The 137,805-nt window shown below is 42.0% G+C and overlaps 1 long non-coding RNA gene and 3 pseudogenes across 1 annotated transcript; 1 reads left to right on the top strand and 3 right to left on the bottom strand.

Annotated features, from left to right (window-relative positions):
- Positions 1–4,073: 4,073 nt before the first annotated feature.
- LOC121034803 (uncharacterized) lies at positions 4,074–10,816 on the bottom strand. Its single transcript, XR_005792624.1, has 2 exons — positions 10,581–10,816; positions 4,074–4,601 (listed from the first exon to the last, which is right to left on the bottom strand). It is a non-coding gene; the product is annotated as an uncharacterized LOC121034803 (long non-coding RNA).
- Positions 10,817–30,043: 19,227 nt separating this feature from the next.
- Positions 30,044–30,771, bottom strand: LOC121034802 (ubiquitin-conjugating enzyme E2 N-like; annotated as a pseudogene).
- Positions 30,772–43,417: 12,646 nt separating this feature from the next.
- LOC121034341 (keratin, type II cytoskeletal 8-like) lies at positions 43,418–101,048 on the bottom strand (annotated as a pseudogene).
- A 122-nt stretch (positions 101,049–101,170) lies between these two features.
- On the top strand, positions 101,171–103,869 carry LOC121034340 (proteasome subunit alpha type-7-like; annotated as a pseudogene).
- Positions 103,870–137,805: the final 33,936 nt, after the last annotated feature.

Here is a 137,805-nt window from a genome sequence, read left to right as displayed (position 1 = left end):
GGGTTAGGGTTAGGGTTAGGGTTAGGGTTAGGGTTAGGGTTAGGGTTCGGGTTCAGATGAGGGCTGTACCCTGATGACTTCATCTAATCCTATTTACCTCCTGAAGGCCCTACTTCCTAATACTATACACTGCAGGGGTGGGTAAAGTTTTGGCATAAATTTTGAGGGGGACACAAATATTCAGTCCCTAACATAGTCATAATCTGAGTTTTCTTTTTATGTCTTTTCTTGTTAGTCTACGTCACCACTGCCATCCAGACAAGTCTGGTGTTTTTGTTTTGGAAAAAAAAAAGTTACTTTTATTTGTCTTCAATATAGGTGTTTGTTTAGTCTTCTGACCTCTGTTCCAGACTGTTAGCATACATTATTATTATTTCTACATTATGTTGAAGGATTTTTAAAAGATGCCAAAATTAGGTGACAAGTTGGTCTAACATTTCAAAGTCCCATTGATCTTTTTATACTGAGTAGTGCTCTCACGTTTTGAGTATTTACTGTGGACCAGGCATTTCACGTGTTACCTCATCTAATCTGTAGATTATTTCTAGGAGATGGGTATTGCATTTCCCATTTTCATGTGAAGAAATCAAGTCTCAAAGGCCTAGGAAATGCCCACCTTCAAACAGTAGGGGATTTGAACCATAGTCTTTCTACTTTCTTCTCTTGCCTTTCTTGATATCCCTTCTACATCCTGAGGGAAGAAATCCAAGCTATGTTATCATCTGTATGTGTTGGTTGATGAATCAAAGGAAAGGGTTGGAAGTGAGACTTCTCTAAGTATAGTTTACTTTTGACTTTTGAACTATGTAAACGTTTTGTTTTTTTCTGAAGACTACAATCAGCAGGAAAAAGAATGCTAACCCTAAAATTGAAAATTAATTGAAATTAATAACCTTAACTCTTTATCAAATTGGTTACATAACCATACAGAGGAAAGAATTATTTCTAGTCATTCTGGAACATGTTCTTCTGGTATACATTCCTGGTGAGGTATATTCTAATGAAAAAAGAGTTGCAAATAATTTCAACCTTCACGCAGTAGTTTTATTATTAGGAGTAATATTTGTATTATAATTTTGAAATATATAATTTATATATTAGGAAAGGACAAATAAGAATGTTAATGTTAAGATCCAAACTTTTCATTGTGGGAGAAAGGAGATACATGTAAGAAATTAAAGTAAAAATCCTGTGTTAAATTTGATATATTAATACGAACTCAAGGTTTAGATTCTTTTACTTTCTCTGTTCACTGAAAGTACCTAAAAGCAACAGTATCCCAGTAGCACTGTTAACTGAGGATCTATCCTTCATTCTTGTTTTTGCTCCCAGTTTTGGCAAAGCCTCATCACATGGGTAGGAAAGGACTAGGTGACCCGGGCTAAGACTGTTTCAGGTAAGGAAATAAGTCAGTGTTTATAGCAGTTGGGGATTTTAAAATTGTTTGCCAGGGGTGAGGTCTGCCCCAGTCCTCTTCATCATCATTTTGTAAAGGCTACATTGCTCACTAATGCTTTATGTGAAAGTGGACACTTTTGGGTAAACATAAAGGCGGAGTTGTATCCTATGTCTGGATTAATGCTGGCTAGGAATCTGGAATTGAGAACAGGAAATCTTGAGAATTTAAATTCCTGGGAGTTAGTAAAAACTCCTGGAACAACTTCACATTTTCAAAGGCTATATAATTGGTAACTGGTAGGATCAAAGCTGAGGTGACCAAGGGGGACAACTCAGATAATATCTGGGTTGTAGGAAGCATAAGTGTATCTGTGATATGAAAAAAGGATGGAGTTGGAAAAATACTAAGGCCCAGAGAAGGATGGAAGGATCTAGAAGGCCGGGGAGGAGTGAAGGGTTCTACTAGGCTGGATGCTGTGGAGAGGGATTGTGGATTCACCTTCCTCTTTAAGGACCCTCTCCCACATCAAAAACACTGTCACTTTTCCAGAACTCCATAGTGGGGACCTAGAACTCTAGTCTACAGTACATTTTCTCAGCGCTCAGTTGTTTGAGGCTTCTGTGCACTTCAGATAAACTCTGCTTTCAGATACTTTCTCAATGAGCGTTGGGGCACTAGTTCCATTTTATATTTTCTGTGAGTATGGGATTCCTTTTTCTATTCCTCTACTATTTACAGAGGAAGCAAATTTTACCAACATTTAGGAAAAACAGACACATCAATATGGCAAAGAACTTTAGGGCCAGCCCCCAGCAGAGAGGAATCTTCTCCTCTTCCTACTTTTCTACACCAATTATGTTGATACAGAGAGCCACCTGAGATGGAAACTCTCAGGAAAGGCTAGAATGTCATCACAGAGCACAGGACAGGCATAGGAGTGGGAACTGGGGTTTATATCTGAAGCTCACAGTCCCTCTATCTGGGATGATAGAGGGCTCCTATAGAACACTGATAACAGTGAGTCACCTGCCATAGACTGGATTATAAAGAGAGTTTGGGGTACCTGTGGAGGACAGAGTCCCTCAACTCTATTCATCAGTCGTGATTCCAACTCCCGTATATCTGGGCCAGGGCCTCCCTTTGTGTTGGGGCTGATATGGAGAAGAGTGCTCCTCGCCTTTGAAAGCCTCAAATCAGATGCTAGAACCCAAGCTCTGTCATCAGGGTCAAGTCCGATGTGAAGGAATACACATGAGCTTTCTGTTCTGGGCAATTTGTGTCCTTTACCTGAAGAGGATAGGGACTGAAAAATAGTTGAGATTGACATACAGAAAACCCTTTTTGAAATTTTTGTAGAAGGAAAAGTGGACAATATTCTATTCACTTTAAAGTGACTAACAGAGCTCTATTAATTTAGAAAATCAGATTATCCGTGAATAATGAATAATGAATGTCTGCAGCTAATCTAGAGAGAAGAGCATGAAAATTTGGTCCTAGCCACTCACTGTAGTCTCTTAAGATCAGTGCACAGTCAGAAAGAGGAACAAAGGTCTAGCATTAAAAGGCAAGGTTTTGTATCGTCAACCTTAATCTCACCTGTCCATGAGGACCCAGGTCCACAATCTCTGCGGATGGCAGTTCCTAGAGCAATTCCCATTAGAAAACAGAACTCTTAGAGAGGAGGTTCACAACAAGGATTCCCTGTTCTGCCATGGGGAGGGCCACATGAGATATATTGGAAACACTACTGGTTTTGGAGGCAGAAACCCCAGATCCTGATTTTGGACAAGCTGTCTGACTTCCCAAGGTTCAGGTTCCTCCTCTGAGGTATCATCTGGTCTCCATACCTCACAGGGTTGTTGTGAGGATCCCATGAGATAATGTCTGTGAAAGGCCTTCCTATTATTGTCATGGCCTATTCTATCTTGTGTGTTAATTTTGTTGCTTTCAGAGTCTTAGTCCCCTAAGAGTCTGCCCCAAAGGATCATTCCACTCGGCCTCCTAAAATATCACTTTGCTCCTCTCTTCACCACAAGTAACCCAAGCTCTTGGATTCTCACATTGGAGAGGATGACTGAAAGAACCTAATGAAGCACAGGACGAGCTTTTCTGGTGAACCGGAGATGAATCTCTCTCCCCTCTTTCCTGTATCCCTCTTCCTAGGATGACTTATGCAGTGACAGGGCCCAGTGCAGCCTGGGATTGATACTGGCTCAGAAACCTATAGGGAATGTAGGGAATATAGTCTCTGGACTCTCCAGAGGAATATTTCCATCTGTTGCCTCTTTGTCTGAGTACCTTTTTGGAGCCTATCTCCCCTCAGTGAACTCTTACCATCTTTTCCCCCTCCTTGTGTCCTATTTTCTCAAAACATCTACTTGTCACTTATTTTACCACCACCACTGGCTTTCTTTTTGTGAAAATTTGCATGGAACAGCTAATTTCACAAAAGGTTTCTGAGCATTGTTTTGTTTAGGAACCCATACTTCCTTTCTATGTATGACATGACAGGGAATTTTAGAATTCTAGTTGTTTGGCCTGATAACAATATTGTCCATCCCTAGATCCCTTCTTGGTTGAGTCTTATCACCTAGGAAATCATTTGATTAATTCCATGATACTTCTAGCAAAGGAAGTCGGATGGCACCGAAGGAAAGTAAGTACAAACCCAACAGACAGTGTAATTAATTGCATGTTGTAGCCGGGCACTGGACTTGTACCGAGGAGTGACTAAGGTAAACAAACAAACAAACAAACAAACAAACAAAGAGTATTAAAGATAAAGACCTTGGAGGTATCCTGGTTAACAGACAAGAAGTGTTAATAACTGAAACCTTAACTTTGCAGAGAGGAAAGAACAAAGGAAAAGAGCAAAAGCACGTGCCGGTTAAAGCGCCGCAGCGGGTGGCTCTGGTGGTCTTGTCTGGTGGATCTTGAGGGAAGGTGGCACTTCCTGTGGTTACCAGTGCGGTCCCAATGGTCTTGGGTGGGAGGTGCAACTTCCTGCTGTTATCTGTTCTGGAATGATTCCTCAGATTTCTCTGTGTGAGGTCTCAGGACAGCGTCCCAGGGATTTCGTGTGGCTTATGCCTTTTGACTTGGGAGGCATGGGTTCCCTGTTGTGTTAGTTGTTAACAGTACCTAGTAAGGTCCTTCTCACGGAGGTTTGACTGCATTCTTTCTTTGAGGTCTGATGTAGTAACTTAAAAAAGTAAGGAAATTTGTGTTATTATTCAAAAGAATGCTAGGACAGAGAGTTAATAGAATATTTTGGTGATTCAAAAGAAAACTCGTATCTAGGCACAAAATAACTGAGGTCATTTTATGGAAAGAAAACACGAATTTTATTCTTTTTGTGTATTGTCTATGTTACAATTTGCAGTAAGATTTAGAAGCCTTTTCTGTGAATAAATCAATTAACATTGAATATATCCTTGAAATTATCTTTTTGTCATTTATAGAATTAAAGTTTATTAATGTACCTCTGTATGTATATGTAGACATACATAAATATGTATGTATAATAAAGTTAACTTTAATCTTAAAATATAATTTATCTAAGGGGCACCTGGCTGGCTCATTCAGTAGAGTGTGTGATTCTCGGTCTCAGGGTTGTGAGTTTGAGCCCCACGTTGGTTGTAAAGATTATTTAAAAAAAAAATAAAATCTTTAAACATTTATACATTCTATTAATCTACAGTCCTTATATAATGTATGTGAATAAGGATAAATTAAAACTATTATATATATTACATATATATTTCAAAGCTTAGAAACTGTTCAGGTATCCAAATATTATATCAAGTAATTCAACATTTTCTAAAGTCTTAACATTTTAATTAAGTATATGGAAATTGTAATTTTAGTTAAAACATTAAATCCTTATGATTCATAGTATTGTAAGAATTTTACAAGATCAGAACCTTTAAAAGACATCTGTCCTATGATTTTACGTAAACACAATTTTATATTTTGTAATCTTGAAAAGTTTGCTTCAACCGTGATTCTTTTCTTGTCCCATAAAACAAACATACAAAATTTAGAAGGTTTAAATCTTGAAGTTTTAATCTTAGTTTTATATGAACTAGAATACTGTCTTAGCATTAATCTTATATAATAAAACCAGGGCAATAACTTTATATAATAAAACCAAGGCAAGGGCGCCTGGGTGGCTCAGTCAATTAAGCATGCCACTCTTGATTGTGGCTGAGTTCATGATCTCAGAGTTGTGAGATCAAGCTGCGAGTTGGGATCCATGCTGAGCATGGAGCCTGATTGGGATTCTCACTCTCCCTCTCTCTCTGTCCCTTCCCTGCTCATGTGCTATCTCTCTCTAAAAATAAATAAACATGAAAAAAAAAACCCACAAGGCAATATAGGCATAGATTGTCTCTAATCAATATGATTAACTCATTCTAATTTATCCAAAATTTATTTATGAGACAATTACAGGATACTTTAAAAAATACACTTTATAAACTTTGTATTCATGAAACAAAATTTAAGTAATCTTAAAGTCATAATTAAAAGCTCTTATATTAGGGGCACCTGGGTGGCTCAGTCGGTTGAGCATCTGACTTTGGTCCAGGTCATGATCTCACAGTTTGTGAGTTCGAGCCCCACGTCAGGCTCTGTGCTGACAGCTCGGATCCTGGAGCCTATTTCGGATTCTGTGTCTCCCTCTCTCTCTGCCCCTCCCCAGCTCATGCTCGCACTCTGTCTCTGTCAAAAATAAATAAACTTAAAAAAAAATTTAAAAGCTCTTATATTGAAGCTAAGTTCTCTCATAGCTATAGTAATGAAGGCTACTATTTAAATACATTTGTCTACATTTTATAATGCAAAATAGTTTACTGACATTTTTATTTTCTTTATTCTTTGACATTTTTGACTATATGATATGCAAAATAATGACCATGATTTTTTTTTTTTCTGAGCAATTGATCTTTAAAAATTCCCAAGTGAGGGAAAAACAGAAAGACAGACCAACAACAAAGTGAGTGGGGTGCCTGGGTGGCTCAGTTGGTTAAATGTTTGACTTCTACTCAGGTCATGATCTTGTGGTTAGTGAGTTAGAGCCCTGCATTGGGCTCCCTGATGGCAGTGTGGAGCCTGCTTGGGATTTTTTCTCTCTCCTCTCTCTCTGCCCCTCCCCTGCTTTCTCTCTCGCTCGCTCTCTCTCTCTCTCTCTCTCTCTCTCTCATAAATAAATAAACTTAAAAAAAAAGTAAGAGGTAGCTTTAGACAAGTATGAAATTATCAATGTAAAAGGTTATCTTTTCGGGGCGCCTGGGTGGCTCAGTCTGTTAAGTGACTTCAGCTGAGGTCATGATCTCACGGTTTGTGGGTTTGAGCCCTGCATCGGGCTCTGTGCTGATTGCGCAGAGCCTGGAGCCTGCTTTGGATTCTGTGTCTCCCTCTCTCTCTGCTCCTCCCCCACTCACGCTCTGTCTCTCTCTCAAAAAATAAAAAAATATTAAAAAAAAAAAGTTATCTTTTCTCTGTAAGGAGAAGGGAGAAAGTTTAGATGCAGGCAAACCTGTTTCATATATACATAGACCCAAAAGAGAAAGTCATTATAGGTTTAAACAGTAACTCAAGCCCTTGACAATTTTATCAAGCCATACAATTAAAAGCCAGTGTTTATTAATCCCTACAGAATGGAAACAGAGGGGAAATCTACATTAATCACAGTGATCTCTCTCTTTTAGACCAGTTATACAATCTCCTGAGAGTTTCTGTTCCCTTTTTGCCTTAGGCATTTCTCAAATGAACATTCCTGTTCATGTCAAAGTTCCCCTAGTGGCCACTATAATTCTAATTTATCCTCAGTGAAGTTATGCCATGTGCTAGCACAGACTTATTAGCAGACAAGCCCATGAGAGATTTTTTGACTGTTGTTCAGAGGTAAAATATCACTTGTGTTTTAAGTCCTCAGCCCTAAGGTTAGGCTGCTTCTACTTGCTGACCTGGGAAATCAGCAGCCACCTGGCTCTGTGTGGAGAGATCTTTCAAAGCCAATTTCTCATACCCAGAGAAGACTGGAGAAAGTTCTCATAGACAAACAGAAGCTGGTGGACAAACATAAGGCAGAAGATGGTGTTAAAAGTCAAACTTCACCAGGGGACACTCAGGTCTGACCAGAAACCAAAAATTCTAGCAGACAAATATTAAACTGGTTGTATCTTTGGTCCTTTGATATCGGAATCTAAATTCAGTGTAAAATCACACAATCAGAGACAAAGAGACCTTCAATGTCTTGAGATTCAAGGAGTCTCAGATATGCACATTAGTACTGAGTTAAGGAGGCCAAAGCTTAGTAGGGAGGGTATTGACCGAGTATCAAGAGAACCTCCACGTGTCCTAATCAGGACACCAGGAACAAACTTATAGTTGACAAAGTCAGGTTTATTGGCTTGTTGGGAGGTCACATACCAGAGGAACCATGGGCATGTGCCACCAAGAAAGGGAAAAATTATGATGCAGTTTTAAGGAGGGATGGCATTTAGGTGAAATTTATTTTTTTTAAACATTTATTTATTTTTGAGAGTGAGAGAGAGAGAGAGAGAGAGAAAATGAGTGGAAAGGGGCAGAGAGAGAAGACACAGAATCCAAACCAGGTTCCAGGCTCTGAGCTGTCAGAACAGAGCCTGATGCAGGGCCCAAACTCACGAATTGTGAGATCATGACCTGAGCTGAAGTCAGACGCTTAACTGCCACCCAGGCGCCCCTGAAATTGATATGAAACAGTATTTTGATAAGTTAAAGCAAAGAAGGGTTGTATGTAAAAGGGATAACATCAGGTCTGGATGGTGAAATGGGACACAAGGTCTCCTTTTCTTAGAAACTACAAATTAAGATAGATGTAGAATGATATACCCCTGAACCCCTATCTTGAATCTGTACCTGGGTTGGATATCAAGGCAGTTGCTCTGTGTCAAAGTGAATTAGATCCTGTAGGCAACAGCAGGATGTGTTGTTCTTACTGAAATTATTTCCAAAATGAAGTTTCTGATAAACTATGATTTTAGAAAGCAAGATTTCTTAGTAACAAAGTAATAGTCATGCTACTGAGTGTCATTAGGACACTTTACAGCTGCAGTGTTTCCTTGGGAGAAATAGAATTTTCTGCTAATTTTGCAGCTGGCTTTATCTGTGTTCTGTGTCTGTTTTCCCAGCTTGATGAATGACATGGTGGATTTTCATTGTCTCAGGCCAAACTAATTTTCACCTTCTCAACATGTAACTCAGTCTCTTGTTTTACCAGCCTGTAGAACTTGCCAGAAGGAAGCTGTGGTGGCATGGGACTTTTTCTGGAAGTGATTAATCTCTTCCCTTCTTTTCTGTTTCCCCGCTTCTTAAGATGGGCTGTGCAATTTTGGGGCCCCAGTGCTGCCTGCGGTTGTTCCTGAAGGAGGAACCCACAGGGAACAGAATGAGAAAGCAAGTCTTGGGATGAGGTTTATAAAAGGTGTACAGCTTTCTCCACTATCCAAAACTAGTGTGTTCCTATGAAAACTTTCATAAGCCAAAGAAGAAAAAAATAGCATAAAGCAAACATTACCATTTCTAGAAATTATTTTGAATGTTCCCACCTTCCCCCTGCCCAAAAAACAAACAAACAAAAAAAAAAAAAAAAACTTCTTAGGCTTTTCTGATACCTTAGGGCACATCTTGCTAAGGGAGGCACAGAATAAATTGAGATAGAGCACAGATGCTCACATACATAGTTCAGAGCTCTGGTGGCTGGAGGCTGAGATGCTGAGTGTAGTTCCTGGGGAAGGAACTTGGTGGGGTCGCTCTCACTGCCACTGCTACTGCTTCGGGTGCGGCCTGCCTCTATAACTGCAACACAAACGCTGAATGCTATTTTCACTCTTCACCTTTTGATGGTAAAAGCAAAAATTCTCTTTGGAATTCTTTCAGGTAGTGAAAACAGGTAGTAATGTAGGGCTTTCATCAAAACAAAGTGGGGGAAGTACATGTATCATGGGTATAGGATGTTCTAATGGGTAGGGGCAGTATGCCTTAGGGACCCTTACCCTCTCCAGACCCTCTTGTTCCTATTCTGTGTCAGTAACTGCTGGGTCAAGACCTGAGCAGGGAGGGTTGGGAAGGCATCCGTGTGGAGGGTGACCTTCTGTTTTTAGCAGGCCTGTGAAAGATGCTGCTCTGTCAGTGTCCCCTTTCTTCCTTCGGCTCCTCTGCCTGAGTTGTCTTTAACTCTGGCCTCCACTCTTTTACCAGACCTTCCAGAAAACCCATTACCAGCCCTTCAGGCTGAGCCCATTCACTGTTTTTTTTTTTTAACTTTTTTTTTTAACGTTTTATTTTTGAGAGACAGAGACACAGCATGTGAACAGGGGAGGGGCAGAGAGAGAGGGAGACACAGAATCCAAAGCAGGCTCCAGGCTCGGAGCTGGTGGCACAGAGCCTGATGTGGGGCTTGAAATCACAGAGCTGTGAGATCATGACCTGATCCAAAGTGAGACGCCTAACCAACTGAGCCACCCAGGCGCCTCTGAGCCCATTCGCTTCTGGCCTATTTATCAGCCTCCCTTGCCAGGACCCTGCAGAATCCTGTCAACCCTTGCACCTCCCTAGCTCGTGTCTGACTCTGCTCCCACAGAGCCTGTTTCCTTCTCTCTGTGCTCTGCCCTTCACAGTGGGCCCCACTCCCTCATCCCTGCTTTCCCCCTATTACTGCCGCCAGAGGCTCTCCCAAATTCTCAATCCTCTCTTTTACCACTCCAATGGTGGCTTTATCTCCTCTGCCTGGGAATCCTCCTTGCCTTGGTCTCACCTCATCTTTCACTATCCTTCCTTCATCCCCACAAACCAGTTTCCTCATTTTTTCCCCCAAGATCCCTCTGCTTCCATTTGACCCCAGGCTCCCTTATTCAGTCTCATCACTGGGCACCAGATCCCTTTTTGCCCTGGAGCTACAATCCTAACAGACCGTCTTCTACTCCCCTCATTTACCCTTCCTCCTCTCCTCTGGAACACACAGAACTACTAGACCCTCTTACGCAACCACACTGTCCCAGAGAGCTCATCTTCAGAAAACCCCCTTCTGTCTGGCCTCTCCTGTTGCAACAACCTCAAGCATTGATTGCTCGAAACACTTGCTCATTTCCACCTTCTGGTGGCAGGTGTCTGCTGAGGACTTGTTTCTCCCTACCTTCTCATACTGTGATTTCCAGCAGGAGTTTTTTTCTCTTTGTCCATCAGGTTCTATCTCTGGGTAGATCCTGTAACCAGATATGTAGATGCAGGTAGACATGCTTTCCTCAGCTCTACTGTCCAGAAGCTCCTGGAGGTACAAGTCACAAAGAGTACAGATTTCCAGATTTGGGAGGGCAAAGAGGAGGGGATCATTTCTTTAAAAACTTTTTTTAAATATTTATTTTTGAGACAGAGAGAGAGACAGAGCATGAGCAGGGGAGGGCCAGAGAGAGAGGGAGACACAGAATCCAAAGCAGGCTCCAGGCTCTAAGCTGTCAGCACAGAGCCCAACACAGGGCTCGAACCCACAAGCTGTGAGATCATGACCAGAGCCGAAGTCAGATGCTTAACCGGCTGATCCACCCAGGCGCCCCTTTCTTAAGGAGGGGATCATTTCTAAAACAACAGAGGACACATTACCAACTCCATTGTTCTGTGATTCCCTTAGTGTCACTTGCTGTTCCATAGCCCTCTGACTCTTCTGGATATGTGAAGGTGAACTAGAGAAATTGCATAGTCTGTAGGAACTTACAAATCCCCAAACCTTCAGAGACTCTGCAGCAGAAATGTAGCTAGTTCTTCTGAGGTCCTTACTCTGCACAGCAAGTCCCTGTTGGCTACTCTCCTGTCGTTTGACCGTTGTCCCTCACCACTTCCTCTTATTTAGTCTCTAATGCCCTCCTCCTGCAACCCAAATGCAGATAACCAATCTCCAGACCTTTTCCCCCACCCTTGGAGGAAAGTTCTAGAGAGGAAGAACTTACCAAAGAAGGAGGGTACCTTCTCTGAGTTTCCACTTTAGGAATATGATAATGGAGATAAATTTAGGAATGAATTGGAATTCTTTCAAGGATTAAACAGTTGAGGGAGATAGTCAGGGTCAAAGCATCCCCAGCTCTGGAGCAGCCTGGGTCAGCAGAAGCCCTGTGTCCATAAGCTTCAGGCCCCAAGGAAAAGCCAGAAAAAGAATGTAGCCCCAAAGGATGAGAGGGCCCTTAGGATATCCAAAACATACATGCATCAAAGAAGGGAGGTAGGACTTGGGGACATACCAATCCAAGCAGTCACCCTCCCAGCCCAGGGACTTAGGTGACACCCTAATGAACAAGACCCATAGTTTTTGCCCCAGCTGGAATAAAGTACAAAACATCACTTGGGAACAAAAGACGAGATGCTGTTTCAGTGGCTTTGTCCTGGGACACAGGCTAAGGGCAAGTAGGTTGCTTCCAAAAACTCCATCACCTGTGCGTTGTCCATATCCAAATTGAAACCAGAGGGGTCTGGGTAAAGTATCACAGTCATTGTTACAAGCATTTGGGACACATCAGTGAGAAAGACAAAACTCCCTGCCCTTGTCGAGTTTACATCATTGGTTCTTGAGTCTCCTTCCCCTCAAACTGCTCAAAACTCTATCAGACCTCCTTCATTTTCCTCAAGCCTCCTCCTCAACACCTCCTCAACACATTTTGCTCTGTGGCCTGCTCCTGAAAGGTACCACAAGCCTTCCCATGGGAGGCTTTCGTCATCAGATCTTCTAAAGGGTTGCATCCCACCCTCCTTTCCTCCTTCCTTACTGCTGTGTGAAGGAGGGGTCCTTCCGGGAGGCCTTCCTTGACCCTCCCAAAGAAGGATGGGTGTCTTCACTTTCATCATCACAACTCTTGTTGCACTATGTTGCAACTCTGGGCGACCTTCCCTCTTCTCTGAGCTTCCCTGGGGGGCCTTCTCTCTCTCCCTCACTGCTGGCCTGTGTGTCACACCCAGGTAACGGTCAATAACCGTGAGGGAATTGACGACGGAGATTGGAGGAAGCCTCTGGGGGCGGGGCTGCATCCCGGGGCGGGGCCACGCCAGGGCGGGGCCACGCCAGGGGCGGGGCCGAAGTCTGGGGCGGGGCCCGCTTGGGGCTCTCTTCACGCTTTCAGGTGGTGGTCAGCCTGGCTTCCCTTCAGGGTGTTGAGTCGGGAAGGAAAAGCTGGGGCTTCCCCCTCACGGACCGGGTTAGGATGGGGCCTTCCCGCTCTGCCTGCGGGGCTTCACCAGCAGTCCTTCACCTCAGCCCGCAGGGCATTACATTGGGGCCGCATGGGCCCAGGTCGGCCTTCGAAGGCCCGGAGAGGCCTCAAGAGGCTCTGAGCGCCTGCCGCCCTCTCTGCAGGAGCTCGGCTCAGGTCACCTCCATCAGCCTCACTGACTGCTGCCTGTTGAGGCCGCACTGCCCTGGCTACCCGGCAGGTCCCTGGGCCCAGGTCCCAGTGTCATGGTCCCAGGGGCTGGAGCGCTACGCACACCCGCCTAGAGAGGCCGCCGCAGGAGTGGAAGAAGTGGAAGGGGCCGGAGAGCCTCTGTTCAACGCCGGGTTCCTGCTGGCCCACAGACTGTGCTGCAGCTGCCGCGGGGGCTTGGCGAGGCCAGCGTCTCACGCTCCCCCACGACCAGTATCCACCGAGGGTGCTGGGCCAGCGCTGGAAACTGTTTTCTGGGAAGCTGCCAGGAAGGCCCGGGCGCCTCCAGCAAGGCCGGGCGATGGCTCCTGAGAGCGACCAGGGGAAGGCCCTCAGCACAGCCTGACGGTGGAGGCACGAGGTCACCCCTGAGTGGCAGAAGACGGAAGCCCGTGCAGACTCCGGAGTCCCAGGTCCTACCGCGCGGCGCAGGCCTCCAGCACAGCGCGTGGAGTTGCCTTCACGACTCAGGTAGGCTTCTACTCCAGCCTTGCTTTGGTGGGAGGGCCTTCAGCGTCGGGGTCTCCGGGTGTGATGGTCGTCGCCAGAGATGGGAGCAAACGCTGCGTTTCTTCTTTTGGACAGGTTTTCTTGGATGAGTGTTATCTAGCAAGTTTACAAGATACGGATTACCCCGTAATAGCCGTGCTCGTAGGCTCGACCCCAAACATTTAATGCTAACACGTGTTGCATTTCTTTCCAAACTTTGCTATGCCTATTTTCAGTGTTTAAATAATATACATACGTATATTATTTGTGAAAGGTGGGAAAACATTTAACGTTTTATCGTAAGCAATTTCGGCATTGCTATATACTGTTCGTAAACATCATTTTAAATATGTTCCATATTAGCTCAGGCTTTCTGTTTTTTCTTTGATATTCAGGTTTGTTCTAAGTTTTTGATATTATACATTTTGTGCATAATTGCACTTGGTTCTGAACTGTTATTCCAAAAAATCACAAAGCTTTTCCAGAAGTTAAGATGATTTTTTCTTCCTTTCTTTTTTCTTTCTTTTTTTTTTTTTTTAATGTTTATGTATTTTTGAGAGGGAGAGAGCACAAGCTGGGGAGGGGCAGAGAGAGAGGGAGACACAGAATCTGAAGCAGGCTCCAGGCTCTGAGCTGTCAGCACAGAGCCGGATGTGGGGATCAGACTGATGAACGGTGAGATCATGACCTGAGCCCAAGTGGGTTGCTCAACCAACTGAGCCACCCAGGCGCCCTGTGAATTTCAGATGATTTTCTAATCCAGGATTCTACCCTTGAGCCATTTCTCTTCTTTTCTTATGGTCTCCTTAGGTGAGATATCTACCCATCAACTAAGTTATTTCAATGCTGACTTTTCCCTTTTGCTTCAAATTTATACATCCCGCTGCTTGCTAAACATTCCCCACCTTGGTTTCCCACAGGTGCCCCACACCTAAAATCCATGAATTTAGCTTATCATCTTCCTCTGCCATCACCGCCCTTGCTATCCTAGTCCCAGTATCAATTGGTAGCACCTGGTCACCACACCAGAAACAGGTGAGCCTTTCTATGCTCCACCTCCTTCATTCTTCCCACGATTAGTCACCAATATTTAGCAACTATCTGCTAAATATTTCTCAGATTTTAATCTCCTTTCAGTTCTTACTCCCCCCCGGTAGTTCAGACCCTCATCATCTGTCACCAAACTATGCAGTAGCCTCTTAGCTAATCTCTGTTTCTAACTTATCCTCTATTTGCTGATCTCTACTTTTTTAGCTTCTTTTGTTACTCTCTACTCTGCATTTTTTTACTCCGGTAATAAACGCCTGTTTTTTTCAGTGTTTCCACATCTTTACTCATTATGATTTTTCTACTTGGAGCGCCTTAGGCAGATAAATACTAGAATTCTCACTGTCTACTACAGTAGGTCATAGGCTTTATTATTTTTTTTAAAGGAATTTGCCTATTTCATATAAGTTGTTGAATTTATTGTCATAGTTCATAATATTTCCTTATTTTTCTTTTAATGTTAATAGATCTGGTGATGTTCCTTATTTCATTTTTGATATTGGTAATTGTGTCTTTTGTGATCAGGCTGACTAGAGGTTTATTGTCATTTTCTTTGCAGAGAAATAGCTTTTGGTTTCTTTGATTTTCTTATTTTTGTTTTTTATTTGATAGATTTCTGCTCATATTTTTATTATGTTCTTCCTTCTGTTTGCTGCCTTCTCTTTCCTTTTCCTATTTTTTCAGGTAATACTTATTAGATCACTAATTTGAGACCATTTTTCCCTTAATATAATTTTTTTTAAATGAACATAACCTCAAGATTGTATTGTCTTTATAATAATGATCATTTAGCCTTTTCTCTTGTTATCTCTTCCTAGTTCAAAATGCCTGCAGTTCCTAATAGCCAGCTTTCTTTTAGATCCATAGCTGGGCTCAATGCATTCTAGCCTCAGTATAATCTTCTTTGTAGTGTTAACCTTTTTGTGGAAAATTGGCTTACTCTGCTTGCCACAGTTACTTTGCCTCCTGTCCTAGCACTGCTTCCCCTGGACGCGTGACAATCCTTGCCTTTCTTGTACTGTGTTATTTTGTTGGCATTTGCCACACTTCTTAGAGAAAGTCTGGTGGGTTTTAGGAATGTTTACCATGTTTGCATGGCTATTTTCATTATACATGTTTAATGTTACAAATCTCCCTATATATTCTGATTTATCTGTAGCCCATAAATTTTGATACGTCGTTTTTATTTTCAATTGAGATTGTTATTTAAATTTCTTTTTTTCAAAGTTAATTTTTCAGAGTGAGTGAGTGCAAGAATGCAAGTGTGGGAGTGGGGGAGGGGCAGAGAGAAACCAAGAAAGAGAGAATCCCAAGCAGGCTCCATGCTGTTAGTACATCAGTAAGGAGTCCCCCATGGAGCTTGAACCCATGAACCGTGAGATCATGACCTGAGCTGAAATCAACAGTTGGACACCGAACCGACTGAGCCACCTAGGTGCCCCTATTTTTTAAATTTCTTATTTGGCTTTTTCTTTGAGTAATTTAGAAGTATATTTTTAATTTTCAAATTTTGGGATTTTTCCAAATACTTTTCTATTTTGATTTCTAATTTAATTCCATTATGGTGAGAACATACTTTGTATAATTTCAATATTTTAAACTTGAGGTTTGTTTTATGAACAGTGTATGTTCTATCTTGGTGACTATTTCATGTGTACTTGGAAAGAATACGTATTCTGCTGTTTGTTGGATAGAGTTCTCAATAAACATTAGGTCAAGTTAGTTTATAGTGTTTTTCATGTCTTCTGTGTCCTTCCTAATTTTTTTTCCACTTCCTTTATTACTGAGGGAGCATTGTTGAAGTGTCCAACTCTAGTCGTGGAGTTATTTGTGTCTCCTCTGGGCTCCGTCAATTTTTGCTTAATGTCAGCTGAAGCTCCACTGTTAGATATAATACATTTAGGATTCTTACGTCTTGCTGGTGAATTGTATCCTTTATTATTATCTAATGACTCTCTATATGTGGTAATACTCCTGTTCTGAAGTGCACTTTGTCTGATCTTTACAAAGGCACCCCAGCTTTCTTTGCATTAGTGTTTGCATGGTATATCTTTTTGCTTCTTTTAAACTTTTAACCTAGTTATGTCTTCATCTTGAAGGTAAATTTCTTGTATACCACGTATCATGGTGTCTTGCTTTTTTATCCAATCTTACAATCCCTGTCTTTTAATTGAGGTGCATAGACCATTTAACATTGCTATTATTGATATGGTTTTACTTATGTATTTATTTTTTTTTATTAAAAAAATTTAAGCTTATTTATTTTGTGAGAGGGGGAGGGGTAGAGAGAGGGGGAGAGAGAGAGAGAGAGAGAGAGAGAGAGAGAGGGAGAGAGGGAGAGAGAATCCCAATCAGGCTCCACACTTGGAGCCCCACGTGGTGCTCTAACTCAAGAACCATGAGATCATGACCTGAGCTGAACCAAGAGTTGACGCTTAACTGATGGAGCCACCCATGATCCCGATATGGTTATATTTAAATCTACCATCCTGTCAGCTGTTTACTCTTTGTTCTGTTTGTTCTTTGTTCCTTTTTCCTCCTTTGCCAACTTGCTTTTGGATTATTTATGACTCTGTTTTCTCTTAACTCTTGTCTTGTTAAACCTCTTTTAATTTTTTTTTTACACTGCATATCATAAGATTTAAAATATTCATCTTTAATTTACACATTTTAAAATATCTTCAAAAAAATACTCATCTTCAAATAATATTATACCACTTCATGTATAGTGTAAGAACCTTACAACAAGATATTTTTTCCTTTACCCCATCCTTTGTGCTATTATCATATACCTAGGGGCTGTATTATTTCAAATTATTTTAAATTTCTTAAGTAATATAAGATTTTTTGAGTAAAAATATTAAAACATTTCACAGTCTGAAGTCCCCTTGACCATCCCTTCCTTGGAGGCGAACAGTGTTATCAGTTTCTTATACATTGTTCTAAATCTTTTCTATGTCTGTACTGTGTGTGTGTGTGTGTGTGTGTTTATATACATATATATACCCTTAGAATATGTACAGTTTTTTTGTTTTGTTTTTGTTTTTGTTTTTGTTTTTTTACATATAAGATATCATACTGTCCATACCAGTCTATGGCTTCTTCTTCTCTTATTCAACAGCATATCTTGTCTGTCTACTCATATTAGTACTCATAGATCTGCCTCATTCTTGAATTGCTACATAGTACTCTGTTAAATGAGTTGCTGACCATGTTATTTAAGTTGATGGACCTTTGTTCTCTATTCATTATATTGAACAAGCTTCCAGTGAGCATCCTTCTGTATTCCTTATTGTGGACATATGCAAGTTCTTCCCTAGAATACCTGCCTAGAAGGGGAAATACATTTTTCATAGAACCCTCTAGCCAGAAATAAAGGGGAGAGGGGAGCAGAAATTAGCAGCCCACTGGGGCTGGTGGGTGTGGTAGTAGGGGTGGTGGGTGTGTTTGGGTTATGAGAGAGGATTCAAAGCCTTGGAAAGTCTTTGGAAAATCTTAGGCAGTAATGGCATAATCTTCGGAACGCAGGGACATCTGAGGGGACATGGATTGGGTGTTTTTTCATGGCTTGGGTATAAAGAATCCACTTTTTGGGTGCTTGGGTGGCTCAGTCAGTTAAGCGTCCAACTTCGGCTCAGGTCATGATCTTGCGGTCTGTGAGTTCAAGCCCCATGTCGGGCTCTGTGCTGACAGCTCAGAGCCTGGATCTTACCTCGGATTCTGTGTCTCCCTCTCTCTCTGTTCCTCCCCCACTTGCACTCTGTCTCGCTCTCTCTCAAAAATAAATAATAAAAAAGTTTTAAGAATCCACTTTTTTTTCTAAATTGTGAATAGATAAGGGAATGGTGTGACTCACTTTGATGGTCTATCAGAGAGGTTAAATAACTTGCCCAAAGTCATATGGCTAGTAAAGGGCTTATTTTGTGGTTACCTCACAGCAGAATGAGGGACAGCCCAATGGGCTTGGGAAAGTAATTGAATACAGAGGTCATCTGGTTAGACACCTTCACTATTCACATGGAAAGAGAGGCCTTGAGAGAAGAAAGGTGACTTGTTCAAGGCCCATTATCAAGTCAGTGTTAAAGCCGGAGCTCCAGCCCTAAATGCTAACCTGTTTTGGCCTGGCTGTGGGAGGCAGAAGAGCAGAAGCAGGAAGGAGGTAGCGTAGTCCGGCTAGGAAGTGGTGGTGGGGGACCGAGGAGACAGAGAAGCAGACAACATTGCCGCCTACTCCGCCCCCTGTAGCCCACTCTCTTCCTTTCTCCAGATTCCTGCGGACTTCTTTCTTCAGCAGCTTCAAAGGAGTCCAAAAAGGAAAACTAAACAATCCAAATTATAGGATAGAGAAAAAGACCCATTTCCATGTAAATGTTACCATTCTGCAGCAAAACAAACATAGTGGAAATAATGAGGCTTTGGTTTGAATCTGCGATGTGGAAGATGGGAATAAATAGTCTCTAAGCCAACAAGTGGAGCCGCGGTAATTCTCTCCTGGATGGTAGAGGGATGGGGGCTGGGCACGTTACCCAAACACTGCTGTTTAAAGAGTGGTCTAGATCCCCTTGCAATAATCATTAATTTCAGGCAGCAAAACAAAATAAACAAAATGAAACAGCAACAACAAAAGGAGGCATGGGTCATTAAAACGAAAAAACTGGGCACTCAAAAGACTTCTCCCAGCTGGAAAGTTGTGGAAGAAGGATTTGAGACTGTCATCAGGCTTTTGCCTACTTATTACAGCAGAAGTCCTCAAACTGGCCTGTCTGCAAGCAGATTAAGGATGCTCTTTGAGAAGTACAGTATCTTGGGGTGCTGTCTTCTGAGTACGTGGGAACAGAATATTCTTCCAGTTCAGAAATGCTCCATGGGAGTTTTCTTTAGAGCAATCTCTGTGCCTTGGGATGCCCGGGATGCCTTTTAAGAAGGCAAATTCCTGAACTACCCTAGCCCAACTCCAGTACTGACTATGAGGGTAGGCCCGGGAATGCTCATATTAAACATTGTCCAGGTGATTCTTGTGCCTGTCTGCCGATGTTTGGCCCAGGATGGGCTTGTCAACCCTTTTGCAGTGATAAAAGAACGGTCTTTTTGAAAACCTGCATTATGTTGAGCCCTATCAATTTGCTATGTATTTTCTTGTAAGTCAAAAAATAGTCAAGGGGCGCCTGGGTGGCGCAGTCGGTTAAGCGTCCGACTTCAGCCAGGTCACGATCTCGCGGTCCCTGAGTTCGAGCCCCGCGTCAGGCTCTGGGCTGATGGCTCGGAGCCTGGAGCCTGTTTCCGATTCTGTGTCTCCCTCTCTCTCTGCCCCTCGCCCGTTCATGCTCTGTCTCTCTCTGTCCCCCCCCCCCAAAAAAAAAAAAAAAGTCAAATATTGGTAACTTCATATGGTCCAACCTAGTATCTTTGTTTTCTTTAAATTTCTACTGAGCACTAGAAAATGAGTTATCTAGATTTTTGATTGGAGACACTCAGGGTGAAGGGAATTTTCCAGGGTGTGAGTATTAACTGGCAAATGACCTAGGGCAGAGGTTTCCATGCTTGGTAAGTTTGGAAACCATTTGAGGGGGCACCTTAGAATTCCCATTTCTCTTTGGAGGCATGAAGTTCAAGCATCTATTTTATGAGGTAGCAGGTCCTCAAGTTTTGAAGGTTACAATGTTATTTCTGTTTCTGACCTAATCCCCTTTCCAGGATCTCTACAAACACAATGGGAGGAGTTTCTCCCCGTATTGCAAAAAAAAAAAAAAAAAAAAAAGGATTTAAGATGTTAAACTGCCTCTGGAATAATGCAAGGACAAACCCATCAATCAATCAGAACAAAACTCCCAGTGGTGAATTGATAGGACCGGGATCTCAGACATAGCAGGCAACTGGGAGAATTAGGCTTTGGACTTAAGTTTTGGGGAAACAACCTGGTTCTGTAAAAAGAGTATGAATTAAATTAAACTTTGATCCTGAATGAGGATCACCATTTATGAGTCATGCGGTCCTTGTCAAATCAAGTCACCTTCTGGAGCTGTCTGCATTTCTAGAATAAGGAGGGCGATTTACAGAGCTGGTGGGGCTGGCAGTGCTGCTCTTTGGGGGGGGGGGGCGTGTAAAACACTCAGAGCAGTGCACGCCCATAGGAGTTTCTTGGTAGTGGTTATGATTAGTGACTTCCAGGCTGAAGTGTTTTCATAAATGCGCAGCAACGTTTCAGGTAAGAAAAGAAGTCTCCTGGTGCCTTTTAGCCTCACTGCAATTCTTCCCCTACTCCCCCTACCATCCTGTTCACACATTCAGCTGCCCTGGGGCATTTGCCCTCCATGCGATAAATCCCTGTTGAAGCTGGCACATCTACTATGGGCACCAGTAGGTGCCAGCACAGGCTAAGCTTTCAGAAGAGCTGCTTCGTTTGATTTTGTCATTCTTCCATCCTTCAGTGTGACTGACTCATGAAAGCCCAGACTTCCTTTCTTTTCATCCGGAGTGATTTCTGTCTCTTAGGGCCTTTCTTGCTTGCCACTCTGAGCTGGGAGAAGAAGCTCAGATGCTCAGAATACTGCCAAATATTAATGAAGAAGAAAGACCTCCCGTTTGGGATGCTTGTAACAGAACTAATAAACACCAGTGGCTACATTTGGGCAGTACTTTACAGTTTGCAGAATCCTTTCATATCTGTTAGCTCATTTAATATTTGTAGAATCCTGGCAAATATTAGTGTGATGGCTAAAGACTGGGCTCTGGAGCCTGCACATTGCCTTGAAATTCCCATCCTTACCTCTTCCCAGCTAAATTATCTTGGGCAAGTAACTTATTGTCTCTGAACCCCATAGATTCAAGCAGGAAGGAGTTTAAAAGTGGTTCATAAGAGCTCAATAATTGTTAGCTAGTGTTTCTATTATGCCCATTTTACTAAGTGACTTCAAGTTTTTCCATTTGTCCTTAACCTAACAGGTCAAGCCTTACTTTCTTTATTTTTACCCATCCACCCCCGCCTTTTCCTCCCAGCCTCCACACCCACCTCAGTCTCACTCGCCCTTTACACATAGCCTACGCTGAACTTTCCTTTTCCTACACTGTGTGGGCTGTCTCAGGCTTTACAGGTGCTATCCTGTCTGTCCTGAGCCTGCTTCCTGAATCAAGTACATACCTACCCATCCCTAAATAGGCTGACTCCCTGTTATCTCTATGTTTCCTGCTTTCTGCACACCTTGGTTCCAATAGTCATACAGACCCAGATGGTCTCTTTCCCTCCCTGCCTTCTCATCAGCCGGAGTGCTCCCTGGGGACAGGGAGCACATCTTCTCACTTGCGTAACCCTTGTGCCTGATATCTATGAGTAAGCAAATAAATGCTGGTTTGAATGAACAAATGCTGTACAAGTCATCCATCCAGCTAAAATTATCTTAGGTAAACCTTCAAGTCACTGAGCTCAGAGGCCGTGGGGGGTGGGGGGGAGCAGTCCTGGAACTCAGGTGCTCACTGTTAGTCCTAATGGTGTCTGGGCACCCCTGAGGCTGCCTCTCAGTGTGGCTTCCTGACGTTGCTGGGCAATTTTTTGGGCTAAGCTGGGCATAGAAAGACAAAAATGAATGATATGAAAGCACTAGGCTTCATGTTTACAGGCCCAGTAGAGGTTTCCAAAGGACACCAAGCAGCCAGTGTGCCAAGGCCTGCTTTTAATGTATCAGAAAAGACAAAATTACAGAATGCCCGCTTTTGATGTGCCATCTGTTTCGTCTTTCTGAATAAAAGGGAAACTCTGGCTCCAGGCTGATTTTCAATTGCAAAAATAGACTAAATTCCAACCCTTAAATTATCAAAAGTGCCACATACTTGACAAGCAGCTAAGCAGAGAGCAGAAACTACCAAGTTAGTAATTAAACAGAGCTTAAGTCAAATTAACAGAGACAGACATTCTTGTCTGGCGGTCAGAACAGAGGCCTGGAGAGCTCTGAATCTGGTCCTGGTGCCTGCATGTGTCAGAGTCAAGTCCTGATGTGCAGCCACAGTTCTCAAGGAGAGACGCCCCCACCCCCATCTTTCTTTCTGGAAAGGCTCCTATGGTGAGAAGGGGTTGTGTTCCTGTTGAGAGATAAGAAGAAGGGGAGGTAGGCCTGAAAGCAGTCAGGAGGTGGCTGCATTGGGCCAGCTATTCTCCGTTTCAGAATTTGTTTACAGATGTTACAAGGGGCCATGGAAGATCTTTAAAAATATATATAAAAAGATTGTAGGTTAGGAGCTCAGATAGGTACTTTATTATTATTATTATTTAATATTTATTTATTTTAGAGAGAGAGAGACAGACAGAGTGTAAGCAGAGGAGGAGCAGAGAGAGAGAGGGAGACACAGAATCTGAAGCAGGCTCCAGGCTGAGCTGTCAGCACAGAATCTGACACGGCGCATAAACCCACAAACTGCGAGATCATGACCTGAGCTGAAGTCGGATGCTTAGCCCACTGAACCAGCCAGGCACCCCATAAATACTTTAATGTAAATTATTTATTCACTCAAAATACTGAGTGCCTACAGTGGTGGGCAAAGTACAGTTATAGCCTTGGATTGCTGACATGCTGGTAGAGGAAGGCAAACAATAAAGAAGCAAATAAATGTGTGGCTCTAAGTGAATGGATATAAATAGTGAAAACAGGAAGAGAGGGAGTTCAGGAATAGGAGAGGAGGGTGAGGGGAAGAAGGAAGATGGAGTTGTTATTTATATTAGGCAATTAGGGGAAGCTCTTCTGATAAAGGGTGTTTGAGCAGAAACCTAAAAGTAGACGAGAATTCCAGGCCGAACGAACAGCAAGTAGAAAGTCTTGAGTTGGAAGAGTGTTTAGTATGTTTGACAAAAAGCAAGGAGCCCAGTGTAGCCTGATTAAGGCAAGCAAGTGGGAGTGGTAGGAGATGAGGTTTGAAAAAGATTAGGGGCTAGATCGTGTAGGCATTCTAAGAACATTGACTTTATTCTAAGTTAAAAGTGAAGGCAGGATATCCTGCTTTCTCATGGCTGAATAACATTTCCTTGTGTCTGGATACCACATCTTTTATTGCCAGTTTCAGGTTTTGAGCTCTTTTTTGCACAGCTGCCTCTGAGACCCCCCTCATGAAAATCATAGTTTTTTAAGGTTTTGCTGAAGTAGTCTATTTAATAAATGAATGGCGAAGGTATTATCTCACCAGCTTCCATGCATTAATCAAGGTTACTTGGAGAGCTGTGTTGAGAAGGATTCTGAGGCATAATGAGGTTCAGCAGAAAAGAGTACCTAGAGTTATGACTGCCATTGGTATGGTAGGAGTTCTAGTGACATATTTGCTATACGTTTGGCATCACCGTTTTGTTCTCCCTGTGTGTGTGTGTGTGTGTGTGTGTGTGTGTGTGTGTGTGTGTGTGTTGTTCCCTGGAACAGTTGCAGTTTCTCAGAGCCTAGTACAAGAATGGGAACAGGAAGAAAGAGCAGCCTAAACCCATATTGGGTTACTGGAGATGACAACATTGTATACATGCAATCTGAGAGCACAGATTTTTTTTTAAGATGTGGCATGAGCAAAGGAAACAGCCTGAACTCCGAGCAGGCTTACAAACTAGCCTTTGTTCGCCAGCAGTTTTCTCCCTGAATTTTTATTTTGAGAAATTTTGAACCAACAGAAAAGTAAAAGAGTAAGTAGCACAATGAATGTCGAATGTCATTTTCCTAGATTCATCAGTTGTTAAAATTCTCTCTCTGTATGTTTTTATTCTGAATTATTTGAAAGTAATTGAAAAATTTGTGACACTTGGGAATTCATCTCTTAAGAACAAGGAATTCTCCTACATGATCAAATCTCCTAATGATCAAAATACCATTATAATATCTTTAAAAATAATATATAGGCCATATTTAAATTTACCCAGTTGTCCCCAAAAGTGAGATCAGATTGAATGCACTACTTTTTGACAAGATTTTGTCTTGGTAAATGATATATTGTAAGATTTTTCACTTCATTGGTAAAATGTCCCTCAAAAATGAGCATGTTATTTTTATTACCCTGGATATAGTATACTTTATTTTACCAACCTTTTACTTTTGGGCTTTTTAGTTTGCTTTCTACTTATTGATTGCTCTTGTAAATGCTGCTGCAATGAACATTGTGGACACATGGTATATTGGCTTTAATATATATTCCAACCTCTTTTTCCAGGACCTTCTTATAGTAAGAGGCTACTGTTTCCCCTTGCAGTTTGAGTTCTAGATGTAATTTAGTTTCCACCAATCACTTGCACTTACCTAAGATTTGGAAGGCAAGAGTGAGGTAGATGTCATGCTTTTGCTGCTCCTGTGTTTCTCTTGGAAAGCATGGCCATTTCCTCCCTTCCTTTCTCGGTGTCAGAGGCTATGGAAGGCCATTGGAGAGTTGAGGGCAGAGGCGTGGAATGGTATGATTTGGTTTTTAAAATCATGCTGGCCGCTGTTTGGAGACGAGATTGTGAGGGAGTGTAACTGGAATCAGGATCCCACTTAGGAGGCTCTTGGTATCTGGGTGGAGATGATGGTGGTTTCGACTAGGATGATATCTGTTGGTAGACGAGGTGAGAGATAGTTGGATTCAGAATATATTTTGAAGGTGGAATCATCAGAATTTTCTGGTTTATATGTGGGATGTGAGAAAAAAAAAAGATCATTGGTTTGTTTGTCATGAGAGATCTGGATGTAATTCAGTTTCCACCTATCAGATGCACTCATGTGAGATTGGGAAGGCAAAATTAAGGTAGAGGTCTTGCCTTTGCTATTTCTGACTTCATCCACTGCAACTGGAAGGAAGGCAGAGTGTATGGGTTTAGCTGTAGGAAAGATGGTAGATTTTGTGGTGAGAGCATTGGGTGCTTGTCTCCTGGTGTTTCACTTTTCTCATGAACTAAGATGCAAGGACATCAACTGAGATTGGGGGTTGTGGGAAGAGGGACTGGGTTTTATTATTTATCGTGTGTTGCTTCCTCTCCTGCTAGGACTCTACATGATGCCTGGCCTCTGGAAGATAGCCACTTTGTTGTTAACTGAACAATTGTCTGCTTTCACAGAGAGATTTATCCATAACACATCACCTTTGACTTCAAGGTAAATCGATGCAGTAAACTAAAGCAGGGAGATTCTCACATTGTTAAAAGAAGCAATCCTTTTACTATTTAAACCTTAGGTTTCAAACAATAGTTGTCTTTGAAAGTGTTAGTAGGTTTAGAAATGTTTTTTGATTCTGATTCCCCAAAGGTTCTGTACCTTTTCAAGAAATGAGTCAGTCTCCTTAGGAGCTGATAGTTTCTTTAAGGGACAAATAGCCATCTATATTTCAAAACACTTGAGAAATCTTTGGTTTTTTTCCTGACAGTTTTGGGAAATAATTTGGTAAACCAGTCTTTCAAACTTTGTGTGATGAAACTGGTCATTCCTTTCATGGTCAGTATTTCTTTTTAGAGCATGTTGGACTTTTTTCACCTTTGAAAATCATCTTTTGCTATATTGAATCCTAATTTCTTGATTCACATTTCTCTACTTAACCTCTAAGTATCCTCAGCTTGGAGTTGAGTGTCTAGATTTTATATGAGGCCTCTGTGGTACCAATGGTGGAAAAAGTATTTGCTTTAGAGCTAGAAGATAACAGTTTTGGGTCCTTGCTCAGCAGTGTACTGGCTACGTGGCTTTGGGTTATTTAATTAAATTCCCAAGATTGAGTTTCCTTGTTATAAAATGAGGATGATACCTACTTCATATAGTTACAATAATAATAAGTAACACCTATATAACTTGTAATCATTTTTCCACATATCATCTTATTTGATCTTCAGATCAACTTGATGAGCTTGATGGGGCATATAATATCAATCCCCTTCTACATACATGGAAACTGAGGCTGTACAAGGATGATGTGAAGAGTTAAATAGGAGGTGTCAGAGCTGGAATTTGAACTCAAATATTTTTTTCTGTCAAAGCCCATACACTACCCGTCATATGCCATTGGGTTTATATAACAATTTATAAATCTCAAAGCATTCTTCAAAAGCAAAGCATTTTGTTACTGTCTATTCTGGAGTAGACATTCAGTGGTGGTTTTGTTGTGAAAATAAACAGACATGCAGTTTGATTGTCTAGAATTATGCTTTTCATTTTTGGAGCTGCTAGCCACATATGTCTACTGACTACTGTAAGTGTGGCTGATATTACTGAGGAGCTGAATTTTTAAATTTTGGGCAGTTTTAATGAATTTAATTTTAGAAACTAAAGCTCAGCTTTAGTTACTGGAAAACTTGTAAGTATATCTGAAACAATTTGGGTGTATGAATCTCTTTTTTTTTTTTCAGCTGTGAATTTTATCATCTAAATACAGATAAGTATTTCCAATGAAAATTTAGCAGTCATATTGAGATTTGCTGGAAGTGTAAAAAATACATCAGATTTTGAAGACTTAGTACAACAGATGTAATGTAAAACATCTTTTTAATAGTTTTTATATTGATTAAATTTTGAAATGATAATACTTTGGATATATTGGGTTAAAATATATTATTTAAAATTAATTTCATTTGTTTCTTTTTTCTTTTAAATGTGGCTACCAGAAAATTTAAAACTATGTGTGTGGCTTGCATAGTATTTCTTGGACAGCATTGCTCTAGAATTAGCTATGAAAGAACATTTGTGTTTTCTTGACTAGGTATCTCCAGACCAGACTAGTGCAAATTATAGTTCACATTTCACATTTTCTCTCAAATGAGGAATCTCTGGAGCAACCTATTCTGTATATTAGGCACTGGCTAATTACTGTTCCTTCCAAACAAGTAGACACTCTTGTGGGTGCTCACTGAGGTTTGTTCAGACTTTCTGAACAATCCTGTGCTTAGTCCCAGCAGCCAGTCTGGCAGGAGTAGCCTCCTAACTCTCCTTCCTGTCCTCAAGGCTTCCCGAGCTGGTGGACTTGGACTCCACTTTGACCTGGCCTCCAGCTGGTTCTATCTAATTCTACCCATGCTTGGTTTTGGTGCTTCCTGGCGAGCCTCCATCTGGGTCTGTGCTGGCTTGGCTATTTGCTTGGAGTGTTCCACTGTGCAGGACATGATTGCACATAGCTATGGAAAAAGCTAGATTGTAGGTAATCCTTTTATACATATCTACATTCCTGAAAGCTTATGTGAAAGTTCAACACACCCAAAACAGAGCTATATAAGGTGAGGACTGTAAACCCAGTAGCTGAAATGTAAGTCGAAAGTAATTTCTTGTCTTTTATTTTATTTTGATTCAGTGTTTGTATATGTTGTGAAATGATCACCACAGTAAGTCTAGTTAACATCCATTACCATACATAGCTGTAAATTTTTTTCTTGTGATGAGAACTTTTAAGTTTATTTATTTATTTTCAGAGAGAGAGCCTGAGCAGGGGAGGGGCAGAGAGAGAGGGAGAGAGAGAATCTCAAACAGGCTCTGCACTGTCAGCACCAAGCCTGATGTGGGGCTTGAACCCAAGATCAAGGAGATCATGACCCAAGCCGAAATGAAGAGTCAATGCTTAACTGACTGAGCCACCCAGGTGCCCTGAAGATTTACTGTTTTAACAACTTCAAATATGTAATGTATTATTATTATTATTATTATTATTATTATTTTTTGTAGTATTATTATTAAAAAAATTTTTTTAATGTTTATTTTTGAGAGACAGTGCATGAGTAGGGGAGGGTCAGAGAGAGAGAGACACACACACAGAATCTGAAGCAGGTGCCAGGCTTTGAGCTGTCAGCACAGTGCCCAACGTGGGGCTCGAACCCAGAAACGGTGAGATCATAACCTGAGCTGAAGTCGGACACTTCACTGACTGAGCCAGCCAGGCGCCCCTGTAGTATAGATTATTAACTATAGTCACCATGCTGTACATCACATCCCCATGATTTATTTATTTATAACTGGGAGTTTGTATCTTTTGACCTTCACCTGTTTTGCCCATTCCGCACCCCCTGCCTCTGGCAACCACCAATCTGTTCTCTGTATCTATGTTTTTTTTTTTTTTAAATAATCTATTTCATATGTAAATTAGATTATAAAGTATTTGTCTTTCTCTCTCTGACTTATTTCAGATAACATAATGCCTTCAAGGTCCATTCATATTGTCACAAATGACAAGATTTCATTCTTTTTTATGGCTGAATAATATTCTATTGTATCTGTATCTATAGCTGCACACACATGTCACGTTTTCTTTATTTATTCACCCATTGGTAGATACTTAGGTTGTTTCCATATCTTGCTTGGCTACTGTAAATAATGCTGCAGTGAACATGGGGATGCAGATATCTTTTTGAATTAGTGTTTTTGTTTCCTTCAGATACATAACCAGAAGTGGAGTTGCTAGATCATATGGTAGTTCTGTTTTTAATTTTTTGAGGAACCTCCATGCTGTTTTCCACAGTGGGTGCACCAGTTTACATTCCCACCAACCGTGTGAGAGCGTTCCCTCCTTTTTCCACATCCTCGCCAACACTTATTTCTTACATTTTGACAATAGCCATTCTAACAGGTGTGAGGTGATAGCTCATTGTGTTTTGATTTGCATTTCCCTGATGATGAGTGATGTTGAGTACCTCATCATGTACCTGTTGGCCAAGTATATGTCTTCTCTGTAAAAATGTCTATTTAGATCTTATGCCCATTTTTTAAATTGAAATTTTTTTGCCATTGAGTTGTATGAGTTCTTTATGTATTTTGGATATTAAGCTATTACCGCATATATAATTTGCAAATATTTTCTCCCGTTCATTAGTTGCCTTTTCATTTTGTTTGTGTTTCTTTGCTGTGCAGAAACTTTTTAGTTTGATGTAGTCCCATTTGCTTAGTTTTGCTTTTGTTGCTTTTGCTGTCAGATTAAAAAAATTGTTGCCAAGACTAACGTTATGCCCATGTTTTCTTATAGGAATTTTGTGATGTTAGGTCTTATATTCAAGTCTTTAATCCATTTTGAGTTAATTTTTGAGTGCAGTGTAACGTAGAGGTCCAGTTTCATTCTTTTACATGTGGCTGCCCAGTTTTTCCAATGTCATTTATTGAAGAGTTTGTCCTTTTCCCATTATATACCTTGTCTTTTTTTTTTTTTAATAACAAAAAATATTTTACAGAAGTTTCCAGACAAGCCATACAAAATGGTCACAAGTTTTTTTTTGAAGGGAGGATTCTACACTTGACAGCAAAGCCACAGTGTTATTAGTGAGGGCTGTGGTGTTTGTTTAATGTTACCATTTTGGTTCAAGCAGTCGAGCTTGTCCATCTCCCACATCTAAATAAAGTTAGACTTGGCTAGAGAGCATATTCTAAAGAACTGGTTAGCTGCTTTTAACTAAATGCAATTAGATCACCATATAAAAGGGGGGAAAGGAGCCCATAAGATTAAAATAAAACTACCTATCCCCCTCAAAAAAATATTAAAGAAAAACACCCGCACCCTTGCAGTTAGCTCTGACAACTACCTTCATTCACAGTGCTTTATACTTAATCCATAGTGGAGGAAATGAATAAAAGCAGAGAGGGGCCACAGCAATCCTGATGGTACCTCTAGCCTTTGCTTATGCTTTACAACAGTGAATCAGGACAAGACATAGATTTGCTATTGTGCATTAATCACCAAAGGACTGAAATGTCTGAACTTTTATTCTGTATAAGACTGTATCCATTAAATGCAAACAGAAAAGGAATAAGTCTTGTCAGATTAGGAGAAGCGATGCACACTTCCTGATCAGATCGATATTAAATATTATTTATAGCATGTAGCCTAGTCCATGCTCTGTTTCTATGGCTTGGGCTTTGTTGGTCTTCCACTGCTCTGCTGCATCATTTGCTAATGGATCATCTGGATTGGGAGCACTTAACAAAGCCTGGATCCATAGCAGAACTGTGTGGATCTGCAGTGCTGAGGACCATTTATCCTTCAAGATATCTTAAACATATTCTTCCCAACTAGTCTACATTAGGATGATAAATTTTGGTCCTGAAATGTACTTTAGGGGCTGCTGTCAGGTATTCTTTTGGAAGGAGTAGTTTAAATTTAAAAGTCCTTCCCTCAAAGGAGGAATCCTGGGGGCCAGCAGTGACCGCATGAAAATAATGGGCGTTGCTCTCTTCTGGTTCTGTTTTAATGTCAGGAACTGGTTCTGCCAGCAAGAGCTGGGCTTTTTTTGATAAATTCTTCAGGGCAGCCCGGCCATCTAGTCAAATCCTGAGTTCTGCTTCTGGTCTTGACTCTGGTTTCCTATACTTTGTCTTTTAGCCACAATCTTTGATGCTACCTTTCTGACATTTCATATATGCTTTTTAATTTTCATGGTTGAAAACACAATTACTAGCCAAATGTACCACTATGGCTAAAGACATGACAGATTTAGCACCCCTAATAAGTGCCCTCATTTTTCTCAAAATATTGTTTGTAAATCCCACAGTTTTTAACAACAGTGTTAATATTTTCATTTTTTCCCATTGTCCATTTTTCAAAACCTTAAGGGTAAAGAAAACAATGCTTCTTAAAAATTTTAACTTTGGATTTTTAACATTTTTTTCAAATGAAACCTTATGTACATGCCCAATAAGTAAAGCAGAGCAGTGCAGCAATGCTGTAGTTGGAACAGTGGATGTATGTGTGTTGGGGGGATCCCGAAGGCAGTGCAGGGGCCCTGATGGGAGCAGAGAGATTGCTACCAGCTCAACATGTAAAGAAATCACTAAGTCACTGGAATAAACTATTCATGCAAGGCACAGACCCTTCTTTAGGACAGAGAAGGTGATGCTGCTGAAATCGTTGTTGGCTTACAGGTGGTGCCACCATGATGTTGTTGAGCTGATATACAGTAGCCTGAAATTGGTTTTTGAAAGCTGGTTTATGATTGTCAGAGTGAAATATACAAATGTGGGGGTTGGCTTGATTGGTCCTTGCTGGATTCTTGAATCCCACACTAGACAGTCCCGGAGGGAGGCTTTTTGTGTTTTTCCCTATGAAAACATGCCTGTAATTTGAGGGTGCAGGAGGAAAACTACAGATAGAGACACTTTACTCCATGCCCAATAACCTGGTTTTATTCCCTCACTGTCTAATTCCCCGAAGATCACATGTGATTTTTCTGGCCAAGTTTTTCTGATAAACCAAGACAGTGATGTATGAGACACTTGCTACATACATAAAAACAGACTGCAAAGCTCTTGAACACCCTGCTTCCCTGCTCCCTACTCCCTGATCCTACTTGGCATGTTTGGCATCATGATGGGGCAAGAACAGCTCCAGCATCTCAGATGGGCATGAGTGACACTATGTCAATGACTATTTTATTACTGGAGAAGAAGTTCCCACTTTTCCAAACAAGATCTGGTTTCAGTGAGAGGGCAGAAGCTAAGATTCCTGTGCAAGTGAATGGTTAATCAAATTGTCCTATGAATGAAAGCAGATAAACAGATGATCAGACCTCATCCTTCTCCCCATTGAACTTCTTTGGCCCTGCAAAATGGCATTTAGTTCTCAAAGTATGTGAAAAAAAAAATGGGATGGGGCATGTCAGGTTTAGATTATTTACCATATGATTTTTGCCATACTGAATACTTTAAACGACTAACCTCACTGAATCCCCATAGTATTTCTGGGAGGTGGGATATATTTTTCCATTCAAATATGAGATGTCCTAGGCTCAGAGAGGTAGACCATTTGCTGAAAGTCACACAGCTGGTAACAAGGCATTGCTCTAAAATCCATTTGTTTACGTAACACTAGGAAAATACCCTCAGCATTTGAATGAGTAATTTCTACTTGGGATCCCTATATCCTCTTGTACACAATGGAATATAATACACATTATGACTTGTGTTATGCACCTGTCTGTCTTCCTCAGTTTATGTAGGTTCCTTGAGGCTGGGGACTGAGGCAAATACTTTTGGTTCTCTCATCAGCCACTCCTTTCCTCCTCTTTGCCAGTAGAACTTATCTCTTTGCCCAGAATATAGTCACATGACCACATTTACCTGCAAGGAAGGCTGGGAAATGTAGTCTTTAAGTGGGCCATTTCTGCCCTTAATAAAAATTGAGTTCTATTGGTAAGAAAGGAGGGGAATTTGGATATGGGATAGGAAGATTTTCTGTATAGAGTTCTTTTTATAAACGAATATTTTAAAATACCTTTAGGAAGGGCACATTTTCTAGCCTACTTTCTACTCCTGTTTCTCTTTAACTTGACCTAATACACACATATGTTACTTGTAGGCATTGGATTTAGAACCTGCAGAAACCTCTGTGGAGGCAGCACTCTCCCTTATTCTCCTGACAATTCCTCTCTGAGGTCAGGAGTGGGGTTTACTCACTCTGTACCTGGAAGGGGATCCCAACCACTGGTCAAGATCTGGAAATGCAGCTCTAATCCCTGGAAAGTGGTCCCCTCAAATCTCTGTTTGCCTCCTTGCTTTTAAAAGCATTTCTCCTGTCTTACCAAGTTCTTCTCATATGTTCAAAACACAATTCAATGTGATTTTCACCTCATTTGCAGGAAAAGGGCCATTGAGAAGGGTGAAAGAAGAGGTGCTTGCTACAGCTATTGCATTTTCCTGGAAACTATAACTAATCTAACGTTGTAGTTCTTCAAGTGCATCAAACACCTATGGACATGGTCCTGCTGTCTTACTTGGCTGCTAGTGCTAGAGCAAATACAGTTGGGGGCTTACTGTTTTTTCCATTCCCTTCAGAAGGAACTGACTTGGGTTTTTGTTTTGTTTTGTTTTGTTTTTGTTTGTTTGTTTTTTAGGTGTTGTGGTTATTGGTACCTGTGATATGATTAGCCCATTTGGAGAAAAGATCCACAGACTCTGAGCCAGTGGTTAGAAAAACAAAGCGCACATTGATTTATTTAAAAATTTCCAGAAGTTTCTTTGATTCTTGGGAAGGCTTTGAAGGAATTGGTGAAATTTCAGGCAACTTCCAAAGACTTCTCTAGTTGTTTTCCACAGGAAATGTAAAAGCACACATTTAATTTTAGTTCATTTGGAAGTATTTCGGGAAAACACATAGAATGTAGAAATAGGGAGAAATGTATAAATAAATAACTTTTTTTTAATATCAGGAAATGAGTCATTTCATATTGTTTTACTAAAACCCGGTTAATACTAATCATGCTTACCATTAGTTATTTGAAGTTCAACTGACTTTTGGCATGCAGGATTGCCTGGTAAGCTGGCTCTGTAGGGCAGAGCTATGACATTGGACTTATTGTAGTTATTTTAATAACCAGCACAGAGATAAGCACAACCAAGGGCACATATGTGTAGAATTGAACTGATACCAGTAGTAGGAAGTTTTATTAATGTACCTAATTGATTCATGTCTTAAAGCTTTGATGAGAACCTTATAAACTTTCGGCCATTCTGAGGGATAAATCAATTTCCAAGTTAATTAACTAGCCTCACGTTTCATTTATTCAGTTCTAATTGTTTATGAACTTTGTGCATATGGTTTTGCTCTGAATGAGAGAATCAGTGCCCATAATTAAGTGAAAATATTTGACTTCTCTGTACTCTGTTTATGTGTCTGTATCATGTATATTATAGCAGGAACCAGGGTTAACAAATTATTTTAACACAAGAGAGTTGTAATCAGGAACTTTCTACGTAAATAAGGATGTAAGCAGTTCTCCACAGTGACAGAAAAATAGAAATTTGAATTGATTGGCAAAAGAGGTAATTTCCATTAGGTCAGTCTTATAGCCAATGGGGAATCTTTTGACTGTCCAATTAAAAATATCAGCAATTAGGGGCATCTTGTAGAAGCTTGTCTTATGTATTTTTTATTAGTAGCTGTGAAATAATAGAAAAAATATGTTAAATCAAACCTGTTTAATTTCCCGAATGATAAGTGCACTAGGAGTATCTTTGTTTCTAATATTTGGTCTTTGACCCTGATTCCTGACACAGAGCCCCTAAATCCCTTATAGTTTCCTGGGTAAGAGCAGTATTTTTTGTTTTAAAGAGATGACTCTCAGTGGGCTCCTGGATGGGTTCTGGTTGCCAGAAAGACCAAGCCATGGTTAGATGCTTGGAATTTTCAGCTCCGCCCCCTATTTTCCAGAGAGGGGAAAGTGACTGAACATGAAGTTAATGATTAGTTATACTTATGTGATGAAGTCTCCATAAAAACACAGAAGTATGGGGTTTGGAGAACTTCCAGATTAGTGAACATATCTACATATCGAGGGTCCCACACCCAACTCCATGGGGACAGAAGTCCCCAAATCTGCCCCTAAGTATCTCTTCATCTGGCTGTTCATCTGTATTCTTTATTATATCTTTTATTATGTAGTAAGCTGGTGTTTCCCTGAGTCCTGTGAACTGTTGTAGCAAATAATTGAACCTGAGGAATGGGTAGTAGGGACCTTCCATTTAGAGCCCATTGGTCAGAAGCACAGGTAACAAACTGGGCTTCCTATTGACATCTGAAGTGGTGGTGGTGGTGGTTGGGGGACAGTCTTGTGGGGCTGAGCCCTTAATCTGTGGGATCTGACACTATCTCTCCAGGTAGATTGATTGTGTCAGAATTGAGTTAAATTGTAGGACGCCCAACTGGTGTCAGAGAGCTGATTGGTGTGGGGCAAAAGCCATACACACCTGGCGGCAGACGTATTCTGAGTGTGGCTGTAGTGTGAGAGTACAGGAGACACACGCGAGGAGTGTAGGTGTTCTTTATCGTAGCCAGTGGAGATATAGCCAGATTTGCCACATACTAGAAAAGCTTCTTTGTTAAAGTATAAGTACATATAGAAAAACATAAAAATCATGAGTGTATAGCTCAAAATTTTATAAATGGAATCTACTCATGTAATGAGTACTCAGATTAAGAAACAGAATGTGACCAGTGTCCTAGAAAATTCTTTCATGCTTTCTTGCAGGCTGCCACCCTTTTTTTGTTTGTTTGTTTGTTTTTAATTTTATTTCTTTTCTTTTTTTATTTTTAAGTTTATTTATTTTGAGAGGGGGAGGGTGCAGATAGGGAAAGAAAGAGAACCCCAAGCAGGCTTCACACTGTCAGCACGGAGCCCAACATGGGGCTTGAACTCATGAACTGTGAGATCATGCATAACCTGAGTCAAAATCAGTAGTCAGATGCTTAACTGACTGAGCCACCTAGGTGCCCTTGTTTTTTATTTTTTGGTAGACACACAAGCACACGTTTTTCTAAGGCACAGAAAGAAGGAAATTCCTTTTTGTTTCCATCTGTTCTTACTACCATCTAAAAATAAATGAGATCTGACATTTCTGATGAGCCCCCAGAGGTACAGATGTAGCTGGTTAGTGGGCCACACTTGGAGTGGCAAGGATCTAGAGCTGCAAGGTCCAATAAGATGGCCATGAGCTGTGTGTGGCTATTGAGCACATGAAATGTGGCTAGTTCAAGTTGCAATTGCTGTAACAGAGAAAGAAGAACGAGAAAATGGAGGGGAGACTTTCCTGCTCCCATTCCCTGTGTAAAGTACCCTGAAGCAAAAGAACTAAAAGTACCTACACCACACTGCATCACTCTGTGCTAACTTCACGAGGACATGTACCACCTCTGTTTCAGTGCATGAGTGTGATTCCAGCACCTGGCCTGATGCCTGACATGTGAAAGTTCTTCATAGATGTTTGTTGAATGAATGTATGAAAGAATGGAAGAACAAATCTATGAAAAAACAGTGGTGGTAACAGGGACCCCAAGATAGAGGAGAAATTCACAACAAACTCTGTATACAACTGCTTGACCTTCTCCATGTAATTTGGTAGTTGAGCTCCATGGAATAAGACCCAGTCATCTTTGAACCCCTCATAATGCCTTGCCTATCTTAGGGGGAGCTCAAACTATAAAGAAAAATAAGTGAATTCTACGGAAGGCAGAGCCGTTCCTTGAATTATTCTCAAGATAATAATATTGATAATTGTTTAAAAATAGTTTTGTATTTCTCTTAAAATTATTTTAAAAGGTTTTTTTTTTTTTTTAAATTTTCTAACTTAATTTTCACAACTTCTATTGAGGTAAGGATATTTTCACCACTGTATACACGAGGTGTGAGTATACATAGCTTAGGGAGATCACACGTCCTGCAGGGGCTCCCAGGACTCAGGAGTTTCAGGGCAGGGTCTTTGCTGCTCCACTAGGAATAGAAGAAATGGATGATCCTTCACTGACCAGAGTGTAAAGTGTTCTCAAAGACCTTGAGAATCCTTGGTTTCTGTGACTCACAAAAGGAGACATCTTCATTCTTTATTCAGAAACATTCCAAGTATGCAGATAATTCAAACAGGGCTGGGGGTGAATTGCTATCCATTTAATCATGTATTCATTCTTTCTTGATTACTCTTTGCCAGGCACTGTTATAAACAATAGGGATACAGCATGGAACAAGACAGATATTGTCCTTGATCTCTCTTGGTGCTTATATTCTAGAGAAGGAGACAGAAAATCAATAAGTAAACAGAAACATAGACAAGTTAATTTGAGATAATCATAGTATCATGAAGACAATAAATAAGGCTAACATGAGAGTCAGAGGGTGGGGAGCATGGGATGGTCAGGGAAGGCTTCTCAGAGGAGGTGACTTATTTTGTAAAATAAACTTTCATTGAAGTATAACATACATGCAAAAATATGTACACGTCAACGTGGACACCTTGATGAAATTCTGCACAGTGAACACAACCTGTTAACTAACACTCAGGCCAAGAAATAGACCATTGCCAATATCCTAGGAGTACCTTCATTCCTTCATGCGGTGACTTTTGAGTTGAGACCTGCGGGCTAAATAGGCGGCTGTGCAAAGATATAGGTTCAGAGTGTTCTCATAAAAGAGGAGAACAATTGAGAAGGCAAGAAGAACTTGGCATGTTTGAGCAGCAGAAAGAAGGCCAGTTTGTACCAGTTTGTTGATTTAGCACAGCAATATTTGAGCTATCTATTTGTAATAGGACTCTCCGCTTGGGATGGGAAAGGAAGCCACACTTTGGTTATAACTGCTGTCCAAGCCCCATCTATCAGTAAGTTGGGCTCTTAGGATCCCAAAGTAACTTGGAGCAGAGAGTCTTAGCAGGAAAATCTTTGGATATTTTACTGATTACATAGTGTTCACCACATCCAAGGAGGGCACTTATCCTAGTCCAAGCCCAACTCAGATATAGGGACTTTCACAAATATTTTATAACCTCACACACTACAATAATTCTCCTAGGTTTTTTTTTTTCAATTCCATCAACCTCCCTCCTTTCACCATGGCAACCCATTAAACAAGAGCTCCTCCTGTTATCTTGTCCAGGGCCCTGGTCTTGACATTTTATATTCCAGGATTTCATCATGACAATGTGCTTGAAAAATCCCAAGTTACCTAAACATTTGAATATAGGATGGGTTGATTTCTGAGAAGGGATGTAGGGAAATAACAGAGATAGTAGGGGTTACTTACATAACCGGAAACAGTAGGAACACTGGGGAAGTTGTTACACAAACATCTGCCCTTCAAAGCTGTTATGTACAGAGGCGATACATCAGATTGTTTTCTTCCCACCCTTGTGAAGTTTTCTGCTTTAACATTAGACTGTCCCACAAGTATTAATATTTTCTTGTATGAACACTCATTCAGAACTTGAAAAATGAGCCTTACTTTGGTGAGGTCGTCATGCCTTCACACTGGTTTGCAAATTAACCTAATTTGGCCCCCCCACTGCCTGTGCAGAGGCTCCATCTGGGCCTTGCCACCCTTTAGGGTATGTTTCTGATGAGTTCACAGTATATGCACTGCTTTCAGTGTTCATGCTGTGCTACCACGGCGGACTCTGCAGGGTGTGAGCATTCCTGTGGTGGATACCTCTGCTATAAGGGAGGCACTGCCAGGGACACTGTTCTGTGCCAGTGTGTAGATGTCTGTGGCTTTTCCTGCAGTTCTTCCCTGGCTGCTGCCCCCAGCCCTCAGTTGCCAGCAGTGTATGGAGGAGGACTGGCTTCTTTACTTCTGTTCCGCTCTGTTAGAGGGTCCCCAAGCAGAGGTGCCTGAGCTCCAAGGTGCTTGTTTATTTACAGCCTTTTGCTTGATAGAAGAGTCTGACACGATCCCACTGGGCTGAGTCAAGAGACAAATTAGAAGGACAGATACCTGGCTGAGGTCAGAATTTTCCCATCCTTAGGAGTTTCCTACAACTTAACAGGATTTTTCTTCCCTTAGGATATGTTCATGGGGTACCTGGGGTGCCAGTCAGTTGAGTGTCTGACGTTTGATCTCAGCTCAGATCTTGATCTCAGGGTTGTGAGTTCAAGCCCTGTGTTGGGCTCCATGATGGGCGTGAAGCCTACTTAAAATATGTTCCTTCTGAGGAAGCTCCTTAGCCTGTCTCCATGCAGATAGCTGTCAGCCACTTCCCATTTGCCAGCTGTGTCCAGACATCCTGATTCTCCAGACTGGATACAGCAGTAGGTCTTTCTCGGGGTGGCTCTGTAGCTTACTGATGGTTCACCATACATGCCCAGGAAGGCCTGAATCTTTCAGCCTTGAGCTGGGAGTCCCTAATCCTTGTAAAGAATGTTCAATGCTTTTTTTTTTTTTTTCTTTTTCTTTTTTTTTTCAATCAACAAAACCCTGATCCTTGTTTTGACAAGTTGTGTCCCAACAAGAAAAGATCGTTCTTGCAGTCAAACCACCTTAACATGTAAATTTCATGGGAAGTTGGATCATTTCTTTAGCTCAATCTTTGTGAGGAGAATGAGGAAAGGCAGTGGGCTCCTAACTTATCTCTCAGACCAGAATCTCACCCCTGTAATTTATCTGCTTGCATGGGGCCATTTGAGTAATCTTTCTAAAGTACTGAGTCATACCTCTTTTTTTTTTTTTTTTTTAACGTTTATTTTTTGAGACAGAGAGAGACAGAGCATGAGTCGGGGAGGGGCAGAGAGAGAGGGAGACACAGAATCGGAAGCCGGCTCCAGGCTCCGAGCCATCAGCCCAGAGCCCGACGCGGGGCTCGAACTCACAGACCGTGAGATCGTGACCTGAGCTGAAGTCGGACGCTTAACCAACTGAGCCACCCAGGCGCCCCCGTACCTCTGTTTTTAAAACTTGTGCTGCTTGCCCATCACTTAAAGGCCAATTCCCTTTCTGATCTTTCTTGATCCGGTGGCTACCTCACTTTTCTTGCCTCTACTTTCCCTACTTCCCTCTGTGTGCCATACTTCCTGTCACATCAGTCTACTCCAAGCCTGTACCTTTCCTCATGCTGTTCCCTTTGTCTGGTATACTGCCCTCTACTCTGCGTTTACTACCTGGGAAACTACTCAGCCTTTAGACCCAGCTCACATGTCCTCCTCTAAGCAGCCCTTCCCTCCTGATATCTTAAGTTGTCTCCTTACTTCAGGGAAGGCCTCCCCAGCAGGATGAGCCAGAAGGACTGACTCACAGTGTTGAAGCAGAGTTCAAGTTCTACTTAGTGGTTGGTTGTTCCTGGTGTGCCTCTCTATGGGGCATAGATTTTCTCCCTGATTGTGTTTATGAAATGCACTTTCTCTCCTTATTTGGCTTCTGGGGACAGTGTGCCATCCATTAGTGTGTAAGGGAGTTGCCTCTTCGTGCGAGATCATCAGCTCCTTTAATCCTGCTTTGTAACTAACTGGATTATGTCTGACTTTACCATGTGCCTGGAGGCTTCCTATGGGTCTCATTTCAAAATAACAGAGAAATGTCATACTAACCACCCCTCCCAGCCCCCCTCAGCAACATATTTGTTTTTTAAAACAGTTTAAGAGAATAATATTCAGGGAAGAAACAGGAGCAAAAGGGGGAAATAACCCAAAACAGCCTCGCAAATTCATAAGACAGCTAATGCACTAAGTATATCCAAGGACTCTCAGCTCCTCTAGGAGGTCTACAGGAGAACAAAAAAGGGGTTAGTTAGTGCCTGAACTGACTGGGCAGATGAAACTATTGGGTTGCCAGTGGGGAGGATCTGTTGTCAACAGGACCTTTTAATCAAAACCCAAATCACTGCTAATTAACTAGGTATTAAAGCAACAAGAGGCAGATACTGAGGGGGGTGGGCAGTAGGGCCGGGATTGGGGTGGTATAGGTGAAGGGTGGGAGGATTGAGTGGAAACTCAGAGCTGAGGCCATTTGAATGAGCCAGATTCTCTGGTCTGTGCTATTCATATCACTCCTCTGTTCAAAAACCTGCAATGCTACCTTTTTATAGCCACTTCCCTCCCAACCGTCCCTACCCCCTGGCAACCAACCACTATCCATCTCTACCATTTTGTCATTTCAAGAATGTTGTGTAAATGGAACTGTATCATCTGTAACCATTTTGAGGTAGGCTTTTTCACTGAGCATAATTTTCTGTGTATCAATAGTTTATCCCTTTTTACTGCTGAGTAGTGTCCAATGGTATACATGTACCGCTGTTTGTTTAACCATTCCACAAAAGGACAGTACAGGGGATTCTTGTGGTGGGAGTTAGTTTGTATCTTGACTGTGGTGGTAGCCACATGAATATACACATGTGATAAAATTACACAGAGCTAAACATGTACACATGAGTGCGTGCACGTGCTGGAATTTGGATAGGTGGGTGGATCATGTCAATGCTAACTTCTTAATTGTGACTCTGTGCTATAGGTTGAGAGTTGTGAACATTGGGGGAAACTGGATGAAGGATATATTGGATTTATATATATTGTTTCTTACAACTACATATGAATCTATAGTTATCTCAAAAAAAAAAAAAAACAACACAAAACAATTGGTGGCACTGTCTGTGGAACAAAGGATAAACCCTTTGGTCTGTCATTCTAGGCCCTTCCATGCTCTGGCTCCATGCTCCCCTGCCTTCAGTCTTCTCTCACCACTTCAGCAAGGCTGACCTGTTCAACATTTCCCATACCAGTCACTTTTCTTTAAAGTAAAATTTTGTTTCTTTTTAAAAATGTTTATTTATTTGAGAGAGAATATATGTGAGTGGGGGAAGGGCAGAGAGAGCAGGAGAAAGAATCCCAGGCAGGATCCAGCTTGGAGCCCGATGTGGGAAGGGATCTCAGGAAATGTGAGATCATGACCTGAATGTAAATCAAGAGTCAGACACTTAACCGACTGAGCCACCCAGGAACCCAAAACTTTTCTTTTTAATTGAAGTGTAACATTCAAATGGAAAAGGGGTCAAATCACAAAGGTACAGCTTAATGAATTTTTAAATGTTTTTTTTTTAATTTTTTTTTTTTAACGTTTATTTATTTTTGAGACAGGCAGAGCATGAACGGGGGAGGGTCAGAGAGAGAGGGAGACACAGAATCTGAAACAGGCTCCAGGCTCTGAGCTGTCAGCACAGAGCCCGACGTGGGGCTCAAACTCACGGACCACGAGATCATGACCTGAGCTAAAGTTGGACACTCAACCGACTGAGCCACCCAGGCACCCCTACAGCTTAATGAAGTTTTATAACATGAAGCCACTCATATAACCAGAACTAGATCAAGCAGTAAAACATCAGCAGGATTCCAGAAGCCTCTCTCCTCCTCCTCCTGTTCATTTAGTACCCTCCAAAGGATAATTGCTATCTGATTTCTATCCCATTGTTTTTTCCTATTTAAACTTCAAATAAATGAATTCATAGATTCATCTTAACTAGCTTCTTTTGTTCAACATTTTGATTAGATTTATTCATGTTGCAGATAGCCGTGTGTTGCTGTACTAATGTGTGAAAAAACTGTAATTATACAATTTATACATGGTACTATTGATGATTATTGGGTTATTTATGGTTTTGTTTATTTCAAATAGGTCTGCCATGAATGCTCTTTTATATGCCTTTTGCTCACATCTGTACTCATTTCACTTAGATTACTACCTAGAAGTGGAGTTGCTGAGTCATAGGCTATACACATGTGTAGCTTTCGTTGGTACAGCCAAATCTGTTTCCAAAGTGGTTGCACCAGTTTACATCCTTCCCAGCAGCATAGGGGAGTTCCTGTTGTTCTGCCTCCTTGCCAGTTTTTGGCATCAGTTTAATTAATTGTAGTCATTCTGGTGGGGTGTGTAGTGGCAGCTCATCTTTGAGGACTGGTTGCAAGAGAGTTTTCTGCTCTTTCCCCCCGCAGGAGAGTGCTGTTGCTTGTTACTCAGTGCAAGGGTTACCACTGGGATAGAGAGGTTTCCCACTTCTTCCCCAGAGGCAGATGGCTGTGTTCCTATCCCTTCTGCAGACAGAGGATCTTAGCCCGTCTACTCCTTCCCTATTGGTTTTGACTTCAAACAAAGCCTAGAAGGTTTTGACTTCTTATGAGAGAAAGTTCTGGAAAATGGGCAGTGTTTCATGCCTGCAGGCCAGTGAGGACTCTCTCTCAGCTGTCCTGCCTGCCTCAGTCTTTTTTCTGAGTACCTGGTAGAGATTGCGGAAAAGAGCTTGGGAACATGAATTTCTCTTGTGTCTGAGGTTCCCGTGGATTCTTAACTTCGTGCCAACGCACACTTTGCTCTTAAGAATTTTTTGCAGTGCTAGCTCTTTTCGTCTTACCCTCTTGCTCCAAAGAGGCTCTGGCAAAGGTGGAACAGTTCTTGCGTACTGTGTCTGTGTGGCAGGGCTTGTCATTCTTAGGAATCCTGATTGCCTTGTCATGGGCTCAAGGGGAGTTATGATTTTATAGATTGTTTGGTTTTCTCTCATTGTTGGGATAGGAGGTATGTTCTCTCGTGGCTTTCTACCTCACTGTGGGTTTTAATTTGAACTTCTTTCATGACTAATGAGTTTGAGCTTTTTATTTTTTTATTTTATTTATTTTTTTTTTTGCAGAGCCAGCTGAATCTTTCTTTAAGAAAAGACACTTGAATTGACTTTTAGTTAGGGCCATGGGCAAGAGAAGATACCCAGGCAGTAGATTACTCCTAAGGGTAGAATGAGGACTGGGGCTGAGCCTCAGGTGGGTCTCCTGTTCCCAGTCACTCCCCTGCACATTTCCCCCAAAGGCTCTCCTGTGGCAACCACAGGGGAAGGGTGACTGGGGAAGGGGGAACATCAGTGACTGCTCACTTGGATAAGACATCAGGTGACTTAGACACCAGCTTCCCATTCCAGGTCTCGATCTTCTTCCCAACCATGGCTTTGGAGTAGCTGAGCAGCGGAAGGAGCTGGAGTCCCTGCCAGAGCTGAAGCTGGACTGGAAGGAGCTCAGGCTATAGTTGAGGCCAGGGCTCGTGAGTCTATGGGGATAGACTGAGCTCAGCCTACCTGAGTATCTGCTCGTCATCTTTGCATGGATCCTCATGTTCTGCATCTCAGATTCCATCCAGCTCTCCTCACCCTCAAGCAGATCTTGATGTTCAGGGACAGCTTGATGTTCATGAGCTCCTGGTACTCATGCAGTACCTGGATCCTGTCCATACCATGTCCTTCTTGGCTTGCTGCAGGGCAGCCCCCAGCTCAGCCAGCTTGGCATTGGTGTCCTTAATGACAAGCTACCTGCACTGCTCAGCCTCAGTGATGGAGGCCTTCAGGGAAGCCCTTTTTGGCCTTTGAGGGTCTAGATCTAAGCATGGAATTGTCTGATGTTCCGATTCATCTCAGAAATCTCCATCTTTGTACGATAGGGGTTATTCCCGTGCTTCCCAGCCAGTGTCTGCAGTTCCTTGTACTTGACCTGGTACGTGGTCTCAGCCTTCGCCTGGCTATGGTTAGTAATCCCCTTGTACTGGGCCTTGACCTCTGTGTTGACGCCTTCTGGTCCAGGGAGTGGCTGTTTCCCATGAAGAGGACCAGGGAGGTGTCAGAGATCTGCGACTGAGGCTCTTGGTTTTCTTCTTCATACAGCGGTCTTAGGGAGTCAATCTTGTTGGGGAGCCACTCCAGGTGGGACTCCAAATTTGCCTTATTCATGTAAGCTTCATCCCCAGCCTTTTTGACAAGGACAAATTCATTCTCCATCTCTGCAAGCTCTTTGATCTCTCTTTGATCTCTTCCTTATGCTTATTCGTGACGTCCTCCACCAGCCCCTGAATGTTGCCAGGCTCTGTCTCCAGCTTCAGCTTCTTCTGGACTACTGTGTTCAGCTGCTGCCCAAGGCTGTTGATGCAGCTCTTGAACATGTTGTTCATGTTGCTCTGAGCCATTTTCTGGTCCTGTGAGAGACTCCACTTGGTCTCCGTAATCTGGTTCTGCTGCTCTAGGTTCTACACTTTGTTGATAAAGGAATTGTTTTGTGGAGTTGTTATTTTGGCTCTTGATCTGCTCTTTATCCCGAGTGGGCATGGCCTGGGTGTTGGAGTCTACTCCCAGCTTAAATGGGCTCAGCAGGCTCTGTTTTACTGAGACAGCTGTGATGTTCTATATACCCGTGGCCCTGCTATAGCCCCTGACCACACTCATACTGATGCCCACCTGTGAGAGGGCCGAGGAACCGATGTGGGTGTCAGGCACACTTGTGTATGAACAGCAGCTGAAGGCCCAGGGGCCAGAGGTGGACACCTTGTAGGACTTATGGGTCACCCTGATGGACACAATGGAGGCTGCAGTGGAGGTAGGTAGGCTGAACCAGACAGAGACTTTGAGGAAACACTGAGAAGCTGTTTCTAGGTGTGGGACCTTGAATACCTTTTAATATAACAACCATGTTTTGCATTTACCTGCTCCATTGCCTTTGTCTGAAATGCTTTTTCCTTTTATGCTCTGCCTGTTTCTTCAAGGGTCACTTCTAAGGTCCCTTTGTCCATGCAACTATCTCTAACCATGACTGTCTTCATTCACCTCCCCTATCAGACCTTGCTTTCTCCACCCCTCCATTTACCCAGTATTTTGTGCTGTTTGAATTAGGGAACTGGGATTTGGGGAAAGATACCACTTTTTTCTGGTTTCTATTAGTTTTCCTTATGACCAGCTAGGAGAAGCAGAGCAGGAGGGTGAGAGGTAGTATACGTGCTCAGGGTGGATTTTCCTGGGACTTGGAGAGAGGAATAGGTCACAGAAACAATTTCTTCTAAAACTGTTAAGGCTACACTTCATTTCCCCAAAGGAAGAGTTTACAGTCAGGGAATTTGTAGCAGGGTCATCTCATAAATGCCCTGAAGGCATCCTCCTGGTTTGGGTTGTGTTTTGTTCCTTGCCAGGCACTTTTCCTGGTTAATTGAGCCCAAATTGCTGAAAACAAACTTTCTCGGGGTTATCCTCATCCTGCTGGGTATCAGCTTTCCCTAAAACCAAAATTGCTGCTTAGTCTAGACCTGCACGTTTATTGTTCTATTTTAAGAGAAGCCCCAAATCCGCACCAGAATAGCAGAGGTGGCTGCTCTACACAAAACTGCCTTTCTTTATGGCATTTGCTTGTCTCCCTCACAGCCATGAACCCTTTGTATGCTGTCTGTGCCGGCAACTTCTGGGCAGACCTCAGCTGCTTTGTTACTGTCTGGGGCAGCAGCAAAGCCAGAAATTGTGTTTTCAAAGTGAGAGAAGAGAAAAATAGGATACGTCTCAGTCACAGAAAAGCAAGCCTGAATTCTGAGGGTGGTCATAAAAGACCACCTGTTAATTAAGCCATGACCAGACATACCTATCTTTCTTTTCCTCTGACTCCGTGGACTGCATTTTTCCTTTACATTTTGCTTCTCTGTCAGCATTTCTGGGTGAATTGGTGAAGCACATCAGTTTTCCATGATTCTTTTTTTTTTTTTTTTAACATTTATTCATTTTTGAAAGTGAGAGAGACAGAGCATGAGCAGGGGAGGGGCAGAGAGAGAGGGAGACAGAGAATCCGAAGCAGGATCCAGGCTCCGAGCTGTCAGCACAGAGCCCGACGCGGGGCTCAAACTCACGGACCGCGAGATCGTGACCTGATCTCGAAGTCGGATGCTTAACGGACTGAGCCACCCAGGTGCCCCAGTTTTCTATGATTCTTTCCCGTAGTGACCTCAAGGCAGTGGTGTGCTGGTAAACGTTTACTGACCAGCTCTCTGGGAAGAGGAGCCCTGATTTGCAGTGTTTACCCATTTCTGTAGTATAGATACTTTCACCACAGCTGATTAAAAAGATTTTTTAAAATGTTTATTTTTGAGAGAGAGAGAGAGAGAGAGAGAGAGAGAGAGAGAGAGAACACAAGTGGGGGAGGGACAGAGAGAGAGGGAGATGCAGAATCCAAAGCAGGCTCCAAGCTCTGAGCTGTCAGCACAGAGCCCGATGTGGGGCTCAAACTCACAAACTGTGAGATCATGACCTGACCCGAAGTGGGACGCCCAGCTGACTGAGCCAACCAGCTGTCCCATCATCATAGCTCATTTTAAGCTACTAATGTGAGATCACTGAAAATGGAGTTGGACAGAGACATACAATAGCACACAATTATATAGTGTCTCCACCATATGAGAGAAATAGATGTAAGTAACCTCAAGATCATAGATCAGTGATTGGCAAGTGATGGCCTGTAGGCCACATCTGACACATGGCCTGTTATTGTGCAGCCTGTGAGCTAAGATTGGTTTTTAATTTTTTTAAGCATTGTTAAAAAAAACAATATATGACAGAGACTATCTGTGACTCTCACAACCTAAAGTATTTAGTATTTGTCCCTTTGCAGAAAAAGTTTACTGGCTCCAGCATAGATAACAGTAAAATTTGAATTTTTTTACTGTTGGGTTTTAATATTATTTATTTAACTCTTAATGTATATTATTTAATTTTTTATAACAGCCATGTTTAACAAGCCACAAAGTTCCTCCAAATTGAATAGTTGGTTCTCATGATCTGGTAGGAGCTGACATTAGCACACCACTGCCTGAAGGGTCATTGCTTTAAGGACCTTAAGAGTTCTTTAGTCCAATATCTTCATATTATAGATGGGGAACCTGAGACCCAAAGAGGAGAATGATTTACTCAAGATCACTTGGCAAATTAGTGGCTGAGCCAGGTTTTCTACCCGCTAGTTTTGTTGTGTTTGGTCATTTGATGCTGTCTAACAAATACCCGTGGTCTCTTTTTTATTGCTTTTACCTCTTAACTCCCTGATTTCCCCTGAAGTCTGAGCTGGCACTTGGCACCCTATGGTATGCCCCAACACCGCACAGCCTGGGCTAACACGTGGAAGCACTGTCACATTGACTTAACTGTGACCCTGTTCACATTTACTGACTTACTCCTTTTTCTGTTGACTTTGAGGATATTCTTTTTCTGTCCTCTAGATTGTTGCCCTGGGTTTTTTCTCAGCTCCTGACTTTTTACCCAGTCTTGGTTTCTTCTGACAGGATAGTGTTCTTGCATCAGCCTCCTTGACCATCACCTCCCCTTTGGGGTTTGCACTGAGCACTCTTCTGCTAAATCCTTGTTCTCATCAGACTGGTACCCTGTTTTTTGTGAGAGAACCTGATTTTTTTCTGAGGTTCTATGGGTGGGGAGGGGAGAACAGAGGAAGCTGGGTTGAGAAAGAGGAAAATGCTGGTATCAGGGGTGTGTGACTAAGGTTGCATCTCCTGTGAATTGTTGAATGAGGAGAAGGATCCAGGCTGGAGACAGAGAGGGAGAGGTACAGAGAGGAAAAGAGAGAAGAGAGGGAGAGGGAGGAGAGAAGAGAAGCAAGGAGCAGAAATAAGCTCCGGGTTCCATGGCTTCCATAGTCCCATGAGGCTGGGGTGCTTTGGAAGTGTCACTAGTAATCTTATAATCAACTCCCACATACTTTGAGCTAGTCTAAGTGGATTCTTGCTCCTTGTGACCAAAATTCTTGCTCCTTTTTAAAAATTTTTAAAATTTTTAAATTAAAAAAATTTTTTTTAAAAATTTATTGTCAAATTAGTTTCCATACAACACCCAATCCTCATCCCAACAGGTGCCCTCCTCAATACCCATCACCCACCCTCCCCTCCCTCCCACCCCCCATCAACTCCTTGTGACCAAAATGGTCTCCAGTTAAAACACTGGAAGTCTCAGAATGTTTACGGACTGGGAATAGCAGAGGCCCTGAGAGCAAATGACCCTGTGAATGAGCAGGCACCTTTCCATAGGAGTCCCCTGTCTGTCCAGAAGCTATGGCAGGGTTCCAGTTGCTTTCCACTGTTTTCACCCCTCTTTTCCCAGAGTGGTTGAATGCCAAAGGATTGTTTATAGCACCATTAATGTGGTCGAAGGCAGCGGCAACTACAGCCTGATTTTGATATATGCTAAGGTTCCAAAAGAAAGCGATAAATTATAAAAGATCTTCTATGAGTGTGAAAGTAAAAAAAAAAAAAAAAAAAAAATCTTAGTTTGAAGAAACTTTTCATTTTATGTTTGTTTCTATGAAGCAAAATTACCTGTTTATTGTTAATCAACAACACCTGTGAAGAAAAAAACACCTGTAAAGAAAAAAAAAATATAGTCAAAATTGTATTTCCCTGTAAATAATACTTTCACTTTGACTTTCTGCCTGTCCATCTTTACATAGGCAAACTTTTGCACAGTTGTGTGCAAAATGATACACACATTTTTCAGTTATGGAAAGTTTCTATGTTTCTATAATCTGTGGCATTTTTCATTTCTCATGGTTGAGTGATAGTGTTTCTAGTGGACTTGCCACAGTTTGCTTAATTTATTCTATAATTGGATATTTAGATTGTTTCCAATTTTTGCTCTCATTTTCAATAATTCAGTGAACATTTTTTTATATTTGATTTTATAATCAAAATGCAAAATTCCTCAGCAAAAATCCCCAGAGCGGGATTACTGGGTGATGTGGGAAGGCTAGCTCCAGAAGAAACACTGGGTTTAGAGTCAGAGACCTAGGATTGATCTTTGATCTACTACCAGTGTGATCTTGTGCAAATTACTGCATGTCAATGATCTACAGTTTTCTCACCTGTAAACTTGACTTATACTAATTCATACCTCATAGGATTTTGAGGAGCATTGATGAGATAATCATAAGTATTAGCACATAGCATACTTGGATGAGTTAGTTGAAAGAGGATAGACATTTTTATTCTTTTTGTTCCATATCACCAAGTTCTTTTTCAGAAGATAGAATCATCAGTGACAATGAGTATATGCAGATTTGAGGGCAAACTTACCAGAATTGAATTTTATGATTTTAAAGGTCAATATAATAGACCTAATATATTAAAAGATACTGAGGGATATTCTGAAGTGTGCAAAAGAAATGCTTAGATACTAAAAAGTAAAATAAATAAATTACCACAGTACGCAAAGCACAGCATGGTGTGAAATGATAGAACTAAGAGAAAGGATCAAAGAGACTGAGGTGGGGAGGGAGCTGTGGCAGAGGAAGTCAGTACTTTTCTGATGCATCTCTGACCTTTGCCAGGTCTGCTTATGGGTGGGCCCTGCTCAATAGTTCCCTTTCCTCTAAATGAGCAGTGCACAGTTCTCTCCCTGGACCCTGGCAGATGCTCCCCAACTCCATTCTTCTCTGCCCTCCACCCTTAGGGGAGCAGATGTAGCGCGGGGAGGGAACAATGCCTACATTGTAAGTCCAGCTCTCACACACAACTCCGTGCCTCCCTCCCCACCACAGAGGCTGCTGCCCATGCTGCCAGAGCCTTCAGCCCACTCCTGTGCCCACTCAGACTCCTTCCTGCCAGACCCCAGGGGGCAGACAATGCCTGCTTGTACTCAGGCCCTGGTTTCCTTCTTGCAAGGAAGCCGACCTCCCTTTGCAGAATAGCCTTTGGCTCATCTGTGACTTAGGATGGCAGGGTTCTCTCTCTACAGCTGAGTCCTTGGCACTGGAAGAAGGGACAGTCCCCTAAATTCCAAGGGATCTGGAGGAAATGACTTGAGTCTATTCCTTCTTCTTGTGAGACTTAAGTGGTCTGGACTGTTAAATGAAGCGGAAGCATCAGAACAACTATGGTGAGCCTCATGATTCACAACTGTTCTTCTGGAAAAGTCCATAGTCTCTATAGCATGGTCCTTTTTGAGCACCCATGCTGTGGGCTGAAAAAAAAACAACTCTGCATCAGGCAGATTTAAAATCCAGTACAAAAACTTTCTGATGTGGGTAGTAGATTTCTTCTCCTTTAATGGTGCTTGATATTCTATAAAGCTCTTTCTCATCTATTTTCTTTGAGGGAGGTGGGAGTATAAACAGGGAAACTGAGGCCCAGGGATGGAGAGTAGTTAATAAGTTTGGAACTGGGACTTTGGGATCTAGGTCATTAGTCTCCTGGGCAAAATTGTGTTCTTTCTGCCACACCATACTGAGCCTCGTGAAGAGCATGGAGAGGGCAGGAAATGAGCAACCTCAGGGATGCAGAAGAGGATCCCAGGGGATAAGCCTGGAGGGACTTTGTGAACAGCAGAGCTGCCCTGGGAGGAGCTTACTGAGTAGAAGCAATACAGGACTCTGAGATTTCTTCTCAGTTGGGTTTTCACCAGAGCTCCTTTATGGTTTCCTGCAGTCACCTCTCTCCCCAGGGATCTTTGGCTTCTAGTAGGACTGAGAAGACTGCTCTGAGCTAAGCCTTTGTGAGATGCCATGGACTGAGGGCAGCTGCTCAAAACTGGATTGTAATGGCTGGAGGATCTCCGATCGCTTAGATTAGAGATCGATAGTCTATATTTTTCCCTTCTAATTGACCCTCAGTGTTTCTCCCTTCTCATCAAGTGTGATCATTTTAAAAGGAAAGTCCCCCTGCTCAATAATTTTCCATGGCTTCCCATTCCCTCAGGAAAAGTACAGTCCCTGCAAGATGACATACAAGGTCTTTGTGGGCTTGTGCTGGACCCTAGCCCCTGATCCTCCTCCCCACTACTTTTTCTCTGACTCCCACCCTGGCCCTATGCTCCCTTTTTACAAAACTTTGGTGAGTTTCCTAAAGGGAATATGCTGTTTTATGCTTCCATGCTTTTTTCCATGCTGTGCTCTCTGCCTGGAATGCCTTTCTTATTTTGAAAAAAAAAAAATTAATTTATTAAAAAAATTTTTTTTATTTGACAGAGATGGGAGTGGGGGGGAGAGCAAGCACTGGGGAGAGGGGCAGAGGGAGGGAATCCCAAGCAGGCTCCATGCTCAATACGGAGCTGCTATAAACATTGGGGTGCATGTGTCCCTTCAAATAAGCATACCTGTGTCCCTTGGATAAATACCTAGTAATGCAATTGTGGGGTCGTAGGGTAGTTACATTTTTCATTTTTTGAGGAACCTCCATACTGTTTTCCAGAGTGGCTGCACCAGTTTGCATTCCCACCAGCGGTGCAAAAGAGATTCTCTCTCTCCACATCCTCGCCAACATCTGTTGTTGCCTGAGTTGCTAATGTTAGCCATTCTGACAGGTGTGAGGTGGTATCTCATTGTGGTTTTGATGTGTATTTTCCTGATGATGAGTGATGCGGAGCATGTTTTCATGTGTCAGTTGGCCATCTGGATGTCTTTGGAGAAGTGTCTATGCATGTCTTTTGCCCATTTCTTCACTGGATTATTTGTTTTTTGGGTGTTGAGTTTGATAAGTTCTTTATAGATTTTGGATACTAACCCTTTATCTGATATGTCATTTGCAAATATCTTCTCCCATTCTGTTGGTTGCCTTTTAGTTTTGCTGATTATTTCCTTCGCTGTGCAGAAGCCTTTTATTTTGATGAGGTCCCAGTAGTTCATTTTTGCTTTTGTTTCCCTTGCCTCTGGAGACGTGTTGAGTAAGAAGTTGCTGCGGCCAAGATCAAAGAGGTTTTTGCCTGCTTTCTACTCGAGGATTTTGATGGCTCCCTGCCTTACATTGGGGTCTTTCATCCATTTTGAGTTTATGTTTGTGTATGGTGTAAGAAAGTGGTCCAGGTTCATTCTTCTGCATGTCGCTGTCCAGTTTTCCCAGCACCACTTGCTGAAGAGACTGTCTTTATTCCACTGGATATTCTTTCCTGCTTTGTCAAAGATTCGTTGGCCATACATTTGTGGGTTCATTTCTGCGCTCTCTATTCTGTTCCATTGATCTGAGTGTCTGTTTTTGTGCCATCTCCTTTTGCATTCTGAGTTGGATCTTTATGATGGTGACCCCTGGCTCCCACTGGTCTCACTGTCCATGTCACTAGAGTCACACTGGGTGCTCTCAGTTCCTGAAAGATTTATTCCTGCTTTAAGAACTTCACAATATTATTTCTTTTGTGTAGAGTGCTACTCCCTCAGTTTTGACATGCACGAGCCAGCCTGACTCTTTGTCAGCCCACCTAGCCTATGAGATGGGAAACCTTGGATTCTGGTGTATGAACTCTTTGAGCCATGTGATTGCTTACTGCTAATAAGGCTTACACGTGTGTGCCTGTGGGGTGGTCACCATGCTTTAAAAGAGTGAAGAAAAGAGAAACAAAGCATTCTGGTGTCTTGAGGAGGTATAGCAGAGGAAAGAAAAGGAAGGAAGGAAGGAAGGTAGGAATTAATCAGTCAGACTCTTATCAGATCTAAGTCCAAATTCTGGCCTCTCACTCATTAGGTGTGGGATTTTGGACAAGTTACTTAGTCTCTCTAACCTTAGTTTTCTCATTTGTAAACTGGGGTTAATAATGGTTTTTGTCTCTTATAGTTTTAGTGTGTATAATGAAGTTTAGCACAGTGTATACTGCATAAGTCCTCAACTTCATTTATAATTCATTTATTAGAAAACACAGTGTGTGTGAATATATAAGCATTTATTCAAAATCACTTCAAAATCTCTTTTCTCCCTGCTTCTTCCTTTATCTCTTCTCTCCCTTCCTCTGCCCCTCTGTTTTATCTTTTTCCTTTCCTTCCTCCTCCCTTCCTCCATTCCTCCCTCCCTCCCTCCCTCCCTCCCTCCCTCCCTCCCTCCCTTCCTACCTTCTTTTTCCTTCCTTTCATAAACTTTGTTGGATGCCTACTGTGTGCCAGGCAATATCCCAGAGTCTGGGAAAAGACTTTGGTGAGAAGAATGTGTGTTTTGTTTTCTTACCCACGTCCCTGAGTGAACTTTGAATTTGTCTATATGACTTAGTCTCAAATGACAGGCCCAGAAAATCTAAAGAGGTTAGGGGTGGTGGGGTGTGGATAAAAAGGTTCTGGGGATGAAAAGGTTTCATCTGGGTCTCTCATCTGGTCATCCCCAGATCTCTACTCTCCGCCCACTGCCCAGCAGGGAAGTCTCCACTTGTGATATGAAAATGCCCTTTCAACAGCACCAGTGTGGAAGCTCAGATGTTTGTAACAGTTGCTTAATTTCAGGAACAGAGATCTATTTTGCCAACTTATGCTCCCACCGGGCCTCTCTCTGCACAGTGTGAACTTGGAATGAAATCCAAACCACGAAGTCTTAAACTCTTGAAACTTAGCAGGGGGAAACAAAAGGGAGGGGATGGTGATTTCCAGGTTCAAAGAAAAAAGCTTCACCAGGCTCATGGATGAAGGAGTTGACCTAAAATATAATCATCCAGAAATAATATTCTGAAGATTTCCTTTACTAGAATCAGAGACCTATTGGTAAAACTTTCTTTGTAACTGAGAGATATAGAAAGGTAATGTGGGGGAATAGTTCTCCTTTCCAGAGCATTCAATCAAGAGTTGTTTTGTGATGTCACCTGCTCAAAGAAAATGTTTTCTTTTTTTGGCTAGGAAAGATCATCTGTGATCTTTAAAACGTAAGCAATATAACTGGGGATTCAAACTTACAAATCCATTTGTAATCCCCAGTTATATTGCTTACGTTTTAAAGGTGTATTTCACAATGACCCTGTCCCAAGATGAAGAGGTTTTAAAATGAGTGAGACCAAAGACTATTAGCATAGTTCAAAGCAGATTGGCCATTTATAGGCAAACTGGGATTATGAAAGGTAATTACTCTGATGTGGTATTTCCTATTCCTCCTTCAGAGTGCACCTCAGATTTCAGCTTCTCTGTAAAGTGTTCCTATTCCTTTTCCCCTCAACCTGTGTCACTTACTTCCCCTGGCCTATTCTCCTAACTCCTGTCAGCTGCCTCCTGCCCCAGATTGGTGGCCTTCTCACTAGACCTGCTGGTCACACACCCTGCCCTAATCTGCTGTCTTCAGAACCACCACTTGGGCCCCTCATAAAGCCTGAAATCTTGGGGAAAAGGGTGTGGGGTGGGGAGTTGTAACTTATCCAATGTGATGGGCGTTTCCTCATTCAATACCACTCTGAGTCAGAGGGCTTTCTTAGTCTACCTGTCTGTGTGCTTGTAGGGAGGGGAATGAGAAGAGATATGGTTCCTGCACCAGTCCCTGGGAGGGGTTGCTGGCTATGATAGTAGTTTGAAAGCTCTAGAAGGAAGAACTGCATGTGCAGAGCCTGTCCCAGGGATCAGACTTGGCTTAGCCAGCCTTACCAGTCCTTTGGTGGAGAAGAAGGAGAGGTTGCAGAAGACAGTTTTGCTTGCCTGAGTTGACTTAGATCATGGGTGTGGTGAGGCCTGGGACCATATGAAGGCTACGTGGGTGAAGAGGGGTCTCAGCAAACTGGGGGGCATGAGATTATGGTGGTTTTTTTTTTTTTTCGTCTTTTTCGTTTTAGTTTATTGTGTTTTCTGACTTAAAACTTTTTTTTATATGAGTTTGGTTGACACATAATGTGGTATTAGTTTTGGGTGTATAACAGTGATTCAGCATCTGTATAGTTATGCTGTGCTCACCACTAGTGTAGCTACTGTCTATCACCATACGATGCTATTATCATATTGACTATTCCCTAGGCTGTGCCTTTTATTCCTGTGATTTATTCATTCCATAACTGGAAGCCTATATCTCCCATTCCCTTTTACCCATTTTGCCCATGCCTCCACCCCCTTCCATCAGTTTGTTCTTTGTATTTATAGGACTTCAAAAACTGCTTCTGTTTTTTGTTTGTATATTTTATTTTTTTAGAGTCCCCATATGAGTGAAATCACATGGTATTTGTCTTTCTCAGTCTGACTTATTTCCCTAAGCATAATGCCCTTGTGAGCTTATGGTTTAAGTTCTGTTATCGGTGCCCCAGAAGTTGGGCCCATGAATCTAACTTGATAGGACTGGAAGAAGCTTCTGGAAGAGTGGGAACTAAAATCCTAGAGCTTTGCTGGGTGACAGTTCTTTAGTATGGGGCAAGAGAAGGAGAAGCTTATACGTCGAGGCAAGATCCTTCCTGCTTTCTAGCTTTGGATTCAAGAGCCATGGTTAACTCTAACACAACCCTATCTGCGAAGTCCTCAGATCTTTCTTCCAGGAAGCCTAAAGTCTGGCCTGGGCTGAGAAGGAGAGGAATGTACACTCCCTGGGCTAGGTGGTTTGGCTTCCAGAAAGGACTCTGATATGAAGCTTTTGTGGTAGTATTGAAAATGGTGGTTTTAAAACAAGTTTACAGTTTATTTGACACCACCCTTCCAAAGGTGGAGCCTAAACTGCTTTTGAATATGGGCTTCCCTTTAGACTCACTTCTAACTAATGGGACATGCCAGAGGGGTTGCTACCTGACTTCTCAGGCTAGGTTTGGAAAGGCTATACAACTTCTTGGAACCCAAGCTGCCATGTTGTAGGGAGGCTCAGGCCACAAGGAGAAGCCATGTGTGAGTACTTGAGCTGACAGGACCAGTTCAAGTCTCACCTAACAGGCAGCGTCCATTGCCAGACATTAAATGAGAGAGCCTTCAGATGAAATGAGATGAGCCCTCAGCTGTTGACCCTACCCTGTTGATGCAACCTGCCATCACCAAGTCCTACCCAAGTTGCAGATTCATGAAAGAAATAAATGTTGCATTGTTTTAAGTCACTAAGTTTTGGGGTAGTTTGTTACATATCAAAGAGGTAACAAGAACACAAAATGCCAGAGTTATCTGGCTTCTGTCATTTGTTAGACATGTGGGTATGTTGTCTTCCACCCCCCAGCAGGAGAATTATTCAGTAAATCATGGCACACTCAAAATGCACAATATCCTACAGCCATTAAAAATGCTATTTTTGAAGAACTTCTTTATAATTTTTTTTAATGTTTATTCATTTTTTGAGAGGGAGAGGGGGAGAACATGAGCAGGGGAGGGGCAGAGAGAGAGAGAGAGAGAAAGAGAGAGACAGAGAGAGAGAGAGAGGATCCGAAGTGGGCTCTGCACTGACAGCAGAGAGCCCAATGTGGGGCTTGAACTCATGAACTGTGAGATCATGACCTGGGCTGAAGTCAGATGCTTAACTGACTGAAGCCCCCAGGCATTCCTGAAGAATTTCTAATGACTTGAGAAAATGCTCTTTTTATAGTATTGAATTAAAAAATGCAAGTGCAACTCTGCATATATGCTAGAATCCCAATTTTGTTTTAAAAACATGTGCATATGAAAATAAAGGGGAACACGTGTATACGATCAAGTGGTAGGATTATAAGATATCTTTAATTTTTGTCCATTTTCAATTTTCTGTAATGTATATATGCTGTTATTATAATGAGAAAAAAATTGTCACATTAAAAGAGATTAACTGTGGCTTTCTTTTTTGTCACAGAAAACAGTGTCATTTTCTCATTCTTAATTTCCAGTTTCCAATTTTGCATAAGGGGAGACTTCATAGTCATTCTAGGAAATAGTTCCCAGTAGATAATAGTAATTGAAAAACTGACTTTATCAAAATGAATGTAATTAAGTGAGTTTTCATCAGAGTTTCAAAAAAAAAAAAAAAAGCTCTTTTGTTCTTCCCTTCTCTTCTTCTTTTTATCTTATATAAGCTTGACCAAACCATGTTTCATCATACTGAATGTCAGAGTCTTCTAAAAACTTCCTGCTTCCTGGAACAGTCTCTTGGAGCTGCCTCCGTGTCCTGCTCCGATTCCCATACCCAAACTTAGGATTTCCTTCTCCTTTAGGAGCAAGAAATATCTTTCTGGAACTGTATCTGTAAAAGGCACATTTGTGGTACAAAATTAGTCTCCAGATGAAAGCTTTCTCTCTATACAGTCCTAATTCATTGTTGTAATCCAGGAGATAGTAAATGAGTCAAATAATGTTAGATTTGGAAGAAACCCCATAGATGATCTGATTTACCTCTTTCTTCCAAAGAGTGGGAAATCCAATGGTATTCCCAAGGTAATGGCATGAATGAAGAAACACCAGCATCAGGGCCAAGTTTTTGACTGGAGACAGCAGAGCCTGCTGGAAAAAATGAGGGTGTTGCTACCAGACATCCTTGGGTTCATGCGTTTGCTCTGCTAGTTATTGACTGTAAAATTGGACAAAGTTACTTAATCTCAGTTGCCCCATCTGTAAATTGAGGAGAATAGCAGGTACCTTGAAGAACTGCTGTGATATTAGAAATACTATATTTCATCCTTCCTTCAGATGATCAAAAAAAAAAAAAAAAAGTTGCTCTTGCTAGGCTTTATTTGAGCACATAGTTTCTTCAGAGGAATCAGTTCAAGGATCACTGATACAGACAAGTATAGACCCAAGAAACAAATATAGGCATTTTCAAAGTCCACAGTTTTAAACACTTGAGTTAACAAATATCTTTCCCAGGCCAACACCGTCCTCCTCCCAAGCTGACCAGTTTGACTCTTAACGCTTGGTGGGTTGTCATTGCGCCTTCACCTCATTTGCCCCCCTAGCCAAATACCTCATTCTCCTCCTAGTGTCCATGGTTTACTTTACTTCTGTACCCATTTTTAATTAAAAATTTTTTTTAAATGTTTATTTACTTTTGAGAGAGAGCGAGAGAGCGAGCAAGTGTGAGAGAGAGGATGAGAGGCAGAGAGAGGGAGACACAGAATCTGAAGCAGGCCCCAGGCTCTGAGCTGTCAGCACAGAGCCTGTTGTGGGGCTTGAATTCATGAACCATGAGATCATGACCTGAGCTGAAGTCAGATGCTTAACCAACTGAGCCATCCAGGCACCCCTGTACCCATTTTTAAAAATAATCCTTTTCCTTCTTCTGTATCTTCTAACACATGTCAGTTACCCCAGAAAAAAAATCTCTTTTTATTTTATCCATAAATATAAAAAACTCCCTAAGTCCTAGAGGCATGTATAATATACTTATGGTCATGATTCATTTGTGTGTGGGAAAATGAAATCCATATGCTTTTGCTTTAGTGTTATTAGATTGTAATAAAACATGATTAAAAGTGAAATAACATTTTTCATCCATCAGATTGGCAAGAATAACAAATACTTATAATATCTATTATTGATAAAGGTGAAGGGAAATTTATATTATTATATACTATTATGTTAATGGTAATTAATATATATAATATTATGTACTAATGTTTTGCATCAATAAGTGATTATTGATGCAGCCCTTTTGGAGAACATTTTGGCCAAATCTGTTAGAATAAAAAATGTATTTATCCTTTATTTGGATGTATGAACAAAGAGGCATGTTCGAGAATATTTACTAAAGCATTATTTATAATAAAAAACCACAAGCGTTTCTTGGTAGGGAAATGATTAAATGAATTAATGGTTCATTCATTTTATGGAATACTCTGAAGAAGTTAAAAATAAATGTGATAGATCTATGTTTGCCAACATGGAAAGGTATCTAAGACAGTGTTATGTGAAAAGCACAAGATGGTGAACAATGTGTATGGTACGATACTATTATATAATATGTAATTACATTAAAAAATGTGGAAGGATATGCTCCAAATTGGTAAGAGTGGTTATTTTTGGAGAGGAAAGTGGGTTTTTTAGGAAAAAAAATTAAATAATTAGGATGTTTTTACTTAGAAAATTAAAAAAAACAAATAACATTTTAAAATTCAATTATGACTAAAACCCACAAAAACTCCCCATGTGATTCTGATGTTTATACAGGTTTGGAGGCCAAACTGTGTAATCTATTGCTCTGTAACAAATTACCTTAAATTTAAAATTTAGCAGCTTAATGTAATATACTTTTTAAGGATGGATTACCTAGCCCCCTGCTTTAGGATCTCTCAAAAGACTGCTCTCAAGGTGTTATCTGGGGCTGTGATCTCATTTCATCAGTCTATTGAGGAAGGCTTTGCTTTTAAGATCACTCACATTGTTTTTGGTAGAATTCAATCTCTCATAGGCTCTTGGATTGAGAGCTTCAGTTTTTTATGGCTATTAGGCAAAGACCACCCTCATTGCCTTGTCATGTGAGCCTTTCTAATATGGCGGCTTGCTTCTTCAAAGTGTGCGAGTTGAGAAGGCAATAGAGAGAGACCAGCAAGATGGAAATCAGTCTTTTGCAACCTAATCATGGAAGTAACGTGCCCTCACTTTGCCATATTCTATTCATTAGAAGCAAGTCACTAGGTCCAGCCAATGCTACAGAGGGAATGGATTCCACAATGACATGAATACCAGGATGTGGGGGATCACTGACAGCCACATAGGATCCTGCTTACCACAGAAACCACTGGCTTAAGTAATTACGAAAACATCTGAAAATGAACTTTTTTTTGTCAAACACCATCATTCATATTTTAGATTTGCTTGTTCAATTGCACTTTCTACTTTAATTATAAGAATTACTTAAATATTTTTATACCTTAATGTATTTCTTAAACAATATCTCATATTGGTTAAATATACCTTTTTGGACCAGCCTAAGAACTCTATCATCATCTAGGTCAGAGTTTCCATGGGATAATGCATTTGAGTTCTGTACAGCACTTCCACACATTATGGGGACATCATTCACTTGTAAACTGGGGGAATAGGACTGCTCAATCTAGAGATTAAGATGACCAGTATATTTTCAAATCTCTCTCAGAATTTGCTTGTAATGGGTGTTTGCTTCAGTTCACATTGCTGTAGAAATACCACCCCAAAACTTAATGGCTTAAAACAACGGCAACCATTTTATTATTGTTAATGAATTGGTGGTTGACTGTAGTCAGCTGTTCTGACCAGTTGGCTGGAGCTCAATGGCGTAGGATGACGTCACTCATGTGTCCGGTGGCTGGCAAACCGGTTGTTCAGCTGGGACAGCTCTTCTCCATATGGACTCTCATTCCCCAGTAAGTTAGCCTGGGCTTCTGGATATGGTGATCTGAAGACAAATCTCATTGGTCAAAGCAAGTTACATGGCTGAGCCTGGAGTCAGAATGGGAGGGGAACTGCCTAAGGGAGGCTGGATTCACTAGGGGTGATTACTGAACATTACTACCACAGTGTCAGGAGTTTTCAAAATCTTTTGTCACTTTCACGTTCACATTTTGTTAAACATAGCCACCAAAAGGTACAAATCTTGTCAACCAGTAAAGGAGTCACTACACTTTTGGGTCTCACTTCACAGAGTGTATCTCAGTGAAAACTGATCCAGTCCTTGTATAGCACTAGGCCAGGGCTGTTGCAGTTTGAGGAAGTAAATATGAATGACATTTCTTCCATTCATCTCTGTGCTCTAAGCTCTAGCATTGTAGCAATAAAGGCCAATCAGCATCAACATGCATACCTGGATTGCATTAACTCAGCCACCTGCAAGGAAAAAGCATCAGCAAGTAATAGTTTAATGGCATGCCCTTGACTTTCATTCATGGTCAATATGAAAAGTGATCATTGGAAGAGATCTGTATATCTTTGGTAGAATCAATGTGGAGAATGCTATTAGGAATGATTTTCAGTGTCGCTCATATGAAGTGTCAAATGATAAATTCCTTCCAGAAATTAGTATCAGGAAGATGCTTATTTTGCCTGAAAAGGGTAATCAATCAGTCTTCTTTATAAGGCAGTAAGAGTCGATAACCTCTCTTTTTTTTGGCTTTGGATGGTATAAATAGCTGACGTTAAATGTAATGGTTATTTATTTGAGAGAGAGAGAGAGAGAGAGAGAGAGAGTGTGTGTGTGTGTGTGTGTGCAAGCAGGGGAGGGACAGAGAGAGGGAGGGAGAGAGAGAATCCCAAGCAGGCTCTGTGCCTAGTGTGGAACCCAACATGGGGCTCAATCCCATGACTGTGAGTTTATGACCTGAGCTGAAATCAAGAGTTGGAAGCTCAATCTACTGAGCCACCCAGGCATCCCTAAATGTAATGTTTTATTACAGTAACTCTTAGCCCTGTTAGCTATGGCTTTTGATACACTTATTTCCCTCTCTCTCTTTACCAAATGTTATCTTTCTGTTTTAATCCTAATTTTTTGGGAATGTTTTGGGGGTTAAAATTACAAATACATGAACAAACAGATAAACATATTAAGCAATCTCAGTTTTGCTGCTAACAAGTTATGTAATCATTTAAAAAAACAATAATCACATAAGCATTTAAAAAATAATTTCCCTTATGCATAAAATGTTGAGATAAGATTGGACCAAGTGATCTTTCAAGTCCCTTTGGCACTTAATAACTCCCAAACTGTTTCTTCTGTGACTTTTTCACTTGAACATTTTATATTTTATGATTTAGTCCAGCTGTTAAGGGTCTTGAATGGCTTAGTAGAAAACGGTGAATTCCGATCTCTTTTAGTGTGGTTTAAGATTTTTTCAAATATTGTCAGTTTGGCAAAAAGTGATGGATATTGGCAAGCCATTGTCCCTTGTTGTTAAGATCCAGATGTACAGTGTTTCTAGGGAAGTGTAAAGCATATGGCACTGATTCATAGTACAGCTCATCCGCAGTGTTCATCAAAACCCACTTGACATCTGTGAAACCTCTATGGCTTGACATATAAAAAGCTTTAAGTTTGATTTGCTTTTAAAAATAACTTAGAACCTAAAAGTTAGCAAAAGGCAACCATTGACTCTCAAGTGCTCATAAATTCAACCAAACACTTTCCTAATGATAATTAGGGGATAATTTAGCTTTTATTTTTATTTTTTAAAACTTTGTTAAAGTTTATTTTTGAGAGAAAGAGAGTGCAAGTAGGGGAGGGGCAGAGAGAGAGGGAGACACAGAATCCAAAGCAGGCTCCAGGCTCTGAGCTGTCAGCACGGAACCTTATGTGGGGCTCAAACCTATGAACCGTTGAGATCATGACCTGAGCTGAGTTGGATGCTTCACTGACTGAGCTGCCCAGACACCCCACTAAATTAGCTTTTAGACACTACTCTGGTTTTCTGTTGTTTGGACTGGTTGATTTGTTGTAGAGAAAACTTTTTAAAAAGAGACTTTGGATTGGAGTTTCTTATGAAAGCCTATTAGAAAATAATATAATATATAATATATAACATAATATAATATAATATTCCTGTACAATTTATTAATTGCTTCTGTAGAAACATTAAGGAAGCATGAGTATTTGAATGTGTGTAGTCTCATAGTTAAGGGTTTAGCTGTGGATATCAAACCCCACCTCTGCCTTTCTGAGTGACAGAAAGTTACTTTTCTAAGCTTATTTCCCTAAATTTTGAAAGAGTGGCTATAACTATACCTATAATGTAGAAGTGTAAGTAAGGAGTACAGGGAAGCTGGTTAGCACAGTACCTGGCATTACACCCTTAATAACCATTAGCTATTATTAATGCTGTATTATTAATAATGTTAAATTACATAGGATTAGGTCTATTTTTACCCTTTGTCTCCCTCTTTATGTGAAAAGTTTTATTGAGTATGAAATAAGCTGAGTGAATATAGAATTGCTGATAGTTGAGTTATATATGTGTAAAAGGAGCCAGAAGATCTGGGCTTATGTCTTGATTCTTTCACTTACCAGCTGTGTCACCTTCAACAAGTTTCTTCACTACTCTAAACTCCATTTTTCAAAGCATCACGTCAGTTTTCCTGCAAACGTGGCTGGTGCGTGAAGCACTGGGCTCCCCATTGAGTCACCAACATGGTATGCCTTTTCATGAATAAGTCAGCAAAACTGTGATACCAAGATTTGCCTAAGATAATGGTTCCTGACTAGGACCACATGGGGTTCTCAGCTGGGAGGTATTTGGAAAATGTTTGGGGTTACACTGATTGTCACAGTGACAATTGTGGGTGTTGTGGGCATTTAACAGGCAGGGCATAGGGATTCTAATTGTCCCACAGTACGCAGTACATGAGGTAGTCCTGCACAATGGAGGACCAAACACCAATGGCATCCACACTGAGCAATGTTGGGTTCGAGGGCTAAGAGAGAGGGGTCTTTGGTTCAGAGTCATTAAGATTTAATCCAGGTGTGGATGGTGGTGCTTCCTAAGAAACTAAGACTGTTGAGGCCAAAGCATGTCTTTGTGGGTGCTGCCTTTTCCAAGATTTCACTGATGGTGTGGGTACTGAGTCATATCCTCAAAGCACTATATAAAAATCTCTGGCTTTGCTATTTACATTGTTTCCTTGCTTTTCCATGCTGGCCGTGCGCACCACTCAGGGCCTTTGCACTGGCCGCAACTTCTGTTTAGAACACTGCCCTGGGTAGCTCTACCTCACTTGCTTTGCATCTTCTCTCACAGATACATCAATGAAGCTTACTGTAACCACCCAAGTTAGAATTGTGCTCTACCCAAAACAACTGATTCCTCTTACTCTGCCTTTTCTCCCCCTTATAGTACTTAATGTCCTAAAATATATTACCCACATTGATCATGTTTGTTTTTATTTTCTGTCTCCCTGACACTAGAATGTAAGCTTCACAAGGCAGGTGTGTGTGTGTGTGTGTGTGTGTGTGTGTGTGTGTGTATGAGAGAGGGAGGGAGGGAGAGAGAGAGTATGAGTGTTTAATTCACAAATGTATCCTAAGCCCTTCATCCAGTACCTGGCTCTTAGTAAGAGTTTCATAGATATTTTTGAGTGCATATATGAATGGATGAACACCAGCAAAAAGAGCTAGAAAATATAATGGCATGAAGGTCTAGGTCCCAAACACAATAGCAATAGAAAAAGGTTTTAAAAAAGGAATAAATCTGAGAAATATGCAGGGCTTGTGTGAAAAAACTATAACATGTTATAGAGAGGCATGAAAGAATGGAGTAAATGAGATAGTCTCTGATTACTTGATTTGAGGATTTTCTGTTGAAAAGAGGGCCATAACTTTAATTGTGATTACAGAATAAAAGCCTCCTTTTGAACTTGGCAAAAATGGTTCTCAAATACGTTGGGAGAATAAAGTGAGAAAAACTCAGAAACATATGAAAAAGAAGAATACCAAGGAGAGGCATACCCCAGCTTTATTGAAACCAATTATAAAGTAACTAAAACAGTATAATACAGGTGCAAAAGTAATCAGAGAAATGGAACAGAATAGAAACCTCAGAAAAAAACACAAGTAGGTATACAGAGCTGGAGTGGGATAAAGGTAGTATTTTGAATTAATTAGGGAAAAGTACAAATAACTAACATTTATTGAGCATTATCCATTATTTATTTATGTCTTGCTGCAGAAGGCATGCACTATCATTACTCATTACAGACAAGGGAATGAGTCAGACGCTTTATTTTTATTTTATTTTTTAAAAAAAAATTTTTTTAATGTTTATTTATTGAGACAGAGAGAGACAGAGCATGAACAGGGGAGGGGCAGAGAGAGAGGGAGACACAGAATCGGAAACAGGCTCCAGGCTCTGAGCTGTCAGCACAGAGCCCAACGCGGGGCTCGAACTCACGGACTGTGAGATCATGACCTGAGCCAAAGTCGGACGCTTAACCGACTGAGCCACCCAGGCGCCCCAGTCAGACGCTTTAAAGTGCAGTCACTGCCCAGCCTGAAGTCCCCAGTTTGTACATCGCAGAGTTGAGATTTGAACCCAGTTCTGACACCTCTATCTTACATGGCTAAATACTTGGAAAAAAGAATCACACATAGATTTAAATGTAGAGAATGAAAATGTAGCAAAGACTTAATAGCTTTAGGGATTTTTACAAAACAGTTTTGTAATAAAAGTTTGAAGCCACATGAATTTATTTTTCTACATAGAAATAATTATATACTTTAAGATTAATTATATCTACAAATTGGAACTCTCGGCAATTACCAGAAAATGAGGGAGAGGGATATTTAAGTAATATGAGAAATTATTTGCAACATAGGTTAAAAAAAAACCTCGCAAAATAGTGTCCAAAGTATGATGTTATTTCTATAAAATGTATTTATAAGCATAAACAAAAGAACTTCCCCCATCCCCAGTGTAAGTAATGTATGTGTGAGGGAAGGCTAGCTAGCACCTGAAGAAATCTGTGACTGCTTTTCTCTCTTGTGGGATGGTTTGCTACTACTGCCAGGCAGAAAATGGCACTCTGGTACCTTGCGAAAATAGATGCCCAGGTCTTCTTTGGCCATGGTCATTTCTTAACCTGTCACTCTTATCAACAAGCCGAAATAATAGCCTGACTTTCTCTGCACCAAGTTCCCACAGGGTTCCTATCTTCCTTGACTTGACATGTCAAACCCTGTAAAAGACAAATTGGAAGCCTTGTTAACTCTCTTTTGACTCTGCCTTGACTTGGAGTGTTTGAAGGTTGAGGCTGGTTAATGATGTCTGTTTTTACAGTTACTCAGCCCAGGGCCTCGTTTCTTACCCAGATGTCAGACTGAAGGGAGGCTGTTCTTCAAGCCATGAACATTAATAAGCAGAGAAGTTCATGCATCAGCTTTCTGCTCCACCTGGTTTCTCATCTGGGACGCCCTGGAGTAGGGGAGGGCTGGGATCCCTGAGCACATGGACTGCCCTCACTCAGTTCCTGCCTCTGTGCGAACTGCACTTAGGACTTAGTGTCTGATTATTTAATATGAGCCGGCCTGCCTAGTTAAAATATGGGAACACAGTAAGATCAAACAGCCCAGCAGGGGCTGGATCTTATTCATCTCTGTGTCCTCAACACTTTGTACTCAGTGTGATGTTGAGGAAGGAGTCCTGTACTGGGAATTCCCCAGATCTTAGTTGGAATCCTTACTAGCTTGGTAACTTTGGACAAGTGATTTAAACTTTTTGAGCTTCTTCATTGTCTATAAAATGAATCTAGTGATAGTCATCTGGTGTGAGCATCAGTGAGACTAGATATATGAAGGCACATATCCCAGAGCCCGGTATGTGGAAGGCTCTCAACTGATATCCAGTGACCATGTCACAGTGAATCCTGGCCGATGGCTCCAAGTGGATGAAGAGGAAGCCTTCCCTGGCAGTAATCCCTAGAAATGCCACTAGGAGGCGTGTGAGCTCCATGATTAATTTTTTTTTGGCTCTCTTCCTATTCAAAGCCAGTAGTATTTCAACTTCTGTAACTTTACGTTTATTATTTAAGAGTTGATGAATGGCCTGCTCCTGTGTTCCTTTCCTATTCAAATTATTGTCATTACATTAAGATAGTGGTGCTAGCTAGTAAAATGTTGGATCCTTTTTGTTTTTTGCTCATTTCCATGTGAGGGACCAGCCTTGTTAGCTGGCTATCCAAAGTGTAGCCTTCATTTTGTTCTGTGTAGACTTAATACCCTTGACCAATACCTTGTGTCTTGATCTGATAGTTTGCACTGTTTATGGGAAGGGAAGTGAAATTGGCCTTTCTCCATTATCTTTTATGCCATCAAAGATGTCCACCTGTGGCCCCAACTATGCTGTGGCTCCTCTTTCCTGCCTTTGGAAGAAGCGTCTCAGCTCCATTTTTGTTTATTGTCTCTGGCTGTGTTCCTTGAACTTTAGCAGTGCACTTCCAGTCAAAAGAACGGGGTTTGAGCCTCAATGGAGCCTGTTGACCACAGAGATGGTGGGTTAGGAAGAGCCTTCATGGAGGAGTGAGTCTAAGCTGCCCTCAGAAAAGGAGATTGAGGGTCAGAGTATAGTTAGGACTCTAGGCTTTAGTTTCTTCCCGGGTAAAACATGAGGATTGGGCTATTTTCTAATATACTTCCAATGCTGACATTTTTCCACTTTCAAGTCTAGATGACATGCTCACAAGCACAGCTCTCCAACTCACCTGGGGTGTGTGAATGCCGGTTATGAAGAGCAGGCAGAGATGTTGTAAATCTGAATGTCACTGTGATTTATGGGTGTTGTAGCAACCTAACCCTTGGAGCCATGTTGGGGCTTTCTCAAAGTAGACGTTATGCCTTGGAACAAGCTGTTCTGATGAGCAACACAAGAATACATCAAACACTCTAGCTCCCCTGCTTGGCTTTGAGGCCCGTGATTCTCCTTTTTATAGTCCTGTGACGTTGGGACAACATCAACATTTACTTCCATTTGCTAAGCAGGGCAACATGCCATGTGAAGGCAATGGTTATGAGTATTCTCATGGAAGTAAGGGGCCAACCCAGGAAAAGAGCTCAGTTTTCTGACACATGTGAGACATTTGGGGTTGACTGCAGTGGGAGTATAGAGGAAAGAACCCACAACTCGGAACAGAGCCTGTGTGGGTTTAAATCCTGCCTGCTGTTTACTGGCTGAGTGAGTTCAGGCAGGTAGCTTAACCTCTTTGAGGCTCACTTCCCTTTCTGTGAAATGAGATTGTAAAACCACCCACTGCCCAGGGTTGGTTTGAGGATTGAGAAGGGGGGATTACTATAAGGTTTCCATGGAATATGAGACTATTTTTATTTATTTCATTTTGAAGCCCAAAGGCAGTGAAACATACTTTTCTATCCTGAATTGGGGGATTAGGTAGATTTAAAAAACTGAGGCAGGATAATGTGAGAACTTGAAGAACTTAAGTGAGCAGCAATAGAGTCTGAATTAGGGATAACTGGACATAAAAAGAAAAGAGTGATTGGGTTTATGTGGGGGAAAATAAACAAGACCTACTAATTGCTGATGTCCCTGAGCTTCTGAAAGAAGGGAAGTGAGAATCATGAGTTCACTGGGAATTCCTGAAGGGCCAGATTGCCAAGGATAGTGTCAAACTGGTAGCCATGGCTTCTTCTACTTTCATTCTGCCAGAATATTTATCCTCTTGCTGACCCTTTTGGTTATTGGGCCATGCATACATCTGTTGAGCATCCATCATGAGCCAGGTATATATCACTTCTGGGGACACTTGGAGGCCAAGGACAGGTCCTAGCCTCCGTGGTCTGATGGAGAAGACCCAGCTGAGAAGGTAAGTTGACTATACCTTGAGCAAAGAGCTTCAGTTGAAGCCTTCCCCAGCAAGGAGGGAGGTGTGGGGAGCATTCAGCCCTGTCTTCCAGACAGGGGTCAGGGAAGACCTGGCCAAAGAGGAAGTGTCTGGGCTGGGTAGAGGCTACTGAGGGCATGGAGAAGGTCATGGAGGAGCCAGTGATGGGGGAGGAGAGAGCCAGCTCCTGAGGAGAAGTATGCTGTGTCTCAGAGTGGAGGAGATGGTCAGGATTGTTAGAGGAGGCTGTCCATGCTTTCGCCTTCCTTCTCACGTTCAACACAAGGGTTAGCCCACAGAGAACACTTAAAGTCAGTGAAAAAGCCTTCTTCTGCCTTTAACTCTAGGAAGAGTGTTCGTACCTATCAATGTCCCATTTTAACTTAGGCCTTCATCATCTGACAGGGTCATCTTAGGTACTAAAGGAAGCATCTGAAGGTAAGAATATAATCACCAGGGAGCATGAATGTTTAAATTCATAGCTTCTATTCAGGGATGATTGTGAACTAACTCAGTTGGTAAATTTTTGAAAAACAAAAAGTTAATGCTGATGAGTTTCTGTTGAAAACAACACATTTTTTGTTTACCAGTAGCAGTGAAAATCAGCACAGTGCCTTAGGAGAACAGTTTGGTAATATATAGCAACTAGCAGTGAAGATATGTATATTCCTAAGCCTGCTCCTGGCCCTTAGTTCCATTGACCTACCCCCTAAAGGGATAAAGGAATCTGGCCCAAGGAAGCAGCTCCGCACTGTGACCCATACAGGCTGTGCACTGCACTTTGGGGATGTCACTCAAATACACAGGGGTATAAGTGGCATCCCCTGGAGTTGTGTGCTGCTGCGGTCTTGAGAGCAGGGACCTTATCTTGTTCACTGGTAGATTCCTGGGGACCTGGAATTACAGCTGGCACACAGTAGGAATGCAATAAATACTTCCTGACTCATTGTGGCATGCTGAAGTGGCCTGCCAACTCATGAGTCCATTGTCCAGAAATTTAAAATGATCCTCATGAAGGTAATACATAAACTCACATATGCTGAAACTTTAACCAGGAGAAAAACAAGACTTAAATATCACTTCTACTGTGTAATTACCACCATGCAAAATTGTATATGAATATGAAAACAAGGCCTGAAATGGAATGGGCAAAAATGAAAATAATTATGTTAGCGTGCTGCGATTATGGGCCACCGCTTTCCAACATTAAGATGTTTCCAAAATAAAGTGAAGTCAGATAATTTTTGACCACACATATAAGGTGGATTTAAGAAAAATGAGGCAAGACATTATTAGCAGTAAAAATGGATTGAAATAACTACTTTATTTCACAACTTTCTTCCTCCCTTGGAGTTAATAAATATTCTTCAAGCATCTGTAATCCATACTTTGTAGCATCAGTCCCAAGGCAATCAACAAACTCAAAAGCCAAAGGACTGCCAAGATGGAAACTGAGAAGAGTACTTTTGCTTCCAGTATCTACTGTGAGAAAGCACGCAAACGAACAATAAAGAACCACAGAGAGAAAAGCAAGCCCTGGTTTGTTGGGAGGTTTAGATTCTCTAATTGACCAGACATAGAATTCCCCTGGTGAGCTCAGGGTGCAGTGAGGGCAAGCAAAATAGGGCCCAAAGTTTCCTAGGGCGGGACTGGCTTCGCCATACAACATTCTAATTTGCCTGTTTGTTTCAGCCTCATTTCTTTCTCACTGCAGAGGATGGATGGGTTCCTAAGTGTGGGAACAGAACCTTGAGTGAGGCTTTCTGGGTTCAGTTCCCCATTCCACTAGGGACTTGCATCCTTGGAGGGAGATGCATCCCTTTTCCATGTCTAATCTTTTCAATCTGTGGCTGGCTAACAGTGCTAGTTGCCACTGGTGGTACAGAGATGCCATATATGGCAAAAGTTCTCAGTTTTTGATGGGTGCTCGAATCACTCGGGAGCGCTTGCCAACACAAAGTCCTGGGCCCTGTCCCTACATATTCTGATTCAGTAGGCCTAGGTGGGGCCTGAGAATGTGATTTCTACCCAGCCCCCAGGTGATGCTGCTTGTGGTTGGGGGTGGGGCACACTTTGAGTGGCACTGGCGCACAGCTTTCCCAGGTGGATCACCAGATGCTGTTCCGGAGGGGCACCTGGGTAAGGACCAGGTTACAGCCACTCCCTGTGAAGTAATCCACTTTCATTTCTTGAGAGGCAGCCTGAAAGCTTTAGAGTTAGGTCCAGGGTCTAATCCTGGTTCTGGCCTTTTCTCTGTGTCTGTGGGAACCTAATTTTCTGGGCCTCAGTTTCCTTGTCTACAATAGGACTGATGTTGCCCACCTAGTAGAGTTTTCGCAAAGATTAAATGAGACAATGTTAGGAAAATGCCTTGCATAGTGCCTAGCTTATAGTGGTATTCAATAAATAGTGGTTCTAATAGAATTTCTTTTGAGAGTCTACAAATGACTGAAATGGTATTCAGTTAAGTCTTTAAGCATCTCTAGGGAGGTCCACAAGAGCACCTTTATGGATAGGTGGATGGAACAAAAGGTTAGAAAGTAAAGTGGAAAAGGGGGAAAAATAGTATAATTTATTAAACTACAACTTCTCAATTTGCCTAATTTTTGTGTTATCTGAGGGAAAATACTCTGTTCTGTTCTTCTCTACCTGACTCTGACCCCGACCCCGACCCCTATCCTATCCTATCCTATCCTATCCTATCCTATCCATTAAAATTTGAAGTCTCTAAAATGCCTACACCAAATGTTTTCTGTTCTTAAGGAGAAGCAGCCTAATGAGAGGCCAAAATTGTGGATTTTCAATCAGGCTAATTAGTGTTTGAATTAGGACTCCACACCACCTCCCATGTGTGTCATCTCCAAGCTGGCCATTTCAGCTCTCTGAGCCTTAGAGTCCTTGTCTGTAGAATGGGAAGATAACAAAGGGAACACTGGGCTGGGAAGTGCTTAGCTAACCTGACTGGCTGGGGGCTCCTGGTAGAGACTATGATGGACAGATGGCGACCCTGATGGGTAGATAGAGCCTGGAGCTTTTGTGACTGAGAGTCTTCCTTGACTAGCTTAGATGGCTGCTGTATTCACTTTGAGCAGAGCTATGATCTCCACAGAGACCCTCAGCTCCTGAGGGACCAATGCAGGGTGGGAGGCCTTCTCTGTAGGGCAGAACTGGATTTGTGATATTCCACTGGAATGACACTGAGAGGGTAGGCATGGCTTTGCAATCACCCAGCAGCCTGAGTTCTAATCATGATCCCATTATTTAGCACCATTGTGACCTCACCATGTTTTTCTTTTTAGCATCCATCACTGTTTGTAATGACTTAGTTAATGGTTTCTTTTTCTGTTTGTTGTCTCTTACCCCTACTGGACTGTGAACTCCATGAGGGCTAAGAGAATGTTGCTTATTTTAACAGCCTATCTCCTGCTTTATCAATTGCCTGGTAAATATTTGTTGTCTAAATGAATGAATGAATGGTGGCTATGGCATAGACCATTGTTTCTGGACTCTGCTGTCACTTACTAAGTGACCATAGTGCAGTGATTCAGTTTCTTTTGAGCAAGGAGTCCCATCTCACAGAGATACTGTGAACATGAAATCAAATAACATATAGGGAAGTGCTTTGTTATAAACCATATAATACTCTTCAAGTGTTGGGTGAAGAGAAATAGTTTCGTTTTCACTGTGGGACTTCGATGAATGTCGAAATCTTTTCCCTCAACACCCTTCTTGAAGTTTTCTCTTCCAATCTGGTCAATTTTCGGGGACTGGAGAAAAGTTAATGCCACCTTAATTGTGGAACCTAATGACTTCTTGCTAAAGTAATTTTAAACTAATTATGCCTGAAATGGTAAATTCTTGCATTCTTCATAAAGGCACATGATACTTTGACTTTGAGCTATAGGTTTCTTGGTTGGATAGATAGTCTGCTATGGAGGAATAATCCTTCAACTGAAAATTCGGAGACCTTGGTTTTAATCCTGGCTCTGTCAAATGAAAGACCTTGGGCAACTTCCTTCCCTTTAAGAGAAAGGCAGTATCAGGGCTAGAAGTTAGAGGTCCTCTAGTCTAGGAAAGGCAAACTATAGGCCAGTGAGGCAAATCCAGTCCAGCACCTGTTTTTGTAAATAAAGTTATATTGGGACACAGCCACACTCATTTGTTTACATATTGCCTGTGGCTGCTTTCTTGCTACAAAGGCTGAGTGAGTAGTTGCAACAGAGACCATATGGTGTAGAAAGCTGAAAATATTTACTATCTGGCCATTTACAAGAAAAGTTTGCTGACTTCTGCTCTAGTCCAATATCCCCCTCCCTTTTTCCTTAAATATTGGAAATTAATTCCAGAAAAGGAAAGGAACTTGCCCAAGATCACATAACGAATTAGCAAAAGCAAAAAGGCAAATGCTTTTAGGAAAGAAAACAACTGAGGTTAGTGAATAATCTAAGTCCAGAGGCTAAACAAATCAATTATTCTAAGACTATTCAGAGACATTTGAGGCACTTTGCCCTCTCTTATTTTATATGTCTCCAAATAAGACTAGTATTGTCACATTAAAAAAATTTCAAGGAGGTAAGTGACTCGGAGAGTCCTATAATGAAACTTTTGCGCTGTGAATCTATTTAATGAATTCATCCTGATGAAAATACAGCCAAAACATCCATTGGTGTTTTGTTTTTGTAACAATCTCCCTGATGTCAGGATTCATCTGAACTTTACTAATTTGGAAGTTGTGTTAATTTGATGACATAGGCTCTGGTTAAATTTATCTTTGCATACTGCCTGACAAAATGCTTCATTAAGCACATTGATAATATAAACAAGATTTTGGGGGGAGTAGTGTTTAAATTACTTAAGGGGCTGAATTACTTTTTAGGTGTTGCCAAATCATTTAAGTGTTTATTTGAAAATAATGATGACCAGGCAAATTATGAATGGTTTCTATCTGCTAATTGATATACAATCAAGGTCCTTCTAATTGGAAAGTGTTCTGACAGTGTTTGTTTGGATGTTGAAAGTAATTTCTCTCAGAATAGTATGTAACTCAAATTTTCCACTAATTATGATCATCCTTGCTCTACAGTAGGGCTTTAATGAAATATCAGTGTGGGAGAAGACCTTAGAAATGATCAATTGTTTCCTAAACCACAGGAATATTGAGATCATTTAGGTGATAAAGACAGGACATTAATATCAAGTCCTGAAGTGAGAAGTTATTCTCATTTACATTTCTTTCGATCTTTTTTGATTAGTCAAGGGAAAGTCTCAAGTAGGTGCTGGGATATCCTTAACACCTCTTTACAATTTATGAATCTCCCTGCTTCAGAGATGGGAGATCTCAGGCAGCCAGACCTCAACAGACAACACTTCCCAGAGATAATTAAAAGCATTGTTCTCTTTTCATTGTATTTATTTTTATGGCTGCCTTCTGTTCTGGCAAGTGATAGTGGTTTCCGTTCACAGTAATTCTATCAAGTTTTCTTTTAAAATCAATTTCAAGGAAGACAAAAGTAAGGAAGTGAGGCAATTTTAGCCAAATACATAAATAATGCAGATGATGTAGATATCACAAAAATTACTATGTGGCATATGTTGATATGGAAAACAGTGATGACGGGCTCACATGAAGAACGTTTGGGAAAAAATAATGTAGTCCAATTGCCTTATTTTATGGTGGAAGAAACTAAGTCCAAAAAGGGCTAGAATAGGCAAAGTTTATCCAGTGCTGATGTAAGAGCTGAGACTAGGAAAAGGCCCCTGAGTCTCAGCTCATACTCTTTCTGCCATGTGACACCACCTTGTACCCATTTTGGTGCTCTTGCCTAGGTACAAGCAAACATTTGGGAATGTGAGCTTGCTCTCTAAATGTGAGTTTTTCCCCCCACCAATCCACCCTGCATCAAAATGTTTGCCTCAAACTAGCCTGCCCTGGGGTATTGAAGAAAATTTGGCTGGAATTACAGTAGTCAGTGAAATACAGGATTTAGCCTTCACCTTACTGTGATTCTAGAATTCCTTTTGTGACTTACCACACACACTTTAGGGAGCTAGAAAACATCAGCTCTTTGAGAAGAAAGAGGTTCTTTTTTTAAAAGTTTTTATTTATTTATTTTGAGACAGAGAATGCACACATGAGCAGGGGAGGGACAGAGAGAGAGAGAGAGAGAGAATATGAATGAATGAATGAATGAATGAATGAATGAATCTCAAGTAGACTCTGCACTGGTAGTGTGGAGCCTGACATGGGGCTTGAATTCACACATGTGAGATTGTGACCTGAGCCGAAATGAAGAGTCAGCCGCTTAACTGACTGCGCCACCCAGGTGCGCTGAGAAGAAAGAGATTCTTTCTCAGAATGTGATCCTTTTCTCAATGATATTTCAGGAAGTACTGAGTACCCCCTCAATGGGTAATTCACTACTTCATAATGTGGCCTTCCCTCCCTTTTCTTTTCCCTGACACACAATGTTACATTAATTTCAGGTGTACAACATAGTGATTTGACAATTCTATACCTTATTCTACGCTCACCACAAATGTAGCTGTCACCATAAAGCGCTATTATCCAAACCATTGACGACATTCCCTATGCTGTACCTTTCATCCCTGTGACTTCTTCATTCCATAACTGGAAACCTATACCCGCCACTCCCCTTACCAGTTTTACCCATCCAGCCCTCCCCCTTGCAACCATCAGGTTGTTCTCTGTATTTGTAGGCCTGTTTCTGCTCTTTTAGTTTGTTTATTAATTTGTCTTGTTTTTTAGATCACATATATAGTGAAATCATATGGTGTTTGTCTTTGTCTGACTTATTTCACTTAGCATAATAGCCTCTGGGTCCATCCGTGTTGTCACAAATGGCAAGATCTCATTCTTTTTTATGCCAAGTAATATTCTATCTCTACACATACACTGCATCTTCTTTACGCGTTCATTTATAGATAGACACTTAGGTTGTCTCCATATCTTGGATATTGTACATAATGCAATGAACATGGTGGTACTTGTATTTTTTTGAGTTAGTGTTTTCATTTTCTTTGGATAAATACCCAGAGGTGGAATTGCTAGATCATATGGAAGTTCTGTTTTTAATTTTTTAAGGAACCTCCGTATTCCTTTCCATGGTAGCTGCACCAATTTACATTTCCACCAAAAGTATACCACATTTCCCTTTTTCAACATCCTCACCAACACTTGTCATTGCTTGTCTTTTTGAGAATAGTCATTCTAACAGGTGTGAGGTGATATCTCATTTTGGTTTTGATTTGTATTTCCCTGATAATTAATGGTGTTGCATGTCTTTTTATGTACTGTTGGCCATCTGTATGTCTTCTTTGGAAAAATGTCTGTTCAGATCTTCCGCACATTTTTAAATTGGGTTGTTTGTTATTTTGCTATTGAGTTGTATGGGTTCTTTATATATTTTATATATTAGCCCCTTTTCATGTATATATGATTTGCAGACATTTTCTTCCGTTAAGTAAGTTGCCTTTTCATTTTGTTGATGGCTTCTTTTGCTGTGGAGAAGCTTTTTAGTTTGATGTAGTCCCACCTGTTGATTTTTGCTTTTGGTTTCAGGTTCAAAAAATTATCACCAAGGCAGATGTCAAGGAGCTTACCACCCATGTTTTCTTCTAGGAGTTTTATGGTTTCTCGTCTTTAATCCATTTTGAGTTAATTAAAAAACATTTTTTTTAACGTTTATTCATTTTTGAGAGAGAGAGAGAGAGAGACGGAGTGTGATCAGGGGAGGGGCAGAGAGAGAGACACACACACAGAATCCAAAGCAAGCTCCAGGCTCCAAGTTGTCAGCACAGAGCCCAACGCGGGACTTGAACCTGTGAACTGCGAGATCATGACCTGAGCTGAAGTTGGATGCTCAACAGACTGAGCCACTCAGGTACCCCCATTTTGAGTTAATTTTTATGTATGGTGTAAGCTAGTGATCGAGTTTCATTTTTTTAAATGTGGCTCTTCAGTTTTCCCAACACCATTTATTGAAGAGACTATCCTTTTCCCATTGTATGTCCTTGGCTCCTCTGTCATAAATTAATTGAGCATATATGCATGGATTTATTTCTGGACTCTCTATTCTGTTCCATTAATCTATGTGTCTATGTGCCTATGTTTCTATTACTGTTCTAATTACTATAGCTTTATAATATAGCTTGAAATCAGGGAGCATGATGCCTCCAGCTTTGTTCTTTTTCAAGATTGCTTTGGCTATTCAGGGTCTTTTGTGGTTCCATACAAGTTTTAGGATTATTTTTTCTCTTTCTGAAAAATGCCATTGGAGTTTTGATAGGGATTGCATATATTCTTAGTAATACCCCAGAAAGAATTTGCATTCTTTCTTCAATGGGAAGCCCATCACTTCATGGTGTGACCTGTTCTATTAATGGCAGTGAATCCAATCCTTAGGACCTTCTGGAATTTAGGAGAATGGCCCATGGCCCTGAGCTTTCATATGCCCACTTTCTTGAGCTAAACTAGCAGAGATATTGAGACTTCATATCTTAGAATCCTGATTGGAGTAGGGGGATGCAGTAATGGCCTCCTCAGTTTCTGTCTTTCCTTGCAGCAGGCCTGGAGGAGGTCTTTCAGGGTGATTGGGTAGGTAATTGCCCCATTCTCCCAAGTTCTTGGCCTCTGGGTACAGCTGAGACACTGGGCCCTTGCATCGTGGGGCACCACCCATTGGCTGCGGCTTTCTGGCATCCCAGGCATGTGGAGGATGGACAGATGTCACCTCTTGCTTTGAGAGTAAAGTGACGGAGAGAACAAAGGTTTGCTTCTCAGAGTGTTGCGCCAGGATACGTATTTCTTATGCATTTTTCAGATGCCACTTGAGCCTCCTGAGCCAATAATTGTCCTGAAACCACATACCAGCTCTCATGGCACATGATGGCATCTGTTTTCGACAGTAGCTCTTCAAGTGACATAGTGATTGGCAAATCAGGAGATGAAAGGTCAGATGAGGAAGCTGGCTAGAGATCAACATCTCCCCTTGGTCCACATGTGGAAATGACTAAAGCAGGACTGAAAAAATGGTAATAAAATTACTAACACTTGTTGAGCATCTACTTTGAGCTGGGCACTGTCCTAAGCACATTATTTCTCTTGTCCTGTTGAATTCTCTCAAATACTTCTAAAGATACATTTTTATAGTCCTCAACTTTCAGATGAGAAAATGAAGCCCAAAGAGGTTAAAGTATTTGCCTACAGCAAGAAGCCAGCAAGAGGCAGCACTAGGATTTGATTCCAGGTCTTTCGGATGTTTGAACCCCTTTTCAAACTGCAGCAGCCTTTATAAAAACACTGGATTGTCAGGACTCTCTGGTCTTGCCCAAATCACATTATTTATCAATGACCCATTGAATTAGAGTCCATTACATGAGAAGTATTACAAATGGGGCCTGGGGAGGACTGACATTAAAAGGAAAAGGTTATTGCTGGCTTGGTGGCAGCTGTCCTGGGGTCTCATGTCCACCACACTGTGGGTACTTCCAGGACAGGGAGCAGCACCCATCCCTGCACCCAGGGGCTTCCAGATGAGCTGGATTTGCAATTGTTTACATCCCTGAGCCCTAGAATAAACACTCATTGGAGAGAGGGAAAGTCATCAGGAACAGATTACATTCAAGTTTGAAAAATATTATTAATAAGTGTTTCACGTTTTTAGTTACTTGTTTTTGCCTGAATGTTATCCTCTTTTCTCTTCCAGTCTGTGTCCTCACTCTAATTAAGTCATTTGGATGATAACACCATCTCATATCCAGTCTTCCTGCCTCCCTCTAATCCCTCCCTCTTCCAATCTGACTCATCTCCCACGGACCTGCTAGGACAAGGGGTGTCTTTCTCAAGTGCAATCCTGAGTACCTCTTTCCTCACAAAATTCCTCTATTCTGACAGAAGTCTGTGAACCCTTCTTCCCCCTTGAAGCTGGGAGCGTTTTCGATTGTGTATTATCCTTCTCTCAGCCATACTGCTGTGCCTGACACAAATCAGGGGCTTTATAATTTTTTGTTGAAGACACTCCATCTTCCTGAAACGTCCTTTCCTTTTTTCTCAATTAAAACACATTGCCACTCATTCCTAAGACTGTCTCGGGTCAGTTTCCTTGAAGCACAGCCTGAGATGGGGATAGTTTTGCATGTGGTTTGTCGAGGGAGTGCTCTCGGAAGAAAATCCTGTAAGGAGGTGAGGCTAACAGGATAAGGCAGAGATGGAGCCAATCAAAGAGGGTCTTTCACCTGAAGTCTTGCCTCAGTCTGATCCCACAGGCAGCTCTGGGCATGAAGAGCACCCCTGAAGCAAGGGGCCAGCCTTTTCTACTTTGAATCAGGCATTGACTGGGGGTTGGTGCTGGTTTTTGTGGGGGTGGGGGAGGGGCTCCGTCTCAGGCTCTGTCAGGCCACTCGACTTCTGTCTGCTGCAGGTAGTTCTCTGGGAAGTGTGAGCCTGTGAGTCCTTACCAGCTAACACAGCAGCTGGAGGGTGGGCATGTGGATCAGGCCAAGGGTTGCTGGGCTGGAGGCTCCAACAGCATCACCTCTAAGGACTAAGCTCAAATATTGTCTCCTTTGTGACTCACTGGGCAGGGCTTTAAAAATTACTGCTTTTTACTGTTACAAATACAGAACTTGCTGCCTTGTTCAACATGTGAGTTACTTACCGGTCATGGAATAAACCGAGGCTTTGGAGTCAGACACATCCGGGATTCAAATCTAGCTCTGCCCCTTGCTTCTTGGGCATTTTGAACATTGCTTTACCTGTCTGAACTGTTTCAACCTCAGAGAATTGTTGCAGCTCCACATGAGCTATGAATACAAAGCACCAGACCCACAGGAGGCTCAAAAGCGTGGACCCAATCATTATGTGAATGAGCAGACTTGGAATGAATTTTATGCCTTTCAAAGAGCCGTCAGTCCCCACCACTGTTATTATCCCCACTACAAGGATGAAGAAACAGAGCTGAGAGATCTGGTCAATTGCAGAAGGTAGCAGTCAATAGATGGCTGGGCTGGGTCTTATATTAGAGCTCCATTAAGCAGCACAAGTGAGTTTTGCTGTATTTTTCCATATAGCTGTTACTTTTAGCTCTGAGGAAACCCTTGTATAATTAGACTGATGGGGAAGGTAGATTGAAAATAGAACTAATATTTATAAGATACTTACGATCTGCCAAGCACTGTGGAATGAATTTTTCTCCCTAAAGTCTTTTCATTCTTATAACCAGGTGGGAAATTTTACCCCCCATTTAATAGATGAGGAAAGTGCGCTAGTTGTTCAAGTACAAGTATTTATTATGTGGAGCATCACACTCTCTTTAGACCTGGGCTGCCTTCTTCCAGGAAGAAGTGCTGACTCCTGCATTTGTCCTCTGCTGTGGTTTGGTCTGACAGTGGTGTCTTATTCAACCCTCATCACGTGCCACCTCCTCCCTTGGTGTATCTCCAGCCCTGCCCACTGTGGCTGGGGATGGTATTTTTATTGCTGTGGGCACAGAGCTAGAATTTTCCCGGGCCAGTGCCATTTGTCTGCCCAGTGGACACTGGAGGCTCCTTCTAGCACATGCTGTCCAGGGGCACATTCCACGCAGTGCTGAAAGGCACCATTGTGTGGGTCCACGTGTGTGTACTTGCCCAGGCATCTCAGTCCCCAGGTGAGGCTTCTGGGATCAGACAGTCTCTCAGTATGCCTCTCAGGAAAGACGTTGGCAGGATTGCCCCTGTTGTCTGTCCACAAATGTCCCTGGTGCTTGGAACCTGGGTGCTCCCTCAGTGTGCATGGAGATGGGGAGGCTTCAGTATTATAGCCATTGCCATTCGTTCATTGGTCTGTCTACTCATGCATTCCACCCCGACTTACTGAGCATCTACTGTGTGTCACTCAATCAGTGGGAAACACAGAAGGTAAAAGACCATTATAATTTGTACAGAGATGAAAAGTTGTCCAAAATTTACTGTAGAGGCTGCTGCCTTCTCAGGAAAGCAGAGTAATCCTTATCAGGGAAACCCCTTATGTTCCAGCCTTTCCTTTTTCGTGGATTCTTCCCTGATGGGTTCAAGCAAGATTAGCCACTCACTCTTCTGTGCACAGCCCCTTGTAGTCACACCCCTCGTCACCCCAGTGTCACTTCTTCTGTCTACTTGTTGCTGTGAACTCCTTGAGAGGTTAAATATTGTCTGGTCCTTTTTGGCTTTTGGAAGTATGGCTTTGGAATCAGAGAAACCTGGATTTGAATCTCAAAGCTGCTGGTTACTAATTTAGGGTCAGGACAAGAGTGAGGAGAGTGAGGCACTCACCTTAGGTTTAAATTTAAAGGGGCATCAACAAACTCAGTAATCAGGATAAATAATATTTTAATGCAATATTTAAAAAAATCAACATTAATGCAAAAAATCCATGATGTACAAAATTTGAAATAAAGACAGGATCTGACTCAGAACTTGCATGACTTACTTCAACTGCCTCTCTCTGATACTGGCCCTGTCATACTAAGTTTTCATTAATTTGGCTTAATTTCAGCATTAATTTTGACTTAAAAAATATTGCCCTTAAGGAGCTCACATTCTTGTTGGAGAGGCAGATATGTACACAAATAACCATAACACAGTACATAAGGGCCCAGTCCATCTCCCAGGGTTGCTGCTGCTGGTTAGTGGGATGGGTGTTGGGAAATTGTATGAGAAGTGGTGACCTTTGACTGGGGTCTTGAAGGGTAAGAGAGTTCAACAGCTGGTTGGCAGGTAGATGGTGGAAGGGAAGCAGAGGGGGATTTGCCTGAGAAGCAGAAAAGCATGAGAGTGCTGACATGTCTGGGGCATGCATACAGGTTGGTGTTAGGTTTAGTGAGAACTGTTTAGCTGATAAGAGCAATGGTTATTTCCATTGTTGGTGTGTTTCTGAGAATATTCAAGTGAAGTTTCCCTGCAGGAGGTTAGAGATGCTGGAAGTGGGGCTCTGAAGAGGGATTTTGAAGTCAGAGGTAGTTAGAGGCAGGATGTAAAGGCATAAAAGAATGTTTCTCAAGGGAATGATGTGGGCTATCTGGCTCTGTACAGAAAAAGTTAGCTGACCCCTGGTCTGTTATAGAGCAGGTGTGCATCCAGTTGCTTATATAATTATGTCATTCAATTCTCACAACAATCCTGTGTGACAGATTTTATTAGCTTATCTCTCTCTCTCTCTCTCTCTCTCTCTCTTTTTAAAGTAAGCTCTGCCCAATGTGGGGCTTGGACTCATGACCCTGAGATCAAGAGTTGCATGCTCTACCAACTGAGCAAGCCAGGCACACCTATTATCTCTCATTTTAAAGATGAAGGCCTTAGTGAGGTTAAGTAACTTGTCCTAGATTACATAGTATGAGAGTCACTAGAATGTAGCAAAGAGTTTAAGTCATGGGAAATTGTCAAGGGAGACAGTATAGAGGCTGGAGTGTTTATCCTAAACCGCTTTCAAAAAGGTGTCAAGCGTCTTTGGAAATATGATGAAAGCTAAGGACACCCTCCCATCCTGCTCCAAATACGTATATTATACAATATTCTGCACACAATTTCAGGGAGTTAATGGAACCCCTGAAGTCCCCCGTGATACTGTGATTTACAATAAAAAATATGTATTTGGTCTTTGTCCATGTCTGTGGCATCACCATGCCCATGGTCATCTAGATTTTTTCCCATGTTACCTTCTAGGAGTTTTATAGTTTTTCATTTTACCTTTAAGTCTATGGTCCATTTTCAGTTGGTTTTTGTGAAGGTTGTACAGGTCTCCTTGTGATTTTAATTTGTATTTATCTGATAACTAATGGTATTAAGTTTCTTTTTTTATGCTTATTTGCCATTTGTATATTTGTTTTTGTGAAATACTTAAGTTTTTTGCTCATTTTAATTTTTTTTTTAAGTTTATTTTTAGAGAGATCGAGAGTGTGAATGCAAGCTGGGAGGGACAGAGAGAAAAGGAGAGAAAGAGAATCCCAAGCGGGCTCAGCTGGTGTGTAGCCTGTGGGGCTCGAACCCATGAACCGTGAGATTATGACCTGAGCCGAAACCAAGAGTCAGATGCTTAACGGACTGAGCTACCCAGGGCCCCCTTGGGTTGTTTTCTTATTGTTACATTGTAAGGGCTCTTTATATACTCGTTTTTTCCTGTATGGATATCCAGTGTGTCAGCACCATTTGTTGAAAAAAAAACTTTTCTCATTGAATTGATCTGGTACTTTGGTAAAAAAATCAGTTGAGACTCTGTGTGGGTCTATTTCTGAATTCTTTATTTTGTTCCATTGATCTACTTGTTTAATGCCAGTGCTACACTATTTTGATTGCGATAACTTTCTAATGAGCCCTGAAATCAGATAGTGGGAACCTTCCCACTTTGCTTCGGTTTTTAAAGATTGTTTTGGCCATTCTTAGGACTTTTGCCTTCCATATACATTTTATAAAGTTTATTTATTTATTTTGAGAGAGAGAGAGAGAGAGAGAGAGAGCGAGCGAGAGAGAGAGCATGAGAAGGGGAGGGGCAGAGAGAGAAGACAGAGAGAATCCCAAGCAGGCTCTGGGCTGTTAGCACAGAGCACGATGTGGGGCTTGACCTCCCAAACCGTGAGATCATGACCTGAGCCGAAATCAAGAGTGAGATGCTTAACCGACTGAGCCATCCAAGCGCCCTCCGGATACATTATAGAGTCACCTTGACAGCTAGGATTTTGGTTGGGGTTTCTTTTTATTTATACATCAGTTTGGAGGTATGGATACCCAACACAATTGCCTCTTTCAATCCATGAATCTGATATTCACATATTTAAGGCTTCAGTTATTCTAAGCAGTGCTTTGTAGTTTTCAGTGTGGAGATCTTGTGCATTTTTCACTAGATTCATTCCTAGATATTTTGACTGCCTCCATTTTTTTGGAAGGCCACTGCTGAGCACTTGGTGAAGTTCTAGAGTGGCTGTGAGGAATGTTCCTCAGTTCTTCTGGTCCCACCCTCAGCTGTCAGTAGGTCCCTGCCTTGTACTAGGCAAGTCTCTCTGCTGCTCGAAAGGATCTTTCTCAGAAATTCTGCTATACTTCAAGCCTTTAGAAGCCATCCCCATGCACGTGGGGAAGACTTGGGGCAAGGAACTGGTTGATGGGGTCGGACTTCTCCCGTGACTGACACCACTGGAATTCTGATCCACTATTGTACTGTACACTTAGACATTAACAGTTCATTAATGTTCAGCTGCTGTCTCTTCTTACCTATAGTAGATCTCTCTCTTCTCCCCCAGGGAAGGTTTGCCACTTTCTGCAATTTAGTTCATTTGGGTTTCTTTATATCATTGGCCCTCTGATGTGTTTCTAAGAAACCATGATTTTGTAGTATACCTGGTTTGGTCTTGTTGTTACGGGGGGTCTGATAGCCTCTTTAGTCTCTCTGCATTCTAACTGGAACTGCTTCAAACTTTTAAACAAATACCCAGAACCTGAGTATTATTATTTTGGTTTGAGATCTGGCTGCAAAGCCTTGCTAAACTTTCAACACCCGTGAGTTCTCACTTATCATCCTCCGCGTCCCCCTCCCCACCCCATCAGTCATGTGGTTGCTGAGTCTTAAATGCTCATACAACGTGCCAGACTCAGCTTTTGTGTTGGATTCAAAGAGTTCTCTCCTCAGGAAAAATAGCTTGGTTATTAAAGAAAAGAGTTCAGGGAAGCGGATGCTGACGTGATGGTCAGGGCTGGGTGCCCTCTAATTTGTGGGCTTCGTGTTTTGAGAAAGCATGAAAACTTCTAGCCTGTGACACACCCTGCCCAGGACTTGTTACAGCAGCTAATGTTTATCGGCCATAATATTTTTCATGTTCTGTTTTCGGCTGCCTGCAATCTTGTCCCCAGTAAGAGGATGGGTCACAGCAGAAGTGGGTAGAATAGGAATAAAACCTATCCTACATGGCTGGTAATGACGGAATGAGGTAATGTCTATGACATGGATGGCATGTAGCAGGTACTTAAGAAATACAGCCTCTTAATACCTTTAGTTAGAAGAAAAGGGCTCTCAGAATTGAGGATGAGTTTCCTGTTTTCATGTACAGACAGTATGGGGCTGTTCAGAATTTGTGTAGCAAGTAACCCACTAGATCCAAAGCTGGATAGAGAGTTGGGGGGTGTGTGCCACAGTCATCTATTTTCATTATCTACCATGGAGCTTCCTGTATAAAGTTCATCCAGGGGGAGAAGAAGTCAGGTTCATAGCTTGGTCCAGGCCTTGAGGGCAGGGGCGACTCTTATCCTGCTCTCAGTTAGATTTCTCTTCAGCATCAGCCCTTGTGGATTCCTGTAGTGGTCCTGAGAAGAGAGTGCTATGTGTAAAAGCAGTTCTTTTCTCTTTGGTATAAAAATAATTTTGTGTTGGAATCAGGGTCTCAAAGAGATATCCACACTCTCATGTTCACTGCAGCACTATTTATAATAGCCAAGGTATGGAAACAACCCAAATGTCCATTGATGGATGGATAAAGAAGATACGGTGTACCTTTTTAGGTTGAATCCGATAATTCCATTTATGTTAACTGCTGCTTCAGGAGAAATAATGCCACCATTTTCAGGAGAATTGAATAAACCCATCGCAAGAGGGTTCTCTTACGAGTGAAAATAATTCCTACTTACCCCAGGCAAAATTGTCTTGGTCCCCACAGGACCACTGATGTTCACATAAAAGGTGGAGGCTCCAGGTTCTGTCCCACGACTCCATGGGATCTGTCGAATCCTGACTTTCATGCAGAGTAGTCAGTCATGGTATATGCACTGGTGTGTATTAAAACTGATGGTAATTGAACGTTAGGTGAATGAGAAGAATTTACCTTAAGATTTGTAAGCTAGTAACCAGTGCTAAGATTGGGAAACTGGTGGCCATCAGATAACCTCTTAAGTGTGAGGATAAAAAATTAAAATTTTCGGGGCGCCTGGGTGGCGCAGTCGGTTGGGTGTCCGACTTCAGCCAGGTCACGATCTTGCGGTCCGTGAGTTCGAGCCCCGCGTCAGGCTCTGGGCTGATGGCTCGGAGCCTGGAGCCTGTTTCCGATTCTGTGTCTCCCTCTCTCTCTGCCCCTCGCCCGTTCATGCTCTGTCTCTCTCTCTCCCAAAAATAAATAAAACGTTGAAAAAAATTAAAAAAAAATTTTTCTTTGATCATAATTGAAGAAAAAAGATGTGGTGAATATATACAATATTATTCAGCCTTAAAAAAGAAGGGAATCCTACCATTTGTGACAAATGGATAAACCTGGAGGGCATTATGCTAGGTGAAATGAGCCAGTTCCAGAAGGACAAATACTGTGTGATTCCACTTATATGAGTTATCTACATTAGTCAAAGTCATAGAAGCAGAGAGAAGCAGAGGTGAGTTGTTACTCAATAGGTATAAAGTTTCAGCTCTGCAAGATGAGTAAGTTCTAGAAATCTGCTGTACAGCTTAGTGCCTATACTTTACTGTACCACTTGAACATTTGTTAAGAGGGTAGATCTCATGGTAAGCATTCTTACCACACCCACAGAAAGGAACACAAAGAAACTTTTGGAGGTGATGAATATGTTTATTACCTTGATTATGATGATAGCATCACAGGTGTATGCACATGCCCAAACTTATCAAATTATATACATTAAGCATGCAGGTTTTTTAGCATATCAGTTATATTTCAGTAAGTCAGTTAAAATAAAATAATTCTATGATGCTAAGTCCAAGGCCATGTAACTTGAGGATCAATGCAACAGTATGTGGCATGAGAGTAGGAGACAGATATTCTTTCACTTGGCAGTGGGCAGCACAGGTTGCTGGTTATCTTAGTAAGGGTCTTGGCTGAGTGACTGACATCAGTGGGTAGAGGTAGAGTCTTAAGCTGGAGCACTGTGGTGTCTTTTTAGGGTCTTCCCAACGCAGGGATACCCCTTTCTCTGGGCCTGACTCTTGTGTTTTGCTGAATGTGGATGGGATGGAAATTTTGGGCCACTGAAGATAGGTTGGTAAAGAGTCTCACTCAGGTTTAATTCACTATCAAATTCAATGCTCAAGCAATACCCTGCTTGACAGTGGAGGGTCTTCAATTGCCTGAGTGGTCCCAGGCCCCAGAGCTGAGCAAGAGAAAGGGGCTGTCCTCATTGCCAAGTCTCTCTTGGCCAAGGCTGCCCTCCAGCAGCAAAGAGAGGGGCCTCCTCTGATCCCCCTCCCTCTTTTTAAGTGTATTTATTTATTTTGAGAGAGAGAGAGAGCATGAGCAGGGGTGGGGCAGAGAGAGAGAGAGAATCCCAAGCAGGCTCCGCTCTTCCAGCACGGAGCCCGATGAGGGGCTTGAACTCACAGACTCTGAGATCATGACCTGAGCCGAAACCAGTCAGATGCTTAACCAGCTGAGCCACCCAGGCGCTCCTCTGATGCTTTTTATTATTTGCTTTGGTGTGGAAATTGCAGACTCAAGGTGAAATTCAATTAGACTGTTTTGCCTCATTTGGGACATGGGGACCTGTTTCTCTTTAATCTATTTTGGGAGACTAACATTTCAGAAGAGCAAGCAGCATTCTTCTGACACCAGAAGATGTCTTTGTGTGGATTTAGTGGATGGCATCCCCTTTCCTTTTATGTAGACATGCAGATATCTTAAAAGAAGGGGGCTTACCTTGGACTTATTAGTTTCCCCTGTGCCCCTAGGGAGGAAGAATCCTGTTAAGGCTGATGCCAGGTGTTCAGGCACCATTGGGTGATTTTCCCGAGGCTCTCCCATGGTAGGTGGCACCAGCAGCTTTGTTAGGTGTCAGCATCAGGGGCTTTAATGGGGGATCACAGTTGCAGAAGTATTTGCAACAGCATTAAGCAGGGCTGGTGGCTTTGGGAGCATCAAGGGACAAAGCCTTTGCCATGATTCACCAGGCCCTTGCTGGTGGATGCTGGCAGTGAGGTGGTAGGAGGCACAGTTATGTGACTTGCCACTCAACAGAGGCCCAAGCACTGATAGAGGGTGACACAACAGGAGAAGAGGAAACTGGTGGATGCTCTATGGTGGTCAGAGTGAAGAACTTGCTTGTGTGCCCTTGTGTGGTCACCCTGCCCTACTGGAATAGAGCGGAAACTTTGAACAGAGTTCCTAGGACTGATGTAACAAATTACCAAACAACTGGATGGCTTAAAGCAATAGAAATGTACTCCCTTACCATTCTGTAAGCCAGAAGTCTGAAATTCAAGTGTTGGCAGGGTTACGCTTCCTCCAAAGGCTCTAGGGAACAATTTCTTCTTTGCTGCTTCCAGCTTCTGGTGGCTGTTGTCATACCTTGTAGCTGCCTTACTATAGTCTCTGCCTCTGCCTTCACATTGCCTTCTCTTTATGTCTCAAATCTCCCTTTGCCTTTAAAAAAAAAAATCTATTTTTGAGAGAGGGAGAGAGAGAACGAACATGAGGGGGGAGGGCCAGAGAGAGAGGGGAACAGAGGATCTGAAGCGGGCTCCATGCTGACAGCAGAGAGTCTGATGTGGCGTTCGAACTCATGAACCTTGAGATCATGACCTGAGCTGAAGTTGGATGCTTAACCAACTGAGCCACCCAGGTGCCCCCTGGCCTTTGCCTTTTTCTTATAAGGATCCTTGTCATTGGATTTCAGGCCCAGCCAGATAATTCAGGATTCTTAGTGTACTTATATCTGCAAAGACCCTTTTCTCAAATAAGACAACATTCACAAGTTTTAGGGAGTTAATGTAGACGTATCTTTTTGGAGACCCAATCCAACACACTGAAGAGGTTCAGGGACAGAGGCCTAATAATGATCTGGCTGATGGAGTGTAGCTAGAGAGAGTAGAGTCATTGAGACTCCTTCTTTCACCTCATGCTGCTGCATATGGCCTCATGAATTATCCCCATGTTTAGCCATACATGCACTTTGATCCTGAATGCCAGAGCCCCTTCTTGGTCCTGCCCCTCGCACTCCTGCAATCATACACCATCTTCTAAAGCCTTCACATTTTGGTTAAAGAACAATTTGCTGATTTTCACAAAGCCTGAGGCCCCTTCTTTACCAGATGATTAACATATAATGTGTGTGTGTGTGTGTGTGTGTGTGTGTGTGTGTGTGTGTGTTCAAAGATTATCCTTTTGCAGCATATGATTTAGGGGACCAGCACTTTACTCATGTCTATGGGCTCATTGGCATTCTTTTTTTTTTTTTAAATATTTATTGAGAGAGAGAGGGGGTGGAGGGAGGGAGGGAGGGAGAGAGAGAGAGAGAGAGAGAGAGAGAGAGAGAAAGAGAGAATCCCAAGCAGGCTCCGTGCCCAGCATAGAGCCTGATGTGAGGCTCGATCTCACGACCTGAGCTGAAATCAAGAGTCATACATTTAACTAAGTTACCCACGTGACCCTGGGCTCATTGGCGTTCTTTGCCCAGGCATCATCTGGCAACATTTGCATTTTTGGGTCTAGACTAGTGATCTGGTGATAGAAGGAAAAGAGGACAGCTTTGGAGTCAGACCTGAGTTGAATGCTGGCCTGGCCACTTGGCTCTGCTCTGGGACTCTTGGGCATGTCACTGAGTCTCCATCACTTGTCTAGAGAAAGGGGTTTATAACTCCTATTTTTAGGATTGTGGTGGGGATTAAAGGAAAAACTACACTTGTGGCGCCTGGCACAAGGGAGGTGCTTAATAAGTTAGTACCTTTTATCCTTTATTTCCTCTCATTTGGGTGTCTTGAGAAATCACCTTCCTGTCCCCTCAAAGACATAACTCACTTCTAGTACTTCAGCTCTAAAGACAAACACACAACTTGTTCAGCAGCGACCAATTTTGTGCCATGGCAACCTGCTGTTTTTAATTATCCATCTATACTCTGTAACAGCTGTGGGGCACTTGGCCTGGCCAAATGTAATTGAGTCTTGTGACGTGCTCCAGATGTGGAGGTGTTCTGCCAGGTGTTTATTTTGAGTATATAATGTGGCATTTTAGCACACACAGTCTTTCTTTCCCCCACCCCCTTGCTCCACCCCAAGTGTTCTTTCAGGAAAGGTCCAGGCTCTGGCCCCCAGCTCTAGGCCTGGGCCTTTGAACCAGTGTTGTGAGTTTGGATCTTTTTAACTGGTCTTCCTACCTCTTCTGGAAGTGGGGGCAGGGGAGTTCCTCAGCTCCCCGGAGACTTGCTCTGTTAATTAGAAAAGTCACTGCTACTGCTTTGAGAAGGAGTCACACAGGGCCTTGGGCCTTGCCACCTTCCTTGGTGGTCTGGGTCAAGTCTCCCGGGCTTTCACTTGGCTGAGCCAGGCCTTGCTTAGCAGCTTCCTTTTTTGAGTAGAGGCTTATCTTCCTACATGGGAGGCAGCGCTCCCCTTTTGGAATGTGGCTTAAACAATTAAAAATATATGTTATTTAGCATCAAGGAGGCCAGTCTTGAACTTAGTATACTGAGTGGCTCCAGCAGTGCTGGACTGAGAGTGTGTGCTTTCTCACGCTGCAGCTGCCCTGGAGCCCTGCCTGGACCTGGGGTCTGGCTGTCACAGAGCAGAAATGGGGCAGCTGTTGTTAAAGTGCTGCTTTTGGAAGTGGAAATGTGTTTTTGGATTTTTTCCCCCTTTTTCATAATCTTTGTAACTTTGGGGGCAGTCCTTTGTGTTGCTGAAGGTTTTCCCCTCTTTTGCATTTGACCAAAACCTTTGGGGTAATTTGTTGGCAGTATTCAACAAATCTGGGTGATGGTGGCTGGTACGAAACTGGGTTTAGGTTGTCATTTAATTCAGTTTCACTGTTAATCCAATCTAATCCACTTCATTGATACATTCAACAATTATTTTTTAAGCACCTACCATATGTCAGGCACTCTTCTAAACACTGAGGAAACAACTGTAAGCAAAACAAAGCCCCTGCCCTCAGGGAGCTTATAGTCTAGTACAGAACAAAAATAATAAATAAAAGATACATGTTATTATGTTAGGTATGTTAAGTGTTCAATAAAAATAAAGCAGGAGGAGAGGATAGAGAAGGAGGATTTGTCCTTTTAGAAAACCCCTAAAACAATAGATTGAACAAGGTAGAAGTATACAATTTTTTTTTCTTGTGCAAAATCAAAGAGTCCAGCTCTTTATCCCCTTGTTCCACCATCCTCAATATGTAGCTTGCACATCGTGGCTTTACATGGCCGCTTCAGCTCCAGCCATCACATCTGGAGGAAAGGGAAAGAGAAGGACATGGCCCTCTCTTGAAGGTATTTCCTGGAAGTTGTGCACATTATCTCTATTTTCATTATTTTGGTCAGATATTAGTCACATGGCCACACCTAGCTGCAAGAAAGGCCGAGCAGATGTTTTCTTTATTCCAGGCTTCATTCCATGCCTGGATAATACTCAGGGGTCTTTTTCATAGAAAAAATAGAGAGTGGATAATGGGGGATAACCATAGGTTGTGAGCGAAGACCTCTCTGAGTGGCCATCATCTGAATAGAGACCAGGACGACATGCTTTTCATCTAATCCATTTAATTAATCAACTTACCTGAGTGCCTCCTCCATGCTTGGTATTAGAGATGTAAAGATGAATAATAATGCAAGGTCTTGTCATCAAAAGCTTGCAATCCAGAGCAGAGGTGGCAAACTGGCAACACAAGGGCAGTATCTAGCCAGCATGTGTGTAATTTGTTTGGCTGACACATGTTTTAACAACTAGGAAATTTCAGATTAGTAATTACACTAACAATTAGAAAAAGTCAGATTTCTAGGTTCTCATAGAACTTGAGAAGATCTGGTAATATAAAATCTGCCTTCCCACACGGCTGAAGTTGAGTAGCAGCCGACCTTTATAAGTTGGTCATGAGCTCTGTAGTTTGCTCCAGTCTCCACCATTCCCAACTGTAACATACTGGTTTGTTTTACTCTTTTCTCTTTACCAGCCTGGTCCTTTAGGCAGTTGAATTTGCAGTTCAAGAGGTAAATGAAAATGATTAAAATAAAATAAAACCAGCTTCATGATTTTGCTTCTTTCACCATTGAGGATCCACATCTACTTGTCTCTTCCTTGAGTGTCCAAGAGAATTACAGAGGTTCTAGTAAAATTTACTCTCAATTTCTGTTTTTCTTGATCATGTGATATAGTGGGAAAAACACCACACTTTGAGTCAGAAGACCTGAGTTCAAATTCTGTCCTTTATAGCTGGCTGGATTAGTAATCTTAGAAAACTTCCCTCCCCTCTTTGGGCCTTAGTTTCCCTAACTGCAAAAGAAGAGTGAGGGTAATCATTCCTGGTCTCCTGGTCTTCCAGGATTTGAGGAAGGGCAAACAAGATAATATAGGTGGAAAAGATTTGTAAGGTGAAGGTGCATCATTGTGGCAAGGAGCAAAAAGCCATTCAGACTCTAAGCCCTGAATGAGTCCTGAAACTTGACACAGGAATGGAGCATAGCCTTGCCTGTGAAAATTGGAGCTGGGAACTGGGAAGCTATTAAAAATTGAGGTGGCTTGTGCTCTGTTGGTAGGAGTGGAAATTGGTGAAGTCCCTATGGTATGGAGGCTCCCCCCAAAATGAAAACTAGAACTACCATATGATCCAGCAATTCTACTTCTGGGTATTTATCTGAAGAAAACAAAAACATTAATTGAAAAGGTATATGTGCTCCTATGTTCATTGCAGTATTATTTATGATAGCCAAGATATGGAAGCAATCTAAGTGTCCATCAATAGAATAGATTTTAAAAAAGATTTACACACACACATACATACAGACACACACACATACACACAATGGAATATTTCTCAGCCATAAAGAAGAATGAAATCTTGTCATTTGTGACAATGTGGATGGACCTAGAGTTATTATACTGAGTGAAATAAGGCAAATAAAGACAGATACTATGTGATTTCACTTATATGGTAATCTAAAAAACAGAACAAATGAATAAACAAAATGAAACAAGAAACAGGTGCATAAATACAGAGAACAAACTGGTGATTGCCAGCAGTGGTGGAGGTGGGGGATGGAGTAACAAGTAGAATAGATGACAGGGGTTAAGAGGTACAAGCTTCCACTTATAAAATAAGTCACAGGGATATTATGTAGGGTGATATTATGTAGGGATAGGGTGTATAGTCAATAATATTGTAATAACTTTGAATAGGGACAGGTGGTAACTGGACTTCTCAAGGTGATCATTTCATAATATATAAAAACATAAAATCGCTATGTTGTACACCTAAAACTAATATAATGTATGTCAATTATAAGTCAATGAAAGAAGAAGGAATTGAAGTGGCTACTTTCTTCCCTTTCTGGGGCCACATGAGTTATTTTCCTTTTTTTTTTCTACCTAAGCCTATCTCCCTCTTCTTTGTAGACTGTTTCTTTTTTCTTCTTCTTATGTACTAGGCAAGAAGGGTAGTTCCAGCTCTAAAGCTACATAACCTTTTAATTTAACTGCTCCTGATCAATTAATGCCAGTTTCTGCATCTTTAATTTCAAGTTCTCAAGAGAAAGATTCTTTTTTTAAATTTTTAAATGTTTGTTTATTTTTGAGAGAGAGACAGAGTGCAAGTGGGGGAGTGGCGGAGAGCGAGGGAGACACAGAATCTGAAGCAGGCTCTATGCTCTGAGCTCTCAGCACAGACCCCAGTGCGGGGATTGAACTTATGAACTGTGAGATCATGACCTGAGCTGAAGTCAGATGCTTAACTGACTATGTCACCCAGGTGCCCCTCAAGAGAAGGATTCTTAACTAATACATTGGCTTCCCCTGGGTCAAGGGACAAGCTTGAGACCATGGACGCAGGAAGCAGGAATCACACAGTTCAAATATGGCAGCTTAGGCCCAGTCCTTCAGCAGGTACTGAGCATAGCCAGTCCTGGAGCAAGGGATGTTTCTGGACAAGGACGTTAAGCATGTCTTCTGCAACATAAAATGCTTAACATTACACCTACAATGATTCTGTCTTGAATCGCTCTGTTGACAGTTCCTCTGGCAAGTGGGGTGGAAGGCTCTTTCTAAAGAGACAAGCCATCTGAGACAACTCTGTAATGAAAACATGATCATTTCCAGATTATGGACATGTGTACCAAAGTTCTTTGAAAAATTATGCCACCTTGGTCCTCTGTGAAACATATTTAATCTATAGCTGCTGCTAACTTCTGGGCTCTAAAAGAGGGAATGGTGCTCAAAGAGGCCGAGGAAATGAAATGAGGGTTTCCATGGCTACCGGCTTGAGTGTGCATAAGACAAAAGTGTTTGAACTGCAGATCATCAATTTGTCCAAAATATTTTCCCTCTTCTATTTAACTTGTTTACTTGGTAAGCAGAGAAACAGAGCAGAGAATGTTCTGGTACAAATACATAGCCTGAGGGAAATCAGAACCTTTCCAGCTGCCAGGAACATCCCAAACAGAGCTTTGAGTGTTCAACAAATTTTGGGGACACTCAGAACCAGCTTGGGTAAGTGTAGAGACCAGGAGTTTGGGTCTCATTCCTATCAGTCTCTAGCTGGGTGATTTTGGGTGAAAACTTTACCTTTCTGAGTTTAGATGTTCCTCTTTAAAAGACATATATTCTGGTTGAATGTGAACCCTTAATTGAGGTTAGTGCTAACAACCTAGCTCAGATAAGATTACAGGCACCTGCATGTGAAAAAAAACCAAAAAAACACAAACCCTCAAGTCAAGAATGGCTTCAACACTTGAAGTTTTATCTTTTGAGTAAGAGGCAATGATGATGTGATGAAGTCATCAGGGACTCAGGCTTCTCCTTCCTGTTTTCTGATCCACCATCTCTAGGGTGTGGCCCTCATCCTCACCAGCCAAGGTGACTGGAGAATCTAGCTATTATATCTATGTTCCAGGCAAGAGGATGGAGGGTGGTGCATTTCTGTAATTCCCTTCCCTTTAGTATGGGCTGGATCTACTGAATAGAATACTGCAAAAGTGATATGAGGTCATTCCTCAGATTAGGTTATAAACAGACTTGGGGTGCCTGAATGGCTCAGTCTGTTGAGCATCTGACTCTTGATTTCAGCTCAGAACGTGATCCCAGAGTCATAGGATCGAGCTCCACATTGGGCTCTGAGCTGACTAAGGAGCCTGCTTAAGAGTCTCTCTCTTTCCCTCTGCCCCTCTCACCTGCTCATCTCTCACCTCACTCTCTCTCTCTAAAACAAAAACAAAAAACAAAAAAACAAAAAAACCCAACCCAAACCCAAAACGACCATATCCATTCTTCTCTCCCTCCCACCCCCCTCCCTTTTCTCCTTTTTCCCTCTCCTCTCCCGCATCCCGCTGTCAGCTTCCCTGGTGCTGGGGGAAGTGAGCTGCCATGTTATGAGGCAGCCCAATGGAGAGGCCCATTTGGCAAAGAACCGAAGCATGCCAACAGCCATGTGGGTGAACTTAAAAGCAGATTCTCTAGTCCCAGTTACACTCTGAGACAACTGCAGCCCTGGCTGACAGCTTAGCAGCAACTTCCTGAGCAACCTTGAACTCCAAGTGTCCTGCTAAAGCTGTGCTCAAGATTCCTGACCCACAGAAACTTTGAGATATGAAATGCTTGTCATTTTTAGCTGCTAAATTTTTGGGTAACTTATTGTGCTGTAATAGAAAATGAATTCACCCTGCAACTGCTTTAGTTCAGTGAACTTTGGATAAATATAGAGACCACCAGAGACAGCCTACGGGGAACCTGGACTCAGAGCCTACTGGTTCTCCCAGGTGGTACATGAACAAGCATTTGGGCTGAAGCTTTGCTCAATTTCCTATCATTTGGATATTTTCCTAAAATTTGTTTAGAGGAAAAGAATGAAACCACTGTGAGCACTCCATGCATAGAGCAGAACTGACTTAGCACCCATTCTCAGAGCCTGTTGTTCGCATGCTGTGGTTTGACCCTGTGCTCTGGGGCATGGGGCATAGATCTGGCACAGACGGGACAGATGGATGGCGCCGACTGTGCTTGCCCTTGCTGGCTCCAGTGTTGTCAGAAGCAGGCTCTCTGGATCCAGGGTCTGCATGGCTAGAGTCAACCGTACTCAGACACCAGCGCACGCAGTGCCTTCATGGAAATCACACAAGGGCCCCCTTCCCTGGATGTTGTAGCTGTGCCAGGGGGCTCACCTGGAGCAGGTGATTGAAGCTCTCATGTGTTCCCCTGGCCTCTGGATTGGAGCAGGCTGGCTTGCAGCTCTCATGTGTTCCCCTGGCCTCTGTGCAGGACCAAGGGCCCTATCAGTGATGATGCTGCCTCTGAGGACCAGTTGCATAAGCCATCAAGAGGATGATAAGTAAACCACCTGGTTCTTCTCACAGGGCTGATCTAAGCTCAGAAGAATGGCCTCCTGAAAATAAAATTCTCTTGATTTTTCACCAGGTATAACTTGAGTGAAAAGAATAGATCACAAGACAGCATGAAGAGTATGATCCCATTTATCAATAATTATATGCACACACATATAAACACAAACAGATTTCTTGTATTAGCATTAAGATGCTAATAATATCTGGATAATGGAATGGATGTTTATTTTCCTTATGTTTTTCTTTCTGTAGTATTTTATTATTTTTTAACATAAGAATGTCTTTTAAGTAGAAAATAACAATAAATCCTCTTTTCACTTTGTAAAAACACCCTTTTCTCTTTCATTTGCATAGTGCTTTGCAGTTAAGAAAATTATCTTCAATTCACAGATTTAGTAACTGAAACTCAGAGAGGAGAAGTTGATTGGCTTACTCATGGAGACCATCCTCCACTCATCTTTTCTCTCTGTCTCCCTGCCCACCCCCCCAGGGGTCACCCATCTAGAATTTCATCTGATATCATCAAGCTTATATAACTTGGATTAGTCCTTTCCCCTTTCAGTTTTCTCATGAGGCTAGTAATAAATAGCACCTACCTCAGAGGGACATTGTGAGATTAAATGTGTTAATGTGTGTGAAGCACTTAGCATAGCCCCTAGCATCAATATCTGTTAGTGTTGGTTATTCTTGTGTGACTTTAGAAAAGTCATTTTCCCTGTCTGGGTCTATTTCTTCAAATTCAAAATGCATGGATTGGACTTGATAACTATTGAAAATTCTGCAATTCTCTGGTTCCAAAATTTCGTTGCTAACATATGAAACAAAGTTGATTTCAAGAAGATGGATTGCAGGAAGAAGTTGTTATTCATTAGTCTGTTGAATTAGCTCAAAAATGATTTGAATTTATGAACACCTAAAAAGAATCTGGGGGAAGGGTGTTCCTGGCAGAGGAATAGCATGTGTATACACCCTGGCAAGGGCTAGGCAACTTGGAGGGAATGATAGGAGAAGCCTGGTGCCAGGGGTGTGGGCTGACAGCTCTTTCCAGAACCAGGTTCATAGCTACAGTCAAGGGAATGGTGTCCTGCTTCCCAGTGAGCCCTCCACAGCAGGTTGCCAGACAGCTGAGGTGTTTTTAAAGGTGTAGCATAGTCTCTTAGCGCCAGCTTTACATATCTGCTTTTGCTCATTTGTGTTGGACTCAAGAACATGAGAAAAGTGTTCAGTTCATGCCACATCGTAAATCAGAGGCCTGGATATGGCTTTTCTGTCTTCAACAAGCCCACTAGGACATCTGTGGGGATTCCCTGCCCTGATGGAGCAGATGGTGGGAGCAGATATGGTGAGCTAGGAAGCTGCTGGGACAGAGACATTCTGGAAGTCCCTCTTCAAAGCTGATTCGGGATGTGCAGCTGCATAGCTGGGAGCTTGGGAGCATGTGGGTCATGGGGAAGTTGAACAAGGTGGCCAACCATTGACATGATCTGGCTGGGGAACAGTGTCCTGGCCTTCGTTAATTAGCTGAAGATGACACGCCCCTTACCATGGTGTCATTGTGCTCATCTCGTGTAAGGGGATTGGTCAGTAACATTGCTGGCAAGTGAAAAGAGTCATTTTTACTCAGCTTTTTGAGGATGGGAATGGAGCTAGAAGACAAATAAAAAAACCCCAAACAGGATGGAGGATGCTGGCCTCTGTCCCATCCATTTTTCTTTCCTATTTTTCACCTCTCTGATAAAACACTGATGAACTACTTTCTGTTTGGACGGTGTTGGAACACTGCCAACCAACTTTCAGTGCATACTCCGCTCATCCAAGTCTTCAGGGCACTCTGCGAACATAGTGACCTGGTCGTATTGTTCCCCTTTCATGGCTCCCCACTGGGTGGAGCAAAAATGCCCTAGCATGGTGTGCAAGGCTCTTCGTGATCTCATGTCAACCCTCCATTCCAGCCTCTTCGTGAAGCAATCCCGTTCCCTCCATCTGAAACCATAGACTGTTAGAACTGGAATGGGTTTGGAAATCACGTAGTTCTTTTTTCTTTTTTTTTTTCTTGCTTAAGAAACATGAAGGATTTTTCTTAACAGAATCTTATCTGGATCATCAAAAGGGCAGAGATTGTCTAGCTGAAGGCATTATAATGGTAGTGGTGGGAACCCGAGGCTCAGTCTTACTTGCACTCCTTATCTTTCCTCCCAAACCTGCAACGGCTTCTGAATTTATAGAGGGACTGTAGGGCCAGGTGGCGAAGCTTGAAAATCATTGATCTCATTCAGTTCTCCCCAGTTACATGAGGTTGGGTTACTTGCCCAGGGTTTCTGAGCTGGTATATTGCAGAGTCTGTTCTCCAAGATCCAGGGCAGTGGCCTGGCCTATGTGTCTTCCCATTCTCACCTGCACTGTTCCTGCTCTGATGCAGACTGTAAGCTCCTTTGAGATGTTATACAATTGCATTTGCAGGCAAAGTTCTTTCTACAAGGTGCAACTAAAAGTAAGGTGTTAAGTATCTTTGGCCATATATTCCTTTCCCAATTATTGGGTCTTTAGGATCTTGAGGGTGTGACCACACCATATTGCTTTGCAAAGTCATCCAGACTCACAGAGTCCCAACAAGAGCCTCTTTTTTTGAAGGTTTACTGATGAGCCCTTTGAAACATCCTTTGGCTCTTAGGGAATATTTTCCTCCCAAATAAACTTCTTGGCACTGGATCAGATTACCTTAAAAATTTCATCTTTGCTGATTATTTAGTTTCACATCATTCTGAGGAATCCTGTTCTAGCATCCAGGAATTCATAAAGCTGGAGAATGTGCTTCTTTTCCCTCATCTCACATGATGTCCTTCTACTCTTTGGCCTATCCAGTTTCTGGTAAAATTTGGTCAGAACTGACTTTATCTGTTCCATTTTCCATGCTGGATGGGAAGACTCGTATCCTGGGTAGTAATTGCAAGCATTTGAATTCATTACCAGCTGATTATTTTTGGTGTAATAAATAGGACGGGGAGGCTGAAATTGACTGGGAGTAAATTTAATGTTCAACTTGAAACTCTGAAAATGGCCTTCCTGACTCGATGATGGTAATGATGTAGTGATGATGGGGATAATAGCAACTGATGTTAATTTTGCATTGACTTTGTGCCACGCTCCATGCTGAGTAGTTTACATATGTGATCTTTTTTCTTTTAAATCCCCATGAAAATCTCATGGGGCAGATTCATTTTAAAGGTGAAAAAAAAAAAAAAAAGGAAGGTCAGAGGGGCTAGGTCATTGCTTGTGGCTATATACCAGAAAATGGTGCAGCCACCAAGGAAAGGCACTTATTACAACTCTGTGTACGATACCACTTCCATGTTAAAGTCAAGAGAATAGCACGCACAATGAAAGAGCATGACAGCTGAAGGTTAAGTTGCGTCAGAGTCTGTTAAAGAATGTGGTTTTCTTTTTTTCAACGTTTTTTTTAATTTATTTTTGGGGCAGAGAGAGAGCGAGCATGAACGGGGGAGGGGCAGAGAGAGAGGGAGACACAGAATCGGAAACAGGCTCCAGGCTCTGAGCCATCAGCCCAGAGCCTGACGCGGGGCTCTAACTCACGGACCGCGAGATCGTGACCTGGCTGAAGTCGGACGCTTAACCGACTGCGCCACCCAGGCGCCCCAAGAATGTGGTTTTCTGAGAACCCTACTTCACCTCCATTCTTTGAAAATGGACTCTGGGGACAGACTGGACAGCCATATTAGTACAAGATTACCCTTACCCCTGGCCAGAGCCGATTGGTCCAGGGATAGACACCTGACTATCAGGCAGTCAATTCATCGCCTGATCAGCAACTTATCAGACTCTCCATGCAAATATAAATGAGACATGGGAACTAGAGTAAGTTGGTATTGGGCCTTTGGCCCAAATGATGAGTCAGAGTGGAAAAGAAAACTGAAGTTGGCTTCCCTGTGTGCTTATTTTCACTTATCCAGAGTGTTCTCTTGTTATGAGAGCTGTATGGTAGATGCAAAGTGGAACAGGCTTTGAAACAGAGAAGAGAGATTGGTGAACTTGTACCCCATCCAAGGGTCGCAGTGGTTTTGCGGGGCGGCCTCAGAGAGACTAAGAAACCCAAAGCCAGGGAAGCTGTGTATTGGCTTCCCAACCAGCGGGTGGCAGCAGTGGGCCTTAAGAGGTTCCCAGCCAGGGGAGAGGGAAGCTAGGAAAGGAAAGGGAAGGTTGGGTTTCACATTTGCATCAGGCATTTAGAAAGGAACAATCTGCTTCAAAGAGATAAGCCTGGATTATGTATTGCCCTGATCACATAAAAAAAAACGTATTAAATCCACTCTAAATGCGAGTATTTCATAGTAATCATTACATTTCTGTCCTTTTTACCCATAGGGGAGGGATATGCATGTTTGGGTTTATAAGCAAATGTATCATGTTTCTTAGGAGTTCAGGAAGGTATCTCTCTCTGAAAACTGGGGTGGAAAAGAAAAAAAGGACACAAGGATAAAACAATGATTTCAAGCTGAGCTGAGATTCCCTCCATGGGTTGGTGGTTTTGCTTTGTTTTGTTTTTGGCATGAGATGCACATAAACCCTGAGAAATGTACTTTGTCCAGTTAGAAGTTATTTTTCTCCGTCATCGATGATGTTGGATACTAGCAACTCTGTTTATAATGCACTGTGGGATTAGTTACTCTGTCTCTGTAACACAATCATCATTAAACAAGGGCTTCAGGAAAGCTGGAATCCTTGTTTTGATTGTGGTTACCGTGGCGACGAGTGGCCCATTGGTCCTGAGTCTCTCCTGTGACGCTCACAGTGTTTCCTTGTTCTTTTGTTACATCGTTACATGCAAGTAGCAAGTTACGTTTCCAGTAACTCACGTCAGAGTTTTAACATGCCCAGGCATAAGCAGGGAAAGGCTATGAGGGAGAGGAGAGCCTCCTCAAGGAGAGGGAAAGGGGTGAGGTTGGATGGCTGCTGTCATCAGGCCTAGAAAGTCCTGTGAGGCCAAATAGACCCTGTCCCTGCCTTGCCTCTGCTTTGTTACCTTCTCCCACGCAAGACTCATTGACTTTCCTTCTTTCCACTGGCCTCTGCCCAGGCCTTAGATCCCTTTGGACCCGAGCAAACACCCTCAGCCCCTTGGAGATTCTTTTTGTGTTGCATATTCTGGATCAAATGATCTGTCTGGTCATATAAGCCTGTTGCAAGGTCTAGAGCCTTGATCTGGCCTGGGACCCAGTTGCCTCCTGGGGACAGGGATGTGATGACCTCTCATTGCCACTTCTGCCATATAGTATCAACCACTAAAGCCTGGGCTTTCAAGTGTCCCCTGACCCTTGTCACACTCTGCCTCTTCCTAACCACAGCATATGTATGTTCCTCTAGGACTCCCACCGTTTACTGAGCCTTCCTCCTTTGGACCCTATGCTTATGCCTTACCTACCTGCTTAGAATGCCCATTGTCATATAAGCTTTACCCTCCAGAATTTTCCCTTGTCTTTATAGACTTGGCTGGAACCCAGCTCTGGCTTTTCTCTGCCACTGGTCTTTCATCCAGCTTCACATACAACTTGTTCATCTTTTCTGAAATATGACAAAAGGCGAGTGGAACAACTTTTATGTCACTTTCTGGCCTGGGGGGTAGCTGTGAAAATTTGTTTCATTGGGACTTTTTGCTGGATTTTAAAAGATGTACAAATAATGCAGGCCCAGCCACAGGTGAGAGCCACAGAGAGGCACATCCCTGTTCCTCTTCTGTCTTAGGGTCCTGTGATCCTTTCTCTGATTTTGGAGAATCAAGCGTTTGCTCAGAAAGCATTACTGCTTCCTTTTGGTTTGTAAAATGAAGTTCAACACCTACACAGATGTATCCTCAGCTTGCCTCTGCAGCCTGTGGAACTGGTTTATAGGATGACTGAATGCAGTAGGGTACTATCAGGTTTTATTTATCTCTCTCACCAGTGCCTCTGAAGGTGCTCCATCACACCCCTTCTCCCACCCCGTGTACCAACTCGGAACAGATCCTGTCACTTGCTTGTCACTTCTATCAGTGAAAGAGATCTAATTTTCAATTAACAAGCCCATTCCAAACCTAAATCTTAATCCACATTCAGTTCAAAACTCTGTTCGCACCGTCACCAGCTCAGGTTTGGCCTGTGGCTTGGGGACCCACTTGGTGGCATTCTGGTCACATGACCATAGATTCAGGAACTCACCAGCCAAGCTTCCTTTCAGAGCCTGTTCTTAGCTGTCTCTGCCCAGACTGATCCTCAGAGCTCGTCGTGTGGGTGGCTGTGTCTCAGGCTTTGGCTCTCAGCTTCAGTGTCCCACCTTAAAAGGACTGATCCTGTCTGAGCTGTGCCCTTGCTCCACTTCCTAGCACATAATTCCTCTCAGCTTTTTCACTATTCTAATTGGTTCATTAATTTTTTTTTTTTTTTTTTTGGTTAGCTGAACTATATCTGCTTTTCCCCATAGTAATATTAACTCCAAGATGGCAGAAACTATGTTTGTCTCGCTTAGAGTTATATCCCCACAGCTTAATTCCATGTCTGTCACACTGAACGCACTCAAAAATTTTTGTTTAATCAATATGAATTCCTATTTGAAATTCACCAAATGGCCAAATAATAGATTGAAAGATAGGAAATTGCTGACACTTGATTTTTTGGGGGGTGGGATGGGGGCTGGAAAACAGCAATTTCATGTGCTTTATCCTAATATTTGAAGCATTCCTTTTAACACTAACAGCAAGGTATTAAGATGGTTGCTGTCACTAATAGATTACATTTTCCTGAAAATTCAATTCTGTTCAACATAATAAAATGGGAAAAAAACAGACATAATATTGGAAATACTAGTTGCAAAGGAAAAGATTACCTACCTGCAGAGTCAATAACAATCACCTGAAAAATTAAGAGTCTTAGAAAAATCAAGAGTCCTAATGAGTTTAGTTAAGTTGGACATACAAAATACAGCCAACTAGAAAATAATTATGAATAAGATGATAGAAGATATCTTATAATAGCAACAATAAGACTATAATAATACTATAAGACTACCCTTACCCCCAAGCCCTGGAAATTAAGAAATACATGTATATGTATATGTATATGTATATGTATATGTATATGTATATCATATGAAGAAAACTATAAAACTTCACAGGGAGTTCCTAAAGACAACTAGATAAATGGGATGATGAAGATGTTTCAGGGTGGAAAGACTCAATATTATAAAAATTCCATTTCTCTCCATAATTAATGTCAACATTTATTTCTATTACAACCAAACCATAGTTTGGGGGGAGGGCAGCTTGACAAAAACAAATGCAAAGATCATCTGAGAGAAAAAAATTCCAATCGACCAAGAGTCTTCTCAGAGGCATTGTGAACCTTGGGCCGTGTGGCCGTGAGTGTGAGCTTTGCCCAGGCCCGCCTCCAAGCCGCCAACCTGAGCAACGACCATGTCATCACCGTCTTCTCGTCCCACTGTCACCTCTTCCAAGTGGAGTATGCACAGGAGCCCATGAAGAGGGGCTCGACTGCGGTTGGCCTGTGAGGAAAGGACGTTGTTGTTCTGGGCATGGAGAAGAAGTCAGTGGCCAAACTGTAGGATGAGAGAACCATGTGCAAGATCTGTGCGTTGGATGACAGCGTCTGCGTGGTACTTGCAGGGTTCATTGCCGATCTGAGGATGGTCATCAACAGGGCCGGGGTGGAATGCCAGAGTCACCGGCTGACTGACCATGGGGGACCCAGTCACCGTGGAGTACAATGACCTGCTACATGGCCAGCCTGAAGCAACACTGCACACAGAGCAATGGGCACAGGCCTTTTGGCATCTCTGCTCTTATTGTGGGTTTCGACTTTGCTGGCATCTTCAGGCTGTATCAGACTGACCCGCAGGGACATACCATGCCTGGAAAGCCAATGCCATAGGTTGGGGTTCCAAGTCCATTGGTGAGTTTCTTTTTCTTTTTTAAATGTTTATTTATTTTGAGAGAGAGAGACAGAGAGAGACAGAAAGATAGAAAGAGAATGAACCCTAAGTAGGATCTGTACTGACAGCACAGAGCCTGAAGGGGGCGGGGGGGCTTGAACCTAGGAACTGTGAGATAAGGACCTGACCGGAAATCAAGAGTCCAATAGTTAACCGACTGAGCCACCCAGGTGCCCCCTGCGTGAGTTTCTAGAGACCAATTACACTGATGAAGCCATAGAGAGGGATGACCTGATCATTATACTGGTTATCAGGGCTTTCCTGTAAGTGGTTCAGTCTGGTGACAAAAACATTGAACTGGTTGTCATGAGATGAGATCAACCCTCAAGATTTTAAATCCTGAAGAAATTGAGAAGTATGAAATTGAAAAAGAAAAAAAAAATGAAAAGAAGAAATAAAAAGAAAGCGTGATAGGGTGCCTGGGTGGCTCAGTTGGTTGAGTGTCCAACTTTGGCTCAGGTCATGATCTTACTGTTTGTGGGTTCCAGTCCTGTGTCAGGCTCTATGCTGACAGCTCAGAACCTGGAGCCTTCTTGGGATTCTGTCTCTCTCTCTCTCTCTCTCTCTCTCTCTCTCTCTCTGTGTGGCTCCCCCACTTGTGCTCTCTTTCTCTCAAAAATAAATGTTAAAAAAAATTTAAAAAAAAGAGAAAGCATCATGATGTTGACAATCTTGTAGTGATTTTTAAATTCAGATCATGGATGATTCTCAAAATGATATGTAGGTATTTCTATTCCATTCATCTAATGTCTCAGTGTCCTGCAGTAAGCTTCTATATTTGTTAACCTTTTTTTTTTTTTTTTTTTTAAAGAGTCTTCTCAAAAAGAAGAGATATGTGTAGGGAATTTCCATGCCTTGTAGCAAACAAACTATCATGCTACAACAATGAAAATAGTGACAGTGGCCCATGAATAGGCTGACATATGAAAGAAATGGAATGGGAGCTCAAGAGGCTAAATCCACTGGGGCGCCTGGGTGGCTCAGTCGGTTAAATGTCTGACTTTGGCTCAGGTTGTGATCTCGTGGTCTGTGAGTTTGGGCCCCGAGTCAGGCTCTGTGCTGACAGATTGGAGCCTGGATGGAGCCTGCTTTGGATTCTGTGTCTCCCTCTCTCTCTGCCCCTCCCCTGCTCAGGCTCTCTCTCTCTCTTTTTCTCTCTCAAAAATAAATAAAAAGATTTAAAAGACTAAAAAAAAAAAAAAAAAAAAAAAAAAGAGGCTAAACACTTTACATAGTAATTTAGTGTATATCATTGGTGACCATGAATTCCAGAGGAGAGAGGGAATGTACCCTAAAAGGTGTTTTGGGATAACTAGCTACCATTTAGGAAAAATAAATAAATAAATAAATTCCTGTCTTACACTTAGCACCAAAATAAATTTCAGATGGACTTAAATATTTCTATGTTATTAAACCATGAATATTTTAGAAGAAAATATAAGAGTTATTCAGTCTTAGGAAAGGGCTTTCTAAGCAAATAAACTAAATATACAACTCTGAAGAAAACAGATTGATAACTTTATAATATATGAACAAAAGTATGAACTTCTGTATATCAAAAATATCACAAAGTTGAAAAGGAGCTATCAAAGTGGGAAAATGTTTTCATCATGTGTGATAGCAAAAATAGTTGAAATTCTTAATATATAAAGGACTTTTACAAATCAAAAGAAAAAGTCAAATATCACAATTGAATGGATACAGGACATAAATAGGCAAGTGATGAACTGAGAAAGATAGATGATGAGCCTGTATATAAATGTCAAATTAACCAATAAAGGAGTTGCTTCAATTCAGTTATTCTTGCTGTGTGAAATAATGCACATTTAAGTTATTTTGAGTGGCGCTCTTCTTTTGTTTTTGTTTTTATTGTTGTTATTTGCAACCCTTTCTGATCCATAATTTGGTACCAGGCGTGGACTGTAAGTGACCTAAAATGTAGAAATGGCCAAATCATGGAGGAAGAGTCTTGGGCTAAGATGACCCAATTTTTTCTGGTTGAGAAGTTGGTGACTCTTGTTATATCACCGCAAAGCTTTTTCTTAACCTCTTAACCTCTCACTTTTAGAATCTTGACTGTATGCCTTCAGAGATATAGTACGGGGTGGGGGCGGTGTGATAGGAGTAACTCAGGGTGTTAACATGGGTGGCATAATTCTGTCTTCAGTAGGATTCTACAAGAAAGGGACAAGTTGAGCTGAAGGTGGCCCATCTGAATGCAGAAAGGGAGGAAAATATAGCCTTGTTAAGAGAAGTTCTTTTTGCCTGTGGGCTTTGATATAGCCCCATTATTTGGAGTCTTTGCAATTAAAAAAGTTGAATGTTGTATTCCAAGGGTAATATAATCCATACAGGGAGGTGGGAGAATTAACAGGAGACAATTGACAAGATTTGTTCCTTTCTCCACTGAAGCGTTCTTTTTGCCCCAACCTATTTCCTTTATTTAAAAAAAATATTTTGATTTGGATTGTTTATTTCCCTTGGAGTTGAAAATATACTAAATGATTTAAAAAACAGCAAAATAGTGGAAACAAGATGTCTAAAAATGGAGGATTGGTTAAACTATGGAAACTTCAGGGTGCCTGGATGGCTCAGTCAGTTGAGTGTCTGACTTTGGCTCAGGAGCTATGGAACCTACACACAATGGGATACCATGCAATGCTCTTGATACTTAAAATGAAAAAATTTGGTGACAAAATTGTTACTAGAATGGGGTGGGGATTGGAGAACGATCTTTTGGCATAATCAACGTCATGGTCGCTGCCCTTTAATGAATAGTAGCTAAATATTAGTTATGGTGCTAGGGGATTTACTGGCATTATTTTTATTCCATCTGCCCAACTGCATTCTGAGGCACTGCTCTTACTCCTTTTACAGATGAGGGAACTGAAACTGAAATTTATAACTTGCTCAGTAAATGTTGGAACAAACAATTCAAACTCAGGTCTGCTTCATTCCCAAGTGTGTACTTAAAACTCTGAGTTATTTTTTGTTTTCTCTGTCTCCCTTGCCATGGTATCTAAGTCAGTTTTCAAAGTCTGTCAGTTCTTCTCTTTAAAGTTTATTTATGGGGTATCAGGGTGGCTCAGTCAGCTGAGTGTCCAACTCTTGGTTTCAGCTAGGGTCATGATTTCACGGTTCCTGAGACTGAGCACTGCGTTGGGCTCTGTGCTGGCAGTGTAGAGCCTGCTTGGGATTCTCTCTCTCTTTCTCTCTCTCTCTCTCTGGCTCTCAAAATACATAAATAAACTTAAAAAAAATTAAGTTTATTTTATTTCCATCCTTTCCTCTTATGTCCAATTACACCAGCCCCATTCAGGCCCTTTTTATTCTTAGCTTGGACTGTTGCAGTAGTCTCTTAACTTCTTTCCTTCTAACATTTTTCCCGTTCTCACACCTTGAATTAATTTTATCTGTCATTACCAGATTAATCTTCCAAGCATTTCACTCTGTGATTAAAATGTTCCTCTCTCCCTCAAATACCTGCTCAAAAAAATCTCTGGGAACTTCTGAATGTTCACCAAAGAAAGTCTAAATTCATTGACATTTTGGATTATTACAATCCCAACCTGCCCTTTCAACTATACCTTCCATGATTCCTCTAAATAGAGATCAACAAACTAAGGGCTGGGCCTGTTTTTGTAAATAAAGTTTTACTGGAACCGAGTCAATCTCATTCATTTATGTGTTATCTATGGTGACTTTTGTGCAGCAGAACTGAATAGTTGTGACAGAGACTGTATGGTCCACAAAATTAGAAATATTTGCTGTTTGAACTTTTATGAAACATTTGCTAACCTCTGCTTTAGATGAACCCCTTCTTCTAACCAAATGGATCTACTCTTTGTCCCGGTCTTAAATAATTTTTGGAACAAGATAGAATAAGTTTAAAAATGTTCATTGTTTCCTGAATACTACTCGAACTCTCTTACCATCCATGTCTTTTTAAAAATTTTCAAATTTTTAATTGAAATATAATAAGATACACTATTAGTTTCAGGTGTACAATATAATGATTCAACAATTCTATACATCACTCAGTGCTCATCACATTGAGTGTACTCTTAATGCTCTGTATCTATTTCACCCATCCCCCTACCCATCTCCCCACTGTCAACCTCCAATTTGTTTTCAGTATTTAAGAGTCTGTTTTTTTGGGGTTTTTTTGCCTGTCTCTTTTTTCCTTTGTTTTGTTTTGTTTTGTTTTGTTTTGTTTTTTAAATTCCACATGTGAGTGAAACTTGACATCAACATACAAAAGAATGAAACTAGACCACTTTCTTACACTATACACAAAAATTAACTCAAAATGGATTAAAGACCTGAATATGAGACCTAAAGCCATGTTTAAAAAAAATGGTGTCTCATGCAATGAGCAAATGGTTAAACAAATTCCATGGCACATCTATGTATACTGTGAATAATACTTAACAATAAAAAGAAACAAACGAACACATCAGTGGTTAAAATTGTACGGCTATGTGCTCATGTATGAAAACCTTTTTGATTAATGTGGAAAAATTCATCTTTGAACTCTTCCTCTGAATTTCTAGGATATAGACATTTGTAGGTCATTTTTCCATTACATTCCCCTAGCAAACCAGTGAGGGTAGGCAGTGATGGGCTTATAATTGCCATTTTTTGATGGAAGAAGCTAAGTTGCTCTGAGGTTCTTTGATTGGCCAGTTGTCACAAGGCTGGTCTTTGGAATCTAAATCTAGTGTTGGTCCTCTTTGCCATCTCCCTGAGAAGAGCAGTCAGGCAGCGTGCACATTTATATTGCTAGTACAGTTGTGGCATTGGGAAGTAGTCAGTGAACCATGGATCAGTAGTTGTCCAAGTGTGTTGCCTGGACCAGCAGCACCATCATCCCCTGGGAACTGCTAGAAATGCAGATTCTTAGGCCCACCCAAGACCTACCCAATCAGTCACTTTAGGCTGGGGCCTAGCAACACATGTTTTTGACAAGACCTCCAGGTAATTTTGATGCCCATTCAAGCTTGAGAAGCTGTGGTCTTCATCGTCATGAGACATACGTCCTGCTGCTCTTCACTCAGTCTGACTTTGGTATTGAATGGTGGGGAGGCAGGGATACACCCGACTCTCTTCTTGATGATGGTCTCTCATGCACTTAACTGGCGACAAGGATAGCAAGGGAGGTCAGTTCACTAAAATGCTGCAATTGCATGTGCTGTACCTGAAATTAAGTTAATGAAGCCTGTGTCTTTCAACATAGGATCAAAGACTAGAAATGCCTTCTTATGTTACCTTGTTTTTACCCCCCAATTAAATAACCTTTACCTTCCCACAGAAGAATGAGGGAATTAGGACCTCAGTAGTGGTGAAATGTATATTATGCTTTTCCACAGATGAAATGAGTGAATGAATGAATGAATTTATCCACTTAAACATCAGCTGCATAGTGTCTAGTACTGAGAAGCCACTGGAACAGTCTTTATTAATAGAGGACATAAGCAGGTAGAGTCTTACAATATAATATAATATGGACAGTAGCAGAATCAAGCACAAGATATGAAGTTACATGGAGAAGGGAATAGTGCCCTTATTTGTGTGTGTTTTTGTACATGTGTGCATGTACATGCATGCATATGTGTGTATGCCTGTTGCATGCAGGTGTACATGTTTGCATATGTGCATGTGTCTTGTGGAAGGCAGGGTGGGTTCAGGGAGAGATGTTGCTCAGGACTTTACAAACGAGGACAGTGTTGAGCTGGATTTGAAGATCTATTAGTTCAGCAGGTAGACAAGGAAGATGAGAACTTTCCAGTCATGTTGAACAGAGCATATAAATGTAAGGAGGCATGAAACAGCATGGTATTCATAGGAAACAATAAGTGTTTTGGTGTTGGTAGAGTCTAGAGTGTTTAGGTACAGCTGACAGTGAGGACAGAGAAGGAGTCAGGAGGCAGATCATGGCTGTGAATGTGCGCTAAGGTCTGCTTTTCACTCATTGCCTGGTGCTTCCCAAAGTGTATCTATCACAGAACATTGGGTCCAGGGGGTTGTGTTTGGTGTTCTTTGGAAAAGAGACTTCTCTGATCAAGCAAATGTGAATGTGAAAAGTTTCATAAAATTAAGTGGATTTTTTTTTTTTTTTTTTTTTTTTTTTGGTGAGAACTCTGAGAGCTTTTGCCATGTATATTGAAAATATCCAGGATGGAGATTCAGAGGACACGGGAAGCTTTCTGATGACCCTCCTCAACATCTTCAGTTCCTCAAGAACAGACTTGGGACAGTGCCACAGTACGCAATGGGGAAGGGTTATTTTGTCCTATCCCTAGTAGGATAAAATCCAAGCCCTTATCATGGCCTCGAAGGCCCTGCAAAATCCAGCCCTGCTTACTTTTCTGTCCTTGCCTCCTGCCAACTTTTTTGGGAACATGGTCCACATTCGTTCATTTGCATATTGTCTATGATTGCTCTTAGCCTATATCTACAGAGTGGTTTCTATAGAGCCTAGAATATTTACATTTTGCTCTTAACAGAAAAAAAAAACTTACTGATCCTAGAATTGTAATATTTCTGCAATATTTCCTGTCTGCTCCTCTAGATTTAGAGCTCTTAGATGCTAGGGTTTTATTTGTTTTTTTTTTTTTTTTTTTAAATTTTTTTTTCAACGTTTATTTATTATTTTTGGGACAGAGAGAGACAGAGCATGAACGGGGGAGGGGCAGAGAGAGAGGGAGACACAGAATCGGAAACAGGCTCCAGGCTCTGAGCCATCAGCCCAGAGCCCAACGCGGGGCTCGAACTCGCGGACGGCGAGATCGTGACCTGGCTGAAGTCGGACGCCTAACCGACTGCGCCACCCAGGCGCCCCTTATTTGTTATTTTTAACGTATTCGTCACTGTGTCACTGGCACCAAGCATAGGGCTTAGCATATAGAAGGCACCCAGTGAATAATTAATGAAAGAGCAAGTGAAACTGTCATAATAATCATAATGACTGGTATTTATTTTGCCTGTGGTTTCATTTATACCATCTAATTTAATCTTCATTCCAATCCTCTGAGACGAACAAACAATATCCCTGTTTTACATAAGAGGAAGCAGAGGCTCCAAGAAGCTAAGTGATTTTTCCAAAGTACCACAGCCAAGTTTGAATTGCTGGATGGTCTGCTGCTGCCATATCCCACGTTTGTCCCCTGCCCTTGGATGTCTCACACTGTTGCCCTTACTACCAGATCTTTAGTAGCAGTTTCACTGTGACTCATTTGTCCATTTCATGGTATCCTTCTGTCAGAGGATCTTCCTGTGATGATGTCCCTTCTCCCTGTCCCAGCTGCCTTCCTCTCCTTCTCTCTATTCTCTTATCTCCCTCTCCTTGCTTGCTTCTGCTCTCTCTGCAATTTCTGATTCAGTCACTGAGGGTTTGCATTTCCTAGGAAGTCCATGCACAATGCAGTATGTGGTCATCCATATTTTGTCTAGTTTTTCGCACAATTAGAAGCCAAAGGTCCAGGAGAAGAGATTGATCTTCAGACCATGCCTCACTAGGATGGACAGCATCTTATTCTGTTTAGACTGCTATTGCAGAACACAATAGACTGGGTGGCTTATAAACAACAGAAATTTTATTTCTCATGGTTCTGGAGGCTGTAAGTCAAGATCAAGGCACCAATAGATTCAGTGTCTGGTGAGAGCCTGCTTCCTGGTTCATAGATGGCTGTCGTCTTGCTGTGTTTTAACATGGCAGAAGGGCCAAGGATGTTCTCTGTAGTCTCTTTTATAACGGCACTAATCCAGTTCATGAGGGCTCCACCCTCATAAACTGATCACCTCCAAAAGGCCTCATCTCCACGTACTAACACATTGGGTGTTAGGATTTAACATACGGATTTTGGGGGGACACAAACATTCAGTCTGTGGCAGACTTCTCTGCCAACAGATAGGGCGTTGCACTTCAGGGCATTAGGCATTTGCTGCTCTGCTCACAGCGCAGTGCTTGAGGTCTGCAGAGAGATGCATTCTGGCCTCTCCCGTAAGACTCTTGTGAGCTCGCCTAAGGGTACTGTTTGCAGTAAAAATATTATGCTGAGCACCCCCGAGAGAAAATGAAGTCATTGCTTGCCTGAGAGTGATTTATTCGTTCATTAATAACATATTTGCTATCTTTTCCAATGATAAATTAGGTCCTTATGGCAAATGCTTTTGTTCCTAACCTGGCTCAAAGGAGAGGCTTGTGCATCACTAACAGGCTGTCAGTTTTCCTGGTGTTCATGTTTGGTCAACTGACAAATCCCTCAAACTCATCACTAGCTGAATTATGTTTGAACTTTATTCTTGAGCTGTCTAATTGTCACATGATATGAGGCAAACCTCTAGAAGGGGTTACTTTATAACTAGCTATTTGGCCTTTGAAGGAGGTACAATATGCAAAAGAAATTACGTGAGAAAAAAAATCTAACACCTTCTCTATCGAAGTTACTATACAAGGTCCAGATATAAGTCTTGTAAAATGAAATCTGAGGTCATAAGCATGCTTTGCACATCTGGAATCTTGCCTGTGGCAGATATTCTAAAATTGGAGATGCTATATTAAAGCAAGGAAAAGAGCTTTTATTGAATACCTACTACGTGTTAAGCTTTTTCACACTTCACCTTTTTACAGCAGCCTTGTGAGCTAAGGCCATTATTATCATTAGTTTACATGGTAAATAACTTAAAGTTAAAATTTGAATTTAATAATTTGCTGAATGCGTCTTCCTGCAACTCCAAGCCAAGTACATTGAACAGTTTACCAGAAGCACCAAATAGTTTCACCTGGGGGAGAGGAAGGATTCTGGTTCCTCAACATCCATGAGTAAAACTATTTGCCCTGTGTGGGTGGAGTGGTGTAGCACTGTGTGCTGAATATGGGGGCTGGTTTTAGAATAATGCTCTGTATGCAGTGGATGCTTTTAAAATGAACATTGACTGCCTATTTACAACTCCGTTACTGATTTGTTTTCGACCCTCAGTTCTCTTCTGATATCTTTCCTCACTTCCGTGCTAGAAGATGAAGAACCAGGATTTTATTATTTTAAGTCCTGCCATTTAGCAAAGAGAAGCAACCTTCTTTCAAAAAAATTTTTTTTTTAAATTTTTTAACGTTTATTCATTTTTTTGGTAGAGACAGAGCGTGAGTGGGGGAGGGGCAGAGAGAGAGGGAGGCACAGAATCCAAAGCAGGTTCCAGGCTCTGAACTGACAGCGCAGAGCCTGAAGCGAGGCTCACACTCATGGACTGTGAGATCATGACCTGAGCTGAAGTTGGACGCCCAACCGACTGAGCCACCCAGGCGCCCCTCAAAAAAATTTTTTTTAACGTTTATTTTTGAGACAGAGAGAGACAGAGCATGAGCAGGGGAGGGGCAGAGAGAGGGAGACACAGAATCGGAAACAGGCTCCAGGCCCTGAGCTGCCAGCACAGAGCCCGACACAGGGCTTGAACTCACGGACTGTAAGATCATGACCTGAGCCGAAGTCAGATGCTCAACCGACTGAGCCACCCAGGTGCCCCAAGAGGCAATCTTCTTTCAAATTATTTCACTAATTTGTATTGTTATTAGAAATCAATAAAATGGTCTCTTCTTTTCTTAGATAGACTTTCCCATTTCTGCCTGCCTTTACCTGTCAAGGTCCTCATTGGGATACCCTTGAGCTCAATAAATTGTGGCACTTTTCCTGTTGTTGAGCACAGGTGTTTTGTAGCCCTGCTGTTCATGAGTGCTGCTCACCATGTCTTTGCGGTTCTCCAGATTCCTGGCCCTGTGGCTGGGTGGGGCACGTGGCCACTTCTGGCCAATGGGTTGCAGCCAGGAGTGATGCATGTCACTTCTATCTCAAAGCACTTAATTGTTGGTGTTTTTTCTTCCTTCTGGAGCAATGACTGAAGATGCTGGCTTCTTGCTGAGCTTCCTGGGCTCAGGTTTCCTAAGTGATTTTGTTGAGCAGAGAGCTTTTCTGACATCCTCTGATCAACTTGTACTATGAATCAGAAAGAAACATTTATTGTTTTAAGACACTGAGATCCTGAGTTTTTTATCATATTATAATCTAGACTACCCTGACAGATTTGAGGATTGTTTATAGAATGAATAAATCCATTCCTACTTTCTATTCTCACCACTGTAAGTCCTGGTAAATCCTACTACATTGTAAAGCCTAAGTCTTTTTAGTTCTTACTCATTTGTATAATTACACTCTCTTTGGTGCCTGCTAACTTTTAGAGCCCTATTTTGTCCACCTTTCACTTTTTTTTTTTTTTTTGCAAATTCATATGCTTATGTAATTTCAACTACTCCCTATATTTATAGCAAAACAGCATGATGTATGTGAAAGGATAATGGATTTGAAGACAGGCTGGTCCTGATTCTACCAGTTCACAGAGGCTTGGGTAAACTGATTAAGACAGTCTCCACTCACTCGTCTGTACAACTGGAGTGATGACTGTCATGTCTGTCTCACCAGGTCACCTGTGGGAATCAGATGAGAGAGCAGCTTTTGTAAACGGTAAAGAATTATTCACGTGGGAAGAAGTGTTTTAGAGAAACTCTGAGCCTCTATCTCAGCAAAGCTTCTGCCCTGAACTTCCTCATGTTCAGGATCTACCTTGTATGGTCGTGTCCTCATTAAGATGACCCACCTCTACATCGATGCACATCTACTTTACTGTGGCTGTATTTGCATCACCAGCCTTTTGTCCTTAGGGCCCACCCCACCCTCTCTCCCCACAGGTGACCACATCTTTATTTCTGTGTCACTTTTTCCTGGTGATTCACTTCCAATGGGCTTCCTCAAATTTCACCTGTTCCAACCTGGTAACCATCTGCAGGCTGTGCCCTCAAGATCTTACCCTGCAGTTGTGACAGCCAAGTTCAGATGAGCATCGCCCTCTTTTCAAGTTCTCAATCCTCTGAGCTAACTCACTCTCAGCAGTGAAAACAAATTTCCGTAAGCCTCACTTAGCCTGCGTCACTCCACTTCTTAGAATTAAACACTGGCTCCCAGTTGCCTCTGTAATATACATACAAAATACTTCACACACGATTTTTGTGGTTATTACAAAAGCAACTCATGCCTGATGTGCCCGAATAGCAAAATACAGAAAAGCAAATGGAGAAAAAACCAGATCACCTATTATCCAATCACTTTAAGATAATCACTGTAAGCATATCCATTTTTTTTTCTGTGCTTCTATATTTTATAAAAATGTTGTGGGGCGCCTGGGTGGCGCAGTCGGTTAAGCGTCCGACTTCAGCCAGGTCACCATCTCGCGGTCCGGGAGTTCGAGCCCCGCGTCGGACTCTGGGCTGATGGCTCGGAGCCTGGAGCCTGTTTCCGATTCTGTGTCTCCCTCTCTCTCTGCCCCTCGCCCGTTCATGCTCTGTCTCTCTCTGTCTCATAAATAAATGTTGAAAAAAAAATTAAAAAAAAAAAATAAAAATGTTGTCAAACAATGTATACTATTTTGTACCTAGCTTTTTCCTTTAGTGATATATTCTGAACATTTTGTCAGGTAATTAGGTAGACTGATTTAATGAATCAGTAGCTTCATTATAGCCCATTGAATACATTTACCATAATTGACTTAATTCCCTATTGTAAAGCACTGATTATTTTCTATTATAAATAATTTTATAAAATATATTCCTGTGCATATGTCCTCTGAGCATGTATTTTATACTTTTTTAGGGGAAAGGAGGAATGAATTTGTACAGGTAGAATTGCTTGGTTGAAGAGTACACCCATTTGAAGATTTCTGATATATATTGCTTATTTGCCTCTAAAAGTGTGTATCAATTTGTGTTCTGAGCAGTGTAGAAGAGTGTGAATATCCAAACACCCTCAGTGAGTTATAGTCTTTGATAACTTTATGTGAAGTGTACCCCATCTTGAACTTGTAATGTGAGTGGTTTTGAATAATAGTAAAGTTGAACATTTGTTCATATATTTATCAATTGTACTTCTGTTGGAAACTGACTCATATTGTTTCCCCATTTTTATAATGAGGGTTAGTCTTTATATCATTGTGTTATAAAATCTCTTTAATGTATTAAAGATATTCCTTACCTAACATATATATTTTAAGTTTTGTATTGTATCATTTGATTTTTTTCCCCACTCTATAGTATGAAAGTTTTTTATTTTCAGATGGTTCAATATATCCATATTTCCCTTTAAATTTTCTGACTTTGTTGTTATAGTTAAGAGGACTATATGTATATATACATACATATATTTTTATCTTTATTTTATGATTTTAACACATTAACTCTGGAGTCCAACTCTAGTTTATTTTGGACTATGATGTAAGTAAAATTGTGACTTAATTTACCTTTACAGAGTTAATGCATTAGTTCAACCAAATATCCCATGGAACATAAATGCTATCTTTGTCATTTAATAAATTCTTGTATAGTTATACTTGGAACCATTCCTGAACTTTCTATTCTGCTTCTTTGATCTATCTTTCTTTTTTGGCACCTGTACAGCAATATTTTATTTGTTGTAGGTTTATAGTATATTTTAAAATCTGGTAGAGTAAGTTAAGCCACATTATTCTTCTTTTTCAATATTTTCTTGATGGTTCTCATGCATTTATTTTTATAGCTGAATTAGAAATTACTTTCTCAAGTTCCAAGAATACCATTGTAATTTTGATTGAAAAAGTAGTAAGTTTGTAAATTAATGTGAAGGCTTACCACCTTTATAAAGTCTGACTTCCCATCTAGGTGTAGGAGATTTCTCTCTATTTACCTGAATCTTTATCTATGTGTGCCTGATTATAAAATTCTTAAGTTTAAGGAATACTACTTAAGTGTGTTAGTGATATTTTCATTTTTTTTGGTTTCTTATATTGATTGAGATCTTTTTAAAAATCCTCTTTTCTACCTGGTTATTGCTGATCCCTCTGAACTTCTTTTAGTGGTTCTAAAATAAATTTTCTTGATTTTTTCTGGGAGGAAAATCTTAGCATCTGAAAATAATTATAACCTGATTTTCTCCGTCCAACTATTTCTACCTCTTATTTATTTTTCCTGTCTTATTGCATTGATTAAAACTTCTAAAACAAGGTTAAAAATAGGAGTGAGGGTTGGCAGTTATATCTCATTCTGAGTGTTTCCCAGTTAAGTAGATTACTGGCTGGTAGTTTCAGCCAGTTAAAAAAGTAAGTTTTCTCATGTTAAAAAAGTAAGTTTCATTCCCAGTTGTTGTTGTTGTTGTTGTTGTTTTAAAAATCTTGAATGACTGTTGAATTTTATTAAATGTCTTTTTGGCATCTTTTACAATGATCATATGGTTTTTCTCCTTTGACCTAGAGATGTGATGAATTATGTTAATAGATTTCTTCATATTAAACTATCCTACATTCCTGGAATAAACTCTACTTACTCATTCTGTATTCTTCTTCAAATGCACGGCTGGATTTGATTTGATAATATTTTACTTAGGAGTTTTGCTTCTATGTTTTTGAGATCGGTTTATAGAGTTTTTGAGAGGAGTGTCTGCCAGGTTTTGATTTGAGGGTTTTTTCTAGCTTTCAAAAATATAATGGGATGGTCTTCATCTTGAATCAATTAAGTGACATTCCTAACGTGGACATGTAGGCTCTCAGGATGGTGTGATGGAAAGAACACAAGACTGAGAATTAAAAGATCATGGTTTAATTCCTGCCTCTGTCCCATTCACTCTGTAAGTTTAGGCAAATTAATTTCAACTCCCTAAACTTAGGTTTCCTTGTCCTTGAAATGAGGATTACACCCAGTTTCTGCCCCAACTACTTTGCAAGATTGTTAGGACAATCCTGTGACCTAATGAGAATAGAAACACTTTGCAGAGGAGAGAAACATTTGTTGAGTACCTATTCCATGTAAGGTGCCTTGTGGCATTAAAAAAAATTTTTTTTAATGTTTACTTATTTTTGAGATAGAGAAAGAGAGAGAGAGAGACAGAAGATGAGTGGGGGAGAGGCAGAGAGAGACAGAGACGCAGAACCCAAAGCAGACTTCAGGCTCAGAGCTGTCAGCACAGAGCCTGACACAGGGCTTGAACTCACAGACCACGAGATCGTGACCTGAGCCGAAGTCCGGCGCTTAACCGACTAAGCCACCCAGGTGCCCTGTGGCATTTTACATAAATGATGTCATTACTAAGAATCCTCACTATAATCCTTATATGCTCCAGGCACAATGAGGACTCCTGGGAGCCTTGCAGCAGTATCCAGGGAATAACATCACCAGCATTACTTGGGGGCATGGTAGAACTACCAAATCCCCAGTCTCACCCTGTGAACCAGAATGCATTTTCAAAAGATCTTCAGGGTGATTTACATTCGCCTTAAAGTTTGAAAAGCGCTGATGGCTCCCATATCACAGTGGTGCAGGTTCCACAGCATCAGAACAGAAATATAAATGTGGCATTTAGAAATAATTCCAATGATAACTCTCTTTTGTTCATGCTTCTGATATTCTGGATGAGATGGTGGCACTGTTGAGACTATAAATGTCCTTTACAGCAAATATCATGAATATGCACACTAATTTCCAATCCAAAGTTAACTGTCTTTGGAATCTTAGTTGAAATGACCCATCAATTGTGAGTTATTCTCTAACAAGTCCAAAATTAAAAAGTAGTTTTAGTGCCTGCAGATGTACTCTCCTCTAGGGAAACCCAGTCATAGTGTATTGCCATCAGTCAGTCTGAAGGAATTTTTCAGCTGATCCTGTGAGCAACCACAGACCTTTTACTGGGGTAAGGATTACTATGTCATTTTCATCACAAAGATTACACTAGTCACTCCTCAAGCGTGTTTTGGCTTCCACCAAGAGCAAAGGGCAGTATGCATTAAGCTTCATTACACACATTAATATATATACATGCATGCACACACATGCTTAGAGAACACCTAATATCATGGTGAGAACTGAAACCATGGTGACCAAGACATCAACAAAGATTACCTCTGTGGGAGTTCTGCAGGGATGTGTAATGCAATCGAGGTAACTGTTTGTAGGCTGTAGCTGGCAGTTGCCATGGAGACTGGCAGTTTGGTGAGGGAACCCTCCTCAGTGACGTGGTCAACAGCTGTTTTATTCCTCTGGGTCTTGAGCACAAGCAATTCTTTCACACCCTATGTGGGAGGGAGGCACAGGTGTGTCCTTTGCTAAGCTAGGGAAGTATATAGGAGAAAGTCCAATATAAAAATATTCCTAATCATGACATTCTTCCATGATGGAGAAGCTACTTCTCTTAGAGTTTAAATGGCCATTAAAAAAAAGAGAACATCCATCATGTCAAAGATGCTATCCTTTTAACCCAAAGGGTAGAATTTTCTGTGAATGTGAAACAATTTCACTGTGTTAGAACGTACTTCAGAGTTCAGATGTTGTATTTACAGGGCTTTCTCTAGCTTTCTAGGGCAGAAATAATTGCTTCTATAACTGAACACACTCAGAAATCTGTTTATAAGTCTATTATAACATTTTGCAAATTATATTGTACTTTAGGTATAACCATTATGTTTGTTTAGTTCACTTCCCACTGTCCCCACCTAGGACTGGGTCTAATCAAGCTGTTAGGACAACTGTGCCTAGAACAGTGCCTAACTTAAAAGTACATTTATGACTGTATTAATTAGGTCCTGCTGTGTCACAAATTACCACAAACTTAGTGGTTTAAAAAACATACATTTATTATCTCACAGTGTATGTGGCTTACCTGTCTGACCCTGGCTTATCCAGTTCAGAGTTTTATAAAACTGCAGTCAGAGTTTTTATTGGACTGCATTCTCATTTGGAAGCCCAACTGGGGAAGAATTTGCTAACAAGATCAAGTTGTTGACACAGTTCATTTCCTTGTGGCCTGTAGGAGCTGAGGGCCTTGGTTCTATAGGCTGCCTAAAGTTCCCTACCACATGGCCTATTTAGGAGTTTACAACATAGCAGCTTATTTGTTCAGGGCCAGTAGGACAAGAGAGACTCTGGAGAGACAGTTTTATGTAATGCAGTGTAATTGTGGGAGTGACATCTTATCTTTGCTATATTCTATTGGTGAGAAGCAAGTCACAGATCCTGCTCATACTCATGAAGGGGATTATGTATGAGTGTGAACACTAGGAATTGGAGATCACTTTAGGGTCTGTCGGCCATTATGAACCTTTGTAATTTGTCTATCGGCCTGGCCTTTCAAGTGCCTCACAAAACACGTGTTTGAAAAGATCTCTAAATGTTTTTACTTGATTCTGTACAAAATTACCATGGCAGTTATGAGAATGTACCTCTCTGACTATAGGGAGTATGACTGATCAGTCCCCCAGCTGCTCTGAAGTTTATCACTGTATTCAGGCCAAAGCCGCTCTTCTCACAGTTACTCTTGGCAAGTGAGGAGCCTGGTAGAGATCCTGACAGAGGCCTGTTCCTGTGCAATAGGGTACTCTCTGATAGGCACTTGGCCTGAGGAGTTCCCCCAGTGGCATGATCAAACTTTCCTTAGGGCCGAGTGGCAGTCTGAGATACTTCTATCCCGCTTTCCTTCTTTCCTTCTTTCCCTATCTTCTCCACTCAGGGTCAGGCCGATATCATGGTTAGACAGCTCTCCCTGCCTCCTTGGACTCCCTTGCCATCTTTTTTTCACAGCTGTTTCTCATAATACATTTCTGGGGCATTTAATCCCATCTTGGAACCTACTTCTCAGATGACCCAGACCAATACAACCATTATCATTTACATGAGTCTGTAGCATGAGACAGTGTTATACCTTTGAATAAGGTCCTTTTCTCTCAGCTGACTCCAGGAAAGCCACAGGGATATTGGAAAGGATATTAGACCTGCAAGACCCAGAGTAGAAATTTTGTATTACTTGGATGACCTCAGGTGAGTCACAGTCTCTCTAAGTGCATTTATCTCATCTGTAAAAGGAGAATAACACTACTACTATTAATACATTTATGACACGTTTAAAATGAAATTGTGCCTAAAAACATAATGCCTGGAATAGAGCTGGTGCTTAGAAAGTACTGTGTGGAAGTTTTGCAAGACATAGTAGAACAGTGATAACTTTTTACAAACTGCGAGGATGCATTACCAAGAGATGTATCTTTTCATGAATCCCATTAGAGGTAATCTCTCAGAGGTACAAGGGATACAGGGAGCACAGGATGCTTTCCAGGGCATCTCTGTGGATGAAAACATTATAAAAGACCAACTAAATCAACCTCTTCTTGTAACACATGCCCTTGGAAGGCTGGGCCGGGAGGAGGGCAGACAGTGAGTTTTACATTCAAGGTAGTGGGAAGGAGGGCAGATCCTGAGCAAATCTAGCAGGGTGGGGCTTGCTGGCCATTGTCCCCCACTTCTGCTCAGCATCAGGAGTTGCAGTAGGAGTGATGAGTGTGCTTCTCAGAGGGGCTGGAGACAAGTCGCTCCTCGGGTCTTTTCTTTATCCCTTCTTCAGTTTAATCTCTACTGTTCCTTCTACATGGTATTTATGCCTTGATCTAGTGAGATTTCTGTGGTTCCCTTGACCTCTCTCATCCTTCCTCCTCCCCAGTCCTTAATTTACCTAAACTACCTTTAACAGGAAAGAGTCCTTCCTTCTGCCCTTAAGTATAACCAGCTAAAAATGGAGAGGCCTTTGGGGGAAGCACCTAACCCAGGTCACAGAACCAGTGTGCGTCTGTGCGCTGCAGCTGAAAGCTTAGGTTTTGGACTCCAGTTTGGCTTCTACTTCTGCGTTCCTCTCCCTGTGAGACTCTGGGCAACCTTCTCTGAGTGATTCTCCTCATCTGTAAAATGGGGTAATGGTCTCTTTCTCTAATGTTGTGAGGATGGATGGCCTCTTACAGGGATGGCTTCTTACAGGGGATGGGGCTCAGTAAATTGGCTCCTTCCTTTCCTTATGAACAACATTGTTTAAAACGGCCTTTCCAGTGATCCTAGTAGCAATTTTGGTTCCTGATAACAATATAAAAAATTGATGAGGGTTTATGAGTTTTTTGCCCAGGTTGTGGCCATTGACTTTTGGAAAGTGAGAAGTACAGACAAATCATGTGTCTGACAGCGAAGAGTTAAATGGCCTTGGGCCTAGCTTCAGAAGTTGGTCTAAAGAGAAACACACCACTCTTAAAAAAAACAAGTAGGAAGCAAAAAGCTTTCATATGTATAAATGTTAGGGCCATTCTGCCAGTGTAGGCCAAAAAGCTGTTTTAAGTGGTCACAAGAAAAAAAATTAAGGGGGAAGAGCAGGCAGAAACCTTCTAGCTAGAACCATCCCCTTCCTTCCATCTCTTACTTTTCCTGGGAAGGGAAGCAAAGTGCTAGGTGTATGGGATCCCCCACCTCAAGTGAGGGTGGCTTTTGGAAGCAGAGCTAGGGCGGGTGTCTGCAATATGGCCCTCTGGGTGGTGTCAGAGGAAGAGTGGGAAAGTGGAAAGTTACCAGACACAGAATCTAAAAACCTAGGCTTCCATCTGCAATCTGTTACTTACTACCTGTGTGACTTGGAGCAAGTCACTTTATCTCTCTGAATTTGTTTCATTACTTGTAAAATGGGTGTAACAAAATAAAACATAACATGACGCTGTTATGAGGTTCAAGTGGGATAATGAATGCATGTGGAAGTTCTGGTAAATTACTACGTTGATGTTAGCTATTTATTGGAATGCTATATCCTATTATAACCCACCTGAGTTACAACCTCCCTGTGGCTATTATTGAAAGGTGTCTTTACATCACAAAGTCATGAGAGTCCAGAATAATTGTGTGTATCATACAGTGGATGGTGATGATGAAGAGGAGGAGGATGATTAGGACAATATTTGCATAACTCAAAGTGGCAGCTGCTAAATATAAGGAATTGAGGAAAGCAATTGGGCTGGAAGTAGATGGTAAGAGACTTGTCTGAAAGCTGTCCTTGCATCACAGAACACTGTTTTTACATGTATCATGCACTTGTTTGTGTGGAGCAGCTGGGGAAATGTTGGTGAAGGTAGTGGAGAGGGAGGCGGGGCCAAAGGAGGGTTGAGTCTAAATGCTTATATAACTTTTTAATGAGAAATTTTGATCCCCTGTTTAATTTGAGACTTACACCTACTCTTCTGTTTCTTTCCCTATTTTACAAGGCAACTGAAACTCAGAGAGGTTAGTTAACTTGTCTGAGGCCACATAGCTCACAAGTTTGAGCAGGGATTCCATGCCAGGCCTGACTTGATGCCCCTGAGACCATGCATATAGCAGGACTTTGTAAGCAGTACAGGCCCACAGAGATGGACATCATCACTTCTGTTGCATTTAAACAAAGGAGGCAACTGAAGGCCGGAGAAGTGCAATGGTTGGCTTGAGCTCACTCAGCTTAGGAGTGATAGAGGGGCCTAGAAGCTAGGTTTCCTCATTCCCAGAGCATGGCCTGTTTCACTCTGGCTGCTGCCTTAAGTGCTCTTTAGTCTTTCCCCCTGCCCCCTTTTCTTTTTAAAAAATTAATAAAAGGCAGCCAAGCAATGGCTAATGGGCTCATGAGAGGTTAGGAAGCATACTTGTGAGGCAATCACAAGATTGCTTTCAGCGAAACACATGATCTTGGTAACAAAAGGAATACAGAAATAAATTTCTTTGAATGCTCTTCAACCTAATCAGCCCTGATGCTGCTAAACTGTTCCTGACATTCTCTGGTCCCCCCCTCCTTTAAAGCCCCAAATAAAGCATAATGAAATAAGCTATAAGCATTTGGGGGTTATTCAACTCTCTGAAGTGCTTGAGGATGCAATTTGTAGGCAAGATGTTAAGGAATTAAAAAAAAAAAACAAAACTGGCTGGTGCCAAGCCGCATTGTACCAATTTCTCCATGGCCCTGTTGCATGTTAGGTATGCATATGGTCCACACATTTCTCAAAAACATACCCCCAGGTGTCAGGGCCTGTTCTTTAGAGCATATCAACTAAATGTGGAGAGACGGGTGTGCTGAGGAAATAAAAAATAAAACCACAGCTGCTCCTTAGAACATTGCTGTAATTTGGAGGCTTGGTATAGGCTGTAGTGTTCTTGTCTAGAGTACTACAAATTCAGCACCCTAAAAGGTGAGTGCCTGGAGGGCAGGATGGACGGCACTGCCTCTTTGTCCTTTGGCCCAGCATGGGGCCCAGCACAAAATAGGGGCTTAGAGAGTTTGAGGCAAATAAATGAATAAGTGAGGGAAGCTAGCAATGAAATTGGTACAAGGACAGGAAAGTCCCTTCCAATCAAGCTAATTAAAATAAGACACGATCCCCAGCCCCATTTCCCTCTTAGCCAATTCCTGCCTAAAAACCCACTCCCATTTTAAAGAACAGGCTGCATGTGTGGTGAAAAAGAGACAAGGAATGGTACTGGAAGACATGGGTGTATGACCAACAGGATTGCATTTGAACCCCTTTAAAAAAAAATTTTTTTTTTAACATTTATTTACTTTTGAGACAGAGACAGAGCATGAGCTGGGGAGGGGCAGAGAGAGAGAGGGGTCGGGGGAAGGAGGGAGACACAGAATCCGAAGCAGGTCTCAGGCTCCGAGCTGTCAGCACAGAGCCAGACGTGGGGCTCAAACTCATGGACTGTGAAATCACGACCTGAGCTGAAGGTGGACACTTAACCGACTGACCCACCCAGGTGCCCCTGAACCTCTTTCTTTTTAATGAGATAGTTGTACAGCATCTAGGGCAATGTTTGGCACACAAGAGGCATGCATTTCATTCATTCAAAATTTATGCAGTATCCTACAATGTGCCAGAACTAATGTCACAAGCTAGTAGTGGAAAAGTCACTAGGAGCTCAACGTTGAGTGGATGTGAGGGACTTTATTATCATTATTCAATTCTTCACATAACCCCTTTGAATTATTTTTTTCATTGAGTGATAAGGAAGTCAAACTTCAGAGAAGCTCCATGGCCAGCCCCCCTGCAGCCCGAAGAGCTGGCACCTTAAGTGGAACTCAGCACCAGCAGTCACCAGTGGGCAGCTCACAGATCGGTTCTGCCTCAACACATGTTTTGTTTGGGCTGCCTATTTTTTGTCAAGAAAGAAGATAGGGAGTGGGAATGCTTGTAGAAGGGACATGTGCTTCCCAGTTCACTAGAGTCTCTCTACTCTCAAGGTTTAACCCATGGCCGCTGAGTACGTGATTCTGGTTCAGATTCACTGTTTCCATACCCAGTGCTGTTTCCAGCGGGCTTATAGATATATTGCCTGCCTCTGACAGGGCTGAGACTCACATTACTGATCCCTCTGGGTCTTTTCTGACCCAGTGCTGATGGTCACCACTATCCCTGTTACAGTTAATTCAATCCCAGCGGCTGTCAGTTTGGGATTAAATAGACAGCAAGTACAGATTCTGGTACAGTTTCTGGACTTTTTTGGGGGCAGGGATGATGATCATGGTGGCGGTGATGGTAGTGGGGACATTATATAGCACGGACTTGGCACGTACTAGACGCTTGGTCAGTGTATCCCAAATAAAAGGAAGATATTCTGAAGCTGGCCTCTTATAAGAACTCCAGTTAAAAAGGTGGGTTTTTCCTTCTTTTTAAAGTAAAGAGCTTTCCTAGCTAGGGCTATATTCTGTTCACTTCTCTCAGTTCTCTAACGGAAAGGGTGGGTAGCTGGCATTATAGCCTCTAAAATGTTTCCATGCTGAGGTCATCTCTTCCATTTAGTGTAGTGTGGGAGCTTTGGGGTCTCCATCAATCACTGAGAAGTGAGCTGGAGAAAACGTAAATCTCCCTCCAGAAAAATCACATTGGCCTTGGACGTCCATGCTAGGCCGCCTGACTTGTACTGCTTTGGGCATGGGCAGAAGGGGAATCTGGTCCAGAAGTGTCCTGGGGGGGGCAGGGTTTCCCTGGGATCATTAAGAAGTAAAAGCCCACTGACTGCTGTAATTGATAGCACAACCGGTTTGTCCTGTTCCCACTTGGGTAACTTAATAAGGAGCTGAGTGAGTTCCAACACTTGTCCAGAACTCACCGAATACAGAAGATGCCCAATGGGCTAAAATCAATCAAGTTGAGGTGGAGTTGTTTGATATGTAAGAATGAGAGTTTGAAGTCAGACTGCCTGAGTTAGAATCCAGTTTCACTGCTTCTGAGCTCTGTGACTTTGGGCATCTAAATGTCTCTGTGCCTCCATTTCCTTACCTGTAAAATGGAGATAATAATAGCACCTACTGCATAGGGTGTTTTGAGGATTTAGTTAGCTATTACACATAGTGGCCTCAAACAGTGTACATCATAAGCACTCGATATGTGTAGCGATTGTTGATCTTTTAAGATCCCCTCAAGCCTACCTCTCAATTAGGTCTGATCCACAGAGAGCAACCAACTTTCACTGACTCGTCTTTGATGTGATTCCTTTAGTTGTTAGCAGTTGATGCAAGAATAGCATTTCTATTCTTTTACACATGGCAGTTGGAGATGGCTTCATTACCCATATAGTGCATTCCCAGAAAAAACACCTACCTCTGTCCATGGATATGTTTGCTTTCTGTTGCCAAAAAAATGAGTGATGTCTCTGTGTTTTCTTTCTGCCTAAACTGTCAAGAAATCTAAAACATTGCCCAGTGCCTATCCTGAGTGCTCCAAAGCATCTATTTCTTCCATTTTCTTCAAATGGAATATTTATGCTAAGCTAGCGCTTCTTAATTTTTTTTTCCACAGAACCCCTAAAAATGGCTAAGTATAGTGACTGAGGGGAATTTGGAGATTGTAGTCTTAAGAATCCAGAAGCCTGAATTCCCTTTCAAATTTGTATTTTAACTTGAAAATTTATACATGTTTTGAACTTCAGCCCATTACATATCTATGTCTGTTTTAATGTTCAGTCAGTGTTTTGAATGATCAGTCTTTCAGTAGAACTGATGTTCTGGGAAGGTGCGGTGTGCCTCTGAATTTATGACTCTTGATGATAGCTATCAGTGCTGTTCATCAACTATTTCTGGTTCTTCTCCCTTCAAGGCATATAGTAGGACTGCACGTCCCTGTCGGAAGTGTGACCAACCATGTGACTAGCTTGACCAAGGAAAGTCTATCAGTTGTGGCCAAGTGTGCAGTTTGCCACATTGCTTTGCTGTGGAGAGGTAGAAGCGTGGGCAAGAAGGAAGGCCTCCATCAGCTACCTGGGTCACCATATGACTGGTGAGCCAAGCTCTTCTACTGGACTGGGCTGGACAAGCTGGGTAAACAAGAAATAAATCCTGTTGTTAATAGCCAATGAGAGTCATGGCTGTTTGTCATTGTAGCTGTATGACTCAGCCCATCCCAGTTGACATTCTCCTCCTCCCTTTCCGTGCCCATCATGTTTCTGGAGGGGAGCCCACCCTCCATTTTCAAAGTGTGGCCTTGAGCATCTTGTTTAGAATCACACATTTTGAAAGATGAGGAACACGAGAAATGGAACATTTCAAATACTGGTTCCCTGCCCCTGACTTTCTCAAAAAGATTCTTCTTCTTAATCTTTAAAATGCAACAGATAGTATGAGATTTGTGAGTCATTCTCAGATTTAGAATCTCAACAGAGAGATACAAATCAACTTGTCATTTATTAATTTTTGGAATATCTCACCCTTTTCACAGCTCTTTGTTTACTAAATGCCCAGGACCTCATACTGTTCTGAAAGTGTGAATTGCAAGTTTACCTTGGGTCATCACCCTCTGACTGCTGGATTTTGGTGGCAGTGTTGTGCCTAGAATATAGTGGGTTCTTGGCAAATGGTGGGGTGCATGAGTGTCCCTTCATTAAAATAGTAGTGTAAACCCATCGTCCCTTCACCTGCTGGCACCTCGCTTGAACATTGATTTTGTTTTGTCATTAAAAAAATTTTTTTTAATGTTTTTTTACTTTTTGAGAGAGAGAAACAGAGCGTGAGCGGGGAGGGGCAGAGAGAGAGAGAGAGACAGACAGGCAGACAGAAAGAGAGAATCTGAAGCAGGCTCCAGGCTCTGAACTATCAGCACAGAGCCCAACATGGGGCTCGAACTCATGAACCATGAGATCATGACCCGAGCCAAAGTTGGACACTTAACCGACTGAGCCACCCAGGTACCCCTGTCATTTTGTTTTAGAACTTGCTGTTGATATGTTAGTCCCTTTGACTGAAATATTAACCCCTTTATGTGGGAACTAGATCATTATCTCTGAATCTTCCAATGGGAGTAAGCTTAATTTCTGCACACAGCAGGTATTTAACAAATGCTTGCTGAGTTGAATTGAATTGGGTGGTAGATTAGTGTGGTTTGGAAGCCAAGGACACCAGCGTGTGTCCTTACATTATACACAGATTCCCCTTATACTGACTCTAATTCTCAGCCAGAGCTCGCTCTTGTTTCTCTGGCAGAATCTTCGCACCTTGGTCAGTGCTGTCCCTGAGGCCTGTCATGTGAGCAGCCTGACTTTTCCTGTCTCCTTTTTCCCAGGGAGAATGTTCCCAGTAAAACGAAAATGGCCCCAGCTCCTCATTTACAAAGTGCTACAAGATTCCCACTGCCCCAAATGGTAGGATCTAAGCAACTAGCAGGGTGTCTCTAAAACATCTGAGGAAACAGCTGACTGACTTTTGTGAGAAGACTTGCCATCCCAGACTTCGGAATAGGAGGAAGAGGAGTGAGAGATGTGGGAAAGGCAGGAGCCACAGAAACATCAGAGTTCAGGTGCTTTGGTGACTTTTGCTGTGCAACAAACCACCCCCTGCCCCCCAAACAACAATACGTTACTGTGTTTCAGTGTGTGGGCTGCCTTTCATTTGGGGTGTCTCGTGTGGCTGTCCCCTGAAGGTGGCTGGGGCTGGACTCAACTGAGAGTGGGACTGGGGCTTGAGTGGGTTGGTCCTTCAGATTACTTCTGGTACCTGTGCTACATGGCTGGAGTAGTTAGAGGCTGTCGGGATCGCACTCTGTGTCTACACTAGTTGGGACTTCTGGTGTGGCGGTCTGAGGGGATAGAACTTCTTACACGGCGTCTGGCTTCCCTTAGAGCAGGGTTTCTCTGACTTGGCACTACTAATTTTGGGCCATTTTGTTGTGGGGTGTTTTCTTCACACTGTAGGATGGTTAGCAACATTCCCAGCCCCTATCCATTAGATGCTAGTAGCAACCCTTCTTCCCCCTGCCAATTTGTGACAATGAAGAATGTCTCTAGACATTGCCAGTTGTCATCTGGGAAGCAAAACTGCCGTGGGCTGAGAACCACTGGCCTAGAGTGAGTATTGTAAGAAACCCACGTGGAAGTTGCCAGGCTTCTTATGACCTAGCCTCGGAAGTTAGACAGAGGTACTGTCTCTGTATTCTGCTAGTCCAAAGTGAGACCCAGGGCCAGCCCAGATTCAAGGGGAAAGGACTATATAAGGGCACGAATACAGGGAGATATGGTTTACTGGGGGAGAAAGGGGAGTCACCTTTGGAAGCTAGAGGTTAGTTACTAGGGCACTCAAGGAAGCGATGTTCCAAGACTCCTTTTATGCTTATTGCCAGCTCCTTTTAATGACTCTCTGCAGTATGGTCACTCTGTCCCCATTTCTGTGAGATGTGCTGATAAAATGAAACGTAAGTCATGGCTTCTGTTTTGGAGGGTCTTGAAGGTCATTTGGGGAGACAGACTCAAAACAAGAGATTTTTCAGTGTGCTGGGGTGTGTGATGGGATAGAGAACATAAGTTGTGAAAGGAGCATGGGGAAGGGAGTCTTGTTCTGATCTAGGAGCTCACATGATGCTTCTTAAGGAGACGACACCTGAGTTGAGATTTGAGTGATGAGGATCCAGTACGGCAGGGGCAATGTGGGAAGGGCGTTCCCAGGTGAAAGCGCCATGCAAGGAACAGCAGGGCGCATATGTACATGCAGTGTCTACAAGCCCTAGGAGTGTAAGTGTGGGCTGGGTGAGGTGGGAGCTGACGCTCCCAAAGGGAGCGTTACAAAGGGGGTTACAAAGGGGAGAGAAAGAATACGGCGGCCCTGTGCACCCAGCTAAAGAGCACAGACTTGACGTGTATCATTTTCCTGGTTATCGATACACCAGTCCCCAGTCACTAGGAAATGACACATCACTATCTGGTAAAGCAAATAGTAGTGAGGATTTTCCTTTCTTTTTTCTTTTTAAATATATATATTTTTAACGTTTATTCACTTTCTGAGAGACAGAGACAGAGTGTGAGCAGGGCAGGAGCAGAGAGAGAGGGAGACACAGAATTCGAAGCAGGCTCCAGGTTCTGAGCTGTGTCAGCACAGAGCCTGATGCGGGGCTTGAACTCATGAACCATGAGATCATGACCTGAACCAAAGTCCAGCGCTTAACCGACTGAGCCACCCAGGTGCCCTGAGGTTTTCCTTTTAGGGTTCCTGCAGCCTGAGGTTATGAGAGAAGCAACACCGAGCCCTGTAAACCTGGCATAGTGTACTTCTCTACTGGGAGGAGTAGGGAGTCCGAGAGAGGCGTGAAATGTGTTGGTATGTCCTAAGCATCAGACCCCTTGACAGAGGCTTTAGAGACTTCTTGTCTGTCCGTCCCCTAGTAACTATGAAAGTGCATTATTATCATTCATAGATGATGTCACTGAGAGTCATAGACTTTAAGTGACTTGATTGATGTCTCATAGTGAGCTGGAGAGCTAGGATTGCACCCAGGTTTTCTGGTGGCACTCTTTCTCTCTCTCTCTCTTTCTCTCTCTCCCCCTACATATATACACACATGCACACACACAGATGAGTTTTGTCTAAAAAGTAAGAAGAGAAAAGGGAAACTGAGCATCCTTGCATTTTGTTTTGTTTTGTTTTATGGCTGAAGTGTTAGAGAACACTGATTTGTAATTAATGCCTCAGTGTACTTACTGGGCCTCTTACTGGGACGCCTGGGAGCATTCACATGTCTCTCTGGCTCTTGCTCTCCACCTCTGCTGCTCGCTCTGATTCAGAGGAGCAGCAGCCAGTCAGCAGGGACACTTTTGATACATTTGAAGGATAAGGTGGAGGATTTGGGCCCTCAGTGTAAATGGGGCCTCTGGGTAAGAGAGATCAGGATGATGGACAGACACTGGGCAGACTTGGATTGAAATCCTGAAGCATTCGCTCCCTGGGCTAGGCCACAAGTTACCAAATGAACGCTTTCATTGTTAAAGAAAAGCCCCTGCAATTTATTGGAGTCCAAGACACAGTGTTTTTAATTGAGAAAGTATGTCCACGTGGATCTACCATGGTGAGCCCACACCAATAAATGTACCCCTTGTTCCTTCGGTGAAGTTCTAGCTGCTTTGTATGGCATACTGAGCATTTCCCAGTTTGAGCCCAGCTTCTTTCTCCAGCCTCATCTTTTGCTGTTAGCAATGCCACACCCCTACTGAAATACTTGTCCTTCCCCCAAAGGCCCATGCATTGAGCCTTTTCATCATGGTTCCCTCCTCCTGTAATGCACCTCCTTTCTCTTTTTTTGTCTAGTGACTCCTACTCATTCTTTGAGATCTTGATTATTTATTTGGCACACATCTATGAGCACCTCTGATGAGCAAAGCCCTGTGCTATGCCTGGGTGCTGGGGGGGCACAGTGATGAGTAGGACACAGTCCTTGACCTCAAAGAGACCGCAGATATTACTTTCTCTGTGAAAATATCCTTAATCCCTTTGGTAATTCCCAACACATGCTCTTAGGGTCTCTATTACACCACTGATTACAATATGTTGCAGTTATTTGTGCATCTAACTTCCTCGTCATTGTATGAGGACAGAGACCACACCTGATTTGTTCATTGTTGCTCATGTTCACAATATCTAGATCATGTCTGGATCACAGTCAATACATATTTTTAAAATAAGTGAATAAATGAACGAGTGAGTGAGTTAAGTAAATGCAGCTTCTTGGTGCTTAAGCCTATGGGTCTTCACCAGCATGGGTGGGATCGTCACAACGCTGGGTGGGGAGAATAGAATGATTTTCCTACTATGTGGAAGTTTTCTGAAGATTTCTATATGCACATTTCACCTCTGAGATCTCTGAGTGGAAGAACAGGTTTTTGACACACAGCCAGTAAACCCAACAGTCAAGTTGCTTTCTTTAAGAAGATTAATGAACAAGGACTTAAGAGAAGGGATGGGTGGACTGGTTACTAACAAGTAGGAACCAGCCATAAGCTCAACCCTATTTTGGGAACAAACCAAACCAGGATCTTTAAGGTTGAGCTTGGCTTGATTCAATTAATCCTTCTCCTTCTCTTTGTGCCTTCACTGCTCCCACACCCACCACAGCCTCTCACTCATCTCTGTTGAATCATGAATCACAAGCCAGTGGCACCTCCACACTCTGTTCTCTGTTGGGTCTGGCATTTTCCTCACTTTGCTGTCCTATGAGGACAGAGGACTGGGGGTGGAGGAAGAGACTTACATGAAGAAGCCATTTTGAGTCTTTCGGAGGGAAAGAAGATCTGAGTGGGCCTTGTGATTTATGGTGAAAGCAAGATGTGGAGGAGGGAGGAGGCATAGGTTGGATTGGAATCAGAGGGGAAGAAAGGGGGGTGGGGCCATTTTAGGGGATGGGTGGGAAATGTGAGCCACCAGGGTCAGATAAGGAGTGGAAGTTTTGCGGCTGGCGGGCGAAGGATTGCAGGCAGAGCGCGGGTGCGGATGGGTACATTTTTACCTCTTCTCCACAGGTGAATTCCTAGTCAACTTTCAGGATCCAAGCTGAATGCCCCTTCCTTCTGAAGCCTTCTCTGACTTTTCCGGTGTGCTCTGAATTGCTGACATCCCTCAGTTCCCTTCCCCACAGCGTTATTTCACACACTGGTCCCTTCTTTCTCTATGTTCTTTCTTCTAGACTGTGAGCACCCAGAAGGCTGCGGTCTGGCATACACTGACACTGACCATTTTTTTCTAACCCCAGATTGAGTCATGTGGCCTGGCGCAGTGTGCACCACGTGGTCTGAGCAAGGTACAGAGCATCTGAAATAAGGACCATCTTGGAAAGTCTGGGACACATGGTAAAAACATGCTTAAGACACCCTGCGCACCAAGTCAGTGGAATTTAATAGTATCCATTTTTTGCCTTTCCCCCAAGATTCCTGGGTTTCTGCCTTCCCTAATAAGAAGATGCATTTTGCTGAAATGATTCATTTTATAAAGTTCCTGCAGGCCAAACAAGAAAAGGCATGCATTTAGTTCAAATGGAAATGTGTGATCTGGAAATTGGGTTTCGGTTCTAGTCTAGTTTATAGGTTTAGCTAGTTGTTTCCCACCGCTTTTTCTAACCAGAATCTCAGGTAGAAAAGGAGTGCCAACAGACCCAGCATGCAGTTCTTGTGTCTCTATTGTATGCCCGACTTTTCGCTTATGTTAGTCCATTTAGAACCATCCTAGGAGACAGGTAGATATCAGTCACATATATTAAGCAAATGTGGAAATTTCTTGGCTCTTTGAGGGGCAGAAGTGAGCTATGGCAGAATCATTCTGAGGCTGACCACCCACATCACAATCCGGATAGTGCAGAAAGACTAAAAAGGGCCCTTGTTTGTTGAGAGTGTAAGAATGGCAGTTGCTCTTGTTGCCTTTGTAGATGGTCTAGAATCTCTCTTCTGGGACACTGGAGGGCAGTGTGGTATAGTGATTTGAGTTTGGGATTTGGAGTAAGAGGATTTGGGTGTGGGTTTGAAAGCTGTGTGGCCTTGAGTAAATTAAGCAACCTTTCTGTGCCTCAATTTCCTTTTCCCAAAATGGGGATAATCACCGTAACCCATACCTCATCAGGCTGTTGTAAGTATTGGATGAAAAATGGATGTGGAAAATGCTTTGTGAACTGAAGAGCTGAATGCATGATTCTAATGTCATTTTAAGTACATAATTGGGAGGAGAGGTGGTCCTAAGGCTGTTTCTGACTGAAAATCTTTGCCCTCAAAGCTGCCTTAATGATCATTCTTCTTGGCTCAGGAGTTTCTTCTCAGGATTCAAATACACCCTGTAGGACACCATTGCTAAAATAAACCTGTATTCCCTGACATGGAAGTGGGGAGGGGTAGCCCAGGTATAAATGAGGGGCCCAAATATCAGTTTCATCTAGTCTTATAATAGGAAAGCAGGTTGTTCAGGATCCAGGACAGGTTTATTTGGCTGGGTAGGAGGAAGGGAAGGGTGCCAGGACTGGATGTTCTGGGAGGCCAGATGAACACAAGGGATCTGGAGACTCCAGCCTTGGGGCCTGCACTTTGCTGGAAGGAGAAAGGCAGAAATCAAAAGTGATCCCTGTTTGGAGGGTGAGTATGGAATATCAGAGAGTCTTGAGGCAGGGAAGAGTTCTCTTGGTCTTTAATCGTCAACATTGTTTTCTTGTCTTTAGTCATTCAAAAATTTCGCCGTGCCTTTGTGTTTCCCCTACTGTATTTTGCTTGATGAATTTCTTTATATTAACTAACTTAAGTAAATCCAGCCTCATCCAAATCAAAGATATCTGTGAGATCACCTTGTAACTATTAAAATGAAAAATACCGGTTCATGTACCACCTAAAGTTACCCTGTGGACCATATGTCGTCTATGCGCTGACTTTGTTATAAACCTGAGTTTCACGTGACCCATCCTTCTGAAGACAGTCTGTTCTGCAGCATCTTCAACACGCAGTCAGCCCTCATGTGTCTGCATGTCTCTAGTAACAGGGAGCTCCCTCTCTTGGGGCAGCAATGACAGAACGTTCTTCTGTAGACTGTACCCAAATTTTCGTCCTTGTAATTCCACCTATTGGCTTTAACTCTCGCGTCACATAGACTGTGTCTGTTTTCACTTCGCCGCACGGCTTGTAAGAAATATGAAGCCAGTTCTCAGGTACCCCACACTCCAGCCGGGCTGGACACCCGTAGTTCTACCCAGTGACACGATTTCCATCCAGTTCCATCCAGATAACATGGCTTCAAGTGTTCTTGACATATTCTGTCACTGTTCTTTGACAGGACTCTAGTTTTGGAGTTGTTATTATTTTTTTTAAATATAACTTCCAACATGGAACACAGTCCTCCAGGTATAGTCTGGACAAGTAAGGTTGAATGTGACTGTCCCCCTCCCTCATTCTAGATGTGCTACTACTATTAATGCAACTTAAATAATGCCCTCTTAATAATGTACCTATCAAAAGTCAGCAGGTCCTGTGCAGAATAACTTGTTTTTACAACAGTGCAGATGCCTTGCTATGAGTAGCCATACTCTCATCTGCCCACCCCGAAGCCAGTAGAAGGCATTTGTGTGCCAACTGACTGTCATCCGGAGCAGCATTCTTTAAACCTTTTTGATTATGTGAGTGCCTCAGTAAAAATATATTGAGCATGCATCTCTGATATGTATGTATTTATTTACTTATAAATTATATAACATATAATTTAGCACATACAAAAATCAGAAATTTTAAAGCATGAGATAAGTCAATCAGAAATAAAAAAATTCTTATTGGGTCGTCTTGCACACTACCTGGGGATGTTTACCCCCAGAAATGAGAACACTCTGTGTCCTTCTGCTAAACAAAGCAAATCTCTGTATGAAAGAACTGAACTCCCAGTTATGATCACCCCCGCACCATGCTTAAATTCACCGTTTTTGAAACTTCCCAGAGAATGACAGTGACATGCTGGGTGTGCACTCAAAAGCAGACTGGAGAAAAAGGGGATCATCTCTACCCACCAGCCCCATTTGTCACCCTTATTTTGCTTTCTCCACACATTTACCCCAACTTTCCTTTTTTCCCCATGGCTGCCTCTGTCTTCTATTCTGTATCCTTTGTGCATTTTATATTAAAAGACCAGAGATGTCTTTGGAATGCACAGAGGTGTGGTGACATGCTGAAGAGGTAATTGTGATTTTGGGTGCCGGAGAAGTAAGGAGAACTCTTTGAAATAAGATTCCTTCCAATGTAAAAACCTCAAGTGATAAACTGGAAGTGATCCGGCCTTGGCATGAGTTCAGAGGAGCATGAACAGAGTGAGGGTGGATATAAAGTCACTCTGTGGGGGGAGGCTAAAGCCACTGCATGGCTTTAACCAGGAGAAGGGGGTAGTGTATGAGTGCTATCTTCAGATGCTTGAAGAGAGTCCAGCAGAAGTAGCACTAAATCTTTCTCCTGGGGCACTCAGGGGTAGATTAAGGAAGGTCTCATGGGCTCAAAATAAGGGAGACTTTTTAAGGGTCACAGCTGTCTAAAGATTGAATGGATTGTGAGAGCCAGTCTTTCCCATTATTGGAGGATTTTAAGTATGAGCTGGGCAAGCAGCTGATGGAAGGCTGTAGAGGCCTACTAGGCTAGAAGGCTGCCAAGTCCCCTTGAATCCCAAGATTCTGAGCTCCAAGACAAAGTGGGATATGACTAGGAGGACTCCAGTTCCACCTGATCTGCCGTGACTCCCTCATGGGCCTGGCTCCCCTGCTTGGAGTTCTGACACCGCACTTCTTTCTGCAGGCATGGGGCTGCCTCCTTTTATGAGGCCCGGGACTGACAGGGTAGATTGATCTGGAGAACCTTTGGATGGCAGAGAGCCCTTGGTGGAGCACCACCTGCCACAGATGAGGCAGATCTAGCTGGGTGTGCACGAGCTTTGAAGGTGAACAGAACTCACGTTATCTTTTGCCTTCTGGGGGCTCCTCAAATCTGGACGTTTTCCTTATGAGTTTCTTCCTCAAAAAGTTAAGAAAGGGGTGATATCTGACAACCTGTGGGCACCTCTCTCTTTCCTAAAGGTAGGAAGAAGACAATGGGCACCATCCCTCATGGGCCAGTGTCACCTGCTATTGGCAGCCTTATATCCTGTGGAGCCTAGGTCGACACAGTCTGCTAATTTGGCCTGGGGATCCATTCATCCCCTCTGCAGTTTCTCTGTCACCAAGACGGTGATAAGAGCCTCTCATTGTTTGCTCTCCTGGCCTCTAGACTCCTTCCTCAAAGTGAACATCCTGAAAACTGGTCTGATTACGTCACCGCCCTGCTTAAAGGCCCCAATGTTCTCTCTGTACAGGGGAACACCCCAAGCTCAGCCATTTGTGATGGACAGCCCCCTCTGCCTCCTCTTCATGTAGGAGCCCCTTCTAGCCACACCCTCCAGATACTCCTGCTGTGGGGACTCCACATCTTTGCTTGTGGGGTTTTGGTTTTTCAGAATGCCCTTATCCATCTTTTCTGCTTGGGAAACTCCTCATCCTCACTTAAGACCTTTTCAAATGTCACATTTCAGTGAAATCTTCCCTGACTTTCCTAGACAGAGTGAAAGTGGTTTTTTTGTTTTTTTTTTTTTTGTTTTTTTTTGTTTTTTTACCTGGCTGCTTGGAATCCTCTGAGCCAGACAGGGCTGTGTTTCAGTCGCCTGGTGTGAGTCCACCTCCGTGGCTCATGTGTGTGCTCACCAACTGCAAGGACAGAGCTGTGCTTATGGTGGCACTTTGTGTGTGCTCAGGAAATATTGGTCACATGAATGAATAATCAAATCCCTATCCTGTAATTCGTTGACCTTCTGTCTCACAAAGAAGCATGATATTAGGCTTGCCCGTTCAAAGTCAGCTGAATGGCCTCCCATTTTCTTCAGAACTATTGATCTGTAGCAGAGAGAGCACTGTATTACTTTGCTAAGGGCTATTGTAACAGTATCACCCACTGAGTGGCTTAAGCAACAGAAATGTATTGTCTCACCGTTCTGGAGACTGGAAGTCTGAGATGAAGGTGTCACAAGTTTGGTTTCCCCTAAGGACCGTGAGAGAGAATCTATTCCATGCTCTTCTCCCGGCTTCTGGTGGTTTGCTGACAACCTTTGGAGTTCTTTGGCCTGTAGAAGCCAATCTCTGACTTTATCTCTACATGGTGTTCTTCCTGTGCTTGGGTCCAAAGTTTCTTTTTTTCAGTAGGGCTCTATGCTAGTCATATTCGATTAGGGCCCACCCTAATGATCTCATTTTAACTTGATTAAAATGTGCTCTGTAAAGAACCAAGTGTGATTGCACTGAGGAAGTGGGGGTTAGGACTTCAATATATGACTTTTTGGGGGTGCAATTCAACTTATAATAAGTGTCATGTCATTGGGAACATGACCGTGCCTCTCTGAGTGTCCCTTTTCATGCCTGCAGAATGGGAGACTGGACTAGCTAGATAAACCCTAAGGCCCCATTTCTTTCTTTTCTCTTTCTTTCTTTCTTTCTTTCTTTCTTTCTTTCTTTCTTTCTTTCTTTCTTTCTTTCTTTCTTATTTCCTTCCTTCCTTCCTTCCTTCCTTCCTTCCTTCCTTCCTTCCTTCCTTCCTTCTTTCTTGCTTTCTTTTTCTTTCTTTCCTTCCTTCCTTTTCTTTCTTTCTTTCTTTCTTTCTTTCTTTCTTTCTTTCTTTCTTT

This window comes from Herpailurus yagouaroundi, unplaced genomic scaffold (assembly GCF_014898765.1).
Source record: "Herpailurus yagouaroundi ecotype Mexico unplaced genomic scaffold, PumYag 160, whole genome shotgun sequence".
NCBI lineage: Eukaryota > Metazoa > Chordata > Mammalia > Carnivora > Felidae > Herpailurus > Herpailurus yagouaroundi.
This window is presented reverse-complemented; position numbering and strand designations above follow the sequence as displayed.